At 36.2% G+C, this 143,176-nt stretch overlaps 15 protein-coding genes and 3 pseudogenes across 18 annotated transcripts; 9 read left to right on the top strand and 9 right to left on the bottom strand.

Annotated features, from left to right (window-relative positions):
* The first annotated feature begins 4,460 nt into the window (after positions 1-4,460).
* LOC135693140 (uncharacterized) lies at positions 4,461-8,980 on the top strand. The gene has a single exon (XM_089111271.1). It carries the CDS (start codon positions 7,902-7,904, stop codon positions 8,925-8,927), a length of 1,026 nt encoding a protein of 341 aa, XP_088967397.1. The 5' UTR covers positions 4,461-7,901; the 3' UTR covers positions 8,928-8,980.
* A 7,077-nt stretch (positions 8,981-16,057) lies between these two features.
* LOC135693143 (uncharacterized) lies at positions 16,058-18,259 on the top strand (annotated as a pseudogene). The gene is made up of 4 exons (XR_016144239.1): positions 16,058-16,480; positions 16,638-17,039; positions 17,330-17,526; positions 17,703-18,259. The product of XR_016144239.1 is annotated as an uncharacterized LOC135693143 (transcript).
* Positions 18,260-19,369: 1,110 nt separating this feature from the next.
* LOC135688632 (uncharacterized) lies at positions 19,370-21,788 on the top strand. The gene is made up of 4 exons (XM_089111459.1): positions 19,370-19,498; positions 20,725-20,847; positions 21,122-21,399; positions 21,575-21,788. The coding sequence occupies exons 1-4, from the start codon at positions 19,451-19,453 to the stop codon at positions 21,786-21,788; spliced, it is 663 nt and encodes a 220-aa protein (XP_088967585.1). The 5' UTR covers positions 19,370-19,450.
* An 879-nt stretch (positions 21,789-22,667) lies between these two features.
* On the bottom strand, positions 22,668-28,494 carry LOC135693230 (uncharacterized). Its single transcript, XM_089111278.1, has 5 exons — positions 28,205-28,494; positions 27,507-27,546; positions 26,775-26,888; positions 23,490-23,709; positions 22,668-23,397 (listed from the first exon to the last, which is right to left on the bottom strand). Exons 1-5 carry the CDS (start codon positions 28,349-28,351, stop codon positions 23,283-23,285), a joined length of 636 nt encoding a protein of 211 aa, XP_088967404.1. The 5' UTR covers positions 28,352-28,494; the 3' UTR covers positions 22,668-23,282.
* A 10,330-nt stretch (positions 28,495-38,824) lies between these two features.
* LOC135687930 (pogo transposable element with KRAB domain) lies at positions 38,825-41,366 on the bottom strand. Its single transcript, XM_065204563.2, has one exon. The coding sequence runs from the start codon at positions 40,076-40,078 to the stop codon at positions 38,825-38,827; it is 1,254 nt and encodes a 417-aa protein (XP_065060635.2). The 5' UTR covers positions 40,079-41,366.
* A 3,382-nt stretch (positions 41,367-44,748) lies between these two features.
* LOC148959154 (zinc finger MYM-type protein 1-like) lies at positions 44,749-45,246 on the bottom strand. Its single transcript, XM_089111460.1, has one exon. It carries the CDS (start codon positions 45,244-45,246, stop codon positions 44,749-44,751), a length of 498 nt encoding a protein of 165 aa, XP_088967586.1.
* Positions 45,247-46,320: 1,074 nt separating this feature from the next.
* On the top strand, positions 46,321-47,694 carry LOC148959155 (uncharacterized). Its single transcript, XM_089111273.1, has 3 exons — positions 46,321-46,570; positions 46,731-46,806; positions 47,112-47,694. Exons 1-3 carry the CDS (start codon positions 46,321-46,323, stop codon positions 47,692-47,694), a joined length of 909 nt encoding a protein of 302 aa, XP_088967399.1.
* Positions 47,695-50,439: 2,745 nt separating this feature from the next.
* Positions 50,440-51,459, bottom strand: LOC148959156 (uncharacterized). Its single transcript, XM_089111272.1, has one exon. It carries the CDS (start codon positions 51,457-51,459, stop codon positions 50,440-50,442), a length of 1,020 nt encoding a protein of 339 aa, XP_088967398.1.
* Positions 51,460-54,094: 2,635 nt separating this feature from the next.
* Positions 54,095-54,712, bottom strand: LOC148959157 (uncharacterized). The gene has a single exon (XM_089111279.1). It carries the CDS (start codon positions 54,710-54,712, stop codon positions 54,095-54,097), a length of 618 nt encoding a protein of 205 aa, XP_088967405.1.
* Positions 54,713-58,365: 3,653 nt separating this feature from the next.
* On the top strand, positions 58,366-69,117 carry LOC135693229 (uncharacterized; annotated as a pseudogene).
* Positions 60,676-62,422, bottom strand: LOC148959158 (uncharacterized; annotated as a pseudogene).
* Positions 69,118-76,718: 7,601 nt separating the features above from the next.
* On the top strand, positions 76,719-77,204 carry LOC148959159 (uncharacterized). The gene has a single exon (XM_089111461.1). The coding sequence runs from the start codon at positions 76,719-76,721 to the stop codon at positions 77,202-77,204; it is 486 nt and encodes a 161-aa protein (XP_088967587.1).
* Positions 77,205-79,828: 2,624 nt separating this feature from the next.
* On the bottom strand, positions 79,829-94,757 carry LOC148959160 (uncharacterized). Its single transcript, XM_089111462.1, has 5 exons — positions 94,733-94,757; positions 94,111-94,436; positions 93,193-93,600; positions 80,451-80,618; positions 79,829-80,094 (listed from the first exon to the last, which is right to left on the bottom strand). The coding sequence occupies exons 1-5, from the start codon at positions 94,755-94,757 to the stop codon at positions 79,849-79,851; spliced, it is 1,173 nt and encodes a 390-aa protein (XP_088967588.1). The 3' UTR covers positions 79,829-79,848.
* LOC148959161 (uncharacterized) lies at positions 80,618-83,350 on the top strand. The gene has a single exon (XM_089111270.1). It carries the CDS (start codon positions 81,471-81,473, stop codon positions 82,596-82,598), a length of 1,128 nt encoding a protein of 375 aa, XP_088967396.1. The 5' UTR covers positions 80,618-81,470; the 3' UTR covers positions 82,599-83,350.
* Positions 83,347-93,189, bottom strand: LOC135693743 (uncharacterized). Of its 2 annotated transcripts, none has more exons than XR_016144240.1 (4): positions 87,813-93,189; positions 87,322-87,435; positions 86,316-86,919; positions 83,347-86,182 (listed from the first exon to the last, which is right to left on the bottom strand). XR_016144240.1 is itself a non-coding variant. In XM_065212301.2 (4 exons), the coding sequence occupies exons 1-4, from the start codon at positions 87,852-87,854 to the stop codon at positions 85,730-85,732; spliced, it is 714 nt and encodes a 237-aa protein (XP_065068373.2). In that variant the 5' UTR covers positions 87,855-93,189; the 3' UTR covers positions 83,347-85,729. The 2 variants fall into 2 exon arrangements, 1 of the variants encoding a protein (XP_065068373.2); XM_065212301.2 differs by having other exon boundaries at positions 86,316-86,420.
* A 3,511-nt stretch (positions 94,758-98,268) lies between the features above and the next one.
* Positions 98,269-102,131, top strand: LOC148959162 (uncharacterized). Of its 2 annotated transcripts, none has more exons than XM_089111352.1 (2): positions 98,269-100,509; positions 101,603-102,131. In XM_089111352.1, the coding sequence occupies exons 1-2, from the start codon at positions 98,745-98,747 to the stop codon at positions 101,704-101,706; spliced, it is 1,869 nt and encodes a 622-aa protein (XP_088967478.1). In that variant the 5' UTR covers positions 98,269-98,744; the 3' UTR covers positions 101,707-102,131. The 2 variants fall into 2 exon arrangements, with proteins under 2 accessions (XP_088967478.1, XP_088967479.1); XM_089111353.1 differs by lacking the exon at positions 101,603-102,131 and adding an exon at positions 101,228-101,362.
* Positions 102,132-113,804: 11,673 nt separating this feature from the next.
* LOC148959163 (uncharacterized) lies at positions 113,805-116,041 on the top strand. The gene is made up of 3 exons (XM_089111354.1): positions 113,805-114,314; positions 114,864-114,964; positions 115,687-116,041. Exons 1-3 carry the CDS (start codon positions 114,070-114,072, stop codon positions 115,692-115,694), a joined length of 354 nt encoding a protein of 117 aa, XP_088967480.1. The 5' UTR covers positions 113,805-114,069; the 3' UTR covers positions 115,695-116,041.
* Positions 116,042-116,065: 24 nt separating this feature from the next.
* On the bottom strand, positions 116,066-118,793 carry LOC148959164 (uncharacterized). The gene is made up of 6 exons (XM_089111355.1): positions 118,311-118,793; positions 117,760-118,195; positions 117,335-117,506; positions 116,981-117,129; positions 116,678-116,866; positions 116,066-116,356 (listed from the first exon to the last, which is right to left on the bottom strand). The coding sequence occupies exons 1-6, from the start codon at positions 118,713-118,715 to the stop codon at positions 116,202-116,204; spliced, it is 1,506 nt and encodes a 501-aa protein (XP_088967481.1). The 5' UTR covers positions 118,716-118,793; the 3' UTR covers positions 116,066-116,201.
* Positions 118,794-143,176: the final 24,383 nt, after the last annotated feature.

Consider the following 143,176-nt stretch of genomic DNA (forward strand, 5'->3'; position numbering starts at 1 on the left):
CAATCGCCTCCAATGACTCCCCTCCCCTGCCCGAAGGGCAGGGTGGACTCTCCCTGAAAAGGTTTTAAATTCAAGCTGAATAATTCGTCTAACAGAATGAGGGTAGTACGTTTTTTTTGGTGCCTTGGTTCTCGAGATATTTCGCCTTTTCTTTGTCCCGTGTTTTCTTTGTCCCTTAGTGCTCTCCGTGGTCTTTGTCCCGTGTTTCTAAAGGCACTTTCTCTCTCTTTTCTCTTGCTCTCTACAGAAGATTTCAAAAGTTTTTTCTCCAGCAACCCTTCAATTTGAACGGAGGCTTTTCAAATTCGTTTTGCTTTCCACAAAGGAATCATTGGATTTTTAGTAGGTAGAGGAGAGGATAGCTGCTAATAAATCTACGTGCACTGCTGCCTGGCATTCCTTTTCAAACTCGAAGCGATCCTCGACGGCCGTGGTCTGTGCTACAGCTTGAGGCTTCAGTCAGTAAAGGCTGCTCTCGATCTCTCTTGGCTTTTTTTATCAACTGGTTTTTTATTGATCGACGATTGAACCCCGTTTGTTATTATTTCGTTTGCAAGAGCCGTGTAATTCGTGCTTTTGACAATCTTCCTTTTCGTTTTAGTAGCTACGTACGTAGGGTACACACGCTGCTGCCCGTATTTTTGGTTCTGTGATGGCTGCTGGCTGTTCCCCTTCTTCACTGGCATCAGAATCGATGGCATGCGAATACAGGTAAGCATTGTTGCTCTTACGTGTTTTCGAAATTTATTATTTGACATGATTTTCTGCTCATTTGGATGAAATTGCACTAAAAACCGGCCGCTAGACCCCTGCCGCGAACGAAAAAATTTTACCTCTTCTCGTGCTTTTGTGCTAAAAGGAAACTGGATTGGTTTTATTACAATAAACTGCTGTCAATATTCTTGATGCAAGAGAATTTTATTTTTATAGGAAACCCGTTGTAATGCGAATTATGTAATGCCAGCCCCTAACTTTTTATGCCTAACGAGAATCCTTTGCAGCAATTTTCCCTAACCGCCTTCTTTCTTTGTAGATGAACGATCGGATTCGCTGACTTTTTGGTACAACAAGTGAGTATTTTTCGATTACAAGATTTTCCCACGGAGACAAATAGGATTTGCCTGCCTCTCAAGTTAAAATTATTTATAGCTTTGACAGCATAATGGCAATTGTAAATGAATCATTCTAGAAATCATTTCAAATGACTTTATGCTTTTTTGGGTGAAATTACACTAAAAACCGGTTGGTAAAGGGATTGCTAGACCCGCCACGAACGTGTTTCTCTTAAATTTTTACCTCTTCGTAGTTTTTTCCTTAAAGGTAAATGGATTTGCTGTATTGCTCGCTTTACAAGAACAATTTCAAATGATTTTATGCTTAATTTGATAAAATTACACTAAAAACCGGTCATTAAAGGGGTGGCTAAGCTCTCGGGGGAACGTTTTTTCTGAAATTTTTACAAAGCATTTTGACCATCGATTTTCTTAGAACGTGATTTCATTAACCATGGAATAACATCTTCATTACTTTTTTGTTCTTCATCTAGACCAAAGGGGGTTCAAGCAATAATTATGACGCAGACGTGATTCTTGCACCTTCGAAAGGAAATTTATGGCATTTATGCTGGCGTTAAATCGAACAAAGAAACAAGAAAAAACCATTGACTGTGGAGAAAATGACTAAATCTATGAAGATTAGCTGTTGTCTATAAATTGTATTTTGTTAATTTGTTGTTTGAGTAAGAACCCTTTCTGATGCACGGTACTTTTGCTGTTTTATCTATTGCTATCTTTCAATTTCTCAAGTGCTTTGTTGCTGCAGTGTTTTAAAAGCTAATTGTGACGAAGATATGATACCAGGCCCTCAAATGAAATAACTGTGTAATTATTTTAATTCTTTGGAGTTAAGATCAGAAATCGTTAGAAAATTTTTATGAATCAACATACTTTTTTAGGAATTTTTATTCTTAAGAAATTTTTAGATGATATTTATCTAAACGGGCACCAATAAGGCTAACAGGAATATTGTGTTGGAAAATTTTAATATTTGATTCAGAATAAACAGGGAGCTTTGAGGGTGGCCCGCAATTATGCCTTAAAACAGCATCACAAGTGAACAAAGATTGAACGAAGTGCTTGAAAATGAACATTACAGCTCTATCAATGACCTTAGAAAATATTTAAAAAAAGCCCCTTAAGTCGACAAGGGCTAAGAGTGTACGACTAGAAAATTTTAAAATTTGTTGGAGAACTTTAAAATGTGATTCTGAGTAAATAGGTGAACTTTTAGAAATAACCCATGAAATTGTGTCAATGAGGTTAAAAAATTGGTGGGGGCTGGCAGAAGCATGTTGTTGTCAAGCTTTAAAGTAGAATTCAGAATAATTAGCAGAGCTTTCAGATAAGCCTGCAAAGTATTTCAACGATTCATCAAGAGATAAAAAAAGATGGAAACTTAAAAACATTGCAATTAGAATAAACAGGAGAAATAAAGAGGGTAACACGTGAAAATATTTAAACGAGAACCATGAATAGACCGGGCTTGCAAAATGTTTTTAAGCAACTTTCAAACCTGCCTCTACATGACAAATGTAATGTATCAAATTGAAAGAATGCACATTTCGATTAACAGAAGACTAGCTCGATTCCTCGATTCCATAAACCTCAATTCCAAACTAAGGAGAGGTCATGTGATAAAAAATTGCTTGCACTCCTGTGCGAATTAAATTCGCACTTTTGTGACTATCGCTAGGAAGGGGGGAGCCTCAACCCCATCTTTCTTTTTAGGCTCCTCCCTTTTTAGGCTAATCCTAATATTCAACCGTTGGGCCACTGGCAAGCACGCGTAGCGGGCTTCGTAGGGGAGCTAGTAAGAAAATAAAAGACCTGCCCATTTCTTCTAACTTTCATGATGCTATCACAAATAGCAGCAGTATTTTTACAATTAACGCTTTTGGGGCCTGGAACCAAGTACAACAGTCTAAAAATAGCATTTGGAGGCATTATTCAGCTGGGGTCTGCATTTTATCTTGTTCAGCGCCCAAAACTACCCTTGGGGATGAAGTTTCATGCTGGTATCCGATTTTGCACAACTCTCTCAAAATTTTGAGGCCAACAGCCCTGACTATTTTCTAGCCATAGTGTCACAATAAGTATAGATAAAAACAGAATATGAAACTAGATGGTTACAAGAAGATATTGAATGGTAGATAATTTGCTTCTAAATAAATCTATAGAAAAATTTCCTATCAAACCACTTAAAAAATTGTTTATGAAAATCACCATGTTGATGTTTGATGGCATAGAGTTTCAACATCAATATTTATTTTATTCATTCATAACCTCACATGAAGTAAAGCTGCAAATGCCCCTTGACTGTGACATCATCATGATCATTACATTTACATTTAATAACCCTTTGGGTCACACAAATGTCTGCCCAGTCAACTACAACAAAGTTCTTCCAATTGTTTCATTGTTTGCCAGGCAATAAATTTATGGAAAAGATTGTTGTCTCTTAACTACTTACATAGTGTGTTGAAGTGTCACCATCTTGGTTTTCAGATATTTTAAATTTCACCATTCTATCATCTGCCAAGCTTTTCATTGTGACCTTCATAATCGCACCTGCATGTGAAATTTTTAAAAGATATCTAACGATAATTGGTTGTTCCCCTTTTTTGAATTTCAGAATTGTTGCTAATGGTTATTTTGCAGCAATGACTTCCGTAGATTGTGTACCAAAGTCACTCTGCAGATCTTGTGATGCTTTTGGATATTAGCATTGTTCCCATCTGTTGAAATTAAAGTACAAGCTCTATGGTTAGTGATAATGCACTTTGTTATTTTATTTTATATCTCATAGAAATACAGAACATTTAATGTAGTATCAGATGTTAGAAACTTAAATTCAGTGTAATGACACTTGATGGATGTGTAATTGAGTGTAATTGAAAAATATTGTATTTATAGATCTCAAACACTCTAGATAACATGTAGAAGAAGTGGTTAACTCATTTGATCTCAGGAGAAGAAAGGACGAGAGAAACAATAAGATATCAGCTTAATGACAATACTGTTATCATAAAAGCAAAAACAATGGCGCCGGAGAAGGTGCGTGGGGGATCTACCGTCACTTGCGCCTTTTGATAGGAGAAGAAAGGGAGTCATTTTTATTGAACACCCACTTATTACATGTTCATTTCTTTCCTCGATTTCCTCATGTTAACAGGTCAATTCTATTGAACACATGCTTATTACTTGTTCATTTCTCTCCTCAATTTCTTCATGTTAACAGGTCAATTTTATTGAACACCTGCTTATTACTTGTTCATTTCTCTCCTTAATTTCTTTAATTGAAGTATATAAAGTTATTATCATTTTCCAGTACTTGTTTCTTATATTAAAGTTCTTTTCTTCTTATATCATACAGTTCTGTTGCAATTTGATGATAAAGATGAAATAATGAACTGTCCTTAAATCTCTGCAGCCACATGAACTCCGCCAAGTAGTCTGGTATAAGCTCCTGATTTGTTGAAACTTGAATTTATTTTAGCCCGCTGCCGCATCGCTTCTACATGATTTGTAGTGGTACTGGTGACTGGGTCAACAAAATTGTAGGTGTTGTTCACAATCAGATGTTGATAGCCGATGTTTCCTATTTGGTTGTATGCTTGCCACATGTCCGAATAGACAATTGAGCCAGGCACTACCCACGTTTGAATAATTGGTAATAGGGTCACAGCATCCCTTCGAGGAACCAGGAACCCCTTTTTGTTGACCTTGTCATAGCCTCCAAAGAACAAATTTTGTGGAAGAATTCTGCCGCGATTGTACTTTCTTTTGGAGAACAGCCTCTCGTTGATCTTGACGACTCGGCCAGGTTCTCCAATTTGCTGAGGGTTGTTAAGAAAGTGCTCCACACAGACATTGCGTCAGAGTTGTTCCCAGTCCACCACTGTTTGCTCACTTTTGATATCCAATTCTTTTAAGTTCAGCTTTTGGGACAGGCCCGTCCTTCCGTCCACAGTCTAGGCTCCAAAAATATGTTAGAGCTATTGTTTGCAATAACTTGAGCCTCGATAAAAACTACCCTTCCTCACGTTTTATCTTCTCCGACATTGTGGGCACTGCCATGTCATTCCATCTAGGGATCTATTGAGGGCCCCCTTGATACATTCTATGTGGTAGTTCTCATACAACATCCTTCGCCCAAGAAGCCCACTCTGCCTCCACCAAGCAATGGTGTCAGGATGTTCTCTGTGAACTGTCAGCATATCCCAAATAATGTGATTGAGTCGAACTCATTGAAATTGGACACAAATCTTGCCATTTTCTTACTGGTATTTCCGCCGACAGTTCTCCAAAGTGACCTGCTATTAGTTGCGAATGCATTTATAACTTGTGTGCAATTGTTGCTAATTTTAGCACCAGACAAGCTAACACACCCCAGTGATTAACACATAGGTGCTAGTGGTTTGAAACACTATCCATTTAATTGCTCTGGAATCAGGTAATTAGCGAATATTGAAACCAGTAAGCCAATTTACCAGTGTTATACCTTGCATGAAACGTCTTTGCATAAATACTTTATCTCTAAGACCAAAACACGCAACAGTGCAATACATTTGGTTAGATTTCAAGATATACCAAAACTCCAGCCAAATAAGGAAAATTAGAATGCATCCATGGCTACTGCCCTTCCAACAGCGAGGCACCTTAAATCATATATAACTCATCAGTCGAGAATGGTGTTTCCCTGATCTTAGGAAATTGGGGAAAGTCACCCCAACTTTTAAATCTGGACCAAAAACTGATCTAGCAGCACCGAGAAGGACAAGTCTCACTACAAACACTACAAAGTTTCAAAGAGCCTAGTCTGGATAAGGTTAAAATATCAAGTTGTTTACTGTTCAAATACGAAAATGTGCAAAAAGGTGATTTCATGGATAAAGTCACATTCAAGTCACATTCAATTAACTTTAAACAATCTTTTGGTGTTACAAAACTTGTAAATGGCTTTGAAAAAAGCAAACATTTAGTGAACTAAAGCTTTTCGTCTGACACTCTTCAGAGTTTAAAACGTCAGAACATAGATCGAAAACTCTACGCTAAGAAATATATATACCCAGTTGTGGATCGAAATAGGCCAATCAGAAACAGGAGCACATGACTGTAAAGGTTGACCAATCAGTGCCGCTTGCCTATTAGAATGTTAACAGTGGAGTCCTAAGGTGAAAACGAACTCCTTTTGTCTACACAGTAGCGATTTTTTCGTGCTTATGTAGATAGATTCTAAAACTGCTAGGTGGAACGACAATCGGGCTTTACCAATAATCCGAAACATGTTGCCATTATAGTTTTTTGCACAATCTGGGTTTTGCACAAGCTGCCCGATAGCAGAATCGCAGGTTTTAGTAGTAATTTTGGATTTGCAAGACCGAGGTGGCTGTTCTCTTTGGGGATGTGTTTTGTTTCTAATATTAGATGGAACGTGTTGTTTTATCATATCCTCCAATCTTTGGGTGGTGCGTCCTACGTATCCAGAATCACACTGGCACGTAAATTCATAAACAACAGAACTTTTTTTTGTGGCAGGAACGCAGTCGGCCTTTTTTGTACTGTAAACAACACGTGGGTTAACCGCGAAGAAACCGCTGAGGTACACAAATGAGGTGCAGAGGTACACAAATGAAGAGATTGAGGATCTCAACGCATTGGTTAAGCTTAGAGGTAAGCCGAAATCGGCCAGGTTCTCTTTATCCTTTCTCAGTATATGTTTCACTAATCGGGTTGCACCTAAATTCATCACCGCTCGTATTTCTAAGTCTGGTGTTAGGCACAGCCCAACCATTGAGCGCGCTTTTCTACAAGATGAAATTCAGAAAACTAGAACTAATATTCTGAATCTAAAACGTTTATACACACGCCAATGGTCTAAAACGCGTCTGTTTCTCACATTCTTTGATAATTTTCGACTTTGCCGCTACTTTCCTGAAATTGACCAGAGGAAGCTAAAACAGACTACAGAAAAACATGATAGGAACATTGGCATGCTAGTTAGGAAAAGTTTTGGCGGCTTGATGAGTGATTCAAAAAAACATATTTTTAATTTGTCGGACTTTTCTCTCTCTGAAACCGAAACATTTGTCTTAGGTAATGGTCTTGAATTTTGTATTCCACCACAACAAATAAACAGAGAGGAACTTTTTGCTGAATTCGAAATTTTACACGCTCAACTTGCCAGACACGATATTTCTGATGCTTTGGAATTTAACAAATTACGAGCAGGACTAAGCGATTTGGGGTACGCTTACAGTGGCTCTCCCATTGACCAATCAGATTTTCTTTTGCATAGAGAACATATTCAAGCATTAAAATCTCTACGGTCAAATAATGACATCTTTATTACTAAGCCTGATAAAGGGTCAGGAGTGGTTATTTTGAACAAAAAGGACTAGATCCAAAAAATGGAGAATATTCTCCTCGACAAAGAAAAGTTCGAAAAATTGGGTGACGTCGAAACACAGGATAATACGGGCAAGCTAGAGCGGAAACTTCGAAAACGCCTTTTGGAGCTGGTTAACTCAAAAGTGTTGACCAACGAAGTTTATGATAGGATAAGACCCACAGGTTCACAACGTCCACAAATGTATGGCCTCCCTAAAATACACAAGCCGATTGTCCCACTTAGACCCATTTTGTCTATGATTGGCTCAGCACAACACGAACTGGCTAAGTGGTTTTCTGAAGTTTTGGACCCTGTTTTTCAAAAATATTCAAAACATTGTACCAAGGACTCTTTTACGTTCGCTGAGTTCATGCAAAACTTGAACATCGAAAACGAAACATCTTTCATGTGTTCTTTCGACATTAGCAGTTTTTTCACTAATGTCCCTTTGAATGAGACCATCAAAATATGTGCCAACGCTTTGTACCCGAGCGAGCCGTACCGGGTATGTGGATGACACATATACTATTTTCAAAACAGAGGCTGAGTGTGATATTTTCCTAAAACGCCTTAATCGTCTTCACACAGCCCTACATTTTACATTTGAAAAGGAAGAAAATAACTCCTTGCCATTTCTGGATGTTTTGGTTGAAAAATCTGACACTGGATTTCTCACCAGTGTACACCGTAAACCCACATTTTCGGGGTTATACACTCGATGGAGTTTGTTTTGCCCAAAACAAAGAAAAATCAGCCTCATCGAAACGCTTACACATAGGGCACTGATGATTTGTTCCAAGACTAAACTCGACTCAGAACTTGAAAAGCTAACTAAAATTTTTCTGGAGAACGGCTATCCAGAAGATGTTATTTCAGTTTACATTAAGGAGAAGATAGAAAATTTTTCGGCTGACGTAAAATTTGGTCCTCAAAAGTGCCTGGTCGATCTAAAACTACCCTGGATCGGTAACTGCTCCCTACGTTTTCAAAGCCAAATAAAACAGGCCATAACAAATTGTTTCTTCGCGGTTAACCCATGTGTTGTTTACAGTACAAAAAAGGCCCTTCCGTTCATTCAAAAGGACTGCGTTCCTGCCACAAAAAAAAGTTCTGCTGTTTATGAATTTACGTGCCAGTGTGATTCTGGCTACGTAGGACGCACCACACAAAGATTGGAGGATAGGATAAAACAACACATTCCATCTTATATTAGAAACAAAAGACATCCCCAAAGAGAACAGCCACCTCGGTCTTGCAAATCCAAAACTACTACTAAAACCTGCGATTCTGCTATCAGGCAGCATTTGCTAGAAAACCCAGATTGTTCAAAAAACTATAATGGCGACATGTTTCGGATTATTGGTAAAGCCCAGTCGTCGTTCCACCTAGCAGTTTTAGAATCTATCTACATAAGCACGAAAAAACCGCTACTGTGTATACAAAAGGAGTTTGTTTTCACCTTAGGACTCCACTGGTAACATTCTAATAGGCAAGCGGCACTGATTGGTCAACCTTTACAGTCATGTGCTCGTGTTTCTGATTGGCCTATTTTGATCCACAACTGGGTATATATATTTCTTAGCGTAGAGTTTTTGATCTATGTTCTGACGTTTTAAACTCTGAAGAGTGTCAGACGAAAAGCTTTAGTTTACTAAATGTTTGCTTTTTTCAAAGCCATTTTCAATTAACTTTGTTCAAGAGAATGCAGAGGCCACAAAAGTAAGTGTATGATGCTTCATCAAAGGACCTGACTTACTTGACTTAATTCGAGTTTCCTCGAACATCTTTAACCAGTTTCTTCCATTCTTCTCTGTTTTCCATCACGCGTTTGATGTTGGTGCAATCCAGTCCAGTATCATTTAACAGTTGGTCCATATAGGTGATACAGGGTCTTCCTGGTTTCTGCTGGCTCTGTGTTGGTTGCCAGAGAAGCAGTTTGGAGATCAGTTTGTCTTTTCTTCTCCAACAATGTCCGACAAAACGTAATCGCCTCTCTTGTAACACAATTGACACTTTTGAGAGATTTTCATATAATTGCTTGTTAGTCTTGTGGTCTTTCCATGACACCCCAAGAACAGATCTCAGCATTTTCGTGTAAGTACCATCAAGACGATCTCTCATTTTTTTGTCATCTTCCAGGTTTCAGTGCCATAAAACAACACACTTTCAACAGTTGACTGGAAGAACTTTATCTTGAGATCATCATTTAAATTTGAAACCCATATAGATTGGAAGGAAGAAAAACAGGTAACTCACTTAATAATTGTTTACATGTAGGCCCACCATTCACACCTTTGTTATTTGATATATTGTTAAGGTTTAGGGAGTTTGAAGTACCTAAGGTAGCAGATATTGAACATTTGTTGTACATTAGGTTGTTTACTGCAGCATTAATGGTGGGCCTGCACGTCTGCTGTTTGGTTGCTGAAGAGCAAGCTAGTCGGTTGCTTTAGGTTGTTTACTGCAGCATTAATGGTGGGCCTGCACGTCTGCTGTTTGGTTGCTGAAGAGCAAGCTAGTCGGTTGCTGAAGAGCAAGCTAGTCGGTTGCTGAAGAGCAAGCTAGTCGGTTGCTGAAGAGCAAGCTAGTCGGTTGCTGAAGAAGGGCCAGGGTGAGGTTATTCTGACACCTCCATTTATGCCATAAACAGAAGCTGTTCATTCTTACTGGTGTCACCCAGATCAGAGAGCATCACCTCTTCTGTTTCGAATTCCTTTTTCAAGAATTTTAAGGATTTTTCTACAGTGGCAATTCTAGCCTCCGCAGACATAAGGTGGCCTTTCATTTTCACAATTTCTTTTTGTTGTCTTTCCATATTTTAACCTTTTCTTTCAGGTCCTGGTTTAAACATTTAATCATCAGTCTTAGGCTGTTTATCTGCATGGCAGTGTTTGAAAAAATGTGGGTTGTGTTGGTTTCCATCGTGCAATAATAAGAACCCAAGGAGGAACTTAATCATCTAGAGCTACGACAGGAAAGAATTTCAAATTTTGATGTGACCAAATCAATGTATTGTAAATGGAAGAATGAGATTCATTCATATATGGGAATATGTAATGTGATTAGCATTTTAGTTTAAGGAAAGAGTTGTTTACCGGAAACATGTTTGAGTTACAAAGTGTCTTGTTTCAGCCCAGATAAATGCAAGGCAAATTATCTGCTGGTGAAAAGAGGAAATAGAGTGAAGAAATGAGATTCATTCAAACATGTAAAAATGCATTGGGAATAGCATTTTGGTACAAAAAATTGCTTATTCTAAAAATGTCCGAATTTAATATTAAATTTGGAACGTTTTTTGGTGTAGAGATAGAAGGTAGACTGGAAATAAATATGAATTTCGAGATAAAGATGAATATAATTAAAAAAGTATATACTTAAAGAGACTTACCAAGTTCAGTTTGAATAAACGTCTTAGAAGCTATGTTAAAGAAAAATTGAAATGTTTGTTCAGTTCTATCCCTTTATATTCGTATGTAAGAGTGTACAACATGGTTTCTGTGATGATGGAAATATTGCTCTCAAGTTTCTTTTTTGCATTTAGAGCAGTCCAGATTTCGCCACTTGATCGTTTGGTGTATGATTAACAAACATAAGTTCTTATGTAATCTAGTTGTGGCAAAACCCTTACCTTTAATTGGATAATCATTACCATTAAGAGGAGTCAAGATTTCGCCACTTGGTCGTTTGGTGTATGCTCTAGGACGACCAGGCTCTGCCAATTTTCCGAAACATGTTGTCATTATAGAGTTTCGGACAATCTGGGGTCTCTAAAAGATGTTGACCAATGGCAGAATAACTTGTTTTAACAGTGTTCTAGACCTACAAGTTCGAGGAGGCTGTTCCCTTTGAGGGGCAGTTTTGTTTCTTATGTTGGAAGGAACATGCTATTTTATCCTATCCCCCAATCTTTTGGTTTTGCGTCCTACGTAGGCAGAATCACACTGGCACGTAAATTCATAAATGACAGAACTTTTTTGGTTGGTAGGAACGCAATCCTTTTGAACGGGTGGAAGGGCTCTCCTAGAGCTGTAAACAATCCAAGTATTTTATTTTGTTAAGCTGACTTCTTGCAATTAGATAACTACTTCTCTTTTATAATCTTAAGATCACGAAATTTATCCTCTTTGGAAATTTGGTCAAAAAACTCTCCTATTGCATGCATGGTCTCGCTGCAGTGAAACTATTTCTAAATGCCACATTTCTGAATCATACACTGGCTTTATCTTAACATGAAAAGATGCCCTATGTAATGCATATTAAGTGATGTAATGGATGCCCTATGTAATGCATATTAAGTGATGTAATGGATGCCCTATGTAATGGATATTCGCACAAGGGAGATCTTTGCTTTGTCAACTTTAAACTGAATAAAGAACCTGTGCAATTCTCATCAAATGACATGACATTGACCTTACTTGATGCAACAATTGAATTTTTAAGCAGCAAATTCCGTTTGGATTATTATTATTATTACCACTTGTCCCCAGATACAAGCAAACAGAAACTTTTTGTGATCTTTGGATAACTGGTAAGTTAATACTGGTAAGTGGATAACTGGTAAGTTAGTTAAAGGGCCACTCCAGCCCAAAATTTTTATTTCATAACACGATGTAATCAGACCTCCTGAAAACGAATCTGCAATTATTTTTTTCATATCTCTTACCGTTTTGTAGTCATATATATATAATCACACATTCCGTTGTATTTACAACATTGTGTACATCAAATAGTGAAAAAAAAGTTAGTTTCTCAGGCTTCGTTTGACTGTTCTTCGCCACAACACTCGATCCTGCACCGCTCTTTCAGCTTCATTCCATCCATCTAACTGCATATCTTTAAAGTCTTTGGTCATTGTTTGTGTTATCCATATGTACTTTTTTCTTCCCCTATGGGCTCTTCCAGGTCTTCTAGCTTCTCTTAAAGCCTTCTTTACAGGTGTTTCATCATCTAGTCTCAGCATGTGACCCGTCCATCTTCTTCGTTTTTCTTTGATTTTGTCCACCCATGATGTCATACCAGCAATCTTGTCAATTTCTGTGTTCTTTTTCTTTTCTTGCCATTTTACTCCTAGCATCCATCTCAGAATTCGATGTTGGAAGCCTGCTATTTTCTTTTCTAGAGTGGTGGTGACGTTCCATAGCTCAGCATTGTACATGAAGATTGGCTCTACTAAACTTGATAGTATCTTTTTCTTGGTGGTGATGCTTTTTCCTTTTGTCCAAATATGTTGCAGTTTTGACATCGCGGTTATTGTCAATCTCCTTCTGTTTTCATAGTCAGTTTCTGTGTCAAGGTAGCTTCCTAGGATTTTGCATTTTTTCCAATCAGTTGTCTCACCTCTCTTAATCTTGAATATCTCAGTCTTGTCATTGTTCACATTCAGATTTCTGTCTTTTAGCCTGGTGATGGGTTTCTCTATTTTCTGTTTTCCTTTTTCTGCATTTTCATGTATCCAACCACAATCATCTGCATACTGCTCTTCCATCTCAAAGCCTAGTTGATGTATTTCTGGTGCATTGCTTGTGTAGTTGTGATCTTGACTTGGGTAGGTTGTGCTGTCTTCTTTGAAGGCCTTGGCTAGGTATAGAGTAAATATAATGGGGCTTAGTCCTTCGCCTTGAGCTACCCCTTCAGTTGTTTGGAATTGCTGTCCAACTTCTCCATCTATTTTCACTTGGATTTCTGTGTCATAGATCATCTTTGATAGTATGTACATTTCTTCTTTATTTACTATATGTTTTAGGTCTTCAATCAAGGTCTTCCTGTTCACAGTGTCGAATGCTTTGCTCATGTCTATTAGTGTTATAGTGTACTCTGTGTCTTCTGTGGTGATAGCTTTCTCTGGCAATAGTTTGAATGCTTGCACTTGCTCTGTGGTACTACGTCCCTGTCTGTATGCTGCTTGACTTATTGGTATGTTCTCCTGAATTCTAGGGTTTATTCTTTCTAACATGCATAAAGCTAATGTTTTTCTGAGCATAGTCATAAGCATAATGGGTCTTAGGTTTACAGTTGGGCCTTTTTCTTTACCTGGCTTTTGGAGTGGAATTAGTATCCCTTTTTTGATTTCTTCTGGATATTTTCCTGTTCTTACCATGTCATTGAAGATAGTTGCTATTTCCTCTGCTACAATTTCTGGACAGTGTTTTAGTTGTTCTGCAATAATGTTGTCACAACCTGCAGCCTTGTTATTCTTCAGTTTCTTGATTGCTTTTTGAATTTCTTCTGTTGTGAATGGTTTGGTTATTTTCTCTGGTTTTATAGTTTCTTGTTTATTTTGATCTGGGCCTAAGTTTTCATTGTAGAAGGATTGTTTGAAGTGATTTGTGACTTCCTCAATTTTTCTTGTTGTTGAAGTTGTTTTTCCATCTGCTGTGTTTACTTGAAGTTTGGTCTTCTTTGTTCCTTCCATTTTCAGGTATTTTATTGCTTTGAACATTTTCTTGGTTTCATCTCCTGTCTTTTCAATGTCTTCTATTTGTTGGGTTAAGTTTCTTTCTGTGTCTTCTTTCTTCAGTTTGTGTATTGTGTTGAGTATTTGGTTTCTGTCTTTCCTCAGTGTTTCTTTAGTTGTGCTATCCTTTGTTGAATTTATATCTAGTCTAATTTTATGTTGTAGTTCTGATAATTTTCTGATTTCTTGGTTGTTTTGGTTTCTGTCTTCTTGGTTTCTGTTTTGGTTTCGTTGTAGTCATAAGCGTTTGTAAATTGGTCATTGAGTTGAATTTTTCCACTGTGTTATAAGAGATCTTTAGATTGACGTTACAAACATTTTCGTTGATTTTGGTGCAAAGTTTGAGTTTGAAATTGCTGCACTAGTTCGCCTCCACAACCAAGACAGAGAAATGATTAGAAAGATAGATGAAGTCAAATCAAGATGCCATTCAATGCTACTAGAGGCAGCTCAACAGGTTTACACACGGCTTCAAAAGATCACTTCAACGCTCTCAGCTATCTTCACCCATCCCGGATTTTAAGCCAATTTGAAAGAGTGCCCTTGGCCCAACTTCCAATGCTGCATTCGATTAAAGAGTGTATGTCCACGATTGACTCCCAATATAGAAGTATATTGCATGTTAACTGGAGTGAGGAATCTGTTTTTGCAAATGGAATTCTGTCAGATGTTGTCAATTTTTGGGTAGGAATACTGGAATATAGCAACCTACTAGGAAATAGTGCATTTTGGGAGCTTGCAAATCATGCCCTTTCATGTCTGACAACCCCAATTAGTAATGCAGTTGTTAAAGAGGATATGACACGAAAATAATATTAGGTTTATTTCAACCAAGTTTAACACGCAGATTTCAAAACTTTTTTCCTTTTTTCGATACGATATCTAGTTCATGAAATATTCGGTTTTAAATTCGGAATTTCGCATACTTCGATGGCAAAATTTGAACGCGGTCAGAAATTTGGCGCCAGAAGTCTGTGAAGTCAGATGTTGGACAGAATAAGCGTGCTTTGTTGTGTTAGATTGCCACCTACACGTTAAAGCTTGGTTTCCACTATGAGTTAACATGAGTTGATTTGAGATAATTTTGTGATCTGACATGGTTTAAAAATTATCTCATAGTGGAAACGGTCATTAAAAATTATCTCATGAAAATTAACTCGTGTTAACTCACGTTATCTCATGAGCTTGGAAACAAAATTTTTTGATTTCAAGCTCATGAGTTAACTTGAGATAACATCTTATCAAAAGAAGCCAATGCGTGGGAGGGGAATGTGCTATAATTTGCACTGAGGTTCTTACGCAACGCACTTGCAGTGAGTATTACTTTAGATGTTGAAAACAGTTTTCTTTACCAAAAAAAATTAATTGTGAAATAAGAGAAACATTTTCTCATTTCTAAGATCCTGTTGCAAGTGGTCGTATTCACCAAACGCATATCTTTTTTTGGTAGACTCTCCATACCGAAAACCTTGGCGCAGATCGCGAACGGCACTTCTAGCAAAAAATATTTTCCTTCTAAGTATTCTCAAAAGCAGAAGTAAAATAAGTTGTTCTTGTGAGACGCCCGCCATAGCTGCAAGACTCAAATAAAATGTGATTTCTGAAATTTCAATACTTAATTCTATCTCAAGTGGAAACCGAATCGGTACATGGGTTAATTTTGAGATAGCTCGCGTTATCTCACGCTATTTCACACTATCTCAAGTTAACTTGAATTTAGACCATGAGTTAATTTTCAATTTAGCTCAGAATTATCTCACGTTAACCCATAGTGGAAACCAAGCTTAAGTGCGAAATGAAATCCGCTTGCAATAATTTTCTGTTGTTTACTTCTGTGACAAATTATCAGCTTTTTTGAATAACTGTTGAATATGTATTCAGGAAATTTCGTAAAGGTAATTTTTGGAGGATTTACGTTTGCCAATAGCTTGCACAATAATGCCGTCACGTCCCACAACTTCTATACTAATCTTTGTATGCATGATTATGTGCGTTAATTATTGAGATTTCCGACTTTTTAATACTTGAAAAAACCTTTCGAGTTCACAAAAGTATAAAATAGGGGTGTAAGATGCTTTCAGGCAGTTTTCAGTTCAGAACATCAGCTCAAAACAACGAAATTTGAAACAAGATTTCGAATTCAAATCAATAAGTATGCAAGAACAAGAATCTACAAGGCCGACAAACAAAAAAGTGAGACGTGGGGGGGGGGGGCAATATTGCATTGCCGGATTATCAAATGGGGAGAGGTGTACAAACAGTATTTTGACGCCAGGTATTAGTATGCACCGTTTTCCAAGTAAAAACCTCGATTTGCGAAGGCAATGGATTCGTTTCGTCAGAAGACATCATGCCAATTTCAATCACCAAGCCTACTCGATCGGCCCTTACCTGTGCTCAGATCATTTTGAGCGCTCTTGCTATGAAAAACCGTTTGCTTTAGAGCTTCCTGGTTTTGACAGTTCCAAAACGAAGAGGACTTTAAAAAAGGATGGTATTCCAACTGTATTCAACACACGAGGACAAAGCCAGGCATTTAGTGAATCGTCTTCAAAGGTGGCAAGAAACAGAAGAACTGTGAGTATAAAATATACCTTTGAGCTTTATCTATGTACAGTCTCTATGAAAATGACTCTCATCATTCTCAGATTCAAGGTTTTCGTAATTTTTTCAATAAAGTGTTTTAACAAACTATATATTAGTTTCTTAAAATTTACCATTTCCTCAATTTTAGTTGTTAAGAGGAATCAAACAGCACGAACACGCTAACAGAAATGAATGTGCTTCAGGACAGTTCGATGAAGAGATAGAAGAGGTTGAGGTAGGCGAAAATGCGTTCACAATTGGAGACTCTTTCACCATCGGGGAACAGCACAACGATTCTGAAGAACATGTAGACGTTGTTCCATTGCAGTGCCAAGTTCATCTGACAGGTGCCCCCGTACACACATGCCCCACATGCATAACCCCTCAACGAGAAGAGGTTCAAGGAAATATTAGAACACATACGGCAATACAGGTGGCAATGATGTGCAAGAAATGCACTGAAACACAGAAAAAAATTCACAACCTAAGACGTCAGAACAACAGGCTAAAACATGTTATAAGGACACTACGGGAAGGCAGCAAAAAGAATGTAAGTAAAGCTAAAGATAAATCTGCATCATTTCTCGACTTTAGACTGTTCCAGGAGCTTTTAAATTTCTGTTTTCACGAAGTAACTTCGTTAAAACTATATATGCAAAAAGTCAGTAGGCCTTCACCCTGTCATCTAGAAAAACGTGATAGTTAGAAATTTGAAGCCAAGGACAATGAGCCTTTTCTGGATATATGCCCAAGAGAAGGGGGTTCTGTACACACATCCCACTGAGAAGGCTTGGAAATGCTAGTACAATAAATCGTATCTATTAATCTGTTATTTTCTAGGAAGATAGCGGTAACCCTATTCCTGTTGAGGATATACTTCTTGCTGAAGAGTCAAATGAAAATTTATCAGAAGACGAGGACAGCGAATGGAAAGTTGATGAAGCAGACAGTTCTCCTAGTGACATGTCAGATAATGATGGGACTGATTTTGATGATTATGATTATGATGATACACATAAAAAGTGGCAACAAGTGAGGTAATGCTACATATTCTGCTGAGCCAATTTTTCATTAGCCAAGCAACAAATAACAAAAAGTCCTTTTTTCCCTTCCATATGTTGTATAATATTTTGACAAAATTATCATTTTTATGTGATGTAGGGAATGTCAGGGAAATGCATTAATATATATCTTTTTTGTATCTTTATCGCAGAATTGACCAAAATGCAACTCCAGAAAAAGAACCCAAGTTTATTGTATTTTATACAATGCTACTACAAGTCTTTTCAATCCTCTGTTTCAAGTGTAAAAAAACTAAGCCAGGAGTCAGAATGGAGCAGAATGGGACAATGGTAACTGTTTATCAGAGTTGCATCGAATGTGGGAAAGACTGTTGGAAATGGAGGTCACAACCATACGTTCTTGGTCGTTATCCAGCTGGTAACATCTTGCTTAGTCTCAGCACTCTTACAGCAGGAGCATCAATCAGCAAACTGCTATTAATTTTCAGACACTTCGGCCTTGACACTTACAGTGCACATAATTTTTTCCGTCATCAAAAAAAGTTTGTTTTCCCTGCAATTTTCCGTCACTGGGAGCTATATAGAGCATCATTGCTGACTGAGCTTCATGGTGTTAAAAACATTGTCCTATGTGGCGATGGTCGATTCGATGGGGCATTCAGCAAAATATGGCACTTACACGATGTATTGTGACAATATAAAAAAAATCATACACTTTGAATTGGTTCAGGTAATGGAAAAATCATAAACCATTTTTTCTATCAATCTAATTTATTTGTAAGTGACTTATTACAGAAAGCCCAAACTTAACAATTTCCTTTCTTTATTTCGAAAGATTCGGTACATGCCACATGAAAAGATAGAAACTTAATTTTTAAAGTAAGTTCATTAATAAGATTGTTTTCAAATGGAATCAAATATCTAGCATTAAAAAATCATTAACAAGGTCAAATATCAAGTCTTGGACCTTATAAAACTGGATTGGACTTCAAATGTGTCTATTTGTAGACAAAATTGAATACTGTTGTCATAAGTCATCAAGCATAAACTTGTATCTTCATATTTGTGTGTTTAATAACCTGACATCAATTTCAACTTTGAATTAAACTGATGTACATTTTCACCCTCTTTATTTTATTTCCTGTATAGTCAAATGAATGCAAAGGTAGTTCCAATATGGAGTCGCTTGGTGCTAAGCGATGTTTTGGATACCTAAATGATGCCGGGATAGAGGTCTCCAATTTTATATCAGACAGACACTGAGTGGCCAAATGGATAAGGGAGTCTTTACCACATGTCTATCATTATTATGATATTTGGCATGTTGCACGTACCTTAACCAAGAAGGTAACAATAGCTAGCAAGGAGAGAAATTGTGAGATATTGGGTACCTGGTGTTCAGCAATCCGCAACCACCTCTACTGGTGTGCAACATCGACAAAGGAAGGTTTTGGGAAACTCATTGTGGCAAAATGGAAGGCTTTCTCAAATCACATCCAGAACAAGCACAACAACCACGAAGACAAACTGTTTCAGAGGTGTGCACATGGAGAACTAGATCATAAACGTAGATGGATTCTCAATGGTTTGTATCATTTTGTCAAATCACTGCATTTTATACAAAATGTAGCCCCTTTCATAATTTAATGGTTTTTTTAAAGAGAGGCAAACACCCTTCATTAAAGATTCTAAATGGTCTTGCATCAATTTTGAAACCTAAGAAAATAAACAATTGTGCTGATTGTTAAACTTCCCATATACTTCTCCTTAACAGCTAACATAAAATAATAGTATTAAATATATGTAATTCAACAGGAACTACTGCATATGACAAGATTCAGCCAATTCTAATGAATCAAAGCCTTCTACAAGACATTGCGAAATTGTCATCAAATGCACAAACCAGCTGTCTTGAGGGTTACCACTCTACACTGAACCAATGGCACCCAAAAATGACACATTACTCCTGGATTGGCTCTCTGTGCAGGTACTTATGACTAGAGATACCAATCATTAATTAAAAATTACTGAGCATTGTGCATTGTATTGTTTTTCACTATACTATCTTTACTACCTGCCAAGCTATCTTTGGAGAAAATTAATTGCTGAGAAAATTTGTCAACACTGAGTAAATAACTGAAATTTAAATTTTGGATATTGTTGCTTCCTGTAAATTGTACTTCTAGAGAGTTTAAAGTGCAACTATGGCCAGAAACAATTTTTTCAGGTTTAATTAATTTTGAAGTGCTTTTTTCGAAAATTAAATTATTTTCTCAATTTTTCGCACCACTTTTGTGGAAAATGACTGGAAATTTCGAAATTTCGCGGTTTTTCTTGCACCAAACCGCACTCATTAGCGATCTGGTGACTAAAGTGGCGTGACGTAGAAACCAGAACGCATAGTTACCAAAACACCCAGAACCACACACATTTGTTTATCTTCGAAGTAAGAAATTGTTGCTCTTTCAAAATGCCCGAACGATGTGTTGTGGCGGGATGTTCCAATGTCAAAGACTTGGATAAAGGAATTTTGTTGCATCGTATTCCATTTTTTAACGATGAGCGACCAGAAGCAAAGAAAAGGCGACAAAAATGGATAGGTTTTGTACAGAAAAGGGGTGCCAAGTGGGCAGCAACAAAGTCGTCGCTGATCTGCTCAGCTCACTTCCTTCCCGGCGATTTTGTTAATCGGTTTGCTGTTTTGCCTGGAACGAGCCTGAACATCAAAAGACGTTTGGTAGAAGATGATTTTGGAATCTTTTCCGTGCCATCAGTTTACCCAGAAGAGACAGCAGCAAACATGGCTTCGAAGCGTGACCGAAGAATGGTTCATATGTAGTGTTTTCTTAGGCCCATTTTCCTCTATTATGTTCAGCAATATAAAACCGCAAAACCCAGTAAATGGTTATATTAGTAAGGAATATGAAATAAATTTCAATTATAATCAAGTTTATCTGGAACATTTAACGTTTTTGCAAAGAAAAATAACAATCCTGGCCAGGAATTGGTCAGATAGGCCTACTGTGTAAGGATAATCATGGCATGTTCTTGGTGCAAAGATAAAGGCAATTTTCACTATTTTACCTTCCAGCAGGCAATTTTACTGACTGACAAATTAACTTTGGGAGGCCCTCTATACACCTCTGGCAAAAACACATATATGGAGATAATTTACTAGTTCTTTTGACTTTAATTTGTAAACTTATTTTCTAGTTGGTTAAGTCTGTTCTAATTAGAGAAGAGGTTGAAAGAGATGCAGAAGATGAGGACAGTCCACAAGCAGCCAGTGAATCTGATCAGGATGTGCAGCTTTCAGATGAGTCAGCTGTTCAAAAGGTAATGTTGGCTGGCTATCAAGGATGCATAGGGATATATTTAGTATGAATTAACAAGTTATAATTATATTTGAAATTATCACATAAAAATATCACATAAACTTTTCCTAAAGAAGCGGGAATTTTTATTTAAATTTGCTGCACCCTTGAATCTATCCCAATTTACATTATTTGATCAATTTTAACTGGATGTGTCAATTTTTGCTGAAAATTCTGTTAAGTAGAGTTTGCAAGCAAGTCTCTGCAGATATATTATAAGCACATTGTGTCCATAGCAACGCGATTTTGGGTGTCAAGCTGAATCTCCTTGCACATCATGTACAAAGCTGAAATCAGTGGAGAATAAATTGACGCTATGGAAGAGAAAGTGGAGGCTGCTGCAGTGGAGACTGAGGTATCAAAAGAGCAAGCAAGCAATAAAAGCCAATCCGCCAAAGATTGTTTCTGCCACTAAGGAGATTGAGGAAGAAGATTTGGACACTGAAGATGACATACATTTCTTTGAAACTGAGGATGAAAATGATGAGGAATATGTCATAGATAATGAAACCAGGTATGCATTCTTCCTATTTTGATAAAGCATTTGAGCTATTTTGATCTATTGCTAACAAGTATTCTCAAAAATCAAGAACCATATTATTAACACTGTACTAAAAAATGTATGGAACATCAGTATGTAGCAGTCTGCCTACAGTCATTTATCTAATTATATTTTATCTCTTTTTCAGCCCTGATATTGACAAAGAAGATGGTAGAAATCTACGAGAGCAATCAAAGTTCATTGTTTTTCTTTCAAATCTCCTGCTTTTGTTTACTTTCTGCCCTGCATGCAAAGCAGACGATCCGCTCATTGAAACAAGGCAAAATGGGACAATGGTGGAAGTGAAAACAATCTGCGGAAACAGTAGGTGCATCAATACAAACTCCAAGAAGATTTGGTAGCTGAGCAAGCATGCAACAGAGTTGATCGTTTACCAAAAAGAAAGGCCCCTTCATGCAAAAAATGTGGCGAATTGATGAAAGGACATTCTAAGACTTTATGCAAAGAATGACTTAAAGAATTATATACACTTGCATGAAATTAAATATAACAAAAGCTAATTGTATGAAGATAATCTATGTTATTAGTTACGTTCTTCTGCATTTTATATCCAATCTTCTGGCTTTTCACGGACGTTATGATAAATGCATGCAGGCAGAGGCCGTGTATTGTCCCATCCCATGTATCCAAATATCCAGCGTGCTAACCAGCGATAAGAAACTGCACGAAGATACCTAATACAGAAAAAAAATACCAATAATATATATATATATGTGTTACGCTCCCTTACACTAGTTTGGTCGAGCACTCTATGTCTGGGACTCTGTGGGGACCTGCTTCTAGCATTATGCGAAGCTCACTGCGCATGCGCTGTTTGAGCACTCTGGCAGGGTCCCACAATCAATCCGTTAAACTGCCTTGTTGCTCTGACAGCATAGCTCGGGTTGTGTCTCAGACAAGCTCTGTGCTGCACTGACGAGCCCACAAAGGGCGAAACAGTACTGTCTGCAGATTGAGTATTACGCTCCCTTACACTAGTTTGGTCGAGCACTCTATGTCTGGGACTCTGTGGGGACCTGCTTCTAGCATTATGCGAAGCTCACTGCGCATGCGCTGTTTGAGCACTCTGGCAGGGTCCCACAATCAATCCGTTAAACTGCCTTGTTGCTCTGACAGCATAGCTCGGGTTGTGTCTCAGACAAGCTCTGTGCTGCACTGACGAGCCCACAAAGGGCGAAACAGTACTGTCTGCAGATTGAGTATATATGTGTATATATATATATCATATATAAATTTATGTACTATATTTAGATATGTATATATATATTCAGATATTTAGATATATATATATATATTCAGTAAATGAACTTCAAATTAGAGATGTCTACAGTAAATTAACATAGAACTCACATAGATATTTAAATAGGCTGATGATTCCTCGTTAAAATGACGAAACACGTTCCAGAAAAATAATAAATTGTCTTTTGCCATGGTCTTTCTAAAACATTTTTCTTTATAACGTTTTTGTTTTTTGTGAAACAAAAGTTTAGTTATTATATATATATATTTATGCAATTTATGTAGTATCAGTATAAAATGCTGGTTAATTAGTATAAATATTAGCATACTAGTATATACTATGTTATATATGTACACATACTTCTTTCATTAAAAGAGATCAATTATGAATCAACAAAAAGGATCAAATTTGATGTCTATCTATTTCAGCCTAAACTTGACAATAAAAATTTGTACATACTCATTTTCTGTTACATTTGCCCTTTTCTTGTAGGGCTTCCATCCTTTTTCCAAAGCAATGGACCAACGTTTCTAAGGACATTTAAATTTGTAAAAGCCCTGTAGTCTTCATGAAGGGTCACACACTTTATTTACCGTTAAAACGACTGGCGGTTAAAAACGACTTTTCCATAAGCAGGTGCCACTTCATGGCAGCAACGGTACTCTCTGGCACTTTCCAAGTTCGCTGCTGAGCATTTGCTGCACACACACCTAAAAAAGAGCTGCAGTTGTATCGTTGTACCGACATGAAAGGTTGGATAATTTGAACTATTTAAAAAACAGCGAAAACAAAAACCACTCACCATTGATCTACACTTAGGTTCCCCGTGTGTCTTTTGCGAAAAGTTTCTGGAGATATCCCATCTTCATCCTCTGGTTGTTCTCCGTCATTAGGCCTAGGCCCATCATCGCCTTCGTTGTCCGTACTAGCCAAAGGCTCGTTTAAGTAGGGCAGATAATCTCCGCCATAAGCTCCATATAGTTCTTCATCACTTGCAGAATGCTTTGATGCCACAGAAGAGCCTGATTCGCTTGTAGACATAATTATAAATTGTGCTTTCACGTTAATCGATACACCGTACCTGCTTTCAAACCTTTACCCTCGAGAATATGTCCCACACCTGACGTCACGTCCGGGCGTACGTCCTCAAAACCCGACCCAGTCCTCTGGGACATGAATTTCACAAAATTTCATGGCTAAATCCCTTAATTTCAGGAAATCTATAATGAATTAGCATTTTTCGATTTAATTTTTGAAATCAGCATCAAGGATTTGATCTTTAATAGAATTTTGCATTTTCGTGTCATATCCTCTTTAAGAGAATATTCTCCTGTGTGACCAGCACAAAAACAAAACCTCGCAACAGAATGAGCACTGTTACGCTAGAAGCAATCATACGCATACGTACACATTTAAGGCCCCGTTTACACGATACCGTTTTCATTTGATATCGGATTCGGTTTCCCAATCTGATATGCAATTTCTCCTTGTTTACACGATACCGTTTTCATATCATATCGGATTGGGGCTCTGTCTACATGAATACGTTTTGGGTGGGCGCTGCGGGAATTTCGCCTTTGTTCTACATTCTCTGCACAGTAGCATTTTGTTATTTTGCCAAGAAAGCCATCTAGGCATCAAATCCGAAGCTTTCAGGGAACAAGAACTTTGCGAAATTTTAACTAAACTAACTCAGTATGGGGAAAGAGAAAACCAGAGAAGATATTTTTACATGGACTGATCAGGAAATCGAACTGTTACTGGAAACAGTAAAGGCTTATTCTTCGCAATGCTCATACGAAGGAAAGGATTGGGAAAGCATCAAATCAAAATATGACAAGATAAAAGAATTGTTTATCGAAAGGTACCCAAAAGAATCAGAGGAAGAATCCTCATGTTGGTTGTTTGTAATGTAAAAGTTCGTTCGTGGAATTCTCAAATTTTTCTTCATTCATTATCCATGGATATCCCATTCAACAGGTTTAGCCACCAAACATTCGCCCTTCCTGGATTCTCCCAAAACCTTCTATTTGCTCTTTTTTTCTAACTTTACTAACTGCAGGCCTAGACGACAGTGAAATCATTCTCCATAAACTTTTTCTTCTGGCAATATAGCACATGTATAAATTGTTAAACATCTGGACATTCAAGGCCATAGCATTCGCGATACTTATGATTATAGACGCGTGACTGTTACGCTATTAAAGAGGATGAAACTATGCTCACAGAAATATCAGGAATTGATCTAATTGCCAAAGAATGCAAAATTCACACAAAATGCTACAATAAATACACAGTCATTTGTAGTAAGCAATCGGCTTTCCTGGCTTCTACCGCTGTACATGATGCCACTGAAGAAGTACTTGAAGTAAGCAGAGAACAGCGTACAACTGACTTTATTTCTGTCTGTTCTTATATAAGAAGTCATGTAATAGGTGTAAACCAATGCGTCTCAACGAAGGTTTTAACTGAAATGTATGGTTTCAACAAGGATGACAGCAGACTATGTTCTAAAGTTAAAAAGAGGTTAGAAGCTGAGTTCAGTGATAGCATCCTCTTCCTCACCATGTCTCCCTCTGAAGCTCAGATGGTTATAAGTAGGAAAGCACTTATAAATACAACAGTTACCTGCCTTATGAAGGACAGGAAAATATTTCCTTCTTTATTTCCTTATGAAGGACAGGAAATAATAAATTACGAAGACAGACGCACAGCTCTTGCAAAGTGACATTGTTGGTATAAAAAAGCAAGCTCCGGACTTACCTTGGCCTCCAACGGCTGAAACACTTGCCTGGAAAGAAAGGCAGCCTCCTGACAGTGGAGAGAAATTTTCTTACAAATGTACTTCTTGCTACCCATCATACACCCAGCAAATGTTCAGAGAGAGTCATCGATGTCAAAAAAGAAAATTCCCAAGGCGGTCTTCATACCACGCGTGGTATTGCATAACAAGAAGAATCAAAGGTGTGTATTGAACTGGAAGTCGTAGCTGATATTCCCAAGTCAGGTAGATGTGCTGTTTCCTTTCAACCAATCAATTTACCTCAGAGGAAAATCGTGCCTCACAAGAACCCTGTCCCCTTTGGTGATATTTCTGAAGAGCGACAAAATGCAGATCAGTCTCGTGCAAATACTCTCTTCTGGCTATGGAGATTGATGAGGAAAGTTTTAAGTATGCCAACACAAACAGCGTCTCGATTTGTTGGTTGGGTGATAAAGGCACAAGGCACACCAAACTCAAAGTGCACAAGAATAACTTTCCTGCCACCAATTAGAAATCCGATCACCGAATACAGCACCTTCATTGAGTGCATCAAGCAGTCACAAAGATTAGCTTTATGTTCCCACATGACTTACGCCCACAAAGCCGTTATGCAGGAGCTGCCCAAAAGTTTTACCATGCTGTATGAAATTTTTTTGGCAATTTAATCCCAGGCCAGTTTGAAATATGGTCATTGAGAATTGCAGATGAATGTGCCAAAGGCAGACAAGTAATCATGGTTCAAATTGGTTTTTTTAAATGAGGACCATCAAGCACATGAGCAAAGAGAAGGAAAAACAATGACAGAAGCATTTTAGAATTTACACTTTTTACAAAGATTTTGCATTATGGTATTTTGTGTAGTGTCAACTTGCGTATAGAAAGCGTTGTTTACTCTAAGGTTTCTAATAAACCCGGAATTCAAAACACTTTGTGTAACATCAACCTTGGCGTTTAGATTGAAAACTTTCTCAATAGAATAGAAAGTGTATAAAACATTCATTTGGCAAAAAAAAATTTTTCTCAAAGAAATAAAAATTCATCAACCATCTCTCATAACTTAAAGTTTCATTTATGGGGGAAAAGGGTGTTTGTTGAAATGAAAATGAATAAAATTGATAAGTGTCCCCCGTTTGTTAGAAACCTAAGAGTATTTTACATAAAAATTTTACTTTTTATTTAAAATTCATCATCGCACAAAATAACTTATAACTGCATGAATGTGTCATCATTGAACATTAGAATAAAGACTGCTGTTTAGCAGTTATTACGCAGAGTTTATCAATCATGTACTTTGATAAAAGTGATGTGGATTGCAAATCTCACCATCCTCCTTTACTGGCTCACTTTCCATATCAGCATCGATGTGCTCCCCAACACCACTGTTATCACCCTCACATTCTTCATCACTGGTGACCTCTGCTTGTTCCATTGGTAGATCTAATATAGGAAAGGAAATATATGGTAGAAACCATGGATTTATATAGAGATTTGAATCAAATAGAATTTTTGCTTTTGTTGACAAGCTTTTTATACGGATAGGACAAAAGACATCCAGCCCACTATTGAAAACAGGTTTCCTGAATCCCTTTTGCCTCCTGGAGTCTACTTTTTATATATTTATATTCGTATTGATATACAGGACCAAACAAATTTATTTGCAATATCCAGAATAATGTGTGAGAAAAATATGCGTTGACAACCTTTACTTGTGAAAAACATATTTCAGACAAGTAATAAAAACAGATTAAGTCTCTGATTCATCAACTGCACCGAGAAAGAATTGATGAGAATATCACGCAATTTTCGTATGTGGAGAATGGCTTGTTTGTCGATAAAATTCCTCTTTATTGCAGTGCTCTTTATTGCACTGGGGTTCTTCAATTGACAACTTTTGACAACAGCATTTAAGCAATCTGGCCCGCAGAGATAATTCAAGGAGCATCGTGAAGGTGCTGCAAACACGTATTTATTTTCATTTGGAACAGCAACGGCATCTCTCGTTTTGACTAATGCTTTCATTGCATTGACAATTTAGGCGGTCAATAATATTGGTACCTTCCTTGACCATTTTCCTCTGACATACACCAAATCCATTCTGAAAAATGATATCAAATTTTTAATACTAACATCTTATAAAAAACGCAAAGTTTAATGAAGAATGACAGTAAATTGAAAGGACAACCTAATTACGTATGATAGACTCATTTTATTATAAGAAAAAAGATCGATGTTGATTACTCCAGTTTCTTAATGTTCTGGAAGTTTCAATACTCATCGTTTCGTAAGAATTTCTCAATCATGATGTCATGAATTTCATAATTAGGGTGTCTATATTTAATTTTTATGCTAAGAAGAAATTTTTGTTAACAATAGGAACTATTACAGAAGATTTGAGACTTTGAATCTATTAAGAAACTTTTTCATTTTTTTTGACTGTCGAGTACTCGTTTCTTATAGCCAGTTTCTTGTTACATAGAGAGGGAAAAACATGCAAAGCAGAATCAACAAATCTGCAGAAAATATCATACCAACTTTGCAGTTACATAAATATTGGCTAGCCCTCCAATGACTGCTTCTGCAGAGACCTCTTACCCTCTGGTGACGATGATAATATATTACGGGAACCTAATAGTAAAAAGAACTCTTGCCCCTATTTTTGATATGAGTTTTTTTGATATTGTGTTTAAAACCTAAATATCCTGAAATACCCCTTGTTCCATGAAAACCAGCCGTTTAAAAAAGAAACACACTACCTTTTGCAAAGTTCTAACTCCAGTGCTAGTCATTTCTTCTATGCTTACTTGACTCCATTTTGGACGATCGAGAAATTGAGCGATTTCCACTTTAGAACCTTCATTTCCACGTCTTTTGTTTAGTGCTAGGATTCTCGCAACTGTCATCTCTGCTAAAAACCTCCACTTATCGAGTTCAGGCTTTGACAAGAGTTCTCCCGTTTTTTACGGAATTTCTGCAAGGAGGTGTTCTCACAGTTTTATTAGATCTTCCGTCACTGGAATTACTGGGGCTTTGTTGAACTGCCCATCACTCAACGTTCTTAGGGCTGCAGAAGATATCTTTGTCGACCATTCTGAATCAAGCAACTCCAGGAACATCTCCACGTTTTGCTTGTTCACGATGTCTTTTTGCCGCAAAGCCATTCCTCTTAGAATCACTGCTCCCTTTTTGAGAGCATGTCCTAGCTTTGGGGGTTTGCTGTGTGGCTGCAAAGATTTCTTGTGGCAAGAGAAATATGATCAAAGTGTGTTGGTGTAATGAAATCTGACAAGTCAGCACTACCGTTGTTTGTAACTTCTGTAACTTCCATCAGCAGTAGATTGGGCTTTTGGACCCTGGTCAAAAAAAAATTATTCAAGCATCAAAATCTAAGCACCATCTTCTTTTAATGGCATAAGGTTCTATTAAAATTTATGCAAATTCAGATGTATTGCAGCTGATCTTAAGGGGAGAAATAGTTGTATCATTGGTTTTCATCAAACAAGACAAACAAATATTAACACAGCCATAAAAAAGTTAGACATGTCATGCCTACAGTTGATGAATCATGGTGCAATTAAATTGAGCTAAATTCTTCTCAAGGATAGACCTCAGTCAAGCACATCATCAGTTAGAATTGTATCACAACATTCAGTACACATGTTGGTTTATTCAAGTAGAAGAGATTAAACTGTGGTGCTTAATGCATATAAATTATTACAAAACATGCCCAAAACAAAACATGCATAAAATAAGGGTACTGACGTGGATGCATAGAATTTATTACAAAACAGGCCCAAAACGAATTTGTGAACAATTCAGGAAAAAAGGACACTTCCCAGAACAAAGGACACTTCGCAAAAGATTATTATAAAAAGAAGGTTGACCAGAAAAAAGATGCAAAATCGGAGGTAGCAAACAGTACTGAGGACTCAAATGCTGGTGCAGCAACAGCAACAAGTGAGATTGCATTGGCGGTGAACACAAATACATCAAAGAAAAATTTTTGAAGGGCGTACTTCTATGTCCCAAAAATGAAGAGGAATTTGGTATCATTGTCATTGATGAAGCAACGAGTTGCAGAAGTTTGATTCAAGGAGGATGTTTGCATAGTTATTTCGAATGAACAAACGTTGCATATTGGTCATAAAGATGGCAAATTCTTCAAGCTGAATACTGAGGAAGTTTGTACCGCATATTTTGCTTCACCCAGAGCATGTGATAACTCTGTTGAGCTATGGGATGAACGCTACGGTCACTTTGGGTATGACAACCTAAAGCTGTTGAATGAAGAGGGTATGGTAGAAGGTTTGAACCGAAAAGCTGATGAAAGTTTTGATCGAAACTGCCAAGGTTGTTTAGAAGGCTTATAAATGCCAGATAAAATTCATATCGAAACATTCCCTTTTTTCAAGTAAGAGCTTGAGAACTATATTTTCAAGTAAGAACATATTTTAGATAATAAACATGTTGACAATTTTTGTTATAAAACCTGACCTAACATAGAGCTTGAAGGAGCATGTCTACTTTTCCCCTCCCCCACCACTGTTTTTCTGCACTAGTTATAAAGACTTCTTCAGGAGACATAGTTCCCCTTTACGCAAGTGTAGCTTGCCCCTCTTTTGGAATGCTACTACAGGCCCTCTAGTTCCTGTAGATTCTTTTGGCTCTACTTTCAAAATTTCATAAAATCTATTGCGGCCTTTTCTTGAGGCTCTGCTAGAGCAACTATATAATTAACACTATACATCAGCTAGGGATATGAGCATTTATCTCCTGATTGGGAGAAGTAAACGATATTTCTCCTGATCGGGAGAAGTCTCAATAGAATGTCTCCTTATTGGGGGAAAAAACCATTCTCCCGATCAGGAGAAAGTCTAGGAGAAAGAAAAAGAACTGGGAGGGGGTGCTATATCTTCTCAATTTTTACTAAAATTGCAAAAAATTTACCAATGAATAAACAGTCAAGCCAGTTTTTATTCAGTTTTAGCCCCCCCCCCAACATTTTTAGACCCCAATTTCTCAATGCTCTGCAGTGCCTGATCATCTATTATAATTCTTTAAAACAAAGCATTTATTATCATTAAAAATTTGAAATCCAAATTCTAATTCAATCCTTCATACTTTCTTTGACTTGAAATTTCAGATAAACCTGAAGAAAATGAAAGATTGCACCATGAAGGTGAAATTCTTGCAGAATTCAAAGAGGATGACAAGTCGCGCCAGAAGTCCATTTCAAAAGCATGGCAGACAGTAGTCGAAAAAGGTACAGTTTTCATATTCTTATTTTTTCTGTTATACACTCCTTTGTTACAATCCTTTTCGCCTACCGTGTGAAAATATAAAAGGTTATTGCAAGTTGTTTTGATTTTCAATGCACTGTTTAAATCTAGTAAAACTGAAAAACAACATGCAATAAGACACGAATGACCCCTATTTTTTGCTGTTGTGCTAAAAATTTGAAGATTCAAGAATACTGAACGCAATATGAGGGGCTATTGTTGGCTATTCATCACTTATATTTTTGGCACTTTTATTGTAGGACGATCTGCAGGACTTTTCAGGAACTCGCTTAAATATTTTCATTGTAAGGCAGTTGCTTATTATAAGGCTGCAGATTTCAAAATCTATAGGCGTTTCATTAATGGAACGCTTTGAACGAAAAAGTTGCCTGATTTTGGCCACATCTCAGATGTTCCTTGAGAATGACGATTTGGTATAACCTTTACATGCCTGTCCTCTCTAATAAATTTTCCTCTCTCTTCGCGGCTCGTTGAAAATAGAAATAAAATAATATTTTGAACCTTTTCAGGTATACTTTGTTGCAGCAACGTTTCCACAGCCATTATCCCTTGATACTTATGATGGTTTCCGGCATAAAATAGTTTAAGATGGCCGGCTACTGTCACTATAAAAACTACCTCGTGCTTCTTTAAAACAATGTTATGTGTGAACCGTTTAAGATATCTGAAGTTGAAATTTTCAAGGTATGTAGATCAAAGATTGTAAAATATTGAATATATTTCTATTCTTCAAAAAGATTTGTTATTTAGACAGGGGTAATGTCATGACAAAAATATGTCAAAACTGGTAGGCAGAATATATCTCAGGAACCACAAAAGATACTATTCTCAAATAAAATGGAAAACGTTATTTTGTCAACTCTTTGTGAAATGACTGTATTAAAATTCAAAAATTTCAAACACGGTGGTTGATACCTTAAAAAAAATGTTTTACAGAATACCTCATTTCAGCAGTAGTAAAGAACTTATTTAAAACAGTCATGTCAGAAAGCTTAAAAAAATACACATTGTGTGAAAAATTCAGCATGATACCTTAATCTAATCAAAAGATAGAGTCTGCAGAGTAACGGCAGAATGCAAAAATCAAGTTTTGAGAAAACTAGCCTTAAAATTAGTAGAACAACTTAAGCAATATTAAAGATTCTTTGTTACTGGATAGCTAGATACTGGCTAAGTTGAACTGTATTATGTCAGTTTTATCAAAATTTATAAAAAACAAGACTTTTATAAATAGAATGAATTTTATAGTCTAATTGTTTGGCAAAAACAAGATGGGGTTGCTCCTGTAACTGTAATGTCTTTACTCTGACTAACAAAATATTTTTCTCGTCAATAAACTTTATTTCAGGCTCGAAAGTCTCATTTTGCTGATAAATAATTTCCTTTATGCAGATCTAATTCTGGTGTTTTGTGAAGCTCAAATGCACCAGAAATGTAGCTTGTTGCCTTTTCAACAGCACCTCTTCTCTTTCTTCTTAGTTTTCTTTGCTGTTGTCGAGCCTTTGTTGAAACTTTTTTGCAGCATTTTTCAGCCTTTTTATTAAGGAATTGGATGTTGACTTAATCTTTGATTAATTCAAGATTTCCTCCCAAGAAGCTGCTCCAGTATTGAATTCGCAAACTGTTTCACCAACAGCTAGCAGCAATTTCTGCCTCTCACAAAACTTTCTTTTGGGACATTTGCTCCAAAGAATGCCATTTATGGATTCATTTTGATTTTGTGTTAAACCAAGTAAACATCTGTCCAGCAGCTCATCAGCAGACAATCTGTGGTAAATTGGCTTCAAGTCTTCATAGAATGCAGATGCTAGTCTTTTATCATTATCATAACATTCCCTTTGACTCCAGAATTTGCACCAACTTGATGAATCTTTTGGGCAATTTTCATGCTGCTGGTCAAGAGAAAGCGTGTCATCTTTTACCATTTGCTTCAGAATGGCCAAAATGTCTTTCTTCATTCTTTTTTTCAAGCCAGAATTATTTTTATGCTTGGCCAAAAAAATCTGCATTCTATCAATGACTTTGTCAGTCAGGCGACCTTTTCCACCAACTGTTTTTTCAACTTGTTTGCCCTTCATTGTTCTTTTATACTTGTGTAGAGCTAGAGTGTCGAAGCACTGATTCTTTAAACGTAAATGTAGAGATTACCTCATGGACAGTATATTATCTAAAACTATTAATTTGAAAATGAAAGCAAGTTTTTTTATCTTTGTTTGTTATTCTACATGCATATATGTACAATTTTGAATTCAGAACTTGAAAGATATATTTTGATATAACTATTGTAGGTTTATAATAATTCTTGATGCAATATTATGCTTTATTATTCAACATTAATTTTTTTAGATTAGAAATGGTCAATTGCAGTTAAGGATCTCTCTTGTTAATTTAACAAGATTAACTTATTTATGAATTTAACTTATTTACTTGTTAATTGTTCTTGAACTTTGAGGCTGGAATGTCCTGAATTTGTTCCTGGATAATTAGGGTGCAAGGAGAGAAATTTTTAGACAGGGCAATTTTGCTGAAGTACTAATGGCCTTTTATTTTCATTAAGATAACAATTTTCTTATAAAATAATCTTAATATCAATTTTCTTAATAACAATGTTTTAACAGGTTATGCATTGAAAGCCTATTTCAACAAGCTTTATATTTAAAATCGCCGTAGATTGTTCTCAATAAAATATCTCAACCTTAGATTGTTCTCAAATTTGTATTCTTTTTGTATCAGTTTTCAGGCTTATATCCTGATAAAATAGTTCTACGAGAAGAGATTATGATCTTGAAAAAATCAGTGTGTCATCTGTGATTTATCGATACTGTTTATTTACTGGAAAAGTCACATTTTCTTAAGTTCTATCATTGGTTAATTCAATTGGTTAATTTTTTGTTTCTCAATAGTAATCATCCCATTCACTGACATTTCTCATTTTTGATAACATAAATCTAAACGTGGTAGCTTTGGTAGCTTTAAAAAAAGCTGTTAGGTAGCTTTAAAAAAAGCTGTTAGGTAGCTTTTAAAAAAGCTGTTTTTATCTGAAGTACTCTTTAAGAACTGGTGGCTGCAGATTGAAAAAAAGCGGATCTGTTGTTTTCATAGAGGCTATTAAGTGCATTGCGTTGTAGGGGACAAACAACGTCTTTCCAACTGCACTGAGGCCAATCTTAAGATCTTTCTTGAAGTCTGTGAATTTAAAATAATTCACAATATCACCAAACACCCACTCAATAGAAATACGAACCCTGCTCATGGATTGATTAGAAGCTTGCTCTTGAACAGTGAGGTTTGGTCTTCTTGCGAAGAGGCATTGGAGAAAATCTCTATGAGAAAATCTTTATGGCCGTTATAAACAGCCCTTTCATCCTGGTTTGGTCTGCACGTGGGTTTGACTATCCCATGCACGAAACCCCAACAGTTGTCTTATGCAGCACCTTTTTCATGAATGGCATCTGCATATAACTTCAGATTTTGGCGTGACAATAATGGTTGATCAAGGGTGGCAAGGAGGTATCCAAATCTGTCAAAGATATGGTCAATCATGAGATTTACGACCATACAGAGTTGTGATACATCCCTAGCAAAACGAGGGATGTGATCAGCAAGTCTGCCTGGGTAAGCAAATCTCTTTAGGGCGATGCACAAGGCCTCGATTTCGTCTACCGCAACACCATTCTGACACTTGAATATTTCAGGGAGGCGTAAAACCGCTGCAAGTCTAAAAATGTCATCCTTTTTGAACGGAAATTTCACTTCACATTCGTCTTCTCGCATCTCAAAAACATTAAAATATGCATACTTGAAAAACAGAAGGCCAACATGCAAATTTTTAGCGTGGTCCTCTATTAGAGGAAGCAGCACATCCCCATCGTAAAATCGGAATCTGAATTTTTCCATGTGCAGGAAGAATTTTTCCACACTATTACCAGGCCTTGCAAACATTCCCATTCTAGCTGCATCGACGCTCAGCACTGTTTGAAGAACGGTGTTTGTCACGGATTTTCCAAACACAGCATGATGGTATTACCATCCAGTTGCCAGCACCAAAGGGCCCATGCTGCCACATTATAAACTGTCTGTAAGTGGTATGCCTCATAGTTTTCATGTCTTGACTAGGTATATCATCTCTAATATCACATTGAGAATCGATGACAAATTCCATTCAAACAAATTTCATAAAATGTTTGATCCTTGGTAATGCAGTTGCGCCTTTTCCAAAATTTTCTCTCCTTTTGGGTGGGAATTTCATGGCACTGCAAACATTTACAACATGAAGGGACACAATTGAATGAAGGCTGATTGGTTTCCTCCACTGCATTTGCCATTTTCTGATTTATAAGACCAATAAGCAAAGATTTTCGGTCTTCAAAAGCTTCGCTGCCATATCCAAGAAATCTTCATAATTAAGATTTGATAATGTTGCCTTTGCGAAAAATAAAAAATACTTTTGACTAGACAGAAGGTATACACATGAACGTTTACACTACACCCTTTTTGCTGGTATTAATACGGTGCTAATATTTCAGGAACTGCTTGATTTTTATCTGCAAACATGTAATACACTAATTTTGGATTTGACATTTCTGTATTAGGCATTGTGTCAAATAAACAGCATTCAAATTGGGTTAAAGAACACAATGAGAGACGAATGATCTGTAAGTTTTAATTGTTCATTATACACTTGTGTTGTATAACATGTTTATCCACAACCTTGAAATCGATGACGGAGCTGTGTGGAGCACCTGCACCTACTGAGCTATCATCCCCACAACTTTCTCTGATGCCTATCACTGATGTTGGCTCTTCATCGGAAGGACTTTCATTTTAATTTGCATAATTTACTGGGACTTTCCGTTTGTCTCGTTTAAGAAATGAAAGGCGCAACATACTGCTGATGGTTTGTCTTCTTGATCATTATGATCTCCATCCCCAGTGGCACTACCGTAGAGTATGCAGATTAGCCTCGGAAAAGACAAGAGGTGTATTAACCTCGATTAGAAAAAATTGGCTCTGTCAGGAATCTAGGGGGGTTGACACTTTGACCGATAGCCTTAAAAAAGAGGACTGTACAAAACAAACAGTAATAATAATTTCCTAAGCGCAAGGACGAATTCCCTATGGCTAACCCTAGCCTTGCACGGTAAAGAATAACTAGAAATATAACCACAAAATTTATTAGTGAAACAATGGCTTACTGTTCATGTCTCAACAACTAGGATTATATACGTTAATACTGATAAAGTTAAAGCACACTAAATACAAGTTCAGAAAGCTAATCAAATATATTGTAATAAAATACGACTTCCACAACAACTTGGTGGACCCAAAGACCATAAGGTATTACTCCGAGATTACAGGGGTATCTACCAGCTGTAAGCAAACTTGTGCAACTTGAAGTGCTACTGAAGGATTCCTGTAAGAAACCTGATTACACACGTGGATGGCCTTACTTACTTGCTTAAGTAAGAAAAGAATTGTATGACTGCACACAAATCACTAATATACTTTAACAGATATAAGATAAATAGATTCTTAGAAATGCTCTACGAATAACCATCTTCCGTAGTAATTCCTTACAACAAAGATAGGTAAGCGTCGCTTAGCCTACAATACCTCAGATACCAACTGTATATGTGTAATTATCCTATGCACCCTTATTTTGCATATACAATAAAGGTGTACTCACGACCTCTTACACATTGAGTCAAGTTTGTCTTTACTTGACGAGACTTTCATGTGTCTGTTGGGCTTCAGAACAAGAACTGATTAAAAATGAGCGAAACTCCCTTCATATACGTTTTTACAAAGGGACACACTAATTGTTTTGTTAATAAATTTACATAAGCCAAAACAATAACTTCAACGAGTTTGTTACATACATTGTTCAATTGTGTCCCAAATGCATAGTTCGATTTACACCTCTGTAGCATATATGCTGTGAAGCTCGCCTTCTCGCTGCAATCCTGCACGTCTTCTGATTCAGCACACACTCCCCTCGTTAATCCGACAAGTCGTGACTTACATCATCTGCCATTGTGCTGATCTTTGCTCCTGCATCCATTGCCGCTACTCCTCTGCTCCTTTGGACACTAGTAGTTTCCACCGACTTCTCCTCTTTTGTCCAGAATTATTGACATGTGTTTGAAATCATGATTGTTAGTGATCAGTTCTTAAATGAAATTTTGAATCTTGGTCAACAATCCGTAAAAATAGTCGACAAGACAAACCCAGTAATAGGGTTTGGATTACTGTATCTTGTCTTCAGGATGACAACTTGTTCAAGGAGACTACAAAGCGATCTTGTAAGCTGTGTCAAAAGAATGTTGATTGGAGCATCTTCATTCCCAAGTACAGTGGCCTGCAAACTCTCTAATTGGTCTGCGTAGTGTAATTCAAAGTTCCCAGGGTTACTTAATATCCTTGTGATTTGACACGCACAGTTATTCAAGGAAAGGAAGAAGCTTCACAGATCTTCAACGCCATCCATTATCCATTATTAAACTACTGGCCTGATTCAAGCTTTTTTATTTAAAATGCTAACGTAGATAACTGAACAGACAATTTCCACAACTTGACGTCTGACTACTTAAAAAAACTCGGACACTTCAATTTCGAAAAAACTCGGACATTACAATTTCGGAAAAAACTCAGACACTACAAATGCGAATAGTCTCGCACACTACAAATTCGAGAAAAACTCGGACACTACAAATACAAAAAAACTGGCACAGTTCAATTTTGGAAAAAACTTGGACACTACAAATTCGAAAAAACTCGCACAGTTCAATTTCGAAAAAACTCAGACACTAAAAATTCGAAAAATCTCGGACACTACAAATTGGGAGAACTCAGACACCATGATTTGAAGCTCAAGGCTATTGGAGGATAACTGAAGCAACACTTTAAGAACTGATCACTAACAATCATGATTTCAACCACATGTCAATAATTCTGGACCCTAATGATATAAATCTCAACGTATGGTTTCCTTTTCAACCACCTTTTCTCCACTACAGCTTGCCTTAAAAAACTTGAGAAAGCCACATAGCCAGCTCATGTTGTGCTGAGCCAATCATAGACAAGATGGCTCTAAGTGGAACATTCAGGTTATGTAATTTAGGGGGCCATACAATTGCAGACCCTGTGAACTTGTGGGTCTTATTCCATCGTGAACTTATCCTATCCTGTCGATAACTTTTGAGTTGACCTGCTGCATAAGGTGATTTTGAAGTTTTGGCTCTAGCTTGTGTTTCAATGTCGCCTAGTTTTTCGAATTTTAAATAATAATCTACATGTATACAGGATAAAACTTGGCTCAGAAGCTGCTATCAGTGAAAGTCCTGTTCAAATTAAAGTTAAAAAGGAAATTTAAAATATCTAAATATTACATATTTAAAAGTTAAAATTCATTGTCCAGTTGATCGTATTGTTGAATTTTCTTGTCAATGAGAATATTCTCAACTTTTTTTATGTAGTCCTTTCTGTTCAAATTAACCACTCCTGACACTTTATCAGGCTTTGTGATAAAATGTAACTGCTAATGTGGAGACAACAAGAAATATGGACATATCTAGAACGTTGAGTGAATTACTAATAAAAAGCGTGCAGAAGTCTTTTTTGCCAGGAAGCCTTCAAAAGTGGTAGCTCAGCCTCTAAAAAATGAGTTGAAATTGGGAGTGTTCGGAAGAGAAAGACTTTTGATCATATCTTTCAGAGAGGAACAACCTTGACTGCGAGGTCATGCAAATAGTCCTGAAATCGCTTGATACAGTAAATCCCCGCATATAAGAACCTACAAAAATAAGAACCTAGAGGCTTTTTTCCTAAACTATGCACCTTGTAATTAAGAACCTGTTTCAGTGTGATAAAATATAATAGGTTCTTATTCCAAGGGCAAAAAATATAGTTTTTAATGGTAAAATGATAAAAATTAGATAAATCACAATCAGTATAAAAGGTTTAAGTTGTGCATTTTCAGCATTTCAAACACAAGAAAGAGAATTTTAAAATCACTTTGACTTTTTTAAACATAATTTTAAATAGCAAAATTCAAAACATTGAAAAATGAAAAAAACATCAGAATTCATAATGCTCAATTCCCTGAGGACGTACGAGATTATCTCCAGATCCATCCACTGTCATAAGGCAGCCAGTGCGCTTAAATGCCTTCCTGAAAATATCTTTGTAATGTTGCATTTCATCCCATGCATCACCAGCCCACTTTGTCATTAGAATTCGTCTTTCTTTTGCACTCATTTTGCCATGCCATTTCTCAACATTCTCATCAATTTCAAGCCACTTATCCAAAGCATTTCCAATTTTTAGCTTCATGAATCTTCCAATTCCTGCATCAATAGGCTGCACTTTATCAGTTTGATTCTCTGGCAGCATGTAAACAACTGCATTGCATTTTGTCCTGCAAGCTTCATGAAATTCTTTTCTTAACTGAAAAGATACATTGTCAGCAAAAATTACACTTTCCTTTGACTTGTCTGCTACTCCTGGGACTAAAGTGTTTTCTGTCCATTCAAGGTTGATTTCATTGTCCATCCATGCATTTTTCTGAAAGTATACATCAACATGCTTGTCATGTTTGGCCAGTTCTTGCAATGTCACATTACCTTTTCCTCGAAAAATTATTGCAGGTTTAACTGTTTGCTCCCCTTTGGCTCTGATACACAGCTGTAATGTTGCCTGTCTTTTTTCTAGTCCATTCATGGGCTGGGAAAACCAAATTTGTTTTTCTCCTGTTTCTGCATAGGTTTCCCCTTGATCCACAGCAAATGGTAAAGGTACTTGGTCTATGTTATACCTATTTGCAGGTAGCCATCTTCCCCTCTTTGCATCCATTGTGGTTTTACCATGCATCCGTTGCCGCTGTGTTTTCAGTGCTTTCCTTAGTGTCCTATGGAATGATTGGATAGTTGATCTGCAGTCATCAGCTGACTTCTGTTTCTTATTTGTTCTGTTTCTCAGAGAAATCTGGTATCGCTTCCTGAATCGGTGAAACCAATTGTTACTTGCTTTGAACTTGGTGGCCCTCTCAGTTCCATAAATATCCTGAATTCTGTGCTTCATAGTTTTGCATAACCACAACTTTGTTATCTTTAGTCCCTTCTTCCTTCTTTGCCTAAATTCTGTAACGACAGCCATGGAAGCAAGTGGAAACTTTTCTTGCTCCTTCTTTTTTGATTGCAGTTTTCTTCTTTGCCTTGCAGCCTTGAAATTTCCAACTCCCTTCTTGATTGTGTTATTTGATAAACATTCAAGAAATTTCTTTCTGTCTTTGTTCCACTTAATAACGAGTGATTTGTTTGAAATTCCTCTCATCAAAGCAACTTTCTTCCATTTGTTCTTCAGATTCTTTGTCACTGAAAGTCTGTCTAACACCCACAAAGTTTTAACTTTGAAATCTAATGTGTATGATCGTCGCCTACAGCTTCCACGACGCAATGATGGGCAGCCTCTTCCTTTTTTCAATGACTTTTTGTGTGACTCCTATTTTGCTATGTGTCAACAGTACTTCCATACTTTCCCCAGAGGCACAGAGTGTTCCTTCTTCAGGACTGGTAAACATTTCATGCTGCTTGCCTTGACCTGATCCGGAAGGATGTGACACAGGATGCTTCCAAAACATATGAGTGCCTAGGTACTGTTGTGATGTGAAATTCTTCTTGCAAACTTCGCACTCAATTGGCTTCGTACTGGATGAGGCTGTTTTTGGCATCGATTGTGTGACATCATAACATGTGCCATGTTCGCTTACTATTTTCTTTGTAAAACCAAATTTGAACAAGGTGCCTTGCATTTCTATACTCGATCAGGTGGAAACCACCAAAGCAACGATGCCAACTTCCCGGAATGCTATAATGTCAATTACTTTCCCGCCAAAACTGTAGCCTCAATTTCACAATAATCTCAAAAGAGGTTCCTCTTCAAGCCAACCTGAGCACACTGAGCCACCATCATTGTTTTTATCTCAAATGGCTGAAGAAATGCAGTTTTTTGCAGAATCTATCATGCGAGGGTATCATGTGTACTACAAAGATGTAGAAGTCTTTATTGGCAAAATTTTGTTCTGTGAAGTCGAGAATGATAATGAATTTGATGATTATGCCGTAGCATTAAAGACTGAGGATGGTGAGCTGGCAGGACACGTTCCAATTGAACTTTCAAAGGTTTTACAGAATTTTTGCAGAATTATGGCGAAATTGAGGCTGAATGTATTGGTGTTAGATACAATTCAGGTGAAGGAAAAGGAATGGAACTTCCAATAGATTACAGATTTATTGGCAATGCTAAATACTTGAAAAACTTGAGGAAAGAATTGAAACAATTGAAATTGATAGATGCATCATGTGTTTTGAAAAACATCACTGCAATTGAAATATCCATGTCGCAAGTAGCTTGCCACAAACGTTCTTGTAAATAGTTTTTGGAATACATATGAAGGAGAAACTTATACCAACTGAAGTACTGTCCTTCTTGTGAAACATCTCTTGTTCCAAATTTCACCTCAGCATTAAACTCGGCAATCTGGCAAGGCTGTACTTAAAGAACATACATATATTTTCAAGAAACTTTATTTACTTGCATTTGTGAGGGCCATTGACAAAAGAGATTTCAATAAACAGTCACTTTGTATCAATTGGTATTGAGAATATCAGCATCTCAGCGGATTGTGTATGGCAGATTTGCAACCAGGCAATGATGTTTCTTTGCAAACACCAACCAAAATTATAATGGGCAACAACATGTACTTGCTGCAGACCTTTGGTGGTAAAGGCTAAACTTGGGTATGTTGTGTATGGGCCTGTAGCAGGGGTAAATCAAAGTGAAGATGATAGTACGTTTGTCATGAAAGTTGATGTAGAAAGTTTAGAGGATACGGAGACAGACCCTTTGTTAAAAGAAATAAAAAAAATTGGAAGTTGAACCTTTAGGTTGCAAATAAGAAATCGATTTGCCTGATAAGAAATTTGAATCAAATATTGAGTTTGTTGATGGGAGATATAAATGCAAAATGCCTTTGAAAGAGAAGCATTCTTTGCTTCCCAGCAACTTTGGTATAGCAAAAAAAGGCTAGTCTTATTTATTAACTAGTTGTTTGAAAACAGCCAAAGGTTGCCAGCAATTACAGTAATGTTATCAAGGATGGATGAGAAAAGTTTTATTGTTGAAAAGATTCATCCAAACCTACCAAGGGGAATAGAATTTAAAACTTCTCCAGGAAATATGTTTTCTGGACTGTTTCAAAAACATATCAATAATCAATGATATACCAAAAATTGTAAATTCCTTTCTATACTTGGGGACTTGGGGTCACGGGGGACTAAAAGGTAGTCTACACTACCCAAAGTGCAACCCCAAAGCTAGCAGAAGAAAAGAGGTGCTTCGTTTCTCTCTTTCTAGATTCATTTATGTAGCCTACTGCCCTTTAGCTATCCAAATTAGCCCATAGTAGGTAGTTGATAAAGTACATTTTATCACATCAGTGAAAGGTAAAATAGCTCAAGGGCACAAAAGAAGATACAAATGAGAAAAAAGGTAATAGTGAGATTTGTAATTGTATGTTAAGTTGAAATGAAAATGAAATGTTTTCATCATTACCCAAACCCAAAACAATATAGTTTTTGAGAAACAACTGCATAAAAAGTAAACACAAATATCTGCAAATCACAAATGAACAACTCTGAGATATATTCTGCTCTTTCTTGTAGTTGTTTCCAACTGATTTCTTTATACAAAATCAACTCCTTAGTGTTTTGAACAGTATAATCATATATCTCTTGTCAAACTGCACACTTTAAGTATTGAATATGTCCTTTGCCATGTTCTCATCCTTAAATTTCTGATATATCTAACAAACATATCTTCCAACTTTGCTAGAAAATCCATCATTGCCTTTAAGGGAACTGTGAGTCCTCAAGATAAATTTATATGAGTGACATAGGCTTTAAAAACAAGAAATAACTACCTTTTATTATCAAGGTGATTGTCAGTTAGGTATGATTTACTAATACTGCATTGGTGTCTTTCAAACGCTTTCAATTGTCTCTGCAGTGAAAAGACAGCAACATAGGCTAACAAGTTTTCTTTTATTACTTTGCTTTGTATGTCCTCTGTTGTTGTATTCAGAAGAAAAAAATTTAAGTGGCACAATATCATGTTGCTAATGGCACAATATCATGTACGCTGGAAAGTTCTGTTAAAGGATCAGCATTCTCTTCATAGTTTCCATTGGTAAATTTGAAAAAGTTTGTGTGGAAAAGCTCTCTGTAAGCCCTTTTAAACCGAATGAGGGTTGGATTGTCTGAATTTCCACCTTGCTGCTTGATGGATCCAAAAAGATTTTGGAGTGAATCTTGATTTAACTGCCTGGCCATTAAAAAAGATATTGTGCCAGACTGAAACAATTTCTCCCACAGACTGATAATTGAATTAGGTGTAATTAACCATCCATTCATTTCAAATTATTTGTCTTGTTTTTTTTGTTGACTTGTCAGTAACTTTAAAAAACTGGATTCCATCTTTCATTTCCTTTACTTGTGAAGATGCTTGAGAGAAAGGTCTGCAGTGTTTTTAGCATCTTTGAAACCTAGTGAATTGCAGGTGTCAAAGATCTTATCAACTCTCTACAAACCACCAAGGCTTGGGTACAGAGTAATACCAGCAGCAACAGAATGACTAAATATTTGAGCAGCAAGCTTGACTCGCAATTTCATAAAGCCATTAGGATTAATGTGCATTTCTGTTAGCTGAGGGGCAGTCCTGATGGATTGTTTTTGCTCTTTGTTATAAAAATATTTGATGTCATCCCAGTTTGTCTCTTTGTTCTCAAATTTGAAATTATACTTTAAAAAATTGTTGCAGACTGACTTCAGAAGATATGGAGGATCAAAAATCACAAAGTAGTTTTTGCCTCTCATTCGAATGTATGGCCGATCTCTGTTTCCAGTTATGAGGAATTCCACTAACTTTCAACACCAGTGCAGTGTTTGCAACTAGATCATCACCAAAGTCCACCAAAGTCATCTGACTTACCATCACCAAAGTCCTCCAAGCCAACCAAATGATCCTTAGATATATCATAGAATAGATGGCTTTTCAGTGAAATTTTATCAATCAAAAAAGAGCAAATCTAACCTGCTGCTGGAAGTGACTCTGCTCTCTGCTTTATAACATAGAGACACTTCTCATTAAATCCAACATCTGAAACAAATTTTATCACAGTGTTGGTTAGAGTCTTCTCGCTAGGTAAGTAAGCTTCGAAAATAACCTCCACAACTTCTGATTTTTTTGTTTTAAGATATTTCTTAATTTGTTTATGAGAGAACTCAATTGGTTGTTAAAATTGTCTTTCAGGAGACTGAATACCATAAGAAATTACTTTCGTGGCAAAGTCATGGTTTTTCATTTCTGAAAATGAATATAAAGCAATGAAAAAACCAGACTAAATGTAATTAGTAGAATACTAGACAAAAACAACTGGCAGAAGAAGACACAGATGTGTTGCAAAGTAACACACACATCCTTTAATAAAAAAACAAATGAACAGCGATACTTACCAGTAGGCAATGGAATGGAGTCCTCATTGTCGTTTATGGAACTCTCAACATCATCAACTGAGACAAAAATATGAGAAAACAATCATCTAATATAACTTTTGAAAACTGTCATTAGAAATTTCCATTTTACTGAATGTGAAATGTTGTTAAAAACGCAAATTGTCGAAGAGAATTTGGTTACCTTTCGTATGTAGTAAAAAGGGAAGTGGTCCAGAAGCTACAGACTTGCAGCCAGAATTCTGATAATGGAAAAAATTTCGGATCAAGTGCTTTCTCTCCAAAATTAGCGACATACACTGTTTTCATCTACAAAACTTCCTCTGCAAGTGCCACTGGACTGATGTCATCTCTGTAGACTGTTCCGAATTTTATGCATGCATGGTGATCCATCTCATCATTACGCTCCAGATATTGCCAAAGGAAAGAAAAAGATCATTGATGCAGCTTCGTATCAGACCTGATGTGGGTTTGAGCACCATTGTCCTTGCCAGACATATTGGCTGCATTATCATAACCTTGTTCTCGACATTCAGCAATTGGTATATGAAACTTCTTGGGTGTTTCCAGAATCACCGAAGGAATATCCACTCCAGTTTTGTTGCAGCAATCAACAAACACCAGAAATTGCTCTTTTATGGAATATACCTCATCTTCTCTGTTCATGTACCGGAGAATGAAAGTTGTTCGCTCTGTGTGCCTTGAATCAGGAGTCCGATTCACCATGATCGAAAAATACTTTGCATTTTCGCTTTTTTTCAAAATGCAACCCCTGACTCTTGCAGCATAAATCTTAATAAATTCATTTTGTGACTGCAGGAAAAGGTAATGTGCTTCTAGCCCTTCACCATTTTCCTGGGAGGTCTTCACTTTTGAAATATGTCCTTGAAGAAGTGGATCATAATGTGCCAACAGTTCCAAGAAAATTTCCATTATGAACATTTCCAATTTGAAGCGATGAACCGTGAACTGCAAGACCCCTCTCTCCAAGAAATATGGTCAAGTTGATTATCCTGCTAAGAAGCTTCTTCCATTGCTCGATCTCAGACAAAACTCTCTCTACAACCATCACATCTACCCCGGCAATGGAACTGAACCAGCTCGTAGAATATTTTCAAGCTCATTCCTTGTTGGAGACCCTTCCAATATTGAAGGGCGAAAGTTTGTTTCCATCATCTATCGCAAAACTTCCTTCTGAGTCTGAATTTCCTGTAGCATCAAGTCCTTCCACTTCAGGGTTGCCTTGATATTTTTTTCACACTCATCGATGTGCTCGTTTTGTCTACCTTCTTCAGTTACTTTTTTGACTCCAACTTGAAATAATGTGCAAGAACCTTTTTCTGTTTTCTTGTCTCCTTTCTCTTTTTCGCTCATTTTCTGCGTGCCGGATTTGTGTTTGTATGAGAACATAGTACTGTTTGCTTTTTGCATAAATATGATTTGGTAAAATTCTCGAGATAATTCTGATGAAAACGAATGATTCCTAAAAGATTTTTCTAACGATGAAATATACTCATGCACGAGGAATGTCACAAGAATCTTTAAAATTAAATTATCATTCTTGTTTATGCCTAATTTGGATTCGGACAATAATGTGACATTGTTAATGAATATTTAACAAGTTTCTAACGACAACATGTTATTCTTGCATATGAGTCAAGCATTTGTGTATAACAAAGCAGGTGGACAATAAAGAGATTACGAGACTCACTTTAAAAGGTAACTTAACTTTCCAAAGGGGTCATCAATCTTTAATGCTTTGAGGTAAATATTTGATGTACAGAAATATTAAAGTAATAATCATAGTCACAAGAAGGAGGATAGTCTGGAAACTAACAATAGCCTATTGTTTAGACTTGTTGTTCTATTTTGGCGGCTAGTACCCATTCTCTTCCATGCATAGCAGAAACAACCATAGCAAATCAATGACACTGTCGCTAAGGAAAACATGATAAATAAAGTGGAAGTCAATGGTTTTATTTGATTTGGGTGCCTTTGCTTATCATAATGCCTGGAGATAACTGCTCAATCTATGGCTGCGGAACCTCTAGGTCTAAAAAGTACAAGGGAGTTGGAATTTTCAAGGTTCCCTCTGGTGAAGACCCCTTCAACACAAAATGGAGAGAGCAACTTATCCATGTTGTGACAAGAAATCGAGTGATTGACGCTAATCTTCGGTCGCAGATCAATGCCAAACGGATCTTTATATGCCAAAGACATTTTACAGATAAGCAAATAAATGCTAACGAAGACCCTAGTGAGTTTCTTCAACTTGATTCCTTCTTCAATTTCTTCCTCTTCGCTACGATCGTATGACTGCCTTTAGATGCAAAGTGGAAACTTTAATCCCAAGTCATCATTTATCTATAACCTTACATTACTTCTGTTCAGCTCAGTTCTTTAATTTTTACTTCTAGACAGCAGTTGTAAAGATCTCAAACCTGGAGCAATTCCATCATTAAATCTGCCAACGAAGAGTATTGAAACGGCCAGGTAGGCCTTGTTTATAATCTATTAACGAGCGAATCCTATCATAAGAACAAATCAGTTGTTATATTTTGGAAAGAAATTTATCTCAAAAGTAAAAGTGCCCTCCAATAGAGTTTATAGTATTTAAGATTTAAGCAACTTTAAAAACTGGGTTTTTCTCTGTTTGAGTCCCTCTTTGGTGTAACCCACAATCTTTCTTACATAATTAATTTTAATTTTGGTTTCTGCTACTGAAATGTAAAGCTATCTATAATTTCTAAAAGGTGTTTTGTGAAATTTATTGATTTAGTGTCAATTTTTTATTTCAGACCAGAACCAAGAGAGTCAGCAGACATCATTGCAAAAAAGAAGGCTGCTTCTATTGAAAAAAATGCTATCCTCCAAGAATCTAAACCTGTTTATAAGAGTTTAGAAGACATGGTCAAAAAAATTGAAAAGCTGAATTGGAAAAAATGGAATTTTGAAGAGCATTTACCAGAATTTGTCAAATTGACCAAAGGGGACAATGTTCATGCAATCCCCCTGTATACTTTGTATATTGACAAATGTTTTGTGTTTTCATTACATATACAAGGGTGGGCTCTTCCTATCAACCACAAGATATACAAGGAAGAAAGATCCTTACAGCATATCTCATTGCCTATATTTTTGACTGAACTGGAGCAATATGGTATCTGTGCAGGAATTAGCTGTAAAATAGCAACAAATTCAGTCAGTGAAATAATTAAACACTGTGTTCCAAAGTTGTTTCATTCCTTTCCACAATTTGCCACTGCAACACCACTTTGGCAAAGTGAATGCTACCGATCTAAAGGCTGTCAAATGTTGATTGAACTATCAGGTCAATGCCTTGACTGCCAAAAAGAAGAAAAAAGCACACAAAAGAGCTAAAAAGGAAGCATGATTTAATGCTTTTGCCTGCAAAACTGAACGCTCCTATAACTAAAACTGCACCAGAGCGTGTTAAGTTGACATTGCAACAAGCAAGAAATGAAAACAAGATCTTGAAAGCTAATGTGGCACTGTTGAAAGCAGAAATAGAAAAGTCTGCAATCCAGGTAGACAAAGATCTTGGCAATGACATTAGAGAAATCATGAAGTCATGTCCTGAAAATTTCAAAACTCCTTTTATGCAGTTATTTTGGAAGGAGCAGGAAAGCTATTTGGGCTCTTCGAAAAGTGGTATAAGATTTCATCCACAAATCATTAGATTTCGTCTAAACCTGGCAAGCAAATCACCAGCAGCTTATGATGAATTGCGGTATCATGAGAAGACTGGAGACTGGATCTGGTGTATTGGTCTTACCAAGCAAGAGAAGACTTCGTGATTATAAGAACTATATCCGTCCTCAACGAGGTTTTAATGCAGAGATAATACAAGAATTGAAAGAGAAAACAGTAGAATTTTCTGAAGTAGAAAAATACTGTGTGCTGCTCTTGGATGAGATGAAAATACAAGAAAACTTGGTTTTGGACAAGCACTCTGGAGAACTAATCGGATTTGTTGATCTTGATGATATTAGTTTAAACTACTCCTCACTTGCCAAGATGGATGAAATTGCAACACATGTGTTGGTTTTTCTTATCCGAAGTATTGTCAACCCATTCAAGTTCTCTTTGGCCAATTTTGCAACAGTATCTGCAACATCAAGTCAGCTGTTTCCACTTTTCTGGCAAGCTGTTGGAATATTGGAACTGCAGTGCAGGCTGAAGGTCAGTAACATTCTGTAATGTGACTTCATTTGGGAACTTGTTTCTACAATATTTCAATTTCCAAGTTTTAGCCTCCTCAATGTAAACTAAGAATTCATGCCTGTTTTTAAGAGTGTGCATAAATTACTTATGGTGATTTATACTTATACTTATTGGATTATCTGTCTTAATTTCAATGCATATGAAAATTAGCTTTAATTACTGATATGCATAATTGTTAGATGATGTTGGCTGGGTATGAAGCAGCATAATCTTGTTTTTGTTGCCACTAATCAGCAATCCATTCTGATCCAAGATTGTTGGAGTTACATGTGATGGTGCATCATCAAATCGAAAATTTTTTGGCATGCATTCTGAATTTACAGGAGGAGATGTAAATCCTGCAACAAATATAACACACAGAGCCTTGAATGTGTTTGCTGAGGAAAAGCGCCACATTTACTTTTTCTCAGATGCTCCACATTTGATTAAGACTGCTCGCAACTGTCTGTCTAAATCAGGTGCTGGAAGTTCAACCAGATTACTGTGGAATAATGGCTATCATATTTTATGGTGCCATATTGCCAAACTTTATCATGAAAATCTAAATGGTCTACACCTGGTACCTAAGCTATCCAGAGATCATATTAAACTGAATAGCTTCAATATCATGAATGTCAAGTTGGCTGCTCAAGTTTTAAGCAATTCAGTGGCAACAGCATTAACGACATTTGGGCCTGGAGAAGCAAGGGAAACAGCAAAGTTCTGTTACATGATGGACAGGTTTTTTGATTGTTTGAATATCAGAAATAAAACAGAACACATTGTAAAGAAAAAAGCCTCTCTGAGACCATTTGACTGCCAAGATGATGAACGTCTTACCTGGCTCATTACCGAACTTTTGCAGTATTTTGAAAATTGGAGCGAATCAATAGAAGAACGACCTGGCAAATTTTCCTCTAAAGCCAAAGCTAGCATGTTTATTTCAAGGCAGACCTACGAAGGTCTGCAAATTACTGCTCATTCTGCAGTTGGATTAATAAAGTTTCTCCTCCAAAATGGTGTGCAATATGTTTTGACTGAACGCTTCTGTCAGGACCCTTTGGAGAACTATTTTGGACATCAACGTGCAGGAAGATACCGTCATGACAACCTAACACTGAATGATTTTGGCTTTAATGACAATATGATAAGAAATCAAAAGAAATTTCGACCAATTGCACACGGCAACTCTACAGATCATGAATTTTCAAACCTTATTTCAGATGAACCTTTGCCAACAAGGAAAAAGAAAAAAAGAAAATAACGAATTGCTAGATAATTAAGTTAACAGAACTTTTTTTTAATGCTCACGGAAAAACATTTTATGATTTTTAAGAGTGGTTAGATTAAGGTTTTATATTTAATAAAGGTTACATTTACTTTTCCAGGAAACAAACAATGAGCTCACAACTAGTTGAAAGAAATTATACAACTTGGTTTGCACACACTATTCCCTATCCCAGAATTCAAAATCTGCAGACTTTTAAAAACTGATTTTAAGTAAAAACTGTTTTTTAGCTGCAAAATTCAACAAAAAATAAGATTCTCATAGATTGACTCTCACTTAAATATTTTCAAGCAACCTTTGTTCATTCCTTACTTTGCTTATTCTCTGAATGACAAATGAAAGACTTGCTGTCTTTAAAATGTAAGAATAATTTTCACCCAATGGAAATTTCAAGGATCAAAATTGCAAAAAGTGTTATTAAAGAAAAAACTTTGGTCTTGAGCATAAAAATGGAATCAATTGGATCCTAAATAACTATTTACTATGTGTAAAAATTAAAGACTAGTATACAGCTAGTGACTCTAATGTTTTTTATTGAATTAGTGCTTTGTTAGTTTTATATTTCTACGTTAAAATGTTTAGTAGATACAAGTTCACCGGCAATGGCTTGGTTATTAGTATCCCAAGTCTAAACTGTTAGTTGCTTTCTTCATTTCTTTTCGCAGGGACCTTTCTTTTCCTTTTGCTGCCTTTTGACTCTGACAAATGTCCTTTGCATAGGAAAATACACGAATTCTGACAAACAAAGACAAAAGTTCTTCAACAAGATTTTTTGTAATTTCCTTGGATGTAGCCAGTGTAGCATTATTTCTCAAATGGGAAATTGCTGCATGCACAGAGGATTCTTTCAATAAGCATTTTACAATGTCATGTTGGTCAATCTTGGGTTTAATCACCTCTGTCTTGATTCGAAAAACTGCTTCTGCTGCCAAAAACATATCCACTATAATCGGGTTTACTAACCACAATCCACCACGATTTTTTGCTGCTGTTAAACAATAATCTTTGTTACTTTGTATAATTTGGTCACTTGATTTTCCAGCCTCTAAAAGTGATAAATAGTTCTGATTAATAGAACATTCCCAACTCTTTGATCTACGGACTCTTTTGTACATCTCATTGAACACATGGCCACTCAAATAGGTTATTACATTTCTTTCCTTTCCTGAGAATTTTTTTTTAATCATGGAAACTGATTCGGCTTCTTTGTTTTGCTTAGCACCACTGAGATGGGCAAAAATGTGATTTGCTACTTCAAAGCCAAGAAGCAAACAGCAATCTCTGGACAAATCTTTAAAGAAATGTGTTTCTTCGTGCACAGTCCTGTAGAATTGGGGCAGAAACTTCTCCTGGTTACCATTAAAACATATTATTATTTCTTTAATCAGTGCAAATGTGTGTAGTACATTATTTATATCTAGGGTAAATGTTTTGAATTCATCTTGAATGGTCTTCGGATAGCAATCATCTCTTGCAAATTTGTCAGCACAATTTTGAAGCATCTTCTTTAGCTGCAAAGGATGCAATAGGCTTTCGGCAGTTTCTTGCTTTAACTCAATAGGTGTTTCATCAATATGTTTTGCCATCCTATGACGTTCGAGCCCTCTCAAGGTTTTGTAGCTTTTAGTACACATATTGCAAGCATGTTTGGATTCAATTTCAATCTAAAAAGCAAATCAACTTCAATAATTCACAACATTTTAGTATGAATAAACTTTCAAGGCAAAACTCAAGGTGAACCTGTATCTTGGGAGTGGGAATAATTTCAAGTAGAAAATAAATTTTGCAAGCATGGCCTTAAACTTTGGGGTATCTTTTTTAAAAGATATGTAATTATGTAAGATGTAATATGTAAGATGACTTCGTTTGGAATAAACCTCAGTATTTCAAGTGCAAAGTTGAAGACAAGTGACTAATAACTTTGTGACTGTGTAAGTGACCTCGCTCATCTTCAGACTGACTTTGTTATGCCTATCTATAAGGAGATATTAAGAGCTTGTGACATTCATTATTATCATAGGCTTTAAGAAGAAAGGTACAAACTAATGTTCGAGGATAAATACTGTGTTCTGCTATAAAGAGTTTGACCCAAGACTTTTTATTTTCTTGCTGTAACAGCTTCTAATTAGGCCAAAGCACTGACCTTATGTATCTCAGAGTAAACAAAATTTGCGCAAAATGTATACAGCGAAAAACTTACATCGATTTCTGACTCAAGATATCCATCTTGCAGGACGCCTTCGAACCTATCACTTTCCAAAAAAGACAAAATCACATCAAGATCGTCTGAAACAAAGTGTTATGCCATAGCATTGGTTTTCTTTTCGCGAAATACGTGCACGGAAGAGAATGGGCACTAGTCTTTTGCGACATCTGCTGTTTAGCAATAGACTAGAACAATAGGCTATTGTTAGTTTCCAGACTATCCTCCTTCTTGTGACTATGTAATAAACAATTTCTATGGGTCAATAGTTGAATCACCAGTTGAAAATGGTTGTATCATTAGCATGTCCTGAAACGAATATGTTTGCTACTTTTGTTATGTCTAAATCATCAGTAATATCTTTACCCGATGTCAATATTGCCAATGAGTTGAACCTTGTTTGTTTCATGGTGGCTCGTAGTCATGTTTTCACCCTTCCCATTATCCAAAATGATTACTAAGGGCCTGATTACATAAGGAGGGCTGGCCCTATCAAGATGGATTTCTGTTTGCGATTACATGAGAAAAACTCATCTCGCGGTCGAGCTCTCGTCCCTGCGCAGTAAGTTGCGCAATGATTTGGCGGGAAAGTTTTAATTTTCTGTGCTGATAAAAATGGCGGCAACAAAAAGCAACAGAGCACGATTTAGAAGCATTTGCCGTAAATTTGGAATATTTGTGTCTTTATTGATGCAATTCCAAGGCATTCTTTATTTGTATTTACTTAAACACAATATTATGTGTCAAAAAATCCTTGCATATTGCGCAATGAAGAAAAGCAGAATGCGAATTAAAGCGAAGCACATTCACATGAAAAGGATGTTGAGAAAGAAAAGAAGTACTTGGGTGAGAAATTGAAAAACGGAGTCTTGGTGGGCAAACATGATTTAGGGAATTTCACCTGAAGATGAATGGAAAAGAAACTTCCGAATGACCAAATTACAGTTTTTTCTTCTTTGTGATAAATTACGACCATTTATCTCGCCAGGAACATCACCAAATTACAGGGCCTTGACGTTAGAGAAAAAAATTGCAGTAACATTATATTACCTTAAAGATTCTGGTTCTATATGGATGACAGCAAATACATTCGGTATCCATCAATTTACAGTTTCGAAAATGATTGTTCAGGTCTGTAATGCTATTTCAAAATATCTTTCATCAGAGTATATAACATTACCTAAAACACACGTGGAAATGAAAGAAAAGGCAGCACAATTTGAAACAAAATTTGGAATGGTTCATGCTTTTGGCTGCATTGATGGTACACATGTACCAATCCGAAGACCTCATATGAATTCTCAAGACTATTTTAATTACAAACATTTTATTTCATTGAATGTTCAAGCTGTTTGTGATGCACAAGGCTATTTCATGGACATCGATTGTAGATGGCCAGGCAGCGTTCATGACGCAAAAGTTTTTTTGAACTCTGTAGTAAACAACAAATTAAAACATGGTACAATGCCTCAAGTATACAGCCATCTGATTCCTGGTAATGTTCAAATCTAACCTAATTACCTGATTGGTGGTCCGGCCTACCCCCTCACCCCAAATTGCATGAAAGAGTTTCAGACTTGCAAAACAAATGCAGAGGTTATATTCAATAATATATTAAGAAGTGCTCGCAATCCAATTGAGTGTGCATTTGGACGTCTAAAAGCCAGATGGTCCATCTTGACAAGGAAAATGGATCTTCAACTGCAAATAATTCCAAAAGTAGTGCATGCATGTTTTGTGCTTCACAATTTTTGTGAGCTACATGCAAATACCATTGATGAGGAAACTGTGAACTCTCAAATGCAACAAAATAGACTAGAAGAGGACAAATACAAAAATTTGCCTGATCCTGTCTATTCAAATACAACAAGTGAAGGAGAATCAGTAAGGGAAACATTAGTAGAGTACATTGATATAAACTTGCCAGACAATTACTAAATTGATAATTTTAAACCTTGACTTACACTAAGTGAATTGATACATTTCAACTCTTATGGACTTTCAACAAAATATGTTTATTTTTTTGCAGTTTCAGGAAACATTTGAGAGTGTAACCAGCTAGACAGTTAATTAAACATATAAATATCCGATTCATACTCTTCCTCTTTCTGGTTGCTCATGGGCGGTCGACCCATCATTCCCATGTCCTGGTGATTTATGTAATTTCCATTCTGATAAACGTAAGGCATGTGTTGATATTGGTTTGGAAATTCACGTGGAATTTGTTCTTGAGACATCATTTCTGTTGATTTCTGCAATGATTGGGCCAGTGCAACCATTGATGAACTCATGGCCTTCATTGATTCCTGCATCGCTTTCACCAAATTATTTCTAAATTCTTTTTCTTCCTTGCTGTCTTGCATAAGAACTTTATCCCTCTGTGCAGCAGAAAGTTGCCGTTCCATGTTTTTTCTTTTATTGTCAATAAGGGAAGGAGCTGCACCTTCTGTTCCCTTTCGTTTCTGACCAGGTGTTTTAAAAATTGTCTTGAAACTGGGAGTTGAAGAGTAAGTAGGCCTATCTATGTTTGTAGCCAGGGATTCAAGAAAATCATTGCGTTCTTCTTCCTCCTGTGTATGATCACCATATTCAGCAGCATCAGGGCGTTGAACCTCTTCTTCTGCAGTCATTACTCCAAACAATACAGGCTCAGTAGCGGGAGCACCTCCCCAAATTTGAACCATGAGGTCATAGAACTCTAGAACCAACTTCCCAGATCAAGATCGTGTCCCCAGTGTCACAGCATTACTGAACTTTTGTCTGAGTTCCTTAATCTTTTCCTTAATACGTGAATATCATTTCTTAACCTTATTTTTATCTTCTTCGCATCGTGTTTTGTATTTCTCAATATCCTCACCATCAACTTTGCTTGTAGGCCCAAACATACTTCCTTCTGCTTCAGAATATTTTCTAGCCATTTTCAAATGAATCGCTTCATAAAGTTGAACCTTGTCGGCATTAAAATCGATATTATTGTACTCCATCTCTGTTTTGTGTTCAAGCAAAGAATCAAGCATGTCATTTACCATTTCAACCGTCCATTTGAAAGCTGTTGTTTTTGCTTTAGCACCAGTATTTTTCTTCCCACTCGGTTTATTCACCGAGGTGTATCCAGCCCTGATAGCGAGATCTCGGCTATCAGGGCTGGCCCTGTCTGCATGTAATCGCAATCTCAAATCATAATACATTTCTTATTGATACCGAGATCATCTATCCGGGTAGGAGGGCCAGCCCTCTTCATGTAATCAGGCCGTAAGCTGTCACAGTTGTTGGTGGCACTACTAGCAAAAGCTTGACTATTTTTAGTACTGACGGGATTATACGCCAATTATCACAATTACTTATTATCATTGTTTTTTACAACTATCATTGTTTTAGTAATTAATAATAATAATAATGCAAAATTTATATAGCACCACAATATAAAAATACTCGATTGCGCTTTACAGTCTAAGTCCTATTTACAATGTAAAATTTAGATTAAGAATAAATAAAAACATGAGATAAAAAGCATGTTTTCATTTACAATGGAAGAAAGATGTTCATGTCCATGCTTATACTCAACCCCTCCAAGTGATATGCCTCTGCACAATCTGGGACTCAAGATAATCCAATTTTTCTTCTTGATTTTCTTCTTGTTATCCTTCTTCTTTTAAAAAAGTTGATGTTTTATTGCAAGTGCTATATAACAAAATACCTCTTTCTGATAAGTTGTTCAAGTACATTGGATTACTATACATCATTAACTGGCATCATTTCAACAGTTACAAAAATAGCTATGGTACAAATATCTATACACCTGCAATTTGTGTTACCTGTGTTCACAAAGGTATGTAGGAATTTTTCTTCCTCAGCCTGTTTTCAGTCATGGCCAATTATATGTTGTTATGTCAAAAGCCAAGTCATTTGTAGGCCTAAAAGTTTATGCCACTAATGATAGTCTTACTAAGAATATTGTCTACCATGAAGTTCTAACATAAACTATTTTGCCAATAGCCCCTGTTGTATGGTGCACATAAATGTGCGCTCAAAGATTCATAAGCATACCCAATATGCTTCATATTTTTGCCCCTATCGTCATAAATTGGCTGAAGAAACAATTTGTGCATACATTGTGATGCCACACACACAGTAGTCTACCCTTTTAGCTAAAAAATCCTAGAAATTTAGATTCACTTCTACTTTTCCCTCTTGCAGATATTTGCCAGTCATGAACTCACTCATGATGCTCCTATTATTTTCCTCCTTATCTTTCACCTTCTGGTGCTATATGGCTTCTTGGATCTGGTATGTCTACATTAAGATTTCTGTTTGTTTCATGCCCCACTAAAGTGCCTCTTAATGAGCTTCTATAATTTCTCTGGAATCTTTTTATCCAATGGAAGGGTGCACCACTTTGAGCCACCAGGATCTGACGTGATTAGAGGCAACTCAACTTGCTATATCATGCTGCAGGTCCGTGCCTACAAATGAGCTCTTAGATCCACCAAGTATACACAACTTACTGATATACCATACATTCTCAATATTTTTCACCACTGGTACATGACTTTCTCTACCTTTCTCGTCATTCAAAGCATTTCAGACTGACTTATAAAGTACTTTGCTCAACATGAGTTTTTTATGTACTTGCCTACAATATCAAACAAATTCATTTACGATTTAAAATCGTGAACTTGTTTCATTTTAAATATGAATTCGCTGATAATTGTAAATATTCATGTACATAAAACGCCAGTATATTGTTTTTCATTCTTTATTGATTTTGCTATATAGCCCATTCTATAACTTAGCTATGTATTTCTTTGTATCACATATTTATAGTACATAGTTGATATTTATAATACAATTTCAATCCATACTCCCTAACTAAATTTTCCTTTTTACCTTTTAAAACAAATCTAAATCAATATTTACCCTCATGAGTTTTGCTTTGACATGTTTCTTGATGTTGCTTAGAGAAACATATATCTTCTTCTTAGTGATTATCGCAGTCAAGCAAAATTTCCCTTAAGCTCTCATATTTCAGTGACCCACTCTCGTAGATTTCCCTCTTGCTTCATTCAAATGCTTAAAAAATCGGCAGTTTTCACACCAAAAGGAAAACTCAAACAAATGCTCCTTGAGGTGGTGTTTGAGCTTCTCACTAGTGGATCCGGCAACAACCCGATTACCCTAATCTCATGATTACAAAACCATACAAAACTCGAAAGTTGGTGAAGGAAAGTAGCTAGAAACTGTACTAATGAAACATGGTACAGATGTAAGAGCAACGTCTCATTCACCTCGTCACTGCTTGCTCTTGTCCAAGGTGGTTTCGCTTTTGACAACTGAGCACGTTCTACCAAGAATGGGAAAAGGAGGTAAATCGAGGGATTTTAGTCAACCTTTCTCACTTCTCTTATTTTATCTTGGTATCTTCAACAATCTTCTTCGAACTGAGAAGTTCATGCAGGGGTCAGCTCAGGAATGGTACAGCTTTGAAAGCAGGCTATATGAGCATCCAAGTTGCAGTTCAACAGTCTTTTTGCTGCTGGAATAAAAATTTGTAAGATAAAGTCTGCCGGGTTTCGTTTTTTCAGGCCGGTGTTGGAAACATTGGTCATGGCAGGTATTTACGAATTTAGCATCTCATGTTATGCTCAACTGTGTAGAAGTGCACTGCATTTTTGAAGTCAACTAATATATTTGTTATATTTGCATTTTTTGTGATATAATTGTGAAAGGGCTCAACCCAACGTAATGAATATGAAGACAGCAATGTACGTTCATTATCTTATGTTCAAACAGGTAGCCAAAATTTGATTCAACATATTTAGCATGCACTCTTAACATATTATCTAAGCCTTATCAACATAAACACAATTTTCTATCAAGTAAAACGTAATCACTTATTGACACAGCACACAGTTGCCCAATGTAAGCTCTAATTTTAAACAACCTGAGGACAATCAGACCATTCAAATATGGCAGCCAAATCAACATGTCAGTATTTTTTTCGTTTCAGAAACCAGTTTCCAGATATTGTGAAAGCTGCTTACATTTATGTACTGAATCAAACAGCACTGTATATGCATAAGCATCTGGAAAACACTGGGCTACCACCACACTTTTCTATAGCAATTGACAAATCCACTGCACATCGAGACACCAACCAAGCATTCGTGATAATACACCTATTCGACATAAGCGGCAGCCATTATGAATAAATTTGCGCGCAGAGTCTGGGACCTATTTTAGTGGGGTATAAAACAGCCATCGCTAGACAGAATAGTAGTGGTTGCTCGAAGTCTAACTTATTTGTGCTGAGAATTTCGCGTGAAGCTTCAGGTCAGAGATGGGAAAGAGCAACTGTGCTGTTATAGGATGTGCTAATAGCAGCTATCGCCTTGTGAAATGGAAAAAGTCTCTATGCGAGACGCACAAGCATCAGCAACACGAAGCTTGCGGATGCCCAGAACCTTTCCGTTTGTATTGTTTTCCAGGCCCGAAAAGGTACAAGGAGCAAAGAGATCGATGGATTAAGGCTGTCAAGAGAGAAAAAAAGGGCAAAAAACCTTGGTCGCCTTGCAATAGTGACAGAGTATGCTCAGCTCATTTTATTGATGGAATACCGACAGCTGCAAATTCCGACCCGGTCTTGGAAATGGGTTACACCAAACCCCAGGAACCTAGGCCCAGGAAAAAAGTGGAGAGAAAGCCGTTTGTTGAAAAAGGAAAAAAACCAAGTTGCACTGAATCTGAAGCGGAAGCCATCGCTACAGAAATTACAGAGCAAAAAGACCAGGAAATTGTAAGTGCACCTTCCACTTCATTTCAACCAGATGATGAGGCAGTTCAAGGGGACCATGTTTATTTGCGTTCGGAAGAGAGAGGCCATTGTGAAGCATGTATAGATAAAAGCACAGTGATTCGCTCACTTTCAAAGAAAATTGCAGCTCTCACAAAAGAAAACAAAAAACTTAAAATGATAGGTCAAAAGCCAGTGGGGAGTAGGCAGCCTTTCGGTGTTCATGACATAAAAACAGATAAGAAAATGAATTTTTATACTGGACTGCCAACAATCCTTATCTTCAATGCTATTTTTTCAATGTTGCGACCATATCTTCCAAAGTTGAAGTACTGGCGTGGTCAAAGGACAGCAGACAAGGTCAAAAGGAGATTTATTTCTTCACCAATGAAGCGACTATCCCACAAAAATGAGTTTTTGATGGTGCTAATGCGGCTTAGGCTTGGGTTGCTTAATGAAGATGTTGCTGATCGCTTTGGTGTTTCCTCAGCAATAGCCTCAAACACATTTGCAACTTGGATCAAGCTGTTTAGAAAACTTCTAGGACATTGTATGGTTGCATGGCTTCCAAGGGAAACTATACAAGAGCACATGCCCAATGTTTTCAAGAAGGCTGGACATTCAAAAGTTCGTGCAATTATTGACTGCTCAGAAATCTTCATTGAGAGACCTAAATCCCTTTTTGCATAAGCCATCACCTGGTCAGACTACAAGAGTCATAACACAGTCAAGTTTTTAGTTGGGATACCTCCAACTGGGTATATAACATTTTTGTCTGACTGTTATGGTGGAAGAGCCAGTGATAAATTCATTTGTAAAGATAGTGGTTTCTTTGACCTGCTGGAGCCTTCTGATGAAATAATGGCAGACAGAGGTTTCCAGATAAGAGAAGACCTTTTATTAAGACACTGCTCTCTATGTGTTCCACCGGGTGCAAGGATGAAAGCTCAAATGACAAAACTGAATGTGAAACAACAAAGGACATAGCTAACTTGAGGATTCATGTGGAGCGTGCTATAAATCGCATGAAAACATTTAGAATTTTGAGGTCAAACTTGCCAATTACCATGCTTCAACATGCAGATGACATCATTTTTACATGTGCAGCCTTGTGCAATTTAAAACGGCCATTGATAAACTGGAAAACCAAATGACTCAGATTTCTTTACAATAACATTAACATTCATTAACCATTCATTTTTTTGAGAAAATTATTATATTCATAATACTACTTTGAAATTTACTTAGAACTGTCCTGTTCTATACACCAAATAGCATGCACAGCTTTACTTATATGGTATCAAGAACTTTCTGACAGACCAGTAAATGGTAATTTTCATTACTTTGGGATTTATATAGAGTAAAAAAATTGAAAGGTAATGCAAAAAGACAACCAGATGGATACTTTTATAAGCTCTAAGTACCACATTGGTATTAATTAAGTTTTCCCCACATCCCTTTATTTTCACAATCCTATTCCAAGCAAATATGTTCCAGATCATAGAACATGTTAAAAGTTTGCTAAGTGTATTTTGCAATTTTCCCTTCCAGTGGTTCTATAAATACTGCCTATGTTAAAAATAATGTGACCTAGCTATTGTCTTCAGTTTTGTTCTGTTTGATTGTCGATTTAAATTAAATGAAAAATATAATATGTCCAACTTTTTATTTCCAGCATCATTCTGCTCCTATTATTAATGCTCGTTTTTTTCTGACTTCCTTTACTCAAAAAGAGTTATTTTTCAATCAAAAATAAAGATTGTCTTTCAAAATCACGAGAAATCAAATCATCTATTTACTACTGTAATCTTTTTCCAGAAAAATGTAAATAGAAAATGACAAATTCTCTACTATTAATCACAGAGAATGTTTAGAAGAAAATGTTAGCAACCTACAACCATAGAATGACTTAATATAATAGTTATTGTAAAAGTCAATGAGTAGTTGCTCTACTTCATTCCAGAAATCACATGCAAATTTGATCTCCTCAATGAAGTACCCATGTGAAGTCCAAACAAAAAAGTAACATTTCTTCAAACCAGTAACTACCATCTGGGTTTGACACTGAGAGAAGTATTTGTGATTTTGTTTCAATTTTAGCACTCCATCCTCTCTCTGTAGGTATGGCAAATTTACATGTATGTCTTGAGGTGAAGTATGACTTATGGAAATGGGGCATTTGACTTCTAAGCATGCTTTTCCACAACAAGAGCATGTTACTAATCTATCTGGACTTGCTCCAATAAATGGATGTTTCCGGTACAGGAATAAACCACACTCTTCTATTTTGACATCATTGTGCTTGGTTTTAAGATGTTCTTGGAAAGCATTCACTGCATGGACTTCCATTGAACGTCCATATTGTAATGCTGGCAAGTCTGGATTTACAAATGTCATCCCAGATATCCTTTGAAATAAAGACCATAAATTGATATGAGCAACCCCAGAATTCTTCACTTTTCTCATTCTGGTCACTACTTCATGACATTTTGATGCTGTGATAACATACATTCTGTATATATGCCAATTTTTGTTATCATTTTGCCCCTTTGTCAGATTTTAAATATTCTCAATATTTTCAAGAGTCATGCTTTCTGAAATATTCTGGAAAAAGCTTCTGGCATTTTTTGAGACCATCAAAACATCATCAATGCTTACGATATTGCCTGGCTTTGGTGCCAATGACACAATTACATCTTCTATAGCATTAATCTTTGGCTTTGGGACAGCAGTTGATAAAATAAGGGGGGTTTCAACTTCCTTCAGTGCTTCAGCAACATCTGCCAAAGTGAACAGCTTCACTTCACTGTACAAAAGGGGGTTATAAATCTTCTTTGGAGAGGAAACCAAAGAACGCTTCTTCTTTCCTCGATTTCCAAAATCATCCCTGTTAAATTGGGCATCCTTGATCTTCTTGGGTTCAATTGTGGCACGGTTTGGTAACCACTCACAGGGCATGGCAGTGCAGGCAGGATTTGCAAGACCAAGTCTGATGGCAGCCTCAACCCTAAACAGAACAGCAGCAACATGGTTGCATGTCTGGGACATCCCAGCCATGCAAGTGCAATGAGCACTCTTGACTTTAGCAGATTTTTTCTCTACACATAGCCACAGCTTGTGTGCAGGATCATTAAGTCTTTCAGAGGGACGACAGTCAGACTTTAAAAGACAGTAGTTGCTGCTTTCATCAATTCGATGGTAACTGATAGGACCAAGCCAACCATTTGTAAAATATCAATAGGCCTTTGAGCTTTTATAATCATTTAAGTCTTCAGCTCTAACTTCACTGGGATTTATCATAAAAAAATTGAAAATATCTGGGTACAAAATGTTAGGCCAAAGACGAATGGCTTCTTCCTCCGTTAACCAGCCATCCAAATGAAACGTATCTGGGATAACGTAGTCTTTAAAGACAACTCATGTACTCGTCCTGCATCTCTTGCTCAATCTCCTCGGCTGTTTTGATCGGCTTCACGTCGTTCTCTGCCGCAGCAAAGACTCTTGCCACCAGTTCTTCCTTCCTCCCTGAAACTTTCAGTCCCCTACGCCTTAAATACGATTTCAGCTCCTCGACTTTCATTTTCGCTACCATGTCAAAATCCATTTTACGGAGAAAGCTCAGTCGCGAACGTTCAACGATTTATGTGTTTCCTTGCAACAGGCCGTTTTTTACCCCACTAAACTAGGTCCCAGACTCTGCGCGCAAATTTATTCATAATGGCTGCAGCTTATGTCGAATAGGTGCATTGTTCAAACGGGAGACGAATAGAATGCCAATTGATGCCCCTTAGTAAATGGATATCAAGAAACTCAAGAAAGAATGAATCCAATTATTCATGGAGGTTCTGGAAAAGAACTAGGAAACCATGTTGTTAAAGTTTTGAGAACTTACACCGAATTTCTGCGAGGTAAGATTTCTTGTTTCAAATGTGCAGGCTTTTAATTAAAATTTCTATAGCCCCACAGGATGAACTATGGACTGAACCTCTTTGCTAAGATGATTTTGCAGCTCTTAATTTTCTATTTAATGATTTGCCTTATTATAAAACAATGAATCTCTTGACAATCAAAATACTACCTCTCTTTCAGCTACTTTTGATTGAATTGATCTACAAATATTACTAACTTTTGAGACACTGGATTTTCAGAAGAACAAAATAGTAGTTTGACTAACAATTAAATTTTGTTTTTCTTCTCAATTAGGAATCCTTGCTAATGGCCAGTACCAGGCTAGCATATTTCAGAATACGATGCTTGGGTTATTGGGTATCAAAGAGATGCCAGATCCTTACTTTCTTCTGCCATGGGATGTATCCCATTGGATGGATTTAGCAATGGAAGAGCTTCGTGAAAATTCCAAGTCATCAGAATTCATAAAGTTGTTGATAAAACGCTCGAATCGAATGCACAAAATGTTCGGAAAAGGCAGTGGGCATGCAGAATACAAAGACTTTGCAAAGATTCTCAGACTGAAAACATTAGAAACGGTCACATACGCAACAACACAATTCACAAGATCTTCATTTGAACAGTTCTATAAAATCTGTGCCAGATATGAATCTATGATTAAGTCCTTTATACAGAATCGAGAAGATGGAGGCGATGAATGCAAAGAGATAAAATATCAAGTGCACAGACAACACTATTCTGTGTGGAATGATAGACGTGATGAAGCCTGCTGTCACACTAATTGTCAAAAGTCAGGCACTGTCTGTACGTACTTGGAAGATTGTAGCATGCTATCAAAGACAGAAGATCGGTTACAAAACTATAAATCGGAAAAATGCTAATTCCAGACAAGAAAGTGGCACTTTAGCTCGCAGAGCACTCGTAAGAGTTGACAAGGGAAGAAATTAAGAACTGCACATTTCAAGGAATTGAAGTTTATCCTAGATAGATGGTGGAAGATGAGAGGACCGAGTAAGGGTGAAGCTAAGACAGGTGACAGAGGGAAAAGGCAGAAGAAGAAAAAACAGTTGTATGGAAAGCATGTTCACCAGATGATTGCTTGAAAGACCTGCGACAGCTGAGCCAACAGTTGCAAACCAACCTGACATCTCTCTACCACAAGATACAGACTGACAGAATCACCAAGTTGGAAAGCATCTTTGATATCGAGAGTCCTGTCAGACAGCTATGCATCTTCTCCTTGGAAAATTTAAAAATGCGAAATTTGATGGTTTTCAAAGTACATACATGATAATGAAAATTGTCATGGACATTGGATGTTTTTTGTCATTTTTACAAAATGAATAACCTGGGAAGCACTCTGTATATTTTAGGTACTGGGGAAATGCTTCCCAAAAGGGTATCAATTTCACAATTTTGATATAGGGAAGGGTATCAATGTTCATGATTTTGGTATAGAGAGGGTATCAATTTTCAATATTTTGGTATAGGGAATGCAATTATTTTTTTCAATTTCGGTGCAAAAAAGGCATAAATTCAATACATTTCTGAGAATTAGTAAGATTGGGTATACATTTCCGAACATACTTTTTCAAACGTGAATGGCACCTCCTCAGCCTAAACTGATTAAGTCCCTATCCCCTGGGAGGAATAATCAAGTCAGTCTGAATCCTCACTGAAGGATGATGAATTGTGGCGTGAAATCTCTGCTGAACATTTAAAATACTAATGAAAGAGTCATCTGAGCCTTCAGAATTATTGCTGTCAGACTCATTATCTAGCACAAAACTGTCATCAAATTGTGTACATAAATCTTGAATATTATCTTCATCTTCTTCATCGTCCATCGCAGAAGCATCCTACCTATCAGATGTTTTTTTCACCACTAGAAATCTTTTGAATAAGTTCATAAATGTAATCTGCAACTCACTTTCAAATGTGTTAGGCTTGATCCCATTACAATGTTCAACAATTTGCTTAACTGTAGCTTTTCGTAGCCCTGTAGCTAGGTCCGAACCAGTGAGTAAATGTGTGTTTTTATTTTGTAACAAACTACTGCCAAGTTTTTCAAGCTCTGCTTTCAAGAAGGCCTGCCCTTCAACCCCAATGTGGTTCCCAATAGCACATGCATTCGCTTTTGAAACAATATCTAGCCTATCTTCAAATTTATTTTCCAAATAAGATCTCGTCTGGTTGATATCCAATACCATACAACTCTGACCGCTGCAAGTTTGTCTACAAATATCGCAACACAGATGTCTTGGATTCAATGTTGCATAATTACCAGGAAAAGTTGCCATGACCATTTTACGGCAGCATGTAGATCCATTCACATGTAGATCCTTTCATTTCTTTTGTAACATTTTAAGATTGCATGCAGCCAGGGTATGTTAACAAAAGATCGTGACTTTGGCAGCCATCTCTGCCAGCACGACCTGCTTCTTGACATAAATCATCAATGCTGGTTGGAGGACCATAATGTATGATAAAGTGCAAATCTTTACAATCTACACCCATACTAAAAACCAACAGTGGCACATAAAACTCGTATTTTCCATCAGCATCAGCAAAAGAATCTGTTATTTCTGATTTCTTCATATCATCTGTAGCACCATGAAACATGTCAAATGGCAGAAGTTTATCTCGATATTTTTTAGCAAGGAGTTCTTCAAAATGAGCATATAATTTACATACATGTTTGATCCTTCGGCAAAAAATTATGTACCTGTCACAAGAATAACCTTTGGTTGATATTTTATCAAGAAGCCAAGGAATGTATTTTCAATGGACTTTTCAAGAATCTGCAAAACTGCATATCTTCTGTTAGGCTTTTCTGGTACTCTAACATTGTTCATTCTTCAACTCCAGATTACAGACAATTGTTTTTTGTAACAGATCTTGTAGCAGTGGCAGTCATGGCAACAAAAAGAATGTCCCTGTTCATCAGTGACCTTAGTTGGGATAATTCTCCATATGATTCTCTGAATGAATGGATTTTTTTGCTTGATGTACCCCTAACAAATAGAATTATATCTTTCTGTTATTCCTCGGCTGGAACTTTTAATAATGATGAACAATTTAAATATCTGTTTTAAATATATGAACATTCTGTTGTTTAGAATCTTATCTTATCTCCTGGGGCAGCCACGTAGCTGCAGGAGGGGGCACGGGGGCTGTGCCCCCCAAATGAAAATATTGACAACCTTTTGCCCCCTCTGGCTAAAATTTTTCCAAATGATATTTTGAAAAGTTGGTATAATAATAATTCCATGAGATTATTGCTTTGGCAAGAGAGGACACTTCATTGCTGAAAAGTAAGAAATCTACTTTCAAAATATTCCAAGTCTTTAAATACTTGAATGTGACGTGTGCAGCCGTGGCGTCACAGAATAAAAAGAGGTGGCATTTTTATTATAGTGTGATTTCTTCTGGCTTTTTCTTTGCTCCATTATAAAAAACTGTTATATATCACAAGTCATTAATCAGTTTTGCGCAGCATGCGCTGCGAGGGAAAAAGTCTCCCAAGGTCGTTAATCAGGTTATATTTCCCATCAGTATTCCAATTATGCTGTATTTGAATTGTTGCTGAACTAATGTGCGATCTTGAAACATAGACGTATAATTAATCTTAACACATTAACATGATCTTAATTTTGATTGGTTAATTTATAATTTTGGGTTTGTTCATTGGGTGAATTATGTTTGCTACGATGTGTTTGAGAGAGTTATTGTGAAGTTCCACAATAATCAGTGGGTGATTTAAAAATCTGAGAATTAAAGTATTGCTGAGCCCTCAGATTTTTACCTTGTTCTAAAAGTAAGAATTTGGGATGCATTCAGTTTGAAGAATGAGTTTACTAAAATATTTTGGAAAAGCAGGAAAAGAAAAATCTAGCGAAGGGAAGCCAAGTTCATCTCAGTCTTTACCAGCATCAGAGTTACAAGCATCCAACAGACCGACACTTACACCAGTGAATAAAAAGAGGTGTATTGGATTTGACATTGGCTCTGTGCAGCTAATCAAAAATCTTCCAAAAGATAGACCTATTTGTGAGTTGCTCAGCGAGTACCCAAATTTTTTTTTGGAAACAACAGAATGTTGCCTCAGTTTAAAGTGGTTTCAAAATCGAGAATGGTTAGAGTATATTGAAGGGGTTGATGCATGCCTTTGTTATGCTTGTAGAGTTTATTTGAACAGTCAGGGCCCATTTTCAACAACTGGTTTTCGAAATTGGAGGTCCGCTTTAAAGGCTGGGTCAAAACTGAAAGGATTACCAAAGCATGCCCTTTCCACATCTCATTTAGAAGCGATGAATCTCTGGGAGGAGCACAAAAGCAGAGAGAGCACTAATTCGTCTGTAAATACTTTTGTGCTTACAAAATTACCCGACCACAGAATCTGGTTACGAGCTGTTTTCTATACCATTCGAATATCTTGTGGTTAATGGGTTGCCATTTTGTGGAGATGATGAAAATTGTGATTTCAGCTCTGAAAACTTTGGAGGCAGGGTTTACTTGAATACTTTTAAGGATTTGCTTTTTCAACTGCAACCAGAGCTAAAATTAACCACCGAAAAACTTCCAGCAAACTCAAAATATACATCGCCAGATATTCAACATGAGGTCATCAAGGTTGATTTTAAAATCAAAAATTGAAAAACACATAAAGGAAGCAGAATATTTCACAATAATGGCGGATGGAAGAAGTGACAAGTGTATACGTGAAATTGAAGGGATTGTTGTCTGTTATATCAATCAGGGAAAAAAAATTGAAGAGCATGCGATTGACGTTGTCAAAGTTAAGGACAGATCTGCAAAGGGTTGCTAGAATTATTGCAAGAGACGCTGAGTGAAAATGACATTGATTGCGGGGTATAGTTTCTTAGTGCTACGATGGAGCAAGTGTTATGAGTGGAGTAAAAGGTGGCATGCAGAAACTTTTGTCAGATGAGTGTGGTCGCTCAATTTTAGATGTTCACTGTTATTGTCACAAATAACATCTCGTCGTAAATGCACTGATAAAAAATTTACAAGAGGCTGCTGACCATTACTCACAAGTAATATGTTTATAAAACTGCCTGAAATTAAAGGACGTTAGGGAGAAGTATGAGAATTTTATAAACCCGTTGGGCAGGTTTATAAACTATAAACGGTCTATAAACTAAGGTAATTTGAGATACCCGTTGGGCAGGTTACTTTGACTGTGTGAAAATCATCAACAGTGAAATAAAAGAAATTACTGATTGTTTAAAGGCATGCATGAGTGCAACGTCAGTTAGGAGTGAGCATAGAATAACTTGCAAGGGACTATATGATCAAATATGCAATCCGTTTTTTATTATTTTAAACAAATTCTTCTGCGAATTTTTTGGAAATTGTGAACATTGCTACTAAGATACTACAATCATCAAGCAGTAACATGTCAAGTGTTTTACAAGTAATAGAGGCGTGGCACCGGATCGTAAGTGGTATACGCAGAATATGTTATGTGCCAAAAATTTCATCCGACTTGGAAGATATCAAAACTTCATTCGGAAACAAGAGAAGACCACAGAGAGACAAAAGCATGGCATCACGATTTGACGACTTCTTGGTGGATGCACCAATTCCAGCCAGTAACACCGAAAGTGATGATGCATGCAAGTTAAGGCATGTTGTTGTTGATTTGACTACAGTGTAAAAGTAGTTCTTATTGGCCACTTTTCTCCCTCTCTATGGAAAAAAGAACATCATATAACCAAATTGTTTTGTCAACTTGATGGATAATAACACTTGCAACTCACAGATTAATTTATTAAATGTTTTAAACAAATTCTTGATCTATTAAAATCAAATCATTCAAAAATAGTTGTTCACCTGTTGGATACATTGAAGTTGTACGATTCCTCTCTAAATATTTTTGAAAAGCCTCCAATTTCGGCAATCAGTCTTCCAACTGAGATGTCAATGTTAGTGGGGCAATCCTTTCATATTGTTTCATGCTTTCATTGCATTTGGCTTTTGGGATCGTAAACATCAGCTGTCTGATTGTATCATACTCTGTTTAAAATATCATAATCAGATGTCATTGAGAAAACCAGCTGTATCATTTTCTAAGTTATAATGATGTGAGATATATACAGGGCCTAAAATCAGAAATTTTACCAGATCCACTTTTTTCATAATAATTGAGTGTGGTACTTTGCCTGCACTCCAAGGTGGGTGTGTCTGGAAATAGAACTATTGCGGAAATTCTACTTTGATGCAAATAATATAGCATTATTGGGTGTAATGATACCAAAAGTGATGTAATAGCAACAAAATCATGTTTTTTAACAATATGCAGAATGCAGTTATAAAACGATTACCATCAGTTAAATGTGTTTATTTCTCAGCAAAAATTTTATCGAATGGCATGTCCAGATCTTCATTAAAGTTGTCTTGTTCTTTTGTAGTACATTCAAAAACCCATTTTAACCAATCTTGCTTCCCAGCTTTAGGGGCAAAAAGGTTGAAGCGTCTTTGCTCCTTTTGAAGCCAAATCTTTGCAGCTGATCGGAAATCAAAACAAGCAACATCAGGCATATTTATATCCATGTTGAACATATTTATGAACTTTCAAAAGACGTCACATGGAATCATTTGTTGGCAATGGATCGAGTTGTCTGCATATGTTTTAAATGTTTTTCAATTTATTAATATTATCAGTTATCTAATGCTTTCTCAAAATGATGCAGATAAAGCAGCGTGTTTTTTGGATGTCAGGTACCAGAAGTTTACTAAGCAACTATTGTGTAGGTTAAAGGAGAACTCAAGTGCATCTGATGCCAGGACATACCTCCAACATTCTTTAAGCAAGATGCTTCCCATATTTTTTATAGAAAGTTAGACACCTGTTTTTAGGTATTTTATTAAAATTTAGCGGTAACAATTGGAGCCATACTTTTCAAACATGTGCTAGGTTTTCTCTCTTTTTGTATAGATGGATTTTGCCAACTGTATATTTATTACTCGTACTCACACTCGGTAAAGAAGCATTATGTTCGACTAGTATATCAAGTACCAAAATATGGCTAACAGTAGCTCCTATCGCACTGTCAGTTTAGAAAGGGACAGTAAGTGCCTCTTGTGCGAATCCAGTTTCCTTAAAAATGATAAAATCAGCAACTTCAAGCAAGATGGATGGCAAAGTATGAAAGAGAAGGCTGTGAAAGTTGTGCCGGCGGGACATCAAAATTTTAAATTCTTCAAGACACTCTTTGTTTCTTTTTAATTTATGCACAGGTTGACTTAGTTTTACCTCTAATTTTTTTGCTTCGTTTGTAAATATTCTTGAATATGTTTGTAAATAAATATCCATAACAATATACGCTGTGCACACGTTTTTTGGGCGTTGTATTAGCTATATAATTGAACAAGAAGTCAGATAGAGTTTGAAGTAAAAGACTCGAAGGGCGTTTTTCTAAAGGGTCAAAGCTCGTAAGTTGCGCAAATTATGGAGGCAAATAGATTGTAAATAATTTGTTATTTTTGATTAAATTAGCTTTCGTTTTTCATAAGTTATTCGTTTTGTTCAGTTTATTCTACTACTTGAATTTGTTTGTGTATTTCATACTTTCCCTAACCTATTTCATATTGACTATCTGCTTTTTTTATCAACTGCTAATCTGTATTTAATTATTTTTTGTAGCAAACCACGTTCTGAGAAATCACACTGTGTTGATTTTTTGTGTTTCCTGGTGAGACTCAGGGGTGGGTTTGTACTTTAGCAACGTTTGGTGCCATAGTCAGCTATTGATATTCTTTTGGAGAATTCTTGATACTTCTTCACAAAAGTTCACACAAAAGTAAAGAATACGGAAAGTGCATTTGGGAGAGCACACTTAAATTCTTGAGCGTTCTTTGCTTTTAAAATAGATAGCTTTAAAAGAAGCTTTAGTTTGAAATCTAATCGTGCTGACAGCATAGAGGACGATGACAAGAACGAATATCTAACCACTGGAGTTTCACTGTGTTCTGTAAGCCAACATCTTGTACAAAAGAAGCTATGTTTTGTGTGCAACGAGAAAAGAGACTCAGATCAAATGCATATAACAAGGATGGCTTGGGACTCTGCGCAGAAGACAGATCAGCACGGAGATTGTTCGAGCAAAGAAAAGGTTTATTTGAAAGAGGTGGACCATCGTTTTTATCCTGCAGCAATTTGTTTGCAAATTGCTGTAAGTGGAGAAGCGCATGAAATTTTTGCTGCAGACATATTTTACCACCAATCATGCTACATAAAGTTTGCAGTGAATGCTCACCCACAGAAAGAGGAACAAGATCAAGATGGAGAAGACATGAAACAAGATATATTTCACAGAAAACTTCGCCTGAATATTTTGCAAAACAAAAATGCCTATCTATTAAGTGATCTTTTGAAGGATATTGCGAATATGGGCAAAGAAAGGAGTATGGAACCTCCGATGAACCATAATAGCTTCCTACAAAAGAAAATAGCTGATGAATTTCCCAAAAGGATTGGGTTTTTTTGCAACTGATTTTTTTGTCAGGTAAGTGTATATTCAAATGACATGAATACCTTGGAATATACAGATGCAACATTAAAAGGACATAGTCTTCTAGATAATGATCTTGTCAAAGCTTGTGCCAACATCATACGGAGAAACATTGAAGCAAAAAGTAGGATAAAGAAACTTCTTGGCCTTATACACTGAGTGAAATTATAGATAAACTAGACAGTGGACCTCTACAAGACTTCTGTAGTGAACTCACAAAACTCGCAAAACAAACAAACTCACAAAACAATTGCAGAGAACACCTTTTGTTTTCATCTGGCTCTTTTCTCTTCCTTTTGTATTAAATTCAATAACTCTCTATTATAAACTTTTGAGTTTGCACAGAGCTATTTTTTTTAATTGAGTTGGTGATAAAGTTTCACAGAGACACACGTGGAGAGTTTCTATTTGGTTTTTCACTAAATTAGTAAATGCAACTAAGCAACAATATTTATTAAACTTCTTTAACCTAATCTATCGAACAATCAGCCCAAGTTGTAAGACAAACGAGTATGGTTATGCTATAACAAGTTCAAGACAGCGAGCAACAAAAATTTGGTCCGTGTGATCTCACTGGGGAAGCTTATTAGATCCAAAGAAAAAAAATGCCAAGCAAGTCTTCACTGGGTTTACTTTACACGGATTTAGAAGTAGCAAGCAGTCAATGATAATGCTACATAAAATGGGGAACTGCATTTCCTATAAGGACATCAGGATGCAAAACGAGGCTTGGCCAAGGATGGTTTTGGCGAGTAATCGCATTTCACACAGTTTGGCCAAAGGGATAGCAACTCATGTAACCATTGACAATGATGGTCGTCAAGACACTGTCACTGGATCTGATACAACAACTGACAAAAATTGCTTATTATTTCAGCATTTGCTATCAGGTATCTGTTTCACAAAGTTTTTCATTTGTTTACGATAGTCATATTTATTAGCCTATTCTCAAATGAATTTTATCCAAGGAAGCAATGTTATATCCTTTTCTTATTAGTAGTGCAGTTGAAGTTATCTAGAAGTCGTAATTCTCAATGGATTGCCACTTTATATTGTAGGGGAAGTTCAACTACCCGACGGCATTGCTGAAAGAAATCTTGATTTCGAAAATTTTCAAGATGAGGTAGATGTAGTACCTGCGTTCCGTATTGGTTCAAGGTGTTCTCCTCCAAAATTTCAGAGCCACAAACAAGACCAGAAACCCGAAATATTAAAATGGTGTTTCAAGAGAGATGTGGTATGGACAATTCTAGATGTGTTGCCAGCAGAAAAACCAGCAGATTTTGATGTTATTATCTTGTGTACTGCCTTAAATCAAACTGCCTCAGTCATTGCCAAGTCTTTATTGGAGTACTTGCCAGTGATTCTAGAGCCCCCGGAATATCCTGTGTGTAAATGATTTGTGGATAAATTGCTTGATTTGATCAAGGAGCTGGAGATTGGGCATACCTTTTGCGCATGCTGATGAACAGGTCTATGCACAACTTTGTCACATTGTTTTGGAAATACCCTGAAGTGTACAAAAACTTTGTCGTCTTGATGGGGGATTTCATTGGTTGAGAGTAAGGCAGAGGATGATCTACAAAAGGCGTGGTTTCAAAGGATATAAATCTTGGTGGATTGATTCAGGTATCATCACGTCTGGATCTGCTGATAAGGCTGCTGAAGAAGGACATTATTATCGAAACATGCGATTGCATAAAGAGATTCAGTTGAGTGTTGAAGATGTGAAGCATTGAACAACGTTCTGCAAGAAAGTAGTTTCAACAATCTTTTTGAAATGGCAACAACTCCTGGTACTGGAACGGAATGCAAGATGACTATTGAGTACTTGAAAGATGTTTCAAACGTCAGTATACGGCTTTTCAACACACTCTGTTAATTGAGCAAGAAATCTCTTATTTGCTATTGCAAAATGTGCTTAAACGATATCTCCAATTTTCATGAAAGTGAAGAGTTCATTCCTCCAATTTTCTGTGTACCTAAGAAGGACGGTAAGATCCGTCTCATTTACTAAAATTAGGGCATACAACTTGTTATGCCTATAAATTTCAAATTTAAGTATCGGAATAGGGAAAGACATCACTGTGGTGGTCGGGTAGGTCCATACTGAGGTGGCAGCATTTACCACAACCACAGTCACAATCAAGAGTTACAACTAATTGTGGTCACACATGGCCTGAATATCAGGAGAATACCTATTCGTCCTATTTACATAGTTAGTTGGGTTGTCTGACGGTTTTCTAATAAATACATATGAACCGTCCACTGCTCCAAGACATTGAGGAAAATTATGATTTTTTTCAATCTGTTCAACTGCATTCAAAACCTCCTCTTCTGTCGTTGGCATCTTGATTCATTTGGGTCCCAGGTGCAAAGATATACATCCAGCATAATGACTGAAACTGCTGCTCTTGAAACATCAAATGCATTTGCTGTTTTGCGATATCTACCTTCATCAAACATAGGCCATGTGCTATCGTTCAGTTTCCTGGGACATATCTTATGTCTAGTGTTTTTTTATGTAAACTGGCACTTTCAAGTCTGCTTCATCTGAATTTGCTTGTTCCCATTACCAGTAAAGTACAGTTTTTTCAAACGCTCATTTAAATTAGTATACAATCTGCTGCTTTCTCGCTGATCATGGAAACTAGCACTGAACTGTGATTTTTTAATGTAAAATGTGGACCATTTACTATTGTGAAATAAGGCCACAGTGCAGTCCCAGAGATGATCGGTATTTTAGATAAAGTGCTCACAACATGATAAGTGGTATTGCAATGAGGGCAGGTATTTCAGTGTCACATTTTTCCAGAATATCGATTACATGGCTAGATTTATGCACAGCAAATTTAGAAGCTATCCCATTTGGGCAACAAACGAAACTGTTGCAAGAACACTTTAAAAAGGTTCACCCAGCAACGAGAGTCATCATTGACTGCATTGAGTTTTTTATTGAAAAGCCAAGCTCAATACAATCACAGAGTGCTTCCTATTCACACTACACCATCTGGTGCAGTATCATTTGTGTCAGATTTATATACCGAAAGGACCAGTGACAAACAGGCAACAAAGGACTATGGTATTTACAACCTTTTGGAACCCGGGAATGCTATTATGGCTGATAAAGGTTTTGATATACAAAATGATTTGCCAGCAGGAGTCAGTTTGAACATTCTTCCATTCTTGAGAAACAAGGACCATTTATCTTTGTCAGAGAAACAAGAGACCCGTAATATTGCAACTTTAAGAATTCATGTGGAAAGAGCAATTGCAAGAATAAAGACTTTTAGCATTTTAAAGACTGTGTTTCCCATAAGTATGTGTTCAGAGCTAAATAAAATATGGGTCATATGTGCATATTTGACAAATTTTGTGCCTTCTTTGATCTCAACAGATGAATAAAAGTTTTATAAAATCATTGTTTGTTTCTTGTCGTTCCAAATGCATATATAATAAAGTACATATACAAATGTAATATACAGTGATTTTGGTGCTTTTAAATTAAGCCCACTGAATGGTGTTAGATTCTGGACCATCCAAGGTTGTCAGCTTTGAAGTTGCACTACCAATTATTGCCAAACTGTGCTTTTTTTCTTGATAACAAGGCACTGAATGAAAAGCATAAGATGCCTTACATTTAAGCTTACACAGTTGCCTTTTTGAATATATTTTTTGCCAATCAAAATAGGAATAGTGGCAACTGAATAACCTTGAATTAAAACCTCCTACTCCTACACCTTTATTAAGCCACAGAGCTTTCTTCTTCAGAATAAATAAACCAATATCAATTTCACTGTCCAGTTTTATGAAGGTAATATAGAAACATACATGATAGGAGAAGATTGTTTCTTGACATTTAATTTTCAAGTATGGCAAGATAAGCTCTGTAAAGAGGGATGTGTTGGTAGCATTTTAGATGACCATAAAGCCTGGTTTCCACTGGGCGATTATCGCGATAAAAGCGACAAATTCAAATGACTTTTCATTTTTATCGCGACAATCGTCCAGTGGAAACACGATTTAATCATGATTATCGCACCACGATTATCACGATAAGGACGACAAACGCGAAAATCGCGATTAAATTTATCAATATAATGACAGTTTCCATTGCACGAATAGAACGATTAGCGCGAAAATAATTTGTTTCTACAATCAACATGGCGCCCCTTACAAGAAAGCATCTCATTGAAAAAGGTCTGCTTATATTCTGCCACCTTTCTCCGGGCTTTGGAAAGACATTCTTACATTTGCAGTCTATTTTTATTTTGTTGTAAAGACAAAGGTACTGCCTGCTAGCTGGGTACAGCCTCTGCTAGCTGTTCATCTTGTTGAATACAATCGGGATCCATTTTGTCAAGCTACACTGCTTGGTTTATAAGTTTTTATAAGAAGAGGTCCGAAGATTCTAATATCTGAAGTGCGCACAGCCATGTCAAAGATGAAAAAAACAAAGCGGCGAGACCAGATGAGATCGTGGCAGAAATGGTTTCAGCATTGGACGATTTCGGACTTCAGAAGCTCATGGAATGAGTGCTTAAACGAAATCTATGATACTGGAGAAATCCCAGAGGAATTAAGCAAATCGATCTTCATCGCTCTCCAGAAGAAAGCAGGGGCAATAGAATGTGAGCTTCACAGAACCATTAGCCTAATGAGTCATATCATCAAGATTTTGCTCAGGATAATTATGTTAAGAGCAAGAAGTAGAATTATGCCTGAGATTGGAGAGGAACAATGTGGTTTTGTCCAGGGCGCAGGCACAAGGAACGCAATATCCATGCTACGTACAATGTCAGAGAGAGCCATAGAAATGCAAAAAGACCTGTATATTTGTTTCATCGACTACACAAAAGCTTTCGATAAAGTAAAACATGAAGAACTTCTGAAATTGCTAGAATGTTTTGATCTATTTGGGAAAGACATACGAATTCTTAGAAAAACTTGTATTGGGAACAAACAGCATGTATAAGAATTGGAAACGATGGAAGTAACTTTACCAAAATCCAGAGAGGAGTTCGCCAAGGATGCGTTTTCTCCCCAGATCTTTTTAATATCTACAGCGAAATGATCTTAAGGGAGATAGAAGGCATGGAAGGCTTCATCATTGGTGGGCATAATCTCAATAACTCGAGGTACGCCAATGACACGGTCTTAATAGCCCAATCTGAAGAAAAGCTACAAAATCTTCTGACTAAGGTAGTAGAAGAAAGTAAGAAAAAAGGTTTAACCATCAATTGTAAAAAGACAGAATGTATGGTAATTAGCAAGCAATCTGACCAGCTATGCAGACTAAAAATAGAGGACACTGAAATATAGCAAGTAAAGTCATTCAATTACCTAGGTAGCCTAATAACAGACGATGGAAAATGCGACTCCCAGATCAAGCGCAGAATTGGGATGTCTAAGCAAGCTTTTCAGAAGTTAAAGAGAGTGTTGAAAGATAGAAAAATGTCGTTGGGAACTAGGAAAAGGATTCTACGCTGCTATGTTTATTCCATCTTAACTTATGGCAGCGAATGCTGGACAATTTCAGCCGGTATGGAGAGCAGGATCGAAGCCGTTGAGATGTGGTTCCTCAGAAGGATGTTGAGAATATCATGGGTGGACCATAGATCAAATGAAGAAGTATTGAAAAGAGCCGGAGAAGAAAGAAAGCTAAATAAAGTGATTAGAAAGAGACAGGCCGAATTCATTGGGCATATCATGAGAAAAGAGGGTTTAGAAGAGATTATCATCACAGGCAAGATAGAAGGAAAGAGAGGAAGGGGAAGACCTCGTCTGAACTACCTGACAAGTCTCAGCAAGTGGATGCAAGATCAAGTTCCCGAGAAACAGCAAGGAAGGTATAAGGTCCAGAGTCTGATAAGAACCTGTAAGGACAGAAAGTTGTGGAAATCCATGGTCGCCTACGTCCACAAGGGACATGGTACTTAGATAGATAGATAAGAAGAGTGTTTCAAATAATTTATTGCAAAAAATGATTCACCCCTTGAAACTTCCCAGGCATGCCAAGACTCTTTCCTTGACGTTAATGTTGTTATGGTGATTGAGGTATGCCTTTCGAAATTGATTCCAATGACGTCAATTTTGGCGATAAGGACGACTAACGGGACAGAATATCAAAATTTCTGATATTCTGTCGCGTTAATTGTGGCGCGATAAGCACAATTGTTTTTAAAGATTTCATGTTTCCACTGGCCAATTATGACGATTGTCGCGATAGAAGCGAAATCTTATCGCGATAGAAGCGAAATCTTATCGCGATAATCGCCCAGTGGAAACCAGGCTTAATGATTTGTCCCTTTCAATTTGTTCTACATGAAAGTCAATTTATGTGTAGACAAAAAAGTCAATCTAGTCTAGGTTGAGAAGATTTGAAGTCCCCTGACACTGGAAATAGTAGCCATGCATCATTTTTAACAACAATTTTCCTCCAGTCTCCATCAGGAAGAAATTGGTGTCATTTTTTATGGCTTCTGTTAGCAGCACGTTTCTTTTGGAATATGGGCATTTAACTTCCAATGCACCAATAGGTTTGCCACTAGTAACAAATAATCCATCTGGGCTGCAACATTGGATCCATATTAGCCATATTAGGTAGCAACGTCTTACTTTTAGTTTTTTTTCATTAGTTAGTATTAGATTTAATTATTTTTTAAATTGGGTGTGGTCTCTTTGGCAAAATGACGTCACATCTTCAGCCACATTTTTTGTGTCTGTCTAGTTTCTAAAGATGTAAAGGGGTTATTATAAATATGTTTTTCATTCTGTATATGTTCCTGGACTTTTATGCAAACAAAATGATTGTGATAGTAAGTTTTTCTATAAGTTTAAAATGATTTATCGTGAAATCTTAAAAAAGAAATGTTTTCCAGGACAGGGGCTTCAATGTCCTTGATCCGTGTGGTCTGGCTGGCTATATTGTTTCTCGAATCAAAGGAATATTTCAATGTTGTGCTCAATTGCTTTGCTTTGTTGTTGAAACAATAGTTATAATCTTTTCCGTTCGCAAGTCAACTGAACAATAAGCGTGTTAACACAATATCAGTTACCTATCATTGCCAGACAGCAGGTACTTTTGGACTTCGAAATTGCAATTGAAATTTGATGCGACCGTTGCAGACCTACATGGTTGTTAGGAGGTTTTTGGACTGCAGCAGATGAATTGCTTTCCTATCTTTTTTCATGCATAGCAAATGATTGTAGTTGACACACAGAACAATGAGATGTTCTTTATAACATCTAAACCAACCGTTTGTTTGATGGGATTTCATTTCATTACCAGCTATTTACGGATCGCAAGAAGACGCTGTGGTTGGTTTTTTGGCTGAACGGCTGCGCCTCTATGGGAGAATACTTATCCTTTTTTGTTTGCTTAACACATTTAAACATTTCGTAAGTAGCAGAAGCTATTGTTCTCTTTCAAGATTGATCACCCCCTGACCTTCCTGTCTGTTGATTGCCTTTTCATGCTTCCTAATCGGTTAAACATGCTTGCTCTACTTTCAAAGGGGCAGTTCAGTTTTATTTATTGTCGATTGGAAACAATTTTAGTTTTTTCTTTAGTAATATTTCCTACCTATCAACACATAGAGCAGATAATTTCTCTATAGTTATTAAAGGTAAATAGTAATTAGGAGGGTGGTTTTATTTAGTTTCATGTATTTATAATATTTCACCAATTTACAATGAATTTTTTCTGAGCAAAAGCATACATTTAAGATCTTTCTATTGCTAATACATATATAAGAATTTGCCCATAGAAATAACATGTATGTAATGTGGAGTGGAAACATTTTCAGATTTCATTTTGCTTTTTAGTACTATTTTCATACATATTCATACATATGCCAGAGATTTTGTCCATACTTATCTAAAGAGAACAGCTTTTGGGCTCATTATCAGGATTAAATTGTAATTTTTTTCAGTATATATATACATTTTCTATGAGAGCTTTGTGTTTATGAAATTTATATTTTCTTATTCTTAGGTGTTCCTGCGTCTGTCTACCTAAATGCCTTCAAGAATTAGCTGTCATTTCAAGAAGTGATGTTGGTAAGATTGCATTTGCACCATGATTTTATGTTTTGTTTTGAACTTATGAAGGACATACATATTCTACTATTGACTGATTCTATCCATGGAAATGACTTTTATTGTCAGTTGGTCAGAATATTTGATTTCAGTTCAGTTTTGAGTAATGTTTCGATACATATCAATAAATAGAAATAAGAGTTTGTTCACATTTTTACTCTGATATTTCAATACACGTTTAAGTGAGTTTTTTCATGATTTTCCACTGAGAAAGAAAAACTGGAATTTGTTTCTTGGGATATTTCAATGATGTGGCAGACATTGATGATATAACTATCAATATTTTAAGATTGTTAGATATTTCATATTTTCCTTAATGATTGTTAATAAATGTTTTCTACAAAAATTGTTTCGAGGGTGGGCAGGGGCCACAGTATCCCAGACTAATCCGTGGCCATATTGGGTTTACAACTAGGCCACATTTTTCCACTATCGATTCATGACCTAGCTGTTCTTGATAGCATCACTCTCCTTTTCTAACCCTTCATCTGAGGGAAAGTTGTAGGCCACTACGGTTCTCTTTCTTTTCAATGATTGTCTTTACAATAAATGCTGGATAGATGGTCTTTCTCCTGTTCATCACTCTTCCAAAGATCGATGAGGTAATCCTTTTGGCTCTTTCGGTGTGCCAGATCTGCTCTTCATTCTGCTTTAAAGTATTCTTACATAATGTGATTCCTGCATCAGAAGTAATTCCAACTCTGCTTACTATTTCTGCAAGTAGCAAGACTTAAACTAGATGGTTCTTTAGTGCTGATACCCTCAAATAGTCTTTCAATGTATATAAAAGAGGAATTTTCTTCATCTTCTTTGCCCTAAAGTACTTTTCTACTGATAGCCTTTGAGCAGGAAGTTTCAAAAAATTCACAAGGTACAACTAGGCTTCACTGCTTTACAAAACAGATTTGCTTTTCCAGCTATTTCAAGACAATTAACTAAATCTACTAGTTTCTCTTGATTTGTCTTATATGCAACAGGTGGGGTGGCACAATAATTTCTTTCTCCACTTGGACAAGGCTTCTTTCTTTTTTTCCCTTCTTCAGCCTTTTCAAAAACCAAAGAATCAAATATGAAGGCTTTCTTTCATGGTCCATTGACAGATGATGGAATTTGCCACTTTTGGCCTACTTGTGTACAGGTAAGTTCTTTTGGCACATTCTGTAGGTCCATGTTCACATAGTCAACTAAGGTGTACAAAAGAGCAGCAGCATGCTTGCAGCAACCACCTGGCCTGCTTTGCAGTCGCACTTTGCAAAAATTACATCACCTTTGTCTTGGTCTAGATTTGCATAAACTTTGTAACTATTGGTCTTCATTGACGCATGCACACTTGCTCTTACAAGGAACAAAGTATTATCACTCTGAATCAAGTTCGGTTTTACAAAAAACAACAAACGTTTATCCAGCCCTCGCGTTTATACATCTCCGCTTGATACTCGAAGATATAAGGTGAAGATACGACTGGCTTGGGCCTAGTTGACCCTTCCACAACAGATGAATGACCTTCCATCATCATTTCCGAAAGGTTTCTTTGTGGTTCCCCTGGCAAGAGTCTTGAAAAGGACTAGGGATATGACTTCCTTCGTTAACAGTTTTGTTATCGGTAGTAGAATCCATTTTGAATATTGAGAAATGTGACAAGCGATCAGAGTAAAAAAGTAAATCTCTTCTTGGAAGGTCGCTTTAATTACCATACCCAGAATTCATAGCGCGCGCATGGCTTCTGACATAATAAAGGGAAAGGCCTATTGCTACTGCATCTTGTTTCCCAACAAAACCGTTATAGATCCCCGCGATAGATTTCCCAAGAGGATGTCTTACAGTTGGGATCTGACTATGGCGAAGAATTTCCTATTGCAAAACGAAGGCGTGTCAATATGACCAATTCTTCTACTATTTCTGTCAACCCTAATTGCCAAACTTCGCTTCTTCCTCACAATACAGAGGATGAAAATTTTCATGCACCTGCCCCTTCTATAGCCGGGCATCATTCAGAGACTCCTCCTCCAGTTCACAATGTTTTAAGTCTCTTTGGTGAGCAGGACATTGACAATGATGTCAATCTCCAAGACAATATGGTAGATCCAAATAATACTACCATGCAGGATGCCTTTCTCTAAGGAAATTGTCATGGCTACTGCAATTTCAGTTCCTAAAGGTCCACCCGTTGCAGTCCATTTGACTAAAATTTTAAATGAGAAATTTCATGCGAAATTTGAGTCTGCTCAACGAAAGCAGTTGAGAAATAAGTATCAAATTCCTGAGAATTGCACAGGGCTTTATCAACCTCGGATTAACCGACAAGTATGGGGAGCAATTAGGCCAGAGGTCAAATCGGCCGATAAATGGTTTACGGCCCTTCAAGATGCCATTTTGACAGCATCCGGTGATATCGCTATGTCGATAAATGATCTTTTGAAGCACAGGGAATCCGAATCTCCCCTTGATTGCCAATCTGTGGTTTCCCAACAAATTGATGCTATAACCCTCCTTGGTTATGTTTGCAAAGAGCTTTCTTGCCGCTGCAAAGAGGCCATGCAACCCTCTATCAATCCGATGTATAAAGCCGCATGTGGTCGCACCACGAAGCCACCCACTCTGCTCTTTGGTGATGACATTTCTAAAACAATGCGAGAGGTCAAGGCAATGAGCCATATTACTCAAAATATTTCTGCAAGACCCTCCCGTCGAAACCCATATCAACGTTTTGGGAATTCGGCCTCTCAAAACAATTCTTATTTATCGCAGCGGGGGAGGGGTTACCCTCCCCGCAGAGGTCAGGGCAATCTCCAACCATTCAGCATCGAGGGAAGAAGTTCTCAAAGAACTGGAAAATGTAATTCACAAGGTATCAACCTTAGATCCTTATATACTAGAATTGTTTCTGGTGATCTGATTGAATTTGTTCAACCCCCTGAAATTCAACGTCAGTATCCGGCTAATTCAATTTCTTATCAATACGCTCCGTTAATTGAGCAAGAAATCTCTGATTTGCTATTGAAAAATGTGCTTAGACGATGTGCTCATGAAAATGGAGAGTTCATTTCTCCAATTTTCTGTGTACCTAAGAAGGACGGTAAGATCCGTCTTATTCTAAATCTTAAACAGTTAAATTCTTTTGTTGCATATCATCATTTTAAAATGGAAACTATGCAAAGCATCGATTTTAATCTGATGAAGCCCTGTATGCTGGGGCGAAATATTAGTATATTCTTTAAATTTAATTTATTTTGAAAATTTCATTTCGTGACATTGGATTCTCGTCGTCGTATTGCTTTGTTCCTGTATATCTTTCATTTGAAAATCTCATTGCAAGATTCACAGACGCATATTCCAGTGTCAGAATTCACCCCCCATGCCAAAGATATTTGAAATTGTCTTTGTATGCCTATACTGCCTATCCTAATGGCTTGGCATCCTGTCCAAGGCAATTTACTAAACTTTTGAAGCCCCTAGCTGCTACATTAAGATAACAGGGACACATTATTGCAAGTTATATTGATGATATTCATTTACAAAGTGGTACATATGAAGGTTGTGTTAATACTGTGCTATCTACCTTCAGACAATTTAATGACTTTGGTTTTGTAGTACATCTAGAAAAATCTGAATTTTTTCCTAAACAGCAAATCAAATTCCTAGGCTTTATTCTTGATTCGATTTCTATGACAATAAATTTACCAGCTGATTGTGAAACAGAGATAAAGGAATGCTTGCAAAATTTAAAAGTACATTGTCATGCTGTGTCTATTCGTGATACTGTAAAAGCTGTTGACTATATGGTGTCGTGCCTCCTTGCAGTTCCTTTTGGGGGAATACATTTTTGCCCACACGAAAATGATAAAATACAGGCGTTAAAGACCTCTCAGGGCGATTTTGATGCTATTATGGGGCTCAGTAAACTCGCCCTGTCTGATATAGAATTGTGACTTTTGAACTTAGATGACAGTTTTGGATACATATCACGGTCACCCGCCCCCCCCCCCCCCCCGACCTGACTTTATACTCAGATGCTTCACTTTCTGGGTGGGGAGCCGCACTCAACTCAATTTCCTCTGGGGCCCATGGTCCCCAGTTGAAGCCTTACATCACATTAACCATTAACGTTTTAGAACTGCTAGCAGCCTATTTTGCCCTCAAAAGTTTTAAAACACAGCTTGTAAACAAACAGTACGTCCCGGTTATTTATGGTTTTTTCTTCCATCCCGGCTCCTCCTATTTTTTCCTTTATATATCACTGCTTTGTCATTGCTTCATTTGCTTAGCTCTAAAGGCTGGTTCGCATGGGCTAGCGCACAGTATCTCATACAGCTCCTCCAGTCACGGCCGATGATTCATAGAATTACAATCAGACTTCACCTACAGGTAGGTTCGTTTAATTTTCTAATTTCAACTGAAGAAACACACCTGTTTGCTCTGCACTATGTGTATTTGCCTAGGATAAACAAATCTCTGCCGCAGTTTGTAAGTTGGTTCAACAATTTAGAAAATTTGCATGAAGAGGAATTTTTGAGAAGGAGGTCTCTCAGTAGCAGAGCTAATCGAGGAGAGGCCACCCCCTTATAGGAAAATTTTAGTTGATGAATATAACTTAGAAACATTTCGAGGAAAATATTGATGATTACTGTCCATAATCTGCTACAATAATTATTTTAAAAAAAAAGGCTTTGAGTCTCTGACAAAAGATATAAACTGATGGTGACCGTTTTATATCTAAAGGAATTTCATTCCAGCACTTTGATCCACAGTGATGTATAGATCTGAGACCAAATTGATTGGTATTTATTTGAGTTAAAAATATATTGTCCTTGCGAGCCTGTTGTGTACCATATTGATGAATGGACACCACAGATTTAAACAAGTTGTGAAAACAAGTAGGGAAGATTTTATTGACAGATTCATACACAAAAGTCAGAAGTTTAAGTTGAAAGAGATCATGCAGTTTTAAGATTTTCAAACCGGAGAAGATAGGAGTTGAGTGCGAAGTAAATTTCTCGAATGCAATTGCCGTTATAACCCGTTTCTGTAATAGGAATACTGGATTGGTATAACTTTCACATGTAAGACCCCAAACTAAAATTCCCTATTGATTAAAAGGTGAAAATAAAGAATTCTAAATATCAAAACATTTATTGGTAAGAAGTTTCTTACTTTGAAGAACATGCCAGAAATTCTTGCAAGTTTTTTAGAAAGCTCAGTCAAATGATATTTCCAAGAAAGATTTTCATCTAATAGGACTCCAAGAAATTTAACATAGCAAGTATTTTTTATAGGAAAGTTTCCAATATTGATATTGATTATTTGAGAGGAGAGGTTCTGAATAGACTTAAAGGTAATAAAATCTTTCTTATCAATATTAAATGATAAATTGCTAACATCAAGCCAAACTTTAACTTTTTTGGATTCAATATTGACTGTTCTTTGAAGCAAATCAAGATTATCAGCTTTACTGTAGATATTGGTATCATCTGCAAATAAGTAGAAGGCTAGGTTTGAGGATCAGTATGGCAAATCGTTAATGTAAATTAGGAAAAGGAGAGGACCAAGGAGTGGGCCCTGTGAAACTCCACAAGTAACACATAACTTGAGTTTGATCCATTTATTGATACATATTGTTTTCTTTCTGTGAGATAAGATTTTAACCAGTCTAAGACGGTTCCTCGAATTCCATAATGTTCAAGCTTTGTCAGAAGAATTTCATGATTTACTGTATCAAATGCTTTTTGTAGGTCAATATAAATCCCACAACCGACTTTCTTATTATCTAATGAGTTCTTGTGGCTTCTGTTAAACTACCCAGGGCATGGTTAATTGAATGATTAGCGGGAAATCCAAATTTTAAAGCATAAAGTATTTCCTGTTTTTCTAGAAATTTATAAAGACGTTCTAACATGACTTTTTCTATGATTTTGCTGAAGATAGAAAGAAAAGAAATAGGTCTATAGCTGGATGCTTCTAGTGAAGAACCTTTCTTAGACAATGGAATTACCTTGGCCAACTTCATTTTGTCTGGGAATACCCCAGATTGAAATGGTTCATTCATGATGTGAGAAAGAGGTGAAGATATAAGGGTTTTTAAGATTTTCATAGGAATGCTGGTTGGTCCTAGAGATTTTCCAGTTTTAAGAAGAGAGATTATCTCAGATATTTCACGAGGAACAGAAGGTGCAGTAAAAAATGAATTTCCAATTCTGTCTCCCATGACAAATCTATAAGCATTACAAATCCCCATTGCAAATGTGGGTACAAGGACTGACGGAAGGCAGGGGCCCAGATGATTTTCACAGTGAAATTGGAGTAAAGTTATTTCCTCCAATGTTTAAAATGAAACCACCAACTTACATAAAAAACATCAGCTTGTAATTTCAATATATTATTTTTAATAGTAAAACAATCAACATATAACTAAAAATGATATATACTTTTAGGCAGGCAGGCAGGCAGGCAGCACGTGAACCCAGAGTGCCCAAAACCGTGATAAGTGGAGAAAGATGTGGAGGCCATCCGCCAGCAGTGGTGTGACAGGCTAATGATGATGATGATGATGATATATATTTTATTTGCAGCAAGAAGACTATGGCACAGACTGGGAAAGTCCAATACCAACAGATGACTTGCATGATAGTGATGAGATTCTTGTTTCTGGAATTTTGCTCCCACAAATTTCCAAGTAGTGCAAGATACTCTGGAAATTTTTGCATATGTCTTACCAGGCCAAGGGTTGCCAAGCCCTTCCCGAAGTGTTTTATAGCCTTTTCACGTTTAATTAAAACATCATACTGCAACAGCCATTGGATGAGGGTCAGCTTGTTCTCCAACTAGAAAGAACTAATATATTACAGGGAGTGAAAAACCTTTCACTTCCAAACTGCAAAAATGGCAGGAACAAATTATTTGAAAGTATTTCAACTTCAAAGAGTTTTACTTTGCAAACTTTTGCAGAACTTTTACCTGAATAGGGGTAGACCTATCCCACTGGCTTTCATCAAGAACAATTTGAACTTGTGTGTCAACTATTGCCTGATAAAATTCCTCATTTGTACTTGCACCATGGACCTGTGGTGAATATAAACTCATATTATGACTATTAGTGGCAGTAATTGTTTTTCTAGACACTGGGCCAAATGTTTAATTTATTATAGTTTTTATATTTAATCAACAAATAACTGATACAGGGTAGGTTTTGTTTACACAAGTCTCACAGTGAACTTTTACCTATCCAAAGCACCTGCACCAATAGCTAAGATGCTGCAAATCCTTGAATTGGCACCACCCCCTCAGGAGAGCCCCCGTTATATAAATCCCCACCTTTGAAATTCAAACTTTTAAAAAGCATCATCAAATAAGCCCCCATCCAAAAATATTCAAAATAAACAAGCCTGCAAGGGGCTAATTCTAGGATTTATGGTATTTCTGTATACTACTGGCATGTTGATTCGAATGGATGTATATATAATTATTCAATCAGAGGGCTTTGAAAATTACAAATTTTAGCGCAACACTGATATTATCCTTTTCATATTTCCGGGTCTTCATCACACTGTGAATGTTGTTCCTGACAAAAGAGAAACAACAGCACAAAAATAAGTTGTTTAGACATTTGAAACTGTTTGTTATTGCAAAATCTTCAGGTCAGAAAAGAAGTAATCAAAACCACTCAAACAGATTTTATTTGGAGTTGCTTTATCAATTTTAGTTTAAGTTATCTCTATTTCATAAATTAAGGGACACTTTACATAATGGACAGAAGTTAAAAACTCTAAAATAAACAAAAAATGTGGGGCAAATTGAAATAGAATTTAGTTTTTGCGCAGTAACACTTTCATCTGACACTCATCAACACATTGGAGTGATAACAAAAGAGTGAAACAAAGTTACCACCCTGCACTGATTGAAATAGGCCTGTCATAAAAGTCAGCATCTGACTGCTAACAGAATGTTTCAATAGAAAATTTACCTCCTGATTGTTGCTGCTGATACACTTTTTGTGATGCTCTCGTAATTGGTCTATTGGGATATCTTCAAGGCAGCCTAAACATTTTACAGAGTAAGACTCCATAGATTGAAACATCTGGAAAAAATATTAATGTCAAGAAACAATGGTGACCAAATGGACTTGAAATGGTTTAATAATATGAGAGAAAATTGTATGATTGTGTAAAAACAGAACAGCAAATCTAATTTTGTACAGCAGAGGGTTGCATCTTTTTACATAGATTTTCAATGAGCTCTGCATAAAAAGTCTCCTTTGCTGATTAGGTAGCAAATCAATGTGTTCCTTTTGCATGTTGAACAGCAAATGTTTGGATGATCTACCAAAGTCATGCAAGACAGAAGATTCCAAACTGGTTTATTTCTGTATATGTTTATGACAAAAAGCAGTCAAAATAGTACAAATTATTGATCAATAAATGAATATTGCTTTGTCAAATTTGTATGGTCACTTACCATGGGATCCTGTGGTGAGACTTTTGATGTGGAAAGGTTCATCTGTATTGGTCTAATGTATCCTAAAGCAGACCCAAGGCCGCTAAGATCCCTCAGTGATATAACAGAATATCCACTATGGGGTGGGATGAGCAATCGCAATGTTTCTTTGGTGCCTTGCGATCGTAGTATCTCAAAACCTCCACATCCTTGTAATTTTGGATCAATTTTTTCCAATTGCTTAGTCACATGAGCAGCATCTCCATCATGCGAGAAGGTAACCTTTTTCTTTCCTAAACCAGTATCAGTTAATTCTAGTTTTTCTTTTTGACCTGGGGGGTATGATGTATTGGTTTTTGATAAACAAAAAAAGTCATGTGTCCAAGTCCTGGCTACGCCGCCCTATGCCCCTCACCCTTCATGGCATAGGTCTCCCTTGACGCTGATCTTGTGGCCTGCTGTATGGCGCAAATAAACTTCTAAAATTCTGTCTTAGCAGCAACTGCTGTTGAACGGGTTTAGTTAATGCTGATGTGGAATTGTTGGGCTAAGGAAGCTGCTGATTGTTGATCCTGGCGTATCGCTGCAATTGCTACTTTGTCTGTTTGAACAATCCGAGGCAGGTGTACTATTTTCATTAGTGCTAGTCGTTGTACATGTACTGCTAGCATCCTGTAACATCCGCTCTGCTATTTCCATGATTTGGCGCAATCTCTGCTCACCTTGACATTCACCCTCCTGCCAGCCAACCACCTGCACTTACCTTCTCGGGGAAATGGTGGAAAAGGAGGCGGCTTGGAAAAGTTCAGGAAGAGGTTATCAACATTCACCATTGAAACTTTGGAAAAGCCACTGACACTTTAGAGTGATTGAAATTTTAGAAAATATTGAGCGGGGGTTCAAACTTTAGAAATGGTTGCAATATTTGAACTAACCTAGCATGACTGAAATTTTAGAAATCTCGCAGGAATTTTAGAAACGTTGCTTAAGTAATTGAAATTTTAGAAAATGTTGAACAGTGGTTGAAACTTTGGAAATGACTGAAATTTTAAAACTAGCCTTTTGTGAGAATGCAGAGCAACAGAACTTTTAGAAGATCACTAAACTTTTAGAAAGTTCGTGAAATTTTAGAAAGAACTATTTTTGGCAGTATATGCGTGCCATAAGAAACATCCCTTCAATTTATCACAGGAAGTGATATCCTCTTGTGAGACAGCATAGCAGTATCATTCAGTGATTTAATTAGTGATCCAGTCCAGTCTGGCAAAGGTAGAAGACTAATAGTCGACACATGGACCATTTTTTCAGCTGCCATCTACATATCAGTCATATAATGAACTAAAGCCAGATTTACACGAGACAAATTTTTTGCCCAAATTGAATTTTTGCCAAAAACTCTTTAGCTGCGAATTTTTCTCCCAAATTCGCAGTTCAATTTACACTGGCAGATAATTTGATGCGAATTTGATGCAAATATTACTAAAGAATATAGAGACTGTCCCAAGAGTGCTCTTATCAAGTTTAACATTTTAAATTTATCAAAAAAGCAAGTAAAACAGGAAACAGCGATACAGGGTTAGAGAAATTTATTCAGGAAGTCTTAAGAAGGGGGAATTCCATCTTTTGGTAAGAGAGGTTTATGTTTATATTTATAGGATAACTTCTTTATATACTTTCAAAGGTTGCAATCGAGGCTTGCAAGAGCATGCAAGATTCTGTTAGTGCATCTGCTTAAAACTTTTGCTGTTGAGCAGGCCAGTTGAGCAGACAATTAAGCAATTTGAAGCAATTCTTGCTATTATTTTTCATTTCTGACATATTGGTAGAACGATGAAACTTTCAAGCCAGTTTTCATCAATTTGAAATTCAAATGTTTGAATAATGATCTGATATAAATCCACTTACATGCATTGTGTACGAGGAACAAAAAATGATCAATTACCAATCTATTTTATTGACGTTTTAAAGGCGAGGTTGTTTGAGAAAGAGAATGCGGGAAGACGTAGGCCATCTGAAACCAAAACAGAAGTCAGATGTCTTCAAATGATGTTCTGATTGGTTTATTTTACAAGGCGAAAAGTTTCTCAGCGAAAAAGTAGGTCACTACATAAAATTAATACATTCCTACATATAATTAATAGAATTGGCAAATTAAAAACAAAGAAATTAAAGAAAGCGCATGGAGGAAATTATTCAAAGAAGAAGTACTCTCAATAAGTAAATTCAATAAAGAGGCAGCCCCCTGCCCTAAAATAATATTGACATTAGATGAATTTGAATAAACCCAAGAAGGAGATTTTTTCCACCCTTGATAAATGATAGAGACTGAAAATTAATGCTAAGTTTTCATAAGAATTAATTGCATGCTGATTTTTACTTTTTCACTGTGTTTCTTTTCTTCGTTTGTGTTGGTTGTATGCTTGATCATGCTTTTTTGCTTTGCAAAGGCTATGTATGGCAGATGACAAGTTAACTTGTATCTATAATTCCTTGCACAAAAAGAAATCTGCACAAAAAAGAAAACAACATAGAACAAAACAATGCCAACTTAAATATGGAAAACAAAGAATTTAGCCTAGGGTTAAATATTTCTTACAGTTCTGATTGCCAATTTTTGTTTGTTAAGGAAATATTGATTAACCTATTTTACTGGCATTCATAGCACTGTTTTCTATCTAATTTGCTTTAAGCTTACTGAGTTTGTAGAAATTTAAACCACCTATTCCACTATATTAATTAAAAGAGTTTATGATTGCAAACTGTTAACATGCCTTAAGCAGTTTTTAGACCATGTGGAATATGCCATAATAATCGTTGAATATAAATACATAATGTGGTACAAACTACCCTTGTGCAATTACAAAGAATAAATGTTTTTACTAAGCTTATGTAAAAACTTATTATCTATGAGGAAAAAAACTATGATAACTTCCCCACAAATATTCTGTCACAAATACTAAAAAATCCCTCCCCTTCCAAATAATTATATGTAATTGCTTTGAAACCTCATTGTGTAATATCCTTGATTGTGTAATGTTCGCGTAAACACTCATTTGAGAGATTTCTTATTGACAATAAACTTCAACAAGGTGTTTGAAAGGTCAGTAGTTGGGAAAAATAAAACCAAAACAATTCTTTGACAGCTTATTTGCATCACAACCAAAAAAAATGTACAAAAATTTTTTTAACCTGCCACGCAGTGGTGGCTGGTTTCCCCTACAGCATCCCCTACTTTCCTTTACAAACATGACAAATTTTTCTCTTTTCTTTCCCCTACAAATAACCCATTCCCCCTACATAATATTACTATGATGTATTTTTGCTCTCTTGTAAAGTGAACACTATGAACTGGAATAAGCGAAATTGTCTAGTTTCCATACTGCTTGACCTCATAGTCATAAGTAAGTACTATTAATAGTCATGAATCAGCATGATTAATTATTTCAAGTTAAGGGTTAGGGTAAGGGTTAGAGTTAGGTTTCAGTTTAGGGTTGGATTTAGGGTTAGGGTAAAACAATTAGGTCATCAGATCGAGCAGTATGGAAACTAGACAGCTTCAGAGTAAGCCCCCGTGGGGAGGCTTCAAGGGGGGAGAAGGCTTATTTTAAGGCTGGGGCTTATTCAAAGACTTATAGTACTTGTTACCGTTTATATTTTATATATTTTATCCAAAAAGGTAATAACTGCCAATCTGTATTTTATACCTTAATGACAGCACACAGAATAGGGAGCAATAGTGCAATGGGCACCCCTTCCCCAATATAAATCGAAATGAGTTAAATTGTAGCTATAAATATTTGCTGCAAGTATACCTGCATACCTATTGATCAAAATAATTTTGAGTATCATGAACCCTTGGGTATTTTAGATTCTGCTGGTGGGGATTACGTAAGTGCCAAAAGAGTGTTCAGATATAGTGGTTGTAGAGGTTCCCATATAGTTGCGAAAATAAAAATCAAGGTGTCAGGTGGCAAGTTGAATGTAGGAAGTGTAAGATATGAGGAAGCCCCTACAAGCAATATTTGCTGTCATTCCCCTATTAATAGCCCTCCGATTTCAGGTCAGTTTCATTTGTATTTCATTCAACAACTTGGCCATTGGTGAAAAACAACAAAATTGGTAATTTGAAGAAATGCCAAAAGATTAAGAGAAAAAGTTTTGGAATCAAAGTTATCACAGGGATTGGACAAGAGAAGCTTGGGCAAAAGGATGGCTCTCGTCATCTAAAAGCAGTTCGAACAAAGCATTTTGCTCGTTTTGTAAAAAGGACTTAGTTCCTGGCAAATCAGAGCTCATCAAGAAAGTATAATGCTCTTCCACAAAGTACAGCTGAAGTCGAGAGAACATTCTCAAACGTGAACACAAATAAAACTAAATTGAGAAGCTCACTTTCTGTAAATACGCTCCAAGGAATTTTGCAAACAAACGAACATTTCCCTACTATTTTTGCGCATAATGCTAGATTGAAAGCCCTACATGCAACTGTGAGGTCAAGTAATATGTCGCGCTTATGTGAAGAAGAACAAAGACATTTTGATTTGGAGGAGGACTTTCAGTAACAGTTTTCTTATTTGTGCTTTTCTAAATACTTTTTAGACTAATTGCCTTTTTGAAATTTCGTCTTTTGGTTATCACATATTCTATTTTGCTGTTAATCGCTGTTTTTTCATTTTCAATCAACTTTTTTGCAAATCACCTACGTTTCCTTTTTTTCTGCTACTTTTTTACTTTCCCCTGTAGGTTTCCCCTACTCCCTACAAAATCCTAATTTCCCCTTCTGTAGGGGATTTCCCCTAATAGTGGCAGCTTTGGTGTAAACGTCTAGAAAGTGGCGTTTAGAACTGTCAATTCATGGCAGTTCTAGAATATCGACAACCCCCTGGCACTGGTAATAGTGGACATTATTTTGTTTGAAAAGGAGATCATTATTTTGTCCTTTGCAGCTTTCCTTAAGGTAGAATCTCTCTTTGCATATGGACACTTTACTTCAATGCAACCCACAGGTGCTCCATTTTCCACAACAATACCATCTGGGCTGCATGCAAGTCATGGACAGGAAAAGTATACAATGAAACAACAATCCTCAACCTCCTTTCCCTATAAATCTCCACGCTTCTGAAATTGCAAGACTCTCATGGTTGTTCCCCTATTTCAGTGGTGCAGGTAAATTGTTATTTGTTCTGTAATTTTTACCAATTATGCATTTTATCAGTGAATTTGGGTACAAATTTTGCCTTAAATCGTCACCTTTCCGAAAATTGACACTGTCAATTTAACTTTCTTCAAACCACTGAAATCGTTCTGATTGTCCCAATGTGTTTATACAGATATTGATTGCCTCATGCTTGCTAACTTGCACGGCTGTCAATATCTTGGTTTTCAGTTCATCATTATGTTATGCAGAGTCCTTAACATTAAAGTTCATCTGTCCAAACAATTGTGGAATGGTGTTTTTCTCTGCAAATGTTGGAATGGAAGTTAAATCATTCGGTATCACTTTGGTATCCAGGTTGGCAAAGTCTACAAGGATAAAAAGAAGGGCTGCTACATGTTTACAACAGCCCTCTTGACCAGCCTTGCAGCTACATTTTGCATACATGACATCTCCAGTTGTCTGATTAAGATGGGTGTACACAACGTAAAAATGTTCCATAGAAGCGTGCACCCTTGCCTTCACTAAAAAGAGAAGACACTGTCCCAGAACATTTGGGCCAACAAAAATGGAGCGAACAAACCCTTCTTTCCACAAACGATATCCAAAGACGTTTATTGCAAAATGCAGGTGGTGCTGAAGTCCTTTTTGGCAGTGTTAATAAGCACCAAAAAGCTTTTCGTTGATAGCGACTTTACCCAGCAATCGTTGTGGTTTGATCTGCCCTTACCATGTTCCAAGTTAATCTGTCACTCGTGAAAATTCATCACTTCAGAAAAATCAATGCCTGTGCTAGAGTTTTAGAAAAAACTAGGGGAAACGTTTTATGCTGGATTTGTACCATTTTCTCTATTCTTTTCCATGTTTTCTCTTTATTTTGACAAATCTAACATGGATGTGTGCAACTTCGCAATTCAAAATAACAACAATCTAAGAGCGGGTGACTACAAATCCCTCCATGCATTGCAGGCTTTCACATCAATGACGCAATAGAGATTAAGGGCAATTCCCTGGCAATTCTTTCCCATTCGGCCTCTGTGCTCGGAGCTTTCAGGTAATTTTGCTCATACAATTTGTCCCAAATGGCTTTACATGTGTCATGGATTATCCTTCCAATGGTTGTCGGACGCATTCTGTAATTTGCCCCTATAGTTGTATGTGCATCACCTGTGGCAAGGTCATCATCATTATCATCAGCTCTTCAGGCCACTGCAGGCCTCCACAAACTAACTGTTTTGATGACAGCGATTTTTCAAGATGCTTGCGCTTTTGATAAATAGGTTTTGGTACAGCTGACACATTTTTTCTCTTCCTGGGATTCTCCACATCTTCAACCAACCCATCATTGGTAAAATAGTTGATGCAATTGACTGGTGTGTTTGATCTGCTTCCATTGGCACTACTGGGGCTAGAAAGACTTTCATGTTCATCTTCACAGCTTGGCCCTGACTCTTGCTCAATTGTAGATCCTTCCCCTGTCTTCCAACCAAATTCTAAAGGTTCAGTCAAGGGTCAACCACCAAAAATGGCAACCAAGTGCATCATTACCACTTTGCCTCAGCCATTCCTTCTACCTGAGATTATTGCAGAGGCGAAATTCTGCCACATTTTCTTTATCTTTTCCATCACACGATTATACCCACGCTTTATACCCCTGCTGCTCCTCTTTTATCAATTCCAGCGCTTTTACTCCACTTTATGTAGTCTGTTTGTGACTGACTCAGGGCCAAACATCTTGATATCAATACTGCAATAGATTCGTGCCATTTCCTTTCTAACCTCCTCTCACCATTGTCCTTGCTCATAAACTCCATTCTAGTTTTGAAGTCACTTCACCTTCTGCGATGTCCAAGAGAACTTTTTTGCACTTGCACTCGAGACGGCAGCCATTTTGTTTGATGAATAGTGGTAAGAGCGCATGCAAATACAGCGAGTCAACCTTGTGTTGACTGGGTTGCTGCGATTACTTGGGAAAGGCCAGTTAGCCTGGCCAGGTTGACCCGCTTTCGAAAAACGGGTTAACCCGACAAAGCTGGTTGGCTTGCTTCATGCAATCGCAAAATGTTTTCATGAAAGATATTTTCAAAAACAGCAAATTTCCAAACAGCTCGAGAGCACCAGAACGATGGAAGGAAACGATAACATATCAACAAATGAAATATGCGGGGAGGTCACAAACTCCATGACTGTGGAATCTTTTGAAGATGCTAAAATGGAAGACAACAGAGCTTTTACTAGCATCAATTACCGAAATTCACACAATAATTGTACACATGAAGCTCTTAATGAAGAGTTTCTGAAAATTGCTGAATTCTACAGCAAAGTAATAAATCCAGAACAGCTCACTGGAAAAATTGCAGAGTCAACAGTGAAAAAGATTATTGGAAAAGCAAAAGATTACTTTGCTTTTGTTGTAGGGACAGAGAAAGGGAGTTCAAAGATTGAAGATTGCCTAAACAGGAAAAAGGAACATGCTTTTGTGCGAACGCATTTGGCCAAACCCTTAATCTACAGCACAGTGGCAGGCTACATACAATCCATTTTGTATATTGCAAAATATGTAAAGAGAGATTGTGGAAACTTAATGGACATAAAAGAGATTGTGCAGCGGAAAAGAATACAGTCTCAGGTACGAGTAAGCATTTAATTTCAAGTAATTAACTTTCCTTCAGAGTTTATATCTTTGTTTCAAGTGAACTAAGAACGGCCAAAGTGACTAAGATTGCAAAATTATCGTAAAAGCAATCGATTTCTGATATATCAGTTTTCTAACAATGGTTTATTAGCAGTATAAAAAAACGATTCACAGTTATACGTGTTCAAAGATACGGCATTGGCGAAAAATATGTAAGACCCAATGTCAATGGAACCCATTCTATTGATATTCACGTAAATAGGTTGTTCAATGGAAGTCTATTATAGCTTATTAATCGACATGGCATCCAATAGCAATTTGATATCAGATATGCTTTGAAAAGATTAAAGCTTTGGTTGTGCTGTCGCTTACTTCTATGTATTATACACATGGAAGGCATTTTCCTTCTTGATGGTGTTGTTATTGTTGCTGATTGCATTCACTTTACTTTTAACAGAGAGAGTATGAAAAGAAGAGAAGAAGTAAAAACACAAACATGAACAGAAAAAAAAGCTATCGTTGGGGCCAAGCCATGGAACTATTAAAAAAAATGAAATAAGAATTGGAAACATTCTGTAGCACGATAATAAATAAGGCAAAATTATATCATGATTTTTTAAGTCTTTTAATGTTTGCCACTGATATAAGACATGATACCACTTAAAGAGTACAAGAGCAGGAGGAAGAGCTAGACAAGAAGAACAACCATCTAATATTCAAAGAAGACAGCACAGGCGAATTGAAAATAAACATTTTTAAAACTTCTTCAACTAATTGGTGCAATGGGATCTTGGGTGCAAGCGTCGACTATTTAGAGCGCCATTTGCGAACATTTGTAGATAAAGAAAGGAGGATACTCCTTGAAGAGAAGAAACAGGACTTTCTTTTTATGCGTAAAATGGGTTATTTTTTATGCGCTATTTTCAAAAACAGCAAATTTCCAAACAGGTCGAGAGCACCAGAACGATGGAAGGATACAGATGAATGAAATATGCGGGGAGGTCACAAACTCCATGACTACTGTGGAATCTTTTGAAGATGCTAAAATGGAAGACAACAGAGCTTTTACTAGTGTCGGAACTTTTCCATTGCTTTCGGGCATTTTTCTTCTTACCATAATTGCGTAGTGATTAGTTGCTTTTCCTGCGGTTCACTTAGATTGATCGCATGGTGAACTCGTTAGGATCGCGGTAGAACCTTTAACATTGCTTACTTACTCTATAACTTGGCTACAGATACATGTTTAAGTAAATTTAGTTATAAGCGTTCAGCGTGTTATAGGCATGCAGCGTTATTTCTACATAAAAATTGCTGTTAATTAGCTTTAGTTGACGTAAAACTGCACATGTTATTCTTGCTTCTTATTGGTAGTTAAAGTTGGAGAATTTTTGTGGCGTTAATCAGAACCAGGGACTGTATATTTAAAAGAGAGCGCGTTAATTGTGAATTTAGATGCATCGTAAGATGTAAACACGATGGTTGACACCAATGAACAAGATAGCAGAGCAAATTTGTCTTGTTATTCTTCAGCATTCATCTTAAGATACTTCTAAAAATCTTTAGAATTAGCAACTGGGGAGTTTATAGTCCCAAAAACTGGTCCACCGAGCGAGGATTGGAAGTAAACAGATGCGATGGATGAACTGCCGAAGTTGAAGAGAATCCGAGGAGGCCACAGAAGTTTTTCGTCTAGGCTGATAGCAAGAGTTGAAGACAGCAAAGACGATGTGAAGAGCTTGAGGCAACTGGAAATTCAACTGAAAGAACAACTAGAGACCCTGAAACCACTCGACGAGAAGATACTCAATTTGATGGTCAGCGAGGCTAGAGATGACGACGAAACCAATGAGGAGCTAACTAGAGAAATAGAGGAATGCGGTAGCTTCAAAGAAAAGGTAAATTTGGCAATTATTAACATCAAGGACTATTTAAAACCTTTTTATGAAGAGTCAACTCCAAATTTAAGAAGAAGCGATTCTCAAATTTCTATAGACAGTTTAAATTCAAGTAGCTCATCGTCATTCCGGAAAGTAAGAGCGAAACTGCCAAAACTAGAGCTAAAAAAGTTTTCAGGAAGGCCACAAGACTGGCAGGAATTTTGGGATGGGTTTGTCAGTGCTGTACATGGAAATGAAGAACTTTCCGTAGTCGATAAATTTATCTTGAAGATTCGGCTAAAAAAGTCATTTCCGGATTCGAGCTAACAGAAAAACATTACCAAGCTGCATTAGATTTATTGAAGCAACGATTCGCAAAACCTTCGTTAATTAAAAAGGCGCATATCAAGGATCTTATTAATGCTCCAGTAGTATTTAACGAAAGGAATGTTCCTAGGATGCGTGAATTATACGATACAATTGAAACGCACTTCAGAGGTTTAGAAGCGCTCGGTGTAGATCAAGATAGTTATGCGACGATAATTGTACCTACACTAATGGAAAAAATACCCGAGCCCGTTAGATTAAACATGATAAGAGGGACAAAAAATTTCGAAGAAAGGGACATTGAGACAATGCTCGCATCTTTTCGCCACGAGTTGAATGTTAGGGAACAAAACTTTTCCGTGCTCTCAGAAAAGCCGGTAACGAAACGAGACGATGGATTCAAACCGAGGCAACCGACCAAAACATCAGCAAGTGCACTCTTGTCGGGTAACGAAGGCAATAAAAATTGGAAGAAGGCTAGCGCATACTGCTTCGAAGACCACGAAGAATTGGATTGCAGCAAAGTGCAAGACATCGAAGAACGTAAACAAATTATTTTGCGTAGCGGTAGATGTTTTTGTTGTTTAAAAAAAGGTCATCGTGCTTCTAAATGCAGAGTTAAGGTTGTTTGCAAATTTTGTAAATTTAAACATCATTCGTCTATTTGCACTCGTAATAACAATTCTGTGTTGGACAAGACTTCTCCTAAGCCCAGCGCACCACCCAATTTAATAAGCACCACATCCTGTGTAGAGAAGGTTGACAGCGGGGGGAGAGCGGCATTGCAGACAGCCCAGGCTATTGTTGTAGGTAAACCACAAGTGAGGGCAAGAGTTTTGTTTGATACAGGTTCTCACAAGACTTTTGTTACTCGGGGGTTAGTAGATCACTTAGCTCTAAAGCCCATTAGAAGGGAACCCCTTGGGATTAAGACCTTTGGTTCCAACAATGTGGATGAAGGCATGAGAGAGATTGTGGAGATAAAGTTACTGCCAGTGAGAGGAGAGGGATCTGCAGTTAAATTAAATGCCTTTGTTGTTGATCATATCTCTGAAATCTCAAATGTTCACCCTGAAATTGTTAAACATAAATACGCTCATCTTGCAAATGTTTGGTTTTCAGATGTAGCTTGTTTTCAGGATTCATTAGAAGTAGACATTTTGATTGGAATAGATTTTTTTCACGAATTTCAAGAGGACAAGGTAATTCGAGGGGAGCCAGGACAACCAGTGGCAGTAAAAACAAAACTTGGTTGGGTTCTTTCTGGACCATTAGATGGTAAGAACTTGATTTATACTGACAATGTGAATACAAACTTGATTGTTGATTCCTCGTGTCACCTAGCAAATCAGACAAATGTGCAAATGGATCATGAAATTCAAAAATTATGGGACTTGGAGACTTTAGGCATTAAGAATACTGATGAAGTTTATGATAACCTTCTTGACAACGTTGCATTCACAGGTGAAAGGTATTCAGTGAAGTTGCCTTGGAAGATGGGGCACAAACCTCTTCCATCTAATTTTGCACTCAGTCTTTCCAGGTTAAAAGGCCAATTAAAGAAGTTAAGGAAAGAGCCAAAAGTCCTTGAATCTTATGACCAAATTATCAAGGAGCAGTTAGACCAGCACATAATTGACAAGGTGACAGAGCTGGAAGTGCCTGAGAAAAAACATATCTTACCTCATCATGCAGTGATTCGAAGTGAAGCCGAAACCACAAAGGTAAGAATTGTTTTTGATGCTTCTTCGAAGGAACACAAGAGCTATGCATCATTGAATGATTGTCTTCATGTAGGCCCGCCACTAACTCCATTGCTCTTTGATATTTTATTGAGATTTCGTGAATTTAAGGTTGCTATGGTTGCGGACATTGAGAAAGCCTTTCTAAATGTTGAAATAAACACCTCAGATAGAGATGTACTCAGATTTCTTTGGGTAAAGGATGTAAATGACCCTAATTCACCTATCGAAGTATATCGATTTAACAGAGTTGTTTTTGGAGTTAATTCATCACCGTTTTTGTTGAATGCTGTCCTCAGATATCACTTGTCTAACTATCAAGAGGTGGACCCAGAGTTCTCATCAAAACTTTCTAAGAGCTTCTTTGTAGATGACCTAGTATGTGGAGCAGAAAATTTGACAGATGCTAAGGAACTGTTTATTAAGTCAAAGCAGAGAATGAGAGAGGGAGGTTTTAACCTCAGAAAATGGAAATCAAGCAATATAGAGCTACAGAAGGAGTTCCAGTTAGAAAGACAGGCAAATAGTGAGAGTGAAGAAACTTATGCTAAGGAAACATTGGGTGTAGCAACACAAGAAGGTAAAACTAAGGTTTTAGGTGTAGCATGGGACATAATATCTGATAAGTTTGAGTTTGACCTAAAGAATTTTGGAAACTTAGAAAGTAAGGTCACAATTACAAAGCGAGTGATGTTGAGTAGTCTTGCTAAGCTTTTTGATCCACTAGGATTTTTAAGCCCATTGACAGTCAATGCAAAGATTCTTTTTCAGGAATTGCGTTTGCAAAAATTAGACTGGGATGATGAAATACCAGATGAGCAAAGGAAGAAATGGGAAAGCTTAGTCAATGATTTTCATCCTCATTGGCTTTTGCTTGACAGAAAATACTGGCCCTCAGAAACGTTGTTAGAAAGCAGTGAAGAAGTTGCAGCTGAGAGAAAAAAATCAGCAGCAGTTACAACAGTGGTACAAGAAACTCCACAAGGTATGTCTCAACTTATCAAGATTGATAAATTCAGTTCATTAGATCATTTGCTGAGAGTTACATCGTGGGTCTTACGGTTTATCTCAAATTTGAAGGCAAAAAGGGAAAGAAGACCAATTAACACTAATGAACTAGATGCTTCAGAAATTTTATCTGCAGAAGCCTATTGGATTATTGATGCTCAAGAAATGTTGCAAAGGGATTCAAAGTATAAACAGCTTGCTATAAATTTAGGCCTCTTTAAGGAAGGTAATTTGTTAAGATGCAAGGGAAAGTTAGGAAACTCTGACATAGAATTTGAAGGCAAATTCCCCATAATTTTGCCAAGCCATCATAGATTAACAGAGTTAATTGTTCATGCTTGTCACAAAAGTGTCCATCGTGATGGTTTGAAAGCTACTCTTGCTGAACTTAGGGCACGATTTTGGGTGCCAAGGGGTAGGCAATATGTTAAGACATTGATTAACAGTTGTGTTAAGTGTAAGCAGGTCCAAGGAAAACCTTATTCGTCTGCACAAGCTGGAGATCTGCCACCTTTTAGGGTACAAGAGACCAAACCCTTTTTTAATGTGGGTATTGACTTTGCAGGTCCGTTGTATTATAAGTCGAAATCAAATGAAATGCAGAAATGTTATATTGTGCTTTATGTTTGCTGTACTACCAGAGCTTTACATCTAGATCTTGTAACTGATCTTACTGGTTCTGCCTTTATTCTTAGTTTAAGAAGATTTGCAGCGCTGAAGGGCACTCCAGATATAATAAATACGGACAATGCGCAAACGTTCAAATTTACTCATAAGTTTTTAGATAAACTTACACGTGACCATTCAGTGTTACCATATTTGGAAGCAAAAAGGATTGTATGGAAGTTCAATTTGGAACGCTCACCCTGGTGGGGGGGTCATTTCGAAAGAATGGTAGGTACGGTAAAGAGGTGTTTGAAGAAAGTGTTAGGAAATGCTAGAATGACATTTGATGAACTTTTCACTGTCCTTTTTGAGATACAATCTACTTTAAACAACAGGCCATTGACATATATATATGATGAACTCGGTTATCAACCTTTGACACCATCTCATTTAATTTATGGTAGGAGACTTCCTCAGATATCTGAAGGAATTGCTTGTGACTCTGATAATCTTGATGAAGATACCACATCTCATACCAAACGATTCTTGTATTTGCTTAAGAAACTAAACCACTTTTGGTCCCGATGGAGAACCGAGTATCTTGTAGATTTGCGAGAAGTGCATAAGAAGAATGGATTCAAGGAATCAAATGCTGCAGTCGGGGACATGGTACTAGTGAAGGAAGATAACGTGAAAAGAGGCCAATGGAAGATGGGCGTGATCGTTCAGTTAATCAAGGGAAAGGATGGAATAGTAAGAGGCGCAAAGGTTCGTGTAAACGGAAGAGGTAAGCCAGAATTTTTAAATAGACCTCTACAGAAATTATTTCCATTTGAAGTACAAAGCAGATTGGCGAGGAGAAACATTATAGACGAGGAAAGTGGAAATGGGAAGGAGCATGAGAGTAAAGCGGATGATCCAACCCCAGTATTCCCTGCTACTAGACCCAAGCGCGCCGCAGCAAAAGACTCGCAATGGAAAACTCGTCTTATTCTTGACGAAGGGGAGGAGTGTGTCGGAACTTTTCCATTGCTTTCGGGCATTTTTCTTCTTACCATAATTGCGTAGTGATTAGTTGCTTTTCCTGCGGTTCACTTAGATTGATCGCATGGTGAACTCGTTAGGATCGCGGTAGAACCTTTAACATTGCTTACTTACTCTATAACTTGGCTACAGATACATGTTTAAGTAAATTTAGTTATAAGCGTTCAGCGTGTTATAGGCATGCAGCGTTATTTCTACATAAAAATTGCTGTTAATTAGCTTTAGTTGACGTAAAACTGCACATGTTATTCTTGCTTCTTATTGGTAGTTAAAGTTGGAGAATTTTTGTGGCGTTAATCAGAACCAGGGACTGTATATTTAAAAGAGAGCGCGTTAATTGTGAATTTAGATGCATCGTAAGATGTAAACACGATGGTTGACACCAATGAACAAGATAGCAGAGCAAATTTGTCTTGTTATTCTTCAGCATTCATCTTAAGATACTTCTAAAAATCTTTAGAATTAGCAACTGGGGAGTTTATAGTCCCAAAAACTAGCATCAAATACCGAAATTCACACAATAATTGTACACATGAAGCTCTTAATGAAGAGTTTCTGAAAATTGCTGAATTCTACAGCAAAGTAATAAATCCAGAACAGCTAACTGGAAAAATTGCAGAGTCAACAGTGAAAAAGATTATTGGAAAAGCAAAAGAGTACTTTGCTTTTGTTCCAGGGACAGAGAAAGGAAGTTCAAAGATTGAAGATCGCCCAAACATGAGAAAAGTAGATGCTTTTGTGCAAACGCATTTGACCAAACCCTTAATATACAGGACAGTGGCAGGATACTTACAATCCATTTTGTATATTGCAAAATATGTAAAGAGATATTGTGGAAACTTAATGGACATAAAAGAGATTGTGCAGCTGAAAAGAATACAGTCTCGGGTACAGGTAAGCATTTAATTTCAAGTAATTAACTTTACTTGAGAGTTTATATCTTTGTTTCAAGTGAACTAAGAACGGCCAAAGTGACTAAGATTGCAAAATTATCGTAAAAGCAATCCATTTCTGATATATCAGTTTTCTAACAATGGTTTACTAGCAGTATAAAAAAACGATTCACAGTTATACGTGTTCAAAGATAAGCCATTGGCAAAAAATATGTAAGACCCAATGTCAATGGAACCCATTCTATTGATATTCACGTAAATAGGTTGTTCAATGGAAGTCTATTATAGCTTATTAATCGACATGGCATCCAATAGCAAATTTGATATCAGATATGCTTTGAAAAGATTAAAGCTTTGGTTGTGCTGTCGCTTACTTCTATGTATTATACACATGGAAGGCATTTTCCTTCTTGATGGTGTTGTTATTGTTGCTGATTGCATTCACTTTACTTTTAACAGAGAGAGTATGAAAAGAAGAGAAGAAGTAAAAACACAAACATGAACAGAAAAAAAAGCTATCGTTGGGGCCAAGCCATGGAACTATTAAAAAAAATGAAATAAGAATTGGAAACATTCTGTAGCACGATAATAAATAAGGCAAAATTATATCATGATTTTTTAAGTCTTTTAATGTTTGCCACTGATATAAGACATGATACCACTTAAAGAGTACAAGAGCAGGAGGAAGAGCTAGACAAGAAGAACAACCATCTAATATTCAAAGAAGACAGCACAGGCGAATTGAAAATAAACATTTTTAAAACTTCTTCAACTAATTGGTGCAATGGGATCTTGGGTGCAAGCGTCGACTATTTAGAGCGCCATTTGCGAACATTTGTAGATAAAGAAAGGAGGATACTCCTTGAAGAGAAGAAACAGGACTTTCTTTTTATGCGTAAAATGGGTTATTTTTTATGCGCTATTTTCAAAAACAGCAAATTTCCAAACAGGTCGAGAGCACCAGAACGATGGAAGGATACAGATGAATGAAATATGCGGGGAGGTCACCAACTCCATGACTACTGTGGAATCTTTTGAAGATGCTAAAATGGAAGACAACAGAGCTTTTACTAGTGTCGGAACTTTTCCATTGCTTTCGGGCATTTTTCTTCTTACCATAATTGCGTAGTGATTAGTTGCTTTTCCTGCGGTTCACTTAGATTGATCGCATGGTGAACTCGTTAGGATCGCGGTAGAACCTTTAACATTGCTTACTTACTCTATAACTTGGCTACAGATACATGTTTAAGTAAATTTAGTTATAAGCGTTCAGCGTGTTATAGGCATGCAGCGTTATTTCTACATAAAAATTGCTGTTAATTAGCTTTAGTTGACGTAAAACTGCACATGTTATTCTTGCTTCTTATTGGTAGTTAAAGTTGGAGAATTTTTGTGGCGTTAATCAGAACCAGGGACTGTATATTTAAAAGAGAGCGCGTTAATTGTGAATTTAGATGCATCGTAAGATGTAAACACGATGGTTGACACCAATGAACAAGATAGCAGAGCAAATTTGTCTTGTTATTCTTCAGCATTCATCTTAAGATACTTCTAAAAATCTTTAGAATTAGCAACTGGGGAGTTTATAGTCCCAAAAACTAGCATCAAATACCGAAATTCACACAATAATTGTACACATGAAGCTCTTAATGAAGAGTTTCTGAAAATTGCTGAATTCTACAGCAAAGTAATAAATCCAGAACAGCTAACTGGAAAAATTGCAGAGTCAACAGTGAAAAAGATTATTGGAAAAGCAAAAGAGTACTTTGCTTTTGTTCCAGGGACAGAGAAAGGAAGTTCAAAGATTGAAGATCGCCCAAACATGAGAAAAGTAGATGCTTTTGTGCAAACGCATTTGACCAAACCCTTAATATACAGGACAGTGGCAGGATACTTACAATCCATTTTGTATATTGCAAAATATGTAAAGAGAGATTGTGGAAACTTAATGGACATAAAAGAGATTGTGCAGCTGAAAAGAATACAGTCTCGGGTACAGGTAAGCATTTAATTTCAAGTAATTAACTTTACTTGAGAGTTTATATCTTTGTTTCAAGTGAACTAAGAACGGCCAAAGTGACTAAGATTGCAAAATTATCGTAAAAGCAATCCATTTCTGATATATCAGTTTTCTAACAATGGTTTACTAGCAGTATAAAAAAACGATTCACAGTTATACGTGTTCAAAGATAAGCCATTGGCAAAAAATATGTAAGACCCAATGTCAATGGAACTCATTCTATTGATATTCAAGTAAATAGGTTGTACAATGGAAGTCTATTATAGCTTATTAATCGACATGGCATCCAATAGCAAATTTGATATAAGATATGCTTTGAAAAGATTAAAGCTTGGGTTGTGCTGTCGGTTACTTCTATTTATTATCCACTTGGAAGGCATTTTCCTTCTTGATGGTGTTGTTATTGTTGCTGATTGCATTCACTTTACTTTTAACAGAGAGAGTATGAAAAGGAGAGAAGAAGTAAAACACAAACATGAACAGAAAAAAAACTATCATTGGGGCCAAGCCATGGAACTATTAAAGAAAATGAAATAAGAATTGGAAACATTCTGTAGCACGATAATAAATAAGGCAAAATTATATCATGATTTTTTAAGTCTTTTAATGTTTGCCTCTGATATAAGACATGATACCGCTTAAAAAGTACAAGAGCAGGAGGAAGAGCTGGACAAGAAGAACAACCATCTAATATTCAAAGAAGACAGCACAGGCGAATTGAAAATAAACATTTTTAAAACTTCTTCAACTAATTGGTGCAATGGGATCTTGGGTGCAAGCGTCGACTATTTAGAGCGCCATTTGCGAACATTTGTAGATAAAGAAAGGAGGATACTCCTTGAAGAGAAGAAACAGGACTTTCTTTTTATGCGTAAAATGGGTTATTTTTTATGCGCTATTTTCAAAAACAGCAAATTTCCAAACAGGTCGAGAGCACCAGAACGATGGAAGGATACGGATGAATGAAATATGGGGGGAGGTCACAAACTCCATGACTACTGTGGAATCTTTTGAAGATGCTAAAATGGAAGACAAAAGAGCTTTTACTAGAATCAAATACCGAAATTCACACAATAATTGTACACATGAAGTTCTTAATGAAGAGTTTCTGAAAATTGCTGAATTCAACAGCAAAGTAATAAATCCAGAACAGCTCACTGGAAAAATTGCAGAGTCAACAGTGAAAAAGATTATTGGAAAAGCAAAAGAGTACTTTGCTTTTGTTGCAGGGAAAGAGAAAGGAAGTTCAAAGATTGAAGATCGCCTAAACATGAGAAAAGTAGATGCTTTTGTGCAAACGCATTTGGCCAAACCCTTAATATACAGGACAGTGGCAGGATACGTACAATCCATTTTATATATTGCAAAATATGTAAAGAGAGATTGTGGAAACTTAATGGACATAAAGAGATTCTGCAGCGGAAAAGAATACAGTCTCAGGTACAGATAAGCATTTAATTTCAAGTAATTAACTTTACTTCAGAGTTTATTTCTTTGTTTCAAGTGAACTAAGAACGGCCAAAGTGACTAAGATTGCAAAATTATCGTAAAAGCAATCTATTTCTGATATATCAGTTTTCTAACAATGGTTTACTAGCAGTATAAAAAAACGATTCACAGTTATACGTGTTCAAAGATACGCCATTGGCAAAAAATATGTAAGACCCAATGTCAATGAAACTCATTCTATTGATATTCAAGTAAATAGGTTGTTCAATGGAAGTCTATTATAGCTTATTAATCGACATGGCATCCAATAGCAAATTTGATATAAGATATTCTTTGAAAAGGTTAAAGCTTGGATTGTGCTGTCCGTTAATTCTATGTATTATACACTTGGAGGGGATTTTCCTTCTTGATGTTGTTGTTATTGTTGCTGATTGCATTCACTTTACTTTTAACAGAGAGAGTATGAAAAGGAGAGAAGAAGTAAAAACACAAACATGAACAGAAAAAAAACTATCATTGGGGCCAAGCCATGGAACTATTAAAGAAAATGAAATAAGGATTGGATTAATTCTGTACCACGATAATAAATAAGGCAAAATTATATCATGATTTTTTAATTCTTTTAATGTTTGCCACTGATATAAGACATGATACCACTTAAAAAGTACAAGAGCAGAAGGAAGAGCTAGACAAGAAGAACAACCATCTAGTATTCAAAGAAAACAGCACAGGCGAATTGAAAATAAACATTTTTAAAACTTCTTCAACTAATGGGTGCAATAGGATCTTGGGTGCAAGCGTCGATTATTTAGAGCGCCATTTGCGAACATTTTTAGATAAAGAAAGGAGGATACTCCTTGAAGAGAAGAAACAGGACTTTCGTTTTATGCGTAAAAATGGGTTATTTTTTATGCGCTATTTTAAAAAACAGCAAATTTCCAAACAGCTCGAGAGCACCAGAGCGATGGAAGGAAACGATAACATATCAACGAATGAAAGATGCGGGGAGGTCACAAACTCCATGACTACTGTGGAATCTTTTGAAGATGCTAAAATGGAAGACAACAGAGCTTTTACTAGCATCAATTACCGAAATTCACACAATAATTGTACACATGAAGCTTTTAATGAAGAGTTTCTGAAAATTGCTGAATTCTACAGCAAAGTAATAAATCCAGAACAGCTCACTGGAAAAATTGCAGAGTCAACAGTGAAAAAGATTATTGGAAGAGCAAAAGAGTACTTTGCTTTTGTTGCAGGGACAGAGAAAGGAAGTTCAAAGATTGAAGATCGCCTAAACATGAGAAAAGTAGATGCTTTTGTGCAAACGCATTTGGCCAAACCCTTAATATACAGGACAGTGGCAGGATACGTACAATCCATTTTATATATTGCAAAATATGTAAAGAGAGATTGTGGAAACTTAATGGACATAAAGAGATTCTGCAGCGGAAAAGAATACAGTCTCAGGTACAGATAAGCATTTAATTTCAAGTAATTAACTTTACTTCAGAGTTTATTTCTTTGTTTCAAGTGAACTAAGAACGGCCAAAGTGACTAAGATTGCAAAATTATCGTAAAAGCAATCTATTTCTGATATATCAGTTTTCTAACAATGGTTTACTAGCAGTATAAAAAAACGATTCACAGTTATACGTGTTCAAAGATACGCCATTGGCAAAAAATATGTAAGACCCAATGTCAATGAAACTCATTCTATTGATATTCAAGTAAATAGGTTGTTCAATGGAAGTCTATTATAGCTTATTAATCGACATGGCATCCAATAGCAAATTTGATATAAGATATTCTTTGAAAAGGTTAAAGCTTGGATTGTGCTGTCCGTTAATTCTATGTATTATACACTTGGAGGGGATTTTCCTTCTTGATGTTGTTGTTATTGTTGCTGATTGCATTCACTTTACTTTTAACAGAGAGAGTATGAAAAGGAGAGAAGAAGTAAAAACACAAACATGAACAGAAAAAAAACTATCATTGGGGCCAAGCCATGGAACTATTAAAGAAAATGAAATAAGGATTGGATTAATTCTGTACCACGATAATAAATAAGGCAAAATTATATCATGATTTTTTAATTCTTTTAATGTTTGCCACTGATATAAGACATGATACCACTTAAAAAGTACAAGAGCAGAAGGAAGAGCTAGACAAGAAGAACAACCATCTAGTATTCAAAGAAAACAGCACAGGCGAATTGAAAATAAACATTTTTAAAACTTCTTCAACTAATGGGTGCAATAGGATCTTGGGTGCAAGCGTCGATTATTTAGAGCGCCATTTGCGAACATTTTTAGATAAAGAAAGGAGGATACTCCTTGAAGAGAAGAAACAGGACTTTCGTTTTATGCGTAAAAATGGGTTATTTTTTATGCGCTATTTTAAAAAACAGCAAATTTCCAAACAGCTCGAGAGCACCAGAGCGATGGAAGGAAACGATAACATATCAACGAATGAAAGATGCGGGGAGGTCACAAACTCCATGACTACTGTGGAATCTTTTGAAGATGCTAAAATGGAAGACAACAGAGCTTTTACTAGCATCAATTACCGAAATTCACACAATAATTGTACACATGAAGCTTTTAATGAAGAGTTTCTGAAAATTGCTGAATTCTACAGCAAAGTAATAAATCCAGAACAGCTCACTGGAAAAATTGCAGAGTCAACAGTGAAAAAGATTATTGGAAGAGCAAAAGAGTACTTTGCTTTTGTTGCAGGGACAGAGAAAGGAAGTTCAAAGATTGAAGATCGCCTAAACATGAGAAAAGTAGATGCTTTTGTGCAAACGCATTTGGCCAAACCCTTAATATACAGGACAGTGGCAGGATACGTACAATCCATTTTGTATATTGCAAAATATGTAAAGAGAGATTGTGGAAACTTAATGGACATAAAAGAGATTGTGCAGCTTAAAAGAATACAGTCTCGGGTACAGGTAAGCATTTAATTTCAAGTAATTAACTTTACTTGAGAGTTTATATCTTTGTTTCAAGTGAACTAAGAACGGCCAAAGTGACTAAGATTGCAAAATTATCGTAAAAGCAATCCATTTCTGATATATCAGTTTTCTAACAATGGTTTACTAGCAGTATAAAAAAACGATTCACAGTTATACGTGTTCAAAGATACGCCATTGGCAAAAAATATGTAAGACCCAATGTCAATGGAACTCATTCTATTGATATTCAAGTAAATAGGTTGTTCAATGGAAGTCTATTATAGCTTATTAATCGACATGGCATCCAATAGCAAATTTGATATAAGATATGCTTTGAAAAGATTAAAGCTTGGGTTGTGCTGTCGGTTACTTCTATTTATTATCCACTTGGAAGGCATTTTCCTTCTTGATGGTGTTGTTATTGTTGCTGATTGCATTCACTTTACTTTTAACAGAGAGAGTATGAAAAGGAGAGAAGAAGTAAAACACAAACATGAACAGAAAAAAAACTATCATTGGGGCCAAGCCATGGAACTATTAAAGAAAATTAAATAAGAATTGGAAACATTCTGTAGCACGATAATAAATAAGGCAAAATTATATCATGATTTTTTAAGTCTTTTAATGTTTGCCTCTGATATAAGACATGATACCGCTTAAAAAGTACAAGAGCAGGAGGAAGAGCTGGACAAGAAGAACAACCATCTAATATTCAAAGAAGACAGCACAGGCGAATTGAAAATAAACATTTTTAAAACTTCTTCAACTAATTAGTGCAATGGGATCTTGGGTGCAAGCGTCGACTATTTAGAGCGCCATTTGCGAACATTTGTAGATAAAGAAAGGAGGATACTCCTTGAAGAGAAGAAACAGGACTTTCTTTTTATGCGTAAAATGGGTTATTTTTTATGCGCTATTTTCAAAAACAGCAAATTTCCAAACAGGTCGAGAGCACCAGAACGATGGAAGGATACGGATGAATGAAATATGCGGGGAGGTCACAAACTCCATGACTACTGTGGAATCTTTTGAAGATGCTAAAATGGAAGACAAAAGAGCTTTTACTAGCATCAATTACCGAAATTCACACAATAATTTTACACATGAAGCTCTTAATGAAGAGTTTCTGAAAATTGCTGAATTCAACAGCAAAGTAATAAATCCAGAACAGCTCACTGGAAAAACTGCAGAGTCAACAGTGAAAAAGATTATTGGAAAAGCAAAAGAGTACTTTGCTTTTGTTGCAGGGAAAGAGAAAGGAAGTTCCAAGATTGAAGATCGCCTAAACATGAGAAAAGTAGATGCTTTTGTGCAAACGCATTTGGCCAAACCCTTAATATACAGGACAGTGGCAGGATACGTACAATCCATTTTATATATTGCAAAATATGTAAAGAGAGATTGTGGAAACTTAATGGACATAAAGAGATTCTGCAGCGGAAAAGAATACAGTCTCAGGTACAGATAAGCATTTAATTTCAAGTAATTAACTTTACTTCAGAGTTTATTTCTTTGTTTCAAGTGAACTAAGAACGGCCAAAGTGACTAAGATTGCAAAATTATCGTAAAAGCAATCTATTTCTGATATATCAGTTTTCTAACAATGGTTTACTAGCAGTATAAAAAAACGATTCACAGTTATACGTGTTCAAAGATACGCCATTGGCAAAAAATATGTAAGACCCAATGTCAATGAAACTCATTCTATTGATATTCAAGTAAATAGGTTGTTCAATGGAAGTCTATTATAGCTTATTAATCGACATGGCATCCAATAGCAAATTTGATATAAGATATTCTTTGAAAAGGTTAAAGCTTGGATTGTGCTGTCCGTTAATTCTATGTATTATACACTTGGAGGGGATTTTCCTTCTTGATGTTGTTGTTATTGTTGCTGATTGCATTCACTTTACTTTTAACAGAGAGAGTATGAAAAGGAGAGAAGAAGTAAAAACACAAACATGAACAGAAAAAAAACTATCATTGGGGCCAAGCCATGGAACTATTAAAGAAAATGAAATAAGGATTGGATTAATTCTGTACCACGATAATAAATAAGGCAAAATTATATCATGATTTTTTAATTCTTTTAATGTTTGCCACTGATATAAGACATGATACCACTTAAAAAGTACAAGAGCAGAAGGAAGAGCTAGACAAGAAGAACAACCATCTAGTATTCAAAGAAAACAGCACAGGCGAATTGAAAATAAACATTTTTAAAACTTCTTCAACTAATGGGTGCAATAGGATCTTGGGTGCAAGCGTCGATTATTTAGAGCGCCATTTGCGAACATTTTTAGATAAAGAAAGGAGGATACTCCTTGAAGAGAAGAAACAGGACTTTCGTTTTATGCGTAAAAATGGGTTATTTTTTATGCGCTATTTTAAAAAACAGCAAATTTCCAAACAGCTCGAGAGCACCAGAGCGATGGAAGGAAACGATAACATATCAACGAATGAAAGATGCGGGGAGGTCACAAACTCCATGACTACTGTGGAATCTTTTGAAGATGCTAAAATGGAAGACAACAGAGCTTTTACTAGCATCAATTACCGAAATTCACACAATAATTGTACACATGAAGCTTTTAATGAAGAGTTTCTGAAAATTGCTGAATTCTACAGCAAAGTAATAAATCCAGAACAGCTCACTGGAAAAATTGCAGAGTCAACAGTGAAAAAGATTATTGGAAGAGCAAAAGAGTACTTTGCTTTTGTTGCAGGGACAGAGAAAGGAAGTTCAAAGATTGAAGATCGCCTAAACATGAGAAAAGTAGATGCTTTTGTGCAAACGCATTTGGCCAAACCCTTAATATACAGGACAGTGGCAGGATACGTACAATCCATTTTGTATATTGCAAAATATGTAAAGAGAGATTGTGGAAACTTAATGGACATAAAAGAGATTGTGCAGCTTAAAAGAATACAGTCTCGGGTACAGGTAAGCATTTAATTTCAAGTAATTAACTTTACTTGAGAGTTTATATCTTTGTTTCAAGTGAACTAAGAACGGCCAAAGTGACTAAGATTGCAAAATTATCGTAAAAGCAATCCATTTCTGATATATCAGTTTTCTAACAATGGTTTACTAGCAGTATAAAAAAACGATTCACAGTTATACGTGTTCAAAGATACGCCATTGGCAAAAAATATGTAAGACCCAATGTCAATGGAACTCATTCTATTGATATTCAAGTAAATAGGTTGTTCAATGGAAGTCTATTATAGCTTATTAATCGACATGGCATCCAATAGCAAATTTGATATAAGATATGCTTTGAAAAGATTAAAGCTTGGGTTGTGCTGTCGGTTACTTCTATTTATTATCCACTTGGAAGGCATTTTCCTTCTTGATGGTGTTGTTATTGTTGCTGATTGCATTCACTTTACTTTTAACAGAGAGAGTATGAAAAGGAGAGAAGAAGTAAAACACAAACATGAACAGAAAAAAAACTATCATTGGGGCCAAGCCATGGAACTATTAAAGAAAATGAAATAAGGATTGGATTAATTCTGTACCACGATAATAAATAAGGCAAAATTATATCATGATTTTTTAATTCTTTTAATGTTTGCCACTGATATAAGACATGATACCACTTAAAAAGTACAAGAGCAGAAGGAAGAGCTAGACAAGAAGAACAACCACCTAATATTCAAAGAAAACAGCACAGGCGAATTGAAAATAAACATTTTTAAAACTTCTTCAACTAATGGGTGCAATAGGATCTTGGGTGCAAGCGTCGATTATTTAGAGCGCCATTTGCGAACATTTTTAGATAAAGAAAGGAGGATACTCCTTGAAGAGAAGAAACAGGACTTTCGTTTTATGCGTAAAAATGGGTTATTTTTTATGCGCTATTTTAAAAAACAGCAAATTTCCAAACAGCTCGAGAGCACCAGAGCGATGGAAGGAAACGATAACATATCAACGAATGAAAGATGCGGGGAGGTCACAAACTCCATGACTACTGTGGAATCTTTTGAAGATGCTAAAATGGAAGACAACAGAGCTTTTACTAGCATCAATTACCGAAATTCACACAATAATTGTACACATGAAGCTCTTAATGAAGAGTTTCTGAAAATTGCTGAATTCTACAGCAAAGTAATAAATCCAGAACAGCTCACTGGAAAAATTGCAGAGTCAACAGTGAAAAAGATTATTGGAAGAGCAAAAGAGTACTTTGCTTTTGTTGCAGGGACAGAGAAAGGAAGTTCAAAGATTGAAGATCGCCTAAACATGAGAAAAGTAGATGCTTTTGTGCAAACGCATTTGGCCAAACCCTTAAAGTGCCACTGAACTACTTTTGCCTAAAATTTCTCTATCGGACTTTAAGGTTTAATTATGGGGATTGAACATCGCTGAATCGATTGCCGTTATTAATTTTTGATTTTGCTGGAGGAAAATGCCTGTTTTGGGGGTAGTTTTACCCCATGGTCTTGCGAAAAAGGCCTGGGGCGAGTGACGCATTCTGATTTATACGATCATAACAACACTTGGAAACCTAGTGTTGTTGGTAGGGTTAGAGCGGAACGCAGATTAATTTGAGAAAGAATATTATGTCTGAAACGGATAATTCAGAGACATCCTTTGCGATAATAAGTGACGAAGAGTCTTCCCTCGTTGGTGAAGAAATAGCAGAAGGATTGGGTGACGTGTCCACGAGTTTGGAGCCCTACCAAGACGAGCCGTTAGCTTCGTCGTCAAGTGAGGAAGAACTGGCCGATCACGAGCCGGACATTGATGGAATTCCACTGGAAACACTAGAGGCTAGATTCGAGAGGATAATGCCAGTAGATGAATGGTAGGTGCATCGATTTGACGATTTAATACTAATAATTTGGAGTTGATCTGCGACTGATGGAAAGCGCTGCAAATTAGGCCATAGGCCTACTGCTCGAGAATAAATTGGTTTTGATATGAAATTGTGTTTGAGAGACGCTATTACGAGCTATTTTGTCCAAAGACACACAAAGCAATTAAAAAGGAGCTTTAAACGATGCTATTAATATGTTGATTCCACTGCTTGCAGTTTGGATTTTGGTCTTATTTTATCGTACGGCTAGGCCAGGCCATTGTTCTCCGATATTTTGAAAATGGTGTTTCAGAGTGACTGAGTACAAAGTTTTAAAACTTTGCTGGATCGCCATCACGACTCAATATTACACCGATTTCAGTCCTGTTGTTTAAAAATTGCACCATTTTTTTTTTACTTTGAAGAAACCCATTGAAGGCATTTTTATTAAAAACTACTGTATAATGTAGACGAGACAGTGCTAAAAATAGAAAGTTAACATCTTGAACATCCTGAGGTTCAGCTCAAGTAATATCGAATTAACATTTTTACCCCTAGGTGTGATTGTGGTAAATGCTCAGTTGATAGCTTAGTTGGATCCAGGGAATACAGATGTTGTTGGGAGGTACCACAAGCTATTGGGCAGTTGACCTTTGAAGGTACTGCAGAGGAATTAAGATGCATCACTAACCATCCAGATTTCCCTGCTTTAATAAATAAAGGTGTATTGAAACTAGCGGGGTCACTTTTCAAAACCAGGGATGGTAAGCGTTACCGACGTCATGCAAATAAATCAGAAAATGAGTAAGTTTATAATATTCTTTCTTGGCCTATTTGTTAAGACAAATCTACAATAAGACTAAAACTAAAAGTTAGACCTATATCTGCTATAATTGAAATACAGTAAACTCCCTATTTCAACCGCTGATAACAGAAACATTTGCCAAATCAAATTGATACAGATTCCCTTTGCCAAATACTTTCATATAAAAAAACTCAATCTGCACTTAAATATTCTATGGCTGCCAAAGCTGAAAAGGACATAACATCATCAGTTTTCAATTTTGACGGCCAAAACTGTAAATATTTCAAAAGAAGAAAAGCTCAGTAAAAGGTCTTAGAAGATTGAAAAAATGAAAACACATTCAACGAGTAGAACTTTTGTTATAATTTCCAAGGATATAGTACTCCAACACATATTATTATTGTTATGATTATATGTATAAACATTATAATAGTCAATTGTAATGTCAACTTCAATTAGACAGTTGCAAATATTGATTGTCTAGAATTTGCACAAAAGAAATGTCACATTGAAATGATACTCTAATTAATAGTTATATTGAAACTCATTGTAAATGGATTTACATCTTTTTTGTAGATTTTTAAGAGCTGTTGCATATAGATGGCTGATTCGTTGGATGTTTGGCTTTCTGGGGTATGACAACACCAGACCTCTTCCGGCTTGTATTTATAAATCTGTCAGGGAAAAATTCCCAACAGGAGCCAAAAAAGGTTATAAGTCCACACAACAAAGGGAACCCGAAAACTGAGAAATGCTGTTGATCCAACGACAAACATCAGGAGCTTGGTGTCAAGGTTATTTCATAACAGAACAGAACAAGATTATTTCATAGACAGAGGGAACCAAAATTTTAAGAATTTATAAAACAGTTAATGGGATGCTAACCTGTTCTACCTTTGTTGTGGATCCAAATTTTTACTGGTACAGTGTAAAAGGGGTCTAAGGTAAGCCTGTGTATATAATGTAAAGTGTATGTACATTATCTCTCCTATGTTCCACATTTAGGAAATTTTAGCGACTAAGCCGAAACATAAGAAGAACCTCACCCTATTGTGCAGCTGAACAAAATTAAACAAAATAAACTAATAATTTTATTTTGAAGGTGGATTGTTACATGTATGTCCCTTTCGTGGCGGTCCACATTTTCTACAATGACGGACAGAAGGACTTTTCTTTTTTGTTGCTTTAACACTTTCTGTTGAATCTTGCATTGTTTGCTGTTCTGCCAGAATATCCTGCTCTTCAGCTAAAATGTGACCAAGTTGTTATCACCAACGTTTGCAACAGGAAATCATAGTATATGAACACAAACATAAACATAAGTGATAAGAAATGATGACATATTTTGTGGATTGCAATTGTTTTAAGCAATGACTAATTGAAATGCAACATAAACATACCTAGAGATTGAAAAATATCTGGAATAATGATACAGTTTCCTAGGATTACAAGTATATACTTGATATATCTGGAAGTGCTCAGATTCATATCAAATATACTTTATATCATAATATATGGTCATTCTTTAATTGAAACTTTATTTGGAAGAAAGGAATATTGAGATTACCTGAAGGAAATAAGGTTGTAATTGCTCGTTGTCTTGTCTCCCATGTATTAATGGCTTCTTGCCTTGTTGCCCTGTCCTGGAACTGACTTGTAAGTGTATCAGGAATCAGTTCTGCCTCTCTCTCCATCACAGAACTCATTCTGTCTTTAGGCATGGAAAAAAGCATCTGTCTGAGGTCACTGACATAGCCTGTAAAAAAGGGAGGTAAAGTTTTAAGCTTGATTCAAAAGTTACTTCAAAGTATTCAGAGAAGTATAATTCTGGAAAGTATAATTCAGAATTTTTATGTAATTTAGATCTCACCGTATGTGGGGTTGACAGCTACTTGGCGAACAACTTCATCACCAAGTTTGTATTTTGGGTAGGACACATGCAGGGATTTTTGTCCTGTTATTGTTGTTCGTCTTTCCTGTTGAATATTCTCATTGAAGTGGAGAACAGCAAGTATTGTCCTTGAAAAAGTTGAGAAAACAATATAAAATAACATAAACACAAAACTAAGGTGGGCCTATAATGGAAATGAACACAACATTTTAATGACTTTCAAAAATCATCAAATAATCTGTGAGCCTTCAGGGATACCGAATTTCACTATGTAATACAGAGAGAATTATTTAATGATATAGTTTCAAACAGAACTGTGAAAAAGACAAAAACCTGCATTTCGATCCCACAAATGAAAAGCACAACATTTTTGGGTGCCAGTGGTTGAGCAGTGAATGATAGCCTTTCAAGCAACTTGTCTGCAAATCGGGAGAAAGTTTCTTTATATCATTCACAATCCTTTTGTTCATTAAAATTGAGTCCAGCTTGTCATATGCTGGTGTTCCTGAAATTTAATTGTAGATTATAAGTAACACAGAACAGTGGTACTGTACATTGCTAGGGTTCTGATAGGAAAATAAAGTGATGGCACAAAACTGAAATGTTTTGCTGCTGTAATTATTCATTTCATTATTCACAATGACTCTAATGTGTATTGTATTTTCAATAGTTCATCAAATAAGGGACATCACCATTTGTGTTTTGGCCTGAAAGATGAATGCAAGGTCTGAAAAATAGAAAAAGCAAAAAATATCTACCTATTTTAATCCACTTCCTTCGCTCCAAATCCTGATGCTTACATTTGGGGAAAAGGGGGTTGTCATGGCCATCATGCTTGTCTGCAACATGTCTCATAATAGATGTCCATTTGGCATATATTAGTGCTCCAAACCCTCGCCGTGTTGATAAAATACACCAGTACAAATGCCTCCTGATACCCTTGATCCAATGCTGCAATCTCCCTAAACCTTTTTCTTTTGCAGCTTGAGCAATCTTTTTACAAATGGACCTTGCCACATGCCAAATGTCGTAAAAGTGCCGGGTGCTTGTCTGGTGGTCCTTTATCCATTTAGCTATCCCAGTATGGCGGTCTGACACAAACACTGAAACATCAATGTTTTCTTTTTGAAGCCTTTCGAAGCACTTCTTGGCCCCTAGCAACTCCATGGCATTGCTGGTCCCTGCCTCATTTGCCTGTGGACAAAAATAAAAATTGAAAATTATCCACAATTTGTTACAGAAGCTATATAAACATCTGATTAAATTTTCACCTTGATATGTGTTTAAACACCAAAAACCAGTAACAAACCTGCAGAAGTTCAAAATGAACAATCTTGGAGTTGGACGAGCAATACATGGAATATATGCCATATTTTGCATTGTGACCCATGGAATCAAATCTGCCATCTCCGCTCCAGATAAGATTCTTCATTGGTCTGAGGGCTGCTAACATGTTTTCTCTATAATTGTCCCAGTAACTCAGAATGGTTGGGAACAAAAACTTTTTCTGATGCTTGAAAAAATTTCGTGCAGTATAGCAGCATACACCCATGTGTCGCAAAATAAGCAGAACTTTGCTGATGGATGCACCTGCAGCAAGGGTGGCAAAGCTTAGTAAAATATTACCAGCGGGAATCTGCCCTAGGACTAACGGCTGGCTGCTCCATGTGAAGGTCCCTTTGCATTTCTTACAGGCTTGAATGACCTTTACCATTGTTCCGTACTTTATGACTTCAAGAGCTGGTTTCTTTTCGCCACATTTAAAACAGAACAAAGAGAATAGTGCAACCAACATTGACTGGAATACAATGAATGGGGTAAAGCCGGCGCGATGTCTTCGAACGAAAGAAACCCACTGTCTTCTTTGCTGCTCGTTCTTTGGAAAGATGTGCATCGATACCCCTGGCGTGTAACTATTATTCATACAGCTGGTATCGTTTGGTGCCCCAGCAACACAATATCTTCCTTTCCCGCCTCTAAATTTCTTCTTGGTTACCTCCATGTTCGCGATTTTCTTGTATACTAACTATGTGTTAGTGCCTGTGTGTTCTTATGTATAAATCACATTACGTCACACATTCCTCAAATTCCTCTTTGGCCGCGCATTTTTTTTCGCACAAAGCGTCACGCAACTCGACACTTTAGAGCTTAAAATAACATTGTTATAGAAACAATATGCAGGAAATAATTACACCATTCGATTCAGCAGCTTTTATTTGATCATTCTCATTAGAAAACACACATTGTCAAAATTCTCACGAAAGTAGTTCAGTGGCACTTTAATATACAGGACAGTGGCAGGATACGTACAATCCATTTTGTATATTGCAAAATATGTAAAGAGAGATTGTGGAAACTTAATGGACATAAAAGAGATTGTGCAGCTTAAAAGAATACAGTCTCGGGTACAGGTAAGCATTTAATTTCAAGTAATTAACTTTACTTGAGAGTTTATATCTTTGTTTCAAGTGAACTAAGAACGGCCAAAGTGACTAAGATTGCAAAATTATCGTAAAAGCAATCCATTTCTGATATATCAGTTTTCTAACAATGGTTTACTAGCAGTATAAAAAAACGATTCACAGTTATACGTGTTCAAAGATACGCCATTGGCAAAAAATATGTAAGACCCAATGTCAATGGAACTCATTCTATTGATATTCAAGTAAATAGGTTGTTCAATGGAAGTCTATTATAGCTTATTAATCGACATGGCATCCAATAGCAAATTTGATATAAGATATGCTTTGAAAAGATTAAAGCTTGGGTTGTGCTGTCGGTTACTTCTATTTATTATCCACTTGGAAGGCATTTTCCTTCTTGATGGTGTTGTTATTGTTGCTGATTGCATTCACTTTACTTTTAACAGAGAGAGTATGAAAAGGAGAGAAGAAGTAAAACACAAACATGAACAGAAAAAAAAACTATCATTGGGGCCAAGCCATGGAACTATTAAAGAAAATGAAATAAGAATTGGAAACATTCTGTAGCACGATAATAAATAAGGCAAAATTATATCATGATTTTTTAAGTCTTTTAATGTTTGCCTCTGATATAAGACATGATACCGCTTAAAAAGTACAAGAGCAGGAGGAAGAGCTGGACAAGAAGAACAACCATCTAATATTCAAAGAAGACAGCACAGGCGAATTGAAAATAAACATTTTTAAAACTTCTTCAACTAATTGGTGCAATGGGATCTTGGGTGCAAGCGTTGACTATTTAGAGCGCCATTTGCGAACATTTGTAGATAAAGAAAGGAGGATACTCCTTGAAGAGAAGAAACAGGACTTTCTTTTTATGCGTAAAATGGGTTATTTTTTATGCGCTATTTTCAAAAACAGCAAATTTCCAAACAGGTCGAGAGCACCAGAACGATGGAAGGATACGGATGAATGAAATATGCGGGGAGGTCACAAACTCCATGACTACTGTGGAATCTTTTGAAGATGCTAAAATGGAAGACAAAAGAGCTTTTACTAGAATCAAATACCGAAATTCACACAATAATTGTACACATGAAGTTCTTAATGAAGAGTTTCTGAAAATTGCTGAATTCAACAGCAAAGTAATAAATCCAGAACAGCTCACTGGAAAAATTGCAGAGTCAACAGTGAAAAAGATTATTGGAAAAGCAAAAGAGTACTTTGCTTTTGTTGCAGGGAAAGAGAAAGGAAGTTCAAAGATTGAAGATCGCCTAAACATGAGAAAAGTAGATGCTTTTGTGCAAACGCATTTGGCCAAACCCTTAATATACAGGACAGTGGCAGGATACGTACAATCCATTTTATATATTGCAAAATATGTAAAGAGAGATTGTGGAAACTTAATGGACATAAAGAGATTCTGCAGCGGAAAAGAATACAGTCTCAGGTACAGATAAGCATTTAATTTCAAGTAATTAACTTTACTTCAGAGTTTATTTCTTTGTTTCAAGTGAACTAAGAACGGCCAAAGTGACTAAGATTGCAAAATTATCGTAAAAGCAATCGATTTCTGATATATCAGTTTTCTAACAATGGTTTACTAGCAGTATAAAAAAACGATTCACAGTTATACGTGTTCAAAGATACGCCATTGGCAAAAAATATGTAAGACCCAATGTCAATGGAACTCATTCTATTGATATTCAAGTAAATAGGTTGTTCAATGGAAGTCTATTATAGCTTATTAATCGACATGGCATCCAATAGCAAATTTGATATAAGATATTCTTTGAAAAGATTAAAGCTTGGATTGTGCTGTCCGTTAATTCTATGTATTATACACTTGGAGGGGATTTTCCTTCTTGATGTTGTTGTTATTGTTGCTGATTGCATTCACTTTACTTTTAACAGAGAGAGTATGAAAAGGAGAGAAGAAGTAAAAACACAAACATGAACAGAAAAAAAACTATCATTGGGGCCAAGCCATGGAACTATTAAAGAAAATGAAATAAGGATTGGATTAATTCTGTACCACGATAATAAATAAGGCAAAATTATATCATGATTTTTTAATTCTTTTAATGTTTGCCACTGATATAAGACATGATACCACTTAAAAAGTACAAGAGCAGAAGGAAGAGCTAGACAAGAAGAACAACCTTCTAATATTCAAAGAAAACAGCACAGGCGAATTGAAAATAAACATTTTTAAAACTTCTTCAACTAATGGGTGCAATAGGATCTTGGGTGCAAGCGTCAATTATTTAGAGCGCCATTTGCGAACATTTTTAGATAAAGAAAGGAGGATACTCCTTGAAGAGAAGAAACAGGACTTTCGTTTTATGCGTAAAAATGGGTTATTTTTTATGCGCTATTTTAAAAAACAGCAAATTTCCAAACAGCTCGAGAGCACCAGAGCGATGGAAGGAAACGATAACATATCAACGAATGAAAGATGCGGGGAGGTCACAAACTCCATGACTACTGTGGAATCTTTTGAAGATGCTAAAATGGAAGACAACAGAGCTTTTACTAGCATCAATTACCGAAATTCACACAATAATTGTACACATGAAGCTCTTAGTGAAGAGTTCTGAAAATTGCTGAATTCTACAGCAAAGTAATAAATCCAGAACAGCTCACTGGAAAAATTGCAGAGTCAACAGTGAAAAAGATTATTGGAAGAGCAAAAGAGTACTTTGCTTTTGTTGCAGGGACAGAGAAAGGAAGTTCAAAGATTGAAGATCGCCTAAACATGAGAAAAGTAGATGCTTTTGTGCAAACGCATTTGGCCAAACCCTTAATATACAGGACAGTGCAGGATACGTACAATCCATTTTGTATATTGCAAAATATGTAAAGAGAGATTGTGGAAACTTAATGGACATAAAAGAGATTGTGCAGCTTAAAAGAATACAGTCTCAGGTACAGGTAAGCATTTAATTTCAAGTAATTAACTTTACTTGAGAGTTTATATCTTTGTTTCAAGTGAACTAAGAACGGCCAAAGTGACTAAGATTGCAAAATTATCGTAAAAGCAATCCATTTCTGATATATCAGTTTTCTAACAATGGTTTACTAGCAGTATAAAAAAACGATTCACAGTTATACGTGTTCAAAGATACGGCATTGGCAAAAAATATGTAAGACCCAATGTCAATGGAACTCATTCTATTGATATTCAAGTAAATAGGTTGTTCAATGGAAGTCTATTATAGCTTATTAATCGACATGGCATCCAATAGCAAATTTGATATAAGATATGCTTTGAAAAGATTAAAGCTTGGGTTGTGCTGTCGGTTACTTCTATTTATTATCCACTTGGAAGGCATTTTCCTTCTTGATGGTGTTGTTATTGCTGCTGATTGCATTCACTTTACTTTTAACAGAGAGAGTATGAAAAGGAGAGAAGAAGTAAAACACAAACATGAACAGAAAAAAAACTATCATTGGGGCCAAGCCATGGAACTATTAAAGAAAATGGAATAAGAATTGGAAACATTCTGTAGCACGATAATAAATAAGGCAAAATTATATCATGATTTTTTAAGTCTTTTAATGTTTGCCTCTGATATAAGACATGATACCGCTTAAAAAGTACAAGAGCAGGAGGAAGAGCTGGACAAGAAGAACAACCATCTAATATTCAAAGAAGACAGCACAGGCGAATTGAAAATAAACATTTTTAAAACTTCTTCAACTAATTGGTGTAATGGGATCTTGGGTGCAAGCGTCGACTATTTAGAGCGCCATTTGCGAACATTTGTAGATAAAGAAAGGAGGATACTCCTTGAAAAGAAGAAACAGGACTTTCTTTTTATGCGTAAAATGGGTTATTTTTTATGCGCTATTTTCAAAAACAGCAAATTTCCAAACAGGTCGAGAGCACCAGAACGATGGAAGGATATGGATGAATGAAATATGCGGGGAGGTCACAAACTCCATGACTACTGTGGAATCTTTTGAAGATGCTAAAATGGAAGACAAAAGAGCTTTTACTAGCATCAAATACCGAAATTCACACAATAATTGTACACATGAAGCTCTTAATGAAGAGTTTCTGAAAATTGCTGAATTCAACAGCAAAGTAATAAATCCAGAACAGCTCACTGGAAAAGTTGCAGAGTCAACAGTGAAAAAGATTATTGGAAAAGCAAAAGAGTACTTTGCTTTTGTTGCAGGGACAGAGAAAGGAAGTTCAAAGATTGAAGATCGCCTAAACATGAGAAAAGTAGATGCTTTTGTGCAAACGCATTTGGCCAAACCCTTAATATACAGGACAGTGGCAGGATACGTACAATCCATTTTGTATATTGCAAAATATGTAAAGAGAGATTGTGGAAACTTAATGGACATAAAAGAGATTGTGCAGCTTAAAAGAATACAGTCTCGGGTACAGGTAAGCATTTAATTTCAAGTAATTAACTTTACTTGAGAGTTTATATCTTTGTTTCAAGTGAACTAAGAACGGCCAAAGTGACTAAGATTGCAAAATTATCGTAAAAGCAATCCATTTCTGATATATCAGTTTTCTAACAATGGTTTACTAGCAGTATAAAAAAACGATTCACAGTTATACGTGTTCAAAGATACGCCATTGGCAAAAAATATGTAAGACCCAATGTCAATGGAACTCATTCTATTGATATTCAAGTAAATAGGTTGTTCAATGGAAGTCTATTATAGCTTATTAATCGACATGGCATCCAATAGCAAATTTGATATAAGATATGCTTTGAAAAGATTAAAGCTTGGGTTGTGCTGTCGGTTACTTCTATTTATTATCCACTTGGAAGGCATTTTCCTTCTTGATGGTGTTGTTATTGTTGCTGATTGCATTCACTTTACTTTTAACAGAGAGAGTATGAAAAGGAGAGAAGAAGTAAAACACAAACATGAACAGAAAAAAAACTATCATTGGGGCCAAGCCATGGAACTATTAAAGAAAATGGAATAAAAATTGGAAACATTCTGTAGCACGATAATAAATAAGGCAAAATTATATCATGATTTTTTAAGTCTTTTAATGTTTGCCTCTGATATAAGACATGATACCGCTTAAAAAGTACAAGAGCAGGAGGAAGAGCTGGACAAGAAGAACAACCATCTAATATTCAAAGAAGACAGCACAGGCGAATTGAAAATAAACATTTTTAAAACTTCTTCAACTAATTGGTGCAATGGTATCTTGGGTGCAAGCGTCGACTATTTAGAGCGCCATTTGCGAACATTTGTAGATAAAGAAAGGAGGATACTCCTTGAAGAGAAGAAACAGGACTTTCTTTTTATGCGTAAAATGGGTTATTTTTTATGCGCTATTTTCAAAAACAGCAAATTTCCAAACAGGTCGAGAGCACCAGAACGATGGAAGGATACGGATGAATGAAATATGCGGGGAGGTCACAAACTCCATGACTACTGTGGAATCTTTTGAAGATGCTAAAATGGAAGACAAAAGAGCTTTTACTAGCATCAAATACCGAAATTCACACAATAATTGTACACATGAAGCTCTTAATGAAGAGTTTCTGAAAATTGCTGAATTCAACAGCAAAGTAATAAATCCAGAACAGCTCACTGGAAAAATTGCAGAGTCAACAGTGAAAAAGATTATTGGAAAAGCAAAAGAGTACTTTGCTTTTGTTGCAGGGACAGAGAAAGGAAGTTCAAATATTGAAGATCGCCTAAACATGAGAAAAGTAGATGCTTTTGTGCAAACGCATTTGGCCAAACCCTTAATATACAGGACAGTGGCAGGATACGTACAATCCATTTTGTATATTGCAAAATATGTAAAGAGAGATTGTGGAAACTTAATGGACATAAAAGAGATTGTGCAGCTTAAAAGAATACAGTCTCGGGTACAGGTAAGCATTTAATTTCAAGTAATTAACTTTACTTGAGAGTTTATATCTTTGTTTCAAGTGAACTAAGAACGGCCAAAGTGACTAAGATTGCAAAATTATCGTAAAAGCAATCCATTTCTGATATATCAGTTTTCTAACAATGGTTTACTAGCAGTATAAAAAAACGATTCACAGTTATACGTGTTCAAAGATACGCCATTGGCAAAAAATATGTAAGACCCAATGTCAATGGAACTCATTCTATTGATATTCAAGTAAATAGGTTGTTCAATGGAAGTCTATTATAGCTTATTAATCGACATGGCATCCAATAGCAAATTTGATATAAGATATGCTTTGAAAAGATTAAAGCTTGGGTTGTGCTGTCGGTTACTTCTATTTATTATCCACTTGGAAGGCATTTTCCTTCTTGATGGTGTTGTTATTGTTGCTGATTGCATTCACTTTACTTTTAACAGAGAGAGTATGAAAAGGAGAGAAGAAGTAAAACACAAACATGAACAGAAAAAAAACTATCATTGGGGCCAAGCCATGGAACTATTAAAGAAAATGGAATAAGAATTGGAAACATTCTGTAGCACGATAATAAATAAGGCAAAATTATATCATGATTTTTTAAGTCTTTTAATGTTTGCCACTGATATAAGACATGATACCACTTAAAGAGTACAAGAGCAGGAGGAAGAGCTAGACAAGAAGAACAACCATCTAATATTCAAAGAAGACAGCACAGGCGAATTGAAAATAAACATTTTTAAAACTTCTTCAACTAATTGGTGCAATGGGATCTTGGGTGGAAGCGTCGACTATTTAGAGCGCCATTTGCGAACATTTGTAGATAAAGAAAGGAGGATACTCCTTGAAGAGAAGAAACAGGAGTTTCTTTTTATGCGTAAAATGGGTTATTTTTTATGCGCTATTTTCAAAAACAGCAAATTTCCAAACAGGTCGAGAGCACCAGAACGATGGAAGGATACGGATGAATGAAATATGCGGGGAGGTCACAAACTCCATGACTACTGTGGAATCTTTTGAAGATGCTAAAATGGAAGACAACAGAGCTTTTACTAGCATCAAATACCGAAATTCACACAATAATTGTACACATGAAGCTCTTAATGAAGAGTTTCTGAAAATTGCTGAATTCTACAGCAAAGTAATAAATCCAGAACAGCTAACTGGAAAACTTGCAGAGTCAACTGTGAAAAAGATTATTGGAAAAGCAAAAGAGTACTTTGCTTTTGTTCCAGGGACAGAGAAAGGAAGTTCAAAGATTGAAGATCGCCCAAACATGAGAAAAGTAGATGCTTTTGTGCAAACGCATTTGGCCAAACCCTTAATATACAGGACAGTGGCAGGATACGTACAATCCATTTTGTATATTGCAAAATATGTAAAGAGAGATTGTGGAAACTTAATGGACATAAAAGAGATTGTGCAGCTGAAAAGAATACAGTCTCGGGTACAGGTAAGCATTTAATTTCAAGTAATTAACTTTACTTGAGAGTTTATATCTTTGTTTCAAGTGAACTAAGAACGGCCAAAGTGACTAAGATTGCAAAATTATCGTAAAAGCAATCCATTTCTGATATATCAGTTTTCTAACAATGGTTTACTAGCAGTATAAAAAAACGATTCACAGTTATACGTGTTCAAAGATACGGCATTGGCGAAAAATATGTAAGATCCGAAGTCAATGGAACCCATTCTATTGATATTCAAGTAAATAGGTTGTTCAATGGAAGTCTATTGTAGCTTATTAATCGACATGGCATCTAATAGCAAATTTGATATAAGATATGCTTTGAAAAGATTAAAGCTTGGGTTGTGCTGTCGGTTACTTCTATGTATTATACACTTGGAAGGTATTTTCCTTCTTGATGTTGTTGTTATTGTTGCTGATTGCATTCACTTTTCTTTTAACAGAGAGAGTATGAAAAGGAGAGAAGAAGTAAAACACAAACATGAACAGAAAAAAAAACTATCATTGGGGCCAAGCCATAGAACTATTAAAGAAAATGAAATAAGAATTGGAAACATTCTGTAGCACGATAATAAATAAGGCAAAATTATATCATGATTTTTTAATTCTTTTAATGTTTGTCACTGATATAAGACATGATACCACTTAAAAAGTACAAGAGCAGGAGGAAGAGCTAGACAAGAAGAACAACCATCTAATATTCAAAGAAAACAGCACAGGCGAATTGAAAATAAACATTTTTAAAACTTCTTCAACTAATGGGTGCAATAGGATCTTGGGTGCAAGCGTCGATTATTTAGAGCGCCATTTGCGAACATTTTTAGATAAAGAAAGGAGGATACTCCTTGAAGAGAAGAAACAGGACTTTCGTTTTATGCGTAAAAATGGGTTATTTTTTATGCGCTATTTTAAAAAACAGCAAATTTCCAAACAGCTCGAGAGCACCAGAGCGATGGAAGGAAACGATAACATATCAACGAATGAAAGATGCGGGGAGGTCACAAACTCCATGACTACTGTGGAATCTTTTGAAGATGCTAAAATGGAAGACAACAGAGCTTTTACTAGCATCAATTACCGAAATTCACACAATAATTGTACACATGAAGCTCTTAATGAAGAGTTTCTGAAAATTGCTGAATTCTACAGCAAAGTAATAAATCCAGAACAGCTCACTGGAAAAATTGCAGAGTCAACAGTGAAAAAGATTATTGGAAGAGCAAAAGAGTACTTTGCTTTTGTTGCAGGGACAGAGAAAGGAAGTTCAAAGATTGAAGATCGCCTAAACATGAGAAAAGTAGATGCTTTTGTGCAAACGCATTTGGCCAAACCCTTAATATACAGGACAGTGGCAGGATACGTACAATCCATTTTGTATATTGCAAAATATGTAAAGAGAGATTGTGGAAACTTAATGGACATAAAAGAGATTGTGCAGCTTAAAAGAATACAGTCTCGGGTACAGGTAAGCATTTAATTTCAAGTAATTAACTTTACTTGAGAGTTTATATCTTTGTTTCAAGTGAACTAAGAACGGCCAAAGTGACTAAGATTGCAAAATTATCGTAAAAGCAATCCATTTCTGATATATCAGTTTTCTAACAATGGTTTACTAGCAGTATAAAAAACGATTCACAGTTATACGTGTTCAAAGATACGCCATTGGCAAAAAATATGTAAGACCCAATATCAATGGAACTCATTCTATTGATATTCAAGTAAATAGGTTGTTCAATGGAAGTCTATTATAGCTTATTAATCGACATGGCATCCAATAGCAAATTTGATATAAGATATGCTTTGAAAAGATTAAAGCTTGGGTTGTGCTGTCGGTTACTTCTATTTATTATCCACTTGGAAGGCATTTTCCTTCTTGATGGTGTTGTTATTGTTGCTGATTGCATTCACTTTACTTTTAACAGAGAGAGTATGAAAAGGAGAGAAGAAGTAAAACACAAACATGAACAGAAAAAAAACTATCATTGGGGCCAAGCCATGGAACTATTAAAGAAAATGGAATAAGAATTGGAAACATTCTGTAGCACGATAATAAATAAGGCAAAATTATATCATGATTTTTTAAGTCTTTTAATGTTTGCCACTGATATAAGACATGATACCACTTAAAGAGTACAAGAGCAGGAGGAAGAGCTAGACAAGAAGAACAACCATCTAATATTCAAAGAAGACAGCACAGGCGAATTGAAAATAAACATTTTTAAAACTTCTTCAACTAATTGGTGCAATGGGATCTTGGGTGCAAGCGTCGACTATTTAGAGCGCCATTTGCAAACATTTGTAGATAAAGAAAGGAGGATACTCCTTGAAGAGAAGAAACAGGACTTTCTTTTTATGCGTAAAATGGGTTATTTTTTATGCGCTATTTTCAAAAACAGCAAATTTCCAAACAGGTCGAGAGCACCAGAACGATGGAAGGATACGGATGAATGAAATATGCGGGGAGGTCACAAACTCCATGACTACTGTGGAATATTTTGAAGATGCTAAAATGGAAGACAACAGAGCTTTTACTAGCATCAAATACCGAAATTCACACAATAATTGTACACATGAAGCTCTTAATGAAGAGTTTCTGAAAATTGCTGAATTCTACAGCAAAGTAATAAATCCAGAACAGCTAACTGGAAAAATTGCAGAGTCAACAGTGAAAAAGATTATTGGAAAAGCAAAAGAGTACTTTGCTTTTGTTCCAGGGACAGAGAAAGGAAGTTCAAAGATTGAAGATCGCCCAAACATGAGAAAAGTAGATGCTTTTGTGCAAACGCATTTGGCCAAACCCTTAATATACAGGACAGTGGCAGGATACGTACAATCCATTTTGTATATTGCAAAATATGTAAAGAGAGATTGTGGAAACTTAATGGACATAAAAGAGATTGTGCAGCTGAAAAGAATACAGTCTCGGGTACAGGTAAGCATTTAATTTCAAGTAATTAACTTTACTTGAGAGTTTATATCTTTGTTTCAAGTGAACTAAGAACGGCCAAAGTGACTAAGATTGCAAAATTATCGTAAAAGCAATCCATTTCTGATATATCAGTTTTCTAACAATGGTTTACTAGCAGTATAAAAAAACGATTCACAGTTATACGTGTTCAAAGATACGGCATTGGCGAAAAATATGTAAGATCCGAAGTCAATGGAACCCATTCTATTGATATTCAAGTAAATAGGTTGTTCAATGGAAGTCTATTGTAGCTTATTAATCGACATGGCATCTAATAGCAAATTTGATATAAGATATGCTTTGAAAAGATTAAAGCTTGGGTTGTGCTGTCGGTTACTTCTATGTATTATACACTTGGAAGGTATTTTCCTTCTTGATGTTGTTGTTATTGTTGCTGATTGCATTCACTTTTCTTTTAACAGAGAGAGTATGAAAAGGAGAGAAGAAGTAAAACACAAACATGAACAGAAAAAAAAACTATCATTGGGGCCAAGCCATAGAACTATTAAAGAAAATGAAATAAGAATTGGAAACATTCTGTAGCACGATAATAAATAAGGCAAAATTATATCATGATTTTTTAATTCTTTTAATGTTTGTCACTGATATAAGACATGATACCACTTAAAAAGTACAAGAGCAGGAGGAAGAGCTAGACAAGAAGAACAACCATCTAATATTCAAAGAAAACAGCACAGGCGAATTGAAAATAAACATTTTTAAAACTTCTTCAACTAATGGGTGCAATAGGATCTTGGGTGCAAGCGTCGATTATTTAGAGCGCCATTTGCGAACATTTTTAGATAAAGAAAGGAGGATACTCCTTGAAGAGAAGAAACAGGACTTTCGTTTTATGCGTAAAAATGGGTTATTTTTTATGCGCTATTTTAAAAAACAGCAAATTTCCAAACAGCTCGAGAGCACCAGAGCGATGGAAGGAAACGATAACATATCAACGAATGAAAGATGCGGGGAGGTCACAAACTCCATGACTACTGTGGAATCTTTTGAAGATGCTAAAATGGAAGACAACAGAGCTTTTACTAGCATCAATTACCGAAATTCACACAATAATTGTACACATGAAGCTCTTAATGAAGAGTTTCTGAAAATTGCTGAATTCTACAGCAAAGTAATAAATCCAGAACAGCTCACTGGAAAAATTGCAGAGTCAACAGTGAAAAAGATTATTGGAAGAGCAAAAGAGTACTTTGCTTTTGTTGCAGGGACAGAGAAAGGAAGTTCAAAGATTGAAGATCGCCTAAACATGAGAAAAGTAGATGCTTTTGTGCAAACCCATTTGGCCAAACCCTTAATATACAGGACAGTGGCAGGATACGTACAATCCATTTTGTATATTGCAAAATATGTAAAGAGAGATTGTGGAAACTTAATGGACATAAAAGAGATTGTGCAGCTTAAAAGAATACAGTCTCGGGTACAGGTAAGCATTTAATTTCAAGTAATTAACTTTACTTGAGAGTTTATATCTTTGTTTCAAGTGAACTAAGAACGGCCAAAGTGACTAAGATTGCAAAATTATCGTAAAAGCAATCCATTTCTGATATATCAGTTTTCTAACAATGGTTTACTAGCAGTATAAAAAAACGATTCACAGTTATACGTGTTCAAAGATACGCCATTGGCAAAAAATATGTAAGACCCAATGTCAATGGAACTCATTCTATTGATATTCAAGTAAATAGGTTGTTCAATGGAAGTCTATTATAGCTTATTAATCGACATGGCATCCAATAGCAAATTTGATATAAGATATGCTTTGAAAAGATTAAAGCTTGGGTTGTGCTGTCGGATACTTCTATGTATTATACACTTGGAAGGCATTTTCCTTCTTGATGGTGTTGTTATTGTTGCTGATTGCATTCACTTTACTTTTAACAGAGAGAGTATGAAAAGGAGAGAAGAAGTAAAACACAAACATGAACAGAAAAAAAACTATCATTGGGGCCAAGCCATGGAACTATTAAAGAAAATGAAATAAGAATTGGAAACATTCTGTAGCACGATAATAAATAAAGCAAAATTATATCATGATTTTTTAATTCTTTTAATGTTTGCTACTGATATAAGACATGATACCACTTAAAAAGTACAAGAGCAGGAGGAAGAGCTAGACAAGAAGAGCAACCATCTAATATTCAAAGAAGACAGCACAGGCGAATTGAAAATAAACATTTTTAAAACTTCTTCAACTAATTGGTGCAATGGGATCTTGGGTGCAAGCGTCGACTATTTAGAGCGCCATTTGCAAACATTTGTAGATAAAGAAAGGAGGATACTCCTTGAAGAGAAGAAACAGGACTTTCTTTTTATGCGTAAAATGGGTTATTTTTTATGCGCTATTTTCAAAAACAGCAAATTTCCAAACAGGTCGAGAGCACCAGAACGATGGAAGGATACGGATGAATGAAATATGCGGGGAGGTCACAAACTCCACGACTACTGTGGAATATTTTGAAGATGCTAAAATGGAAGACAACAGAGCTTTTACTAGCATCAAATACCGAAATTCACACAATAATTGTACACATGAAGCTCTTAATGAAGAGTTTCTGAAAATTGCTGAAGTCTACAGCAAAGTAATAAATCCAGAACAGCTAACTGGAAAAATTGCAGAGTCAACAGTGAAAAAGATTATTGGAAAAGCAAAAGAGTACTTTGCTTTTGTTCCAGGGACAGAGAAAGGAAGTTCAAAGATTGAAGATCGCCCAAACATGAGAAAAGTAGATGCTTTTGTGCAAACGCATTTGGCCAAACCCTTAATATACAGGACAGTGGCAGGATACGTACAATCCATTTTGTATATTGCAAAATATGTAAAGAGAGATTGTGGAAACTTAATGGACATAAAAGAGATTGTGCAGCTTAAAAGAATACAGTCTCGGGTACAGGTAAGCATTTAATTTCAAGTAATTAACTTTACTTGAGAGTTTATATCTTTGTTTCAAGTGAACTAAGAACGGCCAAAGTGACTAAGATTGCAAAATTATCGTAAAAGCAATCCATTTCTGATAGATCAGTTTTCTAACAATGGTTTACTAGCAGTATAAAAAAACGATTCACAGTTATACGTGTTCAAAGATACGGCATTGGCGAAAAATATGTAAGATCCGAAGTCAATGGAACCCATTCTATTGATATTCAAGTAAATAGGTTGTTCAATGGAAGTCTATTGTAGCTTATTAATCGACATGGCATCTAATAGCAAATTTGATATAAGATATGCTTTGAAAAGATTAAAGCTTGGGTTGTGCTGTCGGTTACTTCTATGTATTATACACTTGGAAGGTATTTTCCTTCTTGATGTTGTTGTTATTGTTGCTGATTGCATTTACTTTTCTTTTAACAGAGAGAGTATGAAAAGGAGAGAAGAAGTAAAACACAAACATGAACAGAAAAAAAACTATCATTGGGGCCAAGCCATAGAACTATTAAAGAAAATGAAATAAGAATTAGAAACATTCTGTAGCACGATAATAAATAAGGCAAAATTATATCATGATTTTTTAATTCTTTTAATGTTTGCCACTGATATAAGACATGATACCACTTAAAAAGTACAAGAGCAGGAGGAAGAGCTAGACAAGAAGAACAACCATCTAATAAGACAGCACAGGCGAATTGAAAATAAACATTTTTAAAACTTCTTCAACTAAGGCGTACAATGGGATGCTGGGTGCAAGCGTCGATTATTTACAGCGCCTTTTGCGAACATTTGTAGATAAAGAAAGGAGGATACTCCTTGAAGAGAAGAAACAGGACTTTCTTTTTATGCGTAAAAATGGGTTATTTTTTATGCGATATTTTCAAAAACAGCAAATTTCTAAACAGCTCGAGAGCACCAGAACGATGGAAGGAAACGATAACATAACAACGAATGAAATATGCGGGGAGGTCACAAACTCCATGACTTCTGTGGAATCTTTTGAAGATGCTAAAATGGAAGACAACAGAGCTTTTACTAGCATCAATTACCGAAATTCACACAATAATTGTACACATGAAGCTCTTAATGAAGAGTTTCTGAAAATTGCTAAATTCTACAGCAAAGTAATAAATCCAGAACAGCTCACTGGAAAAATTGCAGAGTCAACAGTGAAAAAGATTATTGGAAAAGCAAAAGAGTACTTTGCTTTTGTTGCAAGGACAGAGAAAGGGAGTTCAAAGATTGAAGATTGCCTAAACATGAGAAAAGTAGATGCTTTTGTGCAAACGCATTTGGCCAAACCCTTAATATACAGGACAGTGGCAGGATACGTACAATCCATTTTGTATATTGCAAAATATGTAAAGAGAGATTGTGGAAACTTAATGGACATAAAAGAGATGGTGCAGCGGAAAAGAATACAGTCTCAGGTACAGGTAAGCATTTAATTTCAAGTAATTAACTTTCCTTCAGAGTTTATATCTTTGTTTCAAGTGAACTAAGAACGGCCAAAGTGACTAAGATTGCAAAATTATCGTAAAAGCAATCGATTTCTGATATATCAGTTTTCTAACAATGGTTTATTAGCAGTATAAAAAAACGATTCACAGTTATACGTGTTCAAAGATACGGCATTGGCAAAAAATATGTAAGACCCAATGTCAATGGAACCCATTCTATTGATATTCAAGTAAATTGGTTGTTCAATGGAAGTCTATTATAGCTTATTAATCGACATGGCATCCAATAGCAAATTTGATATAAGATATGCTTTGAAAAGATTAAAGCTTGGGTTGTGGTGTCGGATACTTCTATGTATTATACACTTGGAAGGCATTTTCCTTCTTGATGGTGTTGTTATTGTTGCTGATTGCATTCACTTTACTTTTAACAGAGAGAGTATGAAAAGGAGAGAAGAAGTAAAACACAAACATGAACAGAAAAAAAACTATCATTGGGGCCAAGCCATGGAACTATTAAAGAAAATGAAATAAGAATTGGAAACATTCTGTAGCACGATAATAAATAAAGCAAAATTATATCATGATTTTTTAATTCTTTTAATGTTTGCTACTGATATAAGACATGATACCATTTAAAAAGTACAAGAGCAGGAGGAAGAGCTAGACAAGAAGAGCAACCATCTAATATTCAAAGAAGACAGCACAGGCGAATTGAAAATAAACATTTTTAAAACTTCTTCAACTAATTGGTGCAATGGGATCTTGGGTGCAAGCGTCGACTATTTAGAGCGCCATTTGCAAACATTTGTAGATAAAGAAAGGAGGATACTCCTTGAAGAGAAGAAACAGGACTTTCTTTTTATGCGTAAAATGGGTTATTTTTTATGCGCTATTTTCAAAAACAGCAAATTTCCAAACAGGTCGAGAGCACCAGAACGATGGAAGTATACGGATGAATGAAATATGCGGGGAGGTCACAAACTCCATGACTACTGTGGAATATTTTGAAGATGCTAAAATGGAAGACAACAGAGCTTTTACTAGCATCAAATACCGAAATTCACACAATAATTGTACACATGAAGCTCTTAATGAAGAGTTTCTGAAAATTGCTGAATTCTACAGCAAAGTAATAAATCCAGAACAGCTAACTGGAAAAATTGCAGAGTCAACAGTGAAAAAGATTATTGGAAAAGCCAAAGAGTACTTTGCTTTTGTTCCAGGGACAGAGAAAGGAAGTTCAAAGATTGAAGATCGCCCAAACATGAGAAAAGTAGATGCTTTTGTGCAAACGCATTTGGCCAAACCCTTAATATACAGGACAGTGGCAGGATACGTACAATCCATTTTGTATATTGCAAAATATGTAAAGAGAGATTGTGGAAACTTAATGGACATAAAAGAGATTGTGCAGCTGAAAAGAATACAGTCTCGGGTACAGGTAAGCATTTAATTTCAAGTAATTAACTTTACTTGAGAGTTTATATCTTTGTTTCAAGTGAACTAAGAACGGCCAAAGTGACTAAGATTGCAAAATTATCGTAAAAGCAATCCATTTCTGATAGATCAGTTTTCTAACAATGGTTTACTAGCAGTATAAAAAAACGATTCACAGTTATACGTGTTCAAAGATACGGCATTGGCGAAAAATATGTAAGATCCGAAGTCAATGGAACCCATTCTATTGATATTCAAGTAAATAGGTTGTTCAATGGAAGTCTATTGTAGCTTATTAATCGACATGGCATCTAATAGCAAATTTGATATAAGATATGCTTTGAAAAGATTAAAGCTTGGGTTGTGCTGTCGGTTACTTCTATGTATTATACACTTGGAAGGTATTTTCCTTCTTGATGTTGTTGTTATTGTTGCTGATTGCATTCACTTTTCTTTTAACAGAGAGAGTATGAAAAGGAGAGAAGAAGTAAAACACAAACATGAACAGAAAAAAAACTATCATTGGGGCCAAGCCATAGAACTATTAAAGAAAATGAAATAAGAATTAGAAACATTCTGTAGCACGATAATAAATAAGGCAAAATTATATCATGATTTTTTAATTCTTTTAATGTTTGCCACTGATATAAGACATGATACCACTTAAAAAGTACAAGAGCAGGAGGAAGAGCTAGACAAGAAGAACAACCATCTAATAAGACAGCACAGGCGAATTGAAAATAAACATTTTTAAAACTTCTTCAACTAAGGCGTACAATGGGATGCTGGGTGCAAGCGTCGATTATTTACAGCGCCTTTTGCGAACATTTGTAGATAAAGAAAGGAGGATACTCCTTGAAGAGAAGAAACAGGACTTTCTTTTTATGCGTAAAAATGGGTTATTTTTTATGCGATATTTTCAAAAACAGCAAATTTCTAAACAGCTCGAGAGCACCAGAACGATGGAAGGAAACGATAACATAACAACGAATGAAATATGCGGGAGGTCACAAACTCCATGACTTCTGTGGAATCTTTTGAAGATGCTAAAATGGAAGACAACAGAGCTTTTACTAGCATCAATTACCGAAATTCACACAATAATTGTACACATGAAGCTCTTAATGAAGAGTTTCTGAAAATTGCTAAATTCTACAGCAAAGTAATAAATCCAGAACAGCTCACTGGAAAAATTGCAGAGTCAACAGTGAAAAAGATTATTGGAAAAGCAAAAGAGTACTTTGCTTTTGTTGCAAGGACAGAGAAAGGGAGTTCAAAGATTGAAGATTTCCTAAACATGAGAAAAGTAGATGCTTTTGTGCAAACGCATTTGGCCAAACCCTTAATATACAGGACAGTGGCAGGATACGTACAATCCATTTTGTATATTGCAAAATATGTAAAGAGAGATTGTGGAAACTTAATGGACATAAAAGAGATTGTGCAGCGGAAAAGAATACAGTCTCAGGTACAGGTAAGCATTTAATTTCAAGTAATTAACTTTCCTTCAGAGTTTATATCTTTGTTTCAAGTGAACTAAGAACAGCCAAAGTGACTAAGATTGCAAAATTTTCGTAAAAGCAATCGATTTCTGATATATCAGTTTTCTAACAATGGTTTATTAGCAGTATAAAAAAACGATTCACAGTTATACGTGTTCAAAGATACGGCATTGGCAAAAAATATGTAAGACCCAATGTCAATGGAACCCATTCTATTGATATTCAAGTAAATAGGTTGTTCAATGGAAGTCTATTATAGCTTATTAATCGACATGGCATCCAATAGCAAATTTGATATAAGATATGCTTTGAAAAGATTAAAGCTTGGGCTGTGCTGTCGGATACTTCTATGTATTATACACTTGGAAGGCATTTTCCTTCTTGATGTTGTTGTTATTGTTGCTGATTGCATTCACTTTACTTTTAACAGAGAGAGTATGAAAAGTAGAGAAGAAGTAAAACACAAACATGAACAGAAAAAAAACTATCATTAGGGCCAAGCCATGGAACTATTAAAGAAAATGAAATAAGAATTGGAAACATTCTGTAGCACGATAATAAATAAGGCAAAATTATATCATGATTTTTTAATTCTTTTAATGTTTGCCACTGATATAAGACATGATACCACTTAAAAAGTACAAGAGCAGGAGGAAGAGCTAGACAAGAAGAACAACCATCCAATAAGACAGCACAGGCGAATTGAAAATAAACATTTTTAAAACTTCTTCAACTAATGGGTGCAATGGGATCTTGGGTGCAAGCGTCGATTATTTAGAGCGCCATTTGCGAACATTTGTAGATAAAGAAAGGAGGATACTCCTTGAAGAGAAGAAACAGGACTTTTTTTTAAGCTTAAAAATGGGTTATTTTTTCTGCACTTTTTTCAAATACAGCAAATTTCCAAACAGCTCGAGAGCACCAGAACGATAGAAGGAAACGATAACATAACAACGAATGAAATATGCGGGGAGGTCACAAACTCCATGACTGCTGTGGAATCTTTTGAAGATGCTAAAATGGAAGACAACAGAGCTTTTACTAGCATCAATTACCGAAATTCACACAATAATTGTACACATGAAGCTCTTAATGAAGAGTTTCTGAAAATTGTTGAATTCTACAGCAAAGTAATAAATCCAGAACAGCTCACTGGAAAAATTGCATCGTCAACAGTGAAAAAGATTATTGGAAAAGCAAAAGATTACTTTGCTTTTGTTGCAGGGACAGAGAAAGGGAGTTCAAAGATTGAAGATTGCCTAAACAGGAAAAAGGGAGATGCTTTTGTGCGAATGCATTTGGCCAAACCCTTAATCTACAGCACAGTGGCAGGCTACGTACAATCCATTTTGTATATTGCAAAATATGTAAAGAGAGATTGTGGAAACTTAATGGACATAAAAGAGATTGTGCAGCGGAAAAGAATACAGTCTCAGGTACAGGTAAGCATTTAATTTCAAGTAATTAACTTTCCTTCAGAGTTTATATCTTTGTTTCAAGTGAACTAAGAACGGCCAAAGTGACTAAGATTGCAAAATTATCGTAAAAGCAATCGATTTCTGATATATCAGTTTTCTAACAATGGTTTATTAGCAGTATAAAAAAACGATTCACAGTTATACGTGTTCAAAGATACGGCATTGGCCAAAAATATGTAAGATCCAATGTCAATGGAACCCATTCTATTGATATTCAAGTAAATAGGTTGTTCAATGGAAGTCTATTGTAGCTTATTAATCGACATGGCATCTAATAGCAAATTTGATATAAGATATGCTTTGAAAAGATTAAAGCTTGGGTTGTGCTGTCGGTTACTTCTATGTATTATACACTTGGAAGGTATTTTCCTTCTTGATGTTGTTGTTATTGTTGCTGATGCATTCACTTTTCTTTTAACAGAGAGAGTATGAAAAGGAGAGAAGAAGTAAAACACAAACATGAACAGAAAAAAAAACTATCATTGGGGCCAAGCCATAGAACTATTAAAGAAAATGAAATAAGAATTGGAAACATTCTGTAGCACGATAATAAATAAGGCAAAATTATATCATGATTTTTTAATTCTTTTAATGTTTGCCACTGATATAAGACATGATACCACTTAAAAAGTACAAGAGCAGGAGGAAGAGCTAGACAAGAAGAACAACCATCCAATAAGACAGCACAGGCGAATTGAAAATAAACATTTTTAAAACTTCTTCAACTAATGGGTGCAATGGGATCTTGGGTGCAAGCGTCGATTATTTAGAGCGCCATTTGCGAACATTTGTAGATAAAGAAAGGAGGATACTCCTTGAAGAGAAGAAACAGGACTTTTTTTTTATGCTTAAAAATGGGTTATTTTTTCTGCACTTTCTTCAAATACAGCAAATTTCCAAACAGCTCGAGAGCACCAGAACGATAGAAGGAAACGATAACATAACAACGAATGAAATATGCGGGGAGGTCACAAACTCCATGACTGCTGTGGAATCTTTTGAAGATGCTAAAATGGAAGACAACACAGCTTTTACTAGCATCAATTACCGAAATTCACACAATAATTGTACACATGAAGCTCTTAATGAAGAGTTTCTGAAAATTGTTGAATTCTACAGCAAAGTAATAAATCCAGAACAGCTCACTGGAAAAATTGCATAGTCAACAGTGAAAAAGATTATTGGAAAAGCAAAAGATTACTTTGCTTTTGTTGCAGGGACAGAGAAAGGGAGTTCAAAGATTGAAGATTGCCTAAACAGGAAAAAGGGAGATGCTTTTGTGCGAATGCATTTGGCCAAACCCTTAATCTACAGCACAGTGGCAGGCTACGTACAATCCATTTTGTATATTGCAAAATATGTAAAGAGAGATTGTGGAAACTTAATGGACATAAAAGAGGTTGTGCAGCGGAAAAGAATACAGTCTCAGGTACAGGTAAGCATTTAATTTCAAGTAATTAACTTTCCTTCAGAGTTTATATCTTTGTTTCAAGTGAACTAAGAACGGCCAAAGTGACTAAGATTGCAAAATTATCGTAAAATGTCTTTGTAACCCAGCAATCGATTTCTGATATATCAGTTTTCCAACAATGGTTTATTAGCAGTATAAAAAAACGATTCACAGATATACGTGTTCAAAGATACGGCATTGGCGAAAAATATGTACGACCCAATGTCAATGGAACCCATTTTATTGATATTCAAGTAAATAGGTTGTTCAATGAAAGTCTATTATAGCTTATTAATCGATATGGCATCCAATAGCAAATTTGATATAAGATATGCTTTGAAAAGATTAAAGCTTGGGTTGTGCTGTCGGTTACTTCTATGTATTATACACTTGGAAGGCATTTTCCTTCTTGATGGTGTTGTTATTGTTGCTGATTGCATTCACTTTACTTTTGACAGAGAGAGTATGAAAAGGAGAGAAGAAGTAAAACACAAACATGAACAGAAAAAAAACTATCATTGGGGCCAAGCCATGGAACTATTAAAGAAAATGAAATAAGAATTGGAAACATTCTGTAGCACGATAATAAATAAAGCAAAATTATATCATGATTTTTTAATTCTTTTAATGTTTGCTACTGATATAAGACATGATACCATTTAAAAAGTACAAGAGCAGGAGGAAGAGCTAGACAAGAAGAGCAACCATCTAATATTCAAAGAAGACAGCACAGGCGAATTGAAAATAAACATTTTTAAAACTTCTTCAACTAATTGGTGCAATGGGATCTTGGGTGCAAGCGTCGACTATTTAGAGCGCCATTTGCAAACATTTGTAGATAAAGAAAGGAGGATACTCCTTGAAGAGAAGAAACAGGACTTTCTTTTTATGCGTAAAATGGGTTATTTTTTATGCGCTATTTTCAAAAACAGCAAATTTCCAAACAGGTCGAGAGCACCAGAACGATGGAAGTATACGGATGAATGAAATATGCGGGGAGGTCACAAACTCCATGACTACTGTGGAATATTTTGAAGATGCTAAAATGGAAGACAACAGAGCTTTTACTAGCATCAAATACCGAAATTCACACAATAATTGTACACATGAAGCTCTTAATGAAGAGTTTCTGAAAATTGCTGAATTCTACAGCAAAGTAATAAATCCAGAACAGCTAACTGGAAAAATTGCAGAGTCAACAGTGAAAAAGATTATTGGAAAAGCAAAAGAGTACTTTGCTTTTGTTCCAGGGACAGAGAAAGGAAGTTCAAAGATTGAAGATCGCCCAAACATGAGAAAAGTAGATGCTTTTGTGCAAACGCATTTGGCCAAACCCTTAATATACAGGACAGTGGCAGGATACGTACAATCCATTTTGTATATTGCAAAATATGTAAAGAGAGATTGTGGAAACTTAATGGACATAAAAGAGATTGTGCAGCTGAAAAGAATACAGTCTCGGGTACAGGTAAGCATTTAATTTCAAGTAATTAACTTTACTTGAGAGTTTATATCTTTGTTTCAAGTGAACTAAGAACGGCCAAAGTGACTAAGATTGCAAAATTATCGTAAAAGCAATCCATTTCTGATAGATCAGTTTTCTAACAATGGTTTACTAGCAGTATAAAAAAACGATTCACAGTTATACGTGTTCAAAGATACGGCATTGGCGAAAAATATGTAAGATCCGAAGTCAATGGAACCCATTCTATTGATATTCAAGTAAATAGGTTGTTCAATGGAAGTCTATTGTAGCTTATTAATCGACATGGCATCTAATAGCAAATTTGATATAAGATATGCTTTGAAAAGATTAAAGCTTGGGTTGTGCTGTCGGTTACTTCTATGTATTATACACTTGGAAGGTATTTTCCTTCTTGATGTTGTTGTTATTGTTGCTGATTGCATTCACTTTTCTTTTAACAGAGAGAGTATGAAAAGGAGAGAAGAAGTAAAACACAAACATGAACAGAAAAAAAACTATCATTGGGGCCAAGCCATAGAACTATTAAAGAAAATGAAATAAGAATTAGAAACATTCTGTAGCACGATAATAAATAAGGCAAAATTATATCATGATTTTTTAATTCTTTTAATGTTTGCCACTGATATAAGACATGATACCACTTAAAAAGTACAAGAGCAGGAGGAAGAGCTAGACAAGAAGAACAACCATCTAATAAGACAGCACAGTCGAATTGAAAATAAACATTTTTAAAACTTCTTCAACTAAGGCGTACAATGGGATGCTGGGTGCAAGCGTCGATTATTTACAGCGCCTTTTGCGAACATTTGTAGATAAAGAAAGGAGGATACTCCTTGAAGAGAAGAAACAGGACTTTCTTTTTATGCGTAAAAATGGGTTATTTTTTATGCGATATTTTCAAAAACAGCAAATTTCTAAACAGCTCGAGAGCACCAGAACGATGGAAGGAAACGATAACATAACAACGAATGAAATATGCGGGGAGGTCACAAACTCCATGACTTCTGTGGAATCTTTTGAAGATGCTAAAATGGAAGACAACAGAGCTTTTACTAGCATCAATTACCGAAATTCACACAATAATTGTACACATGAAGCTCTTAATGAAGAGTTTCTGAAAATTGCTAAATTCTACAGCAAAGTAATAAATCCAGAACAGCTAACTGGAAAAATTGCAGAGTCAACAGTGAAAAAGATTATTGGAAAAGCAAAAGAGTACTTTGCTTTTGTTGCAAGGACAGAGAAAGGAAGTTCAAAGATTGAAGATCGCCCAAACATGAGAAAAGTAGATGCTTTTGTGCAAACGCATTTGGCCAAACCCTTAATATACAGGACAGTGGCAGGATACGTACAATCCATTTTGTATATTGCAAAATATGTAAAGAGAGATTGTGGAAACTTAATGGACATAAAAGAGATTGTGCAGCTGAAAAGAATACAGTCTCGGGTACAGGTAAGCATTTAATTTCAAGTAATTAACTTTACTTGAGAGTTTATATCTTTGTTTCAAGTGAACTAAGAACGGCCAAAGTGACTAAGATTGCAAAATTATCGTAAAAGCAATCCATTTCTGATAGATCAGTTTTCTAACAATGGTTTACTAGCAGTATAAAAAAACGATTCACAGTTATACGTGTTCAAAGATACGGCATTGGCGAAAAATATGTA

The sequence above is a fragment of the Rhopilema esculentum genome, chromosome 11, assembly GCF_057945365.1.
Source record: "Rhopilema esculentum isolate cy_ngs chromosome 11, ASM5794536v1, whole genome shotgun sequence".
NCBI lineage: Eukaryota > Metazoa > Cnidaria > Scyphozoa > Rhizostomeae > Rhizostomatidae > Rhopilema > Rhopilema esculentum.

Coding starts and splice junctions, on each gene's coding strand:
- LOC148959156 (XM_089111272.1), bottom strand. CDS start 51,459: ATGTGTACTAAAAGCTACAAAACCTTGAGAGGGCTCGAACGTCATAGG.
- LOC148959154 (XM_089111460.1), bottom strand. CDS start 45,246: ATGGAAATTTTCTTGGAACTGTTGGCACATTATGATCCACTTCTTCAA.
- LOC148959160 (XM_089111462.1), bottom strand. CDS start 94,757: ATGGAGTTTATGAGCAAGGACAATG. Junction 94,437..94,732: donor GTTTATGAGCAAGGACAATG/GTGAGAGGAGGT, acceptor CTGAACCTTTAG/AATTTGGTTGGAAGACAGGG. Junction 80,619..93,192: donor ACTTTAATGTTAAGGACTCT/GCATAACATAAT, acceptor TGATGTAATTTT/TGCAAAGTGCGACTGCAAAG.
- LOC135693230 (XM_089111278.1), bottom strand. CDS start 28,351: ATGACAGTTGCGAGAATCCTAGCACTAAACAAAAGACGTGGAAATGAA. Junction 27,547..28,204: donor GAGTTAGAACTTTGCAAAAG/GTAGTGTGTTTC, acceptor ATCATTTTTCAG/AATGGATTTGGTGTATGTCA. Junction 23,710..26,774: donor TGAGCCAGTAAAGGAGGATG/GTGAGATTTGCA, acceptor CAAGCGAATCAG/GCTCTTCTGTGGCATCAAAG.
- LOC148959159 (XM_089111461.1), top strand. CDS start 76,719: ATGTCGTTGGGAACTAGGAAAAGGATTCTACGCTGCTATGTTTATTCC.
- LOC135693743 (XM_065212301.2), bottom strand. CDS start 87,854: ATGAACCTTTCCACATCAAAAGTCTCACCACAGGATCCCATG. Junction 87,436..87,812: donor TCTCACCACAGGATCCCATG/GTAAGTGACCAT, acceptor TATTTTTTCCAG/ATGTTTCAATCTATGGAGTC. Junction 86,183..86,315: donor ATAGGTCTACCCCTATTCAG/GTAAAAGTTCTG, acceptor AGTTCTTTCTAG/TTGGAGAACAAGCTGACCCT.
- LOC148959162 (XM_089111352.1), top strand. CDS start 98,745: ATGAGAGAGATTGTGGAGATAAAGTTACTGCCAGTGAGAGGAGAGGGA. Junction 100,510..101,602: donor GGTACAAGAAACTCCACAAG/GTATGTCTCAAC, acceptor AATTTATGGTAG/GAGACTTCCTCAGATATCTG.
- LOC148959157 (XM_089111279.1), bottom strand. CDS start 54,712: ATGGTTCAAATTTGGGGAGGTGCTCCCGCTACTGAGCCTGTATTGTTT.
- LOC135687930 (XM_065204563.2), bottom strand. CDS start 40,078: ATGAGAGGAATTTCAAACAAATCACTCGTTATTAAGTGGAACAAAGAC.
- LOC148959163 (XM_089111354.1), top strand. CDS start 114,070: ATGTCTGAAACGGATAATTCAGAGACATCCTTTGCGATAATAAGTGAC. Junction 114,315..114,863: donor ATAATGCCAGTAGATGAATG/GTAGGTGCATCG, acceptor TTTTACCCCTAG/GTGTGATTGTGGTAAATGCT.
- LOC148959155 (XM_089111273.1), top strand. CDS start 46,321: ATGCCTGGAGATAACTGCTCAATCTATGGCTGCGGAACCTCTAGGTCT. Junction 46,571..46,730: donor AAATGCTAACGAAGACCCTA/GTGAGTTTCTTC, acceptor TTTTACTTCTAG/ACAGCAGTTGTAAAGATCTC. Junction 46,807..47,111: donor AAGAGTATTGAAACGGCCAG/GTAGGCCTTGTT, acceptor TTTTTATTTCAG/ACCAGAACCAAGAGAGTCAG.
- LOC135693140 (XM_089111271.1), top strand. CDS start 7,902: ATGAGACCATCAAAATATGTGCCAACGCTTTGTACCCGAGCGAGCCGT.
- LOC148959161 (XM_089111270.1), top strand. CDS start 81,471: ATGCCTTTCTCTAAGGAAATTGTCATGGCTACTGCAATTTCAGTTCCT.
- LOC135688632 (XM_089111459.1), top strand. CDS start 19,451: ATGGCACCCAAAAATGACACATTACTCCTGGATTGGCTCTCTGTGCAG. Junction 19,499..20,724: donor TGGATTGGCTCTCTGTGCAG/GTACTTATGACT, acceptor CTTATTTTCTAG/TTGGTTAAGTCTGTTCTAAT. Junction 20,848..21,121: donor ATGAGTCAGCTGTTCAAAAG/GTAATGTTGGCT, acceptor TTGTGTCCATAG/CAACGCGATTTTGGGTGTCA.
- LOC148959164 (XM_089111355.1), bottom strand. CDS start 118,715: ATGGTAAAGGTCATTCAAGCCTGTAAGAAATGCAAAGGGACCTTCACA. Junction 118,196..118,310: donor TTCATTTTGAACTTCTGCAG/GTTTGTTACTGG, acceptor TTTTGTCCACAG/GCAAATGAGGCAGGGACCAG. Junction 116,357..116,677: donor TACAACCTTATTTCCTTCAG/GTAATCTCAATA, acceptor GTCACATTTTAG/CTGAAGAGCAGGATATTCTG.